Source organism: Callithrix jacchus, chromosome 1 (assembly GCF_049354715.1).
Source record: "Callithrix jacchus isolate 240 chromosome 1, calJac240_pri, whole genome shotgun sequence".
Classification (NCBI taxonomy): Eukaryota; Metazoa; Chordata; class Mammalia; order Primates; family Cebidae; genus Callithrix; species Callithrix jacchus.
In genome coordinates, this window is record NC_133502.1 from 23820255 (window position 1) to 23942150 (window position 121896).

At 36.4% G+C, this 121896-nt stretch overlaps 3 protein-coding genes, 2 non-coding genes and 1 pseudogene across 8 annotated transcripts; 4 read left to right on the forward strand and 2 right to left on the reverse strand.

Annotated features, from left to right (window-relative positions):
• Window positions 1-16825: 16825 nt before the first annotated feature.
• On the reverse strand, window positions 16826-29501 carry LIG4 (DNA ligase 4). Of its 2 annotated transcripts, none has more exons than XM_009000718.5 (2): window positions 29272-29501; window positions 16826-20601 (listed from the first exon to the last, which is right to left on the reverse strand). In XM_009000718.5, exon 2 carries the CDS (start codon window positions 20571-20573, stop codon window positions 17838-17840), a length of 2736 nt encoding a protein of 911 aa, XP_008998966.4. In that variant the 5' UTR covers window positions 20574-20601; window positions 29272-29501; the 3' UTR covers window positions 16826-17837. The 2 variants fall into 2 exon arrangements, with proteins under 2 accessions (XP_008998966.4, XP_008998912.4); XM_009000664.6 differs by lacking the exon at window positions 29272-29501 and adding an exon at window positions 24231-24330.
• A 118-nt stretch (window positions 29502-29619) lies between these two features.
• On the forward strand, window positions 29620-45972 carry ABHD13 (abhydrolase domain containing 13). 3 transcript variants are annotated; one of them, XM_078329896.1, is made up of 4 exons: window positions 29620-29797; window positions 32431-32556; window positions 32994-33110; window positions 40867-45972. In XM_078329896.1, exon 4 carries the CDS (start codon window positions 40887-40889, stop codon window positions 41898-41900), a length of 1014 nt encoding a protein of 337 aa, XP_078186022.1. In that variant the 5' UTR covers window positions 29620-29797; window positions 32431-32556; window positions 32994-33110; window positions 40867-40886; the 3' UTR covers window positions 41901-45972. The 3 variants fall into 3 exon arrangements, with proteins under 3 accessions (XP_078186022.1, XP_078186066.1, XP_002742578.1); XM_078329940.1 differs by lacking the exon at window positions 32431-32556; XM_002742532.7 differs by lacking the exons at window positions 32431-32556; window positions 32994-33110.
• A 452-nt stretch (window positions 45973-46424) lies between these two features.
• On the forward strand, window positions 46425-70752 carry LOC100399133 (uncharacterized). The gene is made up of 4 exons (XR_013519754.1): window positions 46425-50580; window positions 54718-55344; window positions 58913-58988; window positions 70638-70752. It is a non-coding gene; the product is annotated as an uncharacterized LOC100399133 (transcript).
• LOC118148040 (U6 spliceosomal RNA) lies at window positions 63860-63966 on the forward strand. The gene has a single exon (XR_004734784.1). It is a non-coding gene; the product is annotated as a U6 spliceosomal RNA (small nuclear RNA).
• A 7227-nt stretch (window positions 70753-77979) lies between the features above and the next one.
• TNFSF13B (TNF superfamily member 13b) lies at window positions 77980-113755 on the forward strand. The gene is made up of 6 exons (XM_002742533.7): window positions 77980-78496; window positions 78602-78686; window positions 93356-93412; window positions 108417-108529; window positions 108618-108768; window positions 112089-113755. Exons 1-6 carry the CDS (start codon window positions 78158-78160, stop codon window positions 112199-112201), a joined length of 858 nt encoding a protein of 285 aa, XP_002742579.2. The 5' UTR covers window positions 77980-78157; the 3' UTR covers window positions 112202-113755.
• Window positions 103441-104236, reverse strand: LOC100400092 (adenylate kinase 2, mitochondrial pseudogene; annotated as a pseudogene).
• Window positions 113756-121896: the final 8141 nt, after the last annotated feature.

Sequence of the window (121896 nt, forward strand, 5' to 3'; positions counted from 1 at the left end):
TCATTTTCACAAGGAATACCTTGTAAATTTTTACTTCTTATCTTACTTTGTTCTGATATGTTGTGCTACAAAATCAGTTCCTTGTTTAAATAAAGTAGGAAAAAAATGTGTGTATTAGGGCTCATTCTCACAGAATTATTCTTTGCAGACTGGGCCAATTCATCATTTTTACATTAGACTTTACAGCAGAAAAGAATAAGTGAAGCTGTGTGACATTCCAATTTCTATTTGGTTTCAGCCATACTATGAATAAATTATACCTGAGAACATACAATTAGAGAAAATGTAACTTCCACTTTCCCATTAATAAAAAATGTGAAATACATAAAGGAATTGTTAAAAAAAACTATATCGTTAAAATTAAACTTAATTTTTTTAGTAAATTAACTTACTGAACAATTAAAATGAGCTAAGAGGAAAAAAAGGATTTATCTTAAGAATTCTACTTGGAGAGCAAAATAAGATTTCTGATTTTGGCGTTTAGTTTCAGTACCCAGAATCATCTTTAAAGTTCATACCAGTTCCATTTATTTAGAACTTTTGCAGCTGTACAAAGGGACTAGAAAAACACAAAACAAACAAAGCACCCATAATTACATCACTTATATATAATGTTCACATTTTGACATATGATCTACAGTTATAATTTTCTATGCATTTAAAATATACTTTGTAGGATGAGTTCATATCTTTTGAAGGGACATGGATGAAGCTGGAAACCATCATTCTCAGCAAACTAACACAAGAACAGAAAACCAAACACCACATGTTATCACTCATAAGTGGGAGCTGAACAATGAGAACACATGGACACAGGGAGGGGAACATCACACACCGGGGCCTGTCAGAGGTTGGGAGGGTAGGGGAGGGAGAGCATTAGAAGAAATACTTAATGTAGATGACTAGTTAATGGGTGCAGCAAACCACCATGGCACATCTATACCTATGTAACAAACCTACACATTCTGTACATGTACCCCAGAACTTAAAGTATAATAAAAAAATTTAAAATTAAATTAAAAAATCAAATATACTTTAAAAATTACATACTATATCAACTGTTTTGCATATATGTGACAATCTTTTTCAATAGTTTCATAGTTATATATCATATGAAGTGTTCTGTTTTAATTAATCTGCTTAGATGGCCCCAGATTTTTTCCTGTTGCAAATAATACTGTGGTAAAACATCCTTGCATATAATTCTTTCCATACTATGGCAATTTCATTTGAAAGAGTGGTGCTAACCAAGAACTAGATCATGAAAACGGTAATTCTCTCACTCTTACTCTGTTCAAATAAATGAGTATAATTAAAATTATGTGTCTCATCTCCACCTCTCCCATCAGGTATTTGATAGTAACTGATAATTAGCAACTGCCTCTACAGTGATCTCATTTACACTAATTAACAAAATCCAATAAGGCTGAAATTTATTGTCCTGTTCAGTGAATCATAATCTGGCAGCTGTTACTACCAAGGCAGGCATTTGTGCCTGGCTGTTCACAGATTGCCTGAAAAAGCATTTTGCCGGTTATTGTTTTATGATCTTATTCTCAGGAGGCAATATGATAGGAAACACATCACTAAATTTCTCTATTGAAAAAAGATCAAATTCATTTTACATTGGAGATTCCCATACAAAACAAGACAACTCCTTAAATTAATAAATGTGTATGTCAAAGAAAACCAGTATATTTGGAGAACACCCATTTTGAGAGACACTCTATATGGGAAATGATCTTACACAAGCATTTCTTCTGTGACATTGATCAGAGAGAGAGAACACTGCTGAGATGAAGCTGAACCCCTTTGGCAAGTTCTTCTTTAATTTTCCATCTCAGAATCAATCTGGTGCATCCATTTTTTACATGCCAGGTCTTACCTTTTTATTTATATTCACAATACAAGAACTAATACCCAATTGTGTTCATTGTCAGTGCAATAGCAAGAACAGAAAGAGGTAAATCTCTGTCATGATTAGATGAAGTTCTTAGAATTATTACTTATTTCTGAAAAGTAAGATAAAACATCGTTTGCATTTGGCTTGTTCTGATGTCAAGCATGAATGCCAGCTAAATTTAATCATGAGAAAAATGTGCCAAGAATATAGTCAAGTCTTCTTAATCTTGGCTGTTTTAGTTAGGTGACATGTCTTAAAGCCCAACAGAACTTCCATGTGATTAAAATAGCTTTTTTGTTTATGTTATTTTTAATATTTTTAATGTTAAAAGCATATTTGATACACATTTTTATTTCTTTTTAATTTCTACATATTGAATCACCAAATTCATATAGCTTCTCAATACTACAGTTCATACAAAGATAACACTTTTATATTAGAAAGATGGTCACTGCGCAGTCACACAGGCAAAGGGAATAATGTTTCCTACACCTCTGAGCAGACAATAAGGCCTATGTTTTGAAAACCTCAAAGGACAGCAGTGATTATAATTACTGGTGTAAACAGGTATTTCATTTTGTTCATAAGATAAATTTATTATGTGTATGGCTTTTAAAAAAATATCTAGTTTATCTAAAATATAGTTTGGTCTAAGCAATGAGAGAGGGTTCCAAATTTACTGTCTGTTTTCCAGATGATTACACAGTTATCCTCAAACTATGTATTAAATAATATGTGTTTTCCTCCATGACATGAAATGTTGCCTTCATTATATACTGAAGCTCACATACAATTGGGTTTATTTCTGGACTTTCTAGGTCCTTGATCTGTTTAGTCATGTAACAAGACCACAGTGTTTTCCTTACTACAACTTTACACTTTACACGAACCTGTACTGTTTTCACTAACGGAAATCAATTTTGTAATCTGTGCAATATTCTCCTTCATTTCTCTTCTATTTCCTGATATTTCTTGATATTCTTTCATAATATCTTTTTCAAGTGATATTTTGAATCCTATTTTCTAGATTAAAAAAACTATTTAAAACTCTTTTTATAGTAAGTCTATTTTTTGACATTATACTATTTATTTTAGTTGGGCAGGTATAAAAGATATAGTCTCTGCCATCCAGGAATTTACAGTCTAATGAAATGAATACAGATCAACTTAAATATGATTTGGACAGCTGGGCAGTAAAGTGGGTTGCTTATCTGGTTTACTTAATCTAGACCTTGACAGTAATGTAAGAGTCAATCAAGAAATAGGAATATGTAATAATCGTTTGATATCTATAAATGAATCTTTAGGAAAACAATAAAACCACAATACAGAATAAGATCTATGTAATACTTTACTATTTTGAAACACTAAAAATAGAGACAAAAATTCTAAGGATATGATACAATAGAATTGTGATTATTAACTTCTTCCCATGAATCAATCAGCACACACTTCCTCTATTCTGAGCACATAAAAACCCCAGACACAGCCAAACCTAGACACTTATTGGGATGGCCTGCCTGTGGAAAGGAGCTACCAACTTCAGGTCTCCTGAGAGTTGTTCTGTCACTCAATAAAGCTCCTCTGTGCCTTGCTTACCCTCCAATGGTCCATGTAACCTCATTCTTCCTGGATGCGGGACAAGAACTCAGGACCTGCCAAATGGCAGGAATGAAAGGAGCTGTAACTCATTCCTGGCTGGCCAGCTCCCCAAGCTGCAGATGGTGACACATTCCTGGACTGTGGGAGTACAGAGTGGTGACCTTTCAGGGGTCCCAGACTTCAGGGTTCCCCAAGCTAGAATTTCTGTAGCACTGTAGGCCTCCCACACTCCACTGACTCCAGGTGGCCACCCCACACAATTGGAAGCAATGACAGATCTGGGCCAGTCCAGGAGCCATGGGCTGGGGTGGGGCAGTGGGATTGAAAGAGCTGTAACATCAACTGGTTGAAATCCACAGTGAAAAACGCCCCCACCAATTGGTGCACTGTGAGCAGTAAGAAGAAGAGCTGTGGCCTTTCTGGGGGCCCTAGACCTCAGGACTCCCCAAGCTTGGGCTGTAACATGCTATAACACCCTCTTTGGGGCTAGGATTTCTGGAATCTCCAAGCTTTCAGGGGCCACTTCATTCCCTGGTGCCTGCAGTGGAAACCACTTGTGATACAACAGGTTCAGCTGTAGCCTCACACGGAGCCAGGTTGCCTGTACTGGTGCCTAGAGCTGCCTGTGCCTAAAGCACAGTGGCCAGACCCTGTGTTCACTCACTCACATACCCCTTGCACTCTACACCTGGCTTGCCCTTGGCAGGTGTGGGATCCAGGCCTGCAGTGCAAGCTGAGCTCAGCCTACCAGGCTGAGTGCATGGAATGAGCCCAGTGGATACAAGCAAAACTCAAGCAGAGGTGCCACCAGTCACAAAGGTTTCTGGCTGGTGAAGGACACCCAAAGGATCATATGACAGAATCAACAGAAAGGAGCATCTGGGTTAAGATAAGTGGTGATGAAGACAAGGGTTTTATTACATAGATGAAGTTACATGGGTGCCTCATCTTAGAGGCAATAGATGGCATATGTTTCCTATTAGACCTTTAAAAATGCTAGACTCTCAGCTAATCTCTTCAGGATGAGAAAGAAAAGGACTGGAAAGGGAAGAGGATTCACTCTAGAATGCAAATTTCCTCCACAAGAGAGAGTTTGCAGGGTGATTTCAAAATACATCAAATAAATATATTTTGGGTGAAATAATTTCTTTCAGGGTTTGCTGCCTGTCATGTAATACTATATTCGTGTCAGGTTGCAATTTAGGATCTTATTACTATATAGAATCTGTTTTATCAGTCTTAAGATCTCTGTTTTAATGTTAATACTGGTCAATTCTGCTTGAATTCCAAAAGGAGGAGGGTATAATGAGGCATGTTTGACACCCACTTCCCATCATGGCTTGAACTAGTTTTTCAGGTTAACTTTGGAATGCTCTAGCCTGAGAGGAGAGGTCCATTCAGTCAACTGAGGACTGAAAATGTTAGTTTTGATTTATAATCTCACCAACAAGTCCTTTATCCAGATTGATGCTGAGTTAAACATAGGGCTACAGGCCTTTTAGCAGATCACAATATAATTGCTATATAAATCTATAGGTTAGACTCTGTCCTAACAGGAAAATGTCATAATCATTAAGACCAACAGCTATCTTTAAATGTAAATATATTTATAAAAACCATAGTATTATATTTACATATGATTTACACTTCATATCTAGGAAAGATATTTTATCATACCTACTATATTCTTTTAAATCTTTTATAAATCATTTTATTGTCTTAACAGATAGATACACTCCCAAATAATACAGTGACTCATTGGCCAGAGAAAATCGGTTTGTAATGTAAATAATATATAAATTTATTTCTATAAATTATTTTCCCTTATTTATAATTATTTAAATTCATATTTTAGATTCTTGCTACCACCCTCTCTGACATATACTATTGTAAAATTGAAAGAAATTTACTCCAGTATAGCAAACATCCCAAGTCAAAACCTATGGTTTTCTGCATCTTAATGAGCCAATTTATATACAGACATAACACAGCTCTCTAAAATTGGCTTAGGTCCCTGATGCCTATCTTTCTCATTATAAATATTCCAACTTATCAAAAATAATTCAGTCGTGCTAAGGTCTTAAAGGCTTGGCTGTACTAGTGAAAAAGTAGGGTCACAGCACAGTTCTTCCTGAATGGTAATTAATAATAAGTAGTATTTACATAGGACTTTACATCTTCAAAGGAGTTTGCAAACACTAATTAACCTATATCCTAACCCCTTTAAAGGAAATGAGCAGGAATTAGCATTTGCTTTATGAATGGAACACTGATTTGCAATACAGCTGTGAATATGCATGGTCTAAAAGGATTACTAATAAGTATTATAATGTCTTTTCTCATGCATTGCGGAAGATTCTAGTATAAGTTTTCTCCACCTTAGTACTATTGACATTTTAGCCTGGATAATTACTTTTTGTGGGGATTGTTCTGTTCATTGTAAGATATTTAATAGCATTCTTGGTCTCTGCTCACTAGCTGCTAGTACCATCACCCACTTTTGACAATCAAAAAGTATCCAGATGTTGTCACCTGGAGTGGGCAAAGATCATCTCAAGTTGTGAGCCACTGTCTAGAAGAAAGAAGTGACTTTAGAGATGAACAGAATTTAGAAGTTTGAGGACTGCCAGGGCACATACTCAAAGAAGGCATTTCAATAAAGGATCGAGGATATTGTTAGATTTTGAAAGGATCGAGCATAGCAGGTCAAGAAAGAACAAATCCATTTTTTCTCTAATGCACCTCCTTTTATCACTATATGTTACAGCACGTCTACATCTATTATTTTTCCTTCTCACATCATGTGTAAAAATTAATTGTACAGTACAACATTCTAAACATCACTCTAATACACAAACATGTGCATATATTTACTCTTCAAAACAACTCCATAAAACAGCTACCATTATTATACTACTTTATAGAGGAGGAAACTAAGGCATGGAAAGTTGTATAACTTCACTTAGTAGGGTAATCAGATTTCAAATCAAGGTTTGTTACTGCCACAGTCTGTGCTTTTTGTCACAGAGGTACACGTGCTTTCTTTTTCAAGCAGAGAGGTTTTCAGCAGTGGACATTATTAATTTCATATGTGTCAGTTTTAATCTCTAAGAAACAACAGTGATACTATGGATAACAAAAGAAGAAAAGTTTCACAAAGAAATGGGGTGAGGCAAGACTGTGTAGGTGTACTCCAAATATATTTATAAAACATTCGATAAACATAAGAGGCACTGAAGCCTGAAATATTCATTCACACAGAATTATTCATAGCTTCAAAGATCTAAACCAAAAAATAATATTAGGTAAGTAGATAATGAGGCAAAAAATGATAAGCAGCACAAAAATTGTAAATTCCCAGGTGGTAAGAAAAAGGAAATTATCATGGCTAGGGTATTAGGGTAGTTTTGTGCATAAAAATGGTATATGATCCATGACTTTAGAGATGAATAGAATTTGGAAATTTGAGGAATGCCATGGCAGGTTCTCAGAGAGGGCATTTTAGGTAAAGAAAACAGGACATTCATGGATATATTAGTCTGTTCTCACACTGATGAAGACATATCCAAGACTGGGCCATTTACAAAAGAAGAAGCTTTAATGGACTTACAGTTTCATATGCCACAAGATTGTTGGCAGTCTTTTGTTCCTTGCAGCTACAATTTCACTTGGCTAGGGAGGCCTCACATGATGGCAGAAGGCAAAGAGGAGCAAGTCATGTCTTACATGGATGGCAGCAGGCAAAGAGAGAGAGAGCTTGTGCAGAGAAACTCCCATATTTAAAACCATCTGATCTCATCAGACTTACTCACTATCACAAGAACAGCATGGGAAAGACCTATTCCCATCATTCAGTTATCTCCCACATCATATGGGAATTATGGGAGCTACAAGATAAGATAAGGTGGGGACACAGAGCCAAACCATTTCCATGGAATTTGAAAGGGTAAAGCATAGTAAGTCAGTTTGGCCAGAGTTGGCTAAACACAGAGAAATAAAAATGAAAAATTATTGTGAGGACAGATTACAAATGATAAAGGAAGAAAATGAAGTACTTCTTCAGTGTCTTTTAAGCGCTAAACACTGCTGAGCACATTGACAAACATTGTCTTGCTTAATCATTGAAAGGTTTCAGAAAAAAGACAGGATGAGGAGACTGTATCATTTACCAATTGCTGTCTTCTCATCTGTAAGCTCAAGTGGGAAAGCATCTACTTTTCTGCTCTCATGATTGTTGGCAGTCTTCTGTTCCTTGCAGCTATTGGGTCCAACTTGCTTCTGTAAAAGTAAGAAAACACAGGGGACAGGGAAGACTGATAAATCTGCTAGTGAGACTGAGATTTATTTAATTGTAATTAATCATAAGAGTGACATTCCATCCCATTTTTCACCTTCTACTGACAACAACAAAGTCACAGGTCCTTCCTACAACCAAATGGAAGAGATTCTACCAGAGTGTGAACATCAAAAATCAGGGATTATGGGAAACCACCTTAAAATCTGTCTACCTCAGTCTGTCCTCTGACTCCCAGTGATACAAGCTCTCCCAAGATTCCCAAGAGTTTTATACCATTATCATATCAGCAAAGTACAAAACTCATTATCCAATCCAGGTTCAGGTGCAGATGAAGTTCCAGGTATAAACTAAGTACAGCTCTCTAGCTATGGACTTGCAAAAATGTAGAGAATTTCCCTGCCCACACATGCAATTGTGGGACAGACATGGGATAACAACAATAGCCATTTCCCTCCAGAAGTAGGGGTGAAATGCAAAGTAAAACAAGTCTCTTGCCCAAAGCCAATCTGAGATCAAGCCAAACAAATGTTCAAAGTTCCTTAATAGCTTTTTTTTTTTTTTTTTGAGATGGAGTTTCGCTCTTGTTACCCAGGCTGGAGTGCAATGGCGCGATCTCGGCTCACCGCAACTTCCGCCTCCTGGGTTCAGGCAATTCTCCTGCCTCAGCCTCCCGAGTAACTGGGATTACAGGCACACGCCACCGTGCCCAGCTAATTTTTTGTATTTTTAGTAGAGACGGGGTTTCACCTTGTTGACCAGGATGGTCTCGATCTCTTGACCTCGTGATCCACCCGCCTCAGCCTCCCAAAGTGCTGGGATTACAGGTGTGAGCCATCCTCAATAGCTTTTAAAGTTGGGGCATAATTATTTGGGTTTCTTGGTTCCACTTTCTGGACTCATGGTTCTGCCCTCTGAGTCATTCTTTTTCATGAAAGAAAGCAAATGTTTGCAGCAGCTGAGTAGTTTTCTGAGACTGCTTCTCACCAGTAGAATTTTAATGGTCCCTCAGCCTCCTTTTATTTTATACCCTCTCTATTCCTTATAATCTAAGCTTTTAGTGTTTATGCTAAAATAATTTTCTCAACAATATTGACTTGTTGAGTTAATATTGATTTTATTCCTCTAAACAAAAGCTACACAATAGATCATTGCAAGATAAGTCTTCTTCTACTTCATCTTTTTTGCTTAGATGGTATATTAGTCTGTTCTAATGCTGCTAATAGGCATACCCAAAACTGGGCATTTATTTTAATAAGAGGGTCAATTGATTCACAGTTCCACAGGACTGGGGAGGTTTCAGGAAACTCACAATCATGGTGGTAGGAAAAGAAACACATCCTTCTTTACATGGCAGAAGGAAGGAGAAGTGCCAAGCAAAAGGAGGAAAATCCCCTTATAAAACCATAAGATCTCATGAGAACTCACTCACTATCACGAAAACAGCATGAGGGTAACCACCCCCATGATTAAATGATCTATCATTGGGTCCCTCCCACAACATGTGGGGATTATGAAAACTACAATGCAAGATGAGATTTGGGTGGGGACACAGCCAAACCATGTTAGATGGCTTAGAGACAACATATGTAACCTTCTTATGGGCCCCATAGGTTGATTGTAAAGGTCTAAGAGGATCTCTTGAAAGGATTCTGTGAAATGGAATAATCTGATCTTTAGGTATATCTAAGGTTAGAGCAAAATGTGCACAATCATACTTTTGTAATTATCTGCATACCATATTTTTGGAAGCAATTTCTTAATTTCTGCAGTTTTTGCTTTCTGGAGATACTGAGAATTCTCAAAATCATCAACTTGTGGTTCATTTTTGTTTAAAATACAAAAACAGATTTGTTTAAATATTACTGTATTTTATAAGCAACAAGAAACCAGGTGACTTTGTGAGCACCTTACTTGAAAATCTCTTTGACTCTATAACAGAGTTTGTCACCTACAAGTTCTGATTTTTACATAATTACAGGAGACAATTTGCCAAGGATTTTACCACTATATGACAATGATCCCTCTTACTCCACTTTCCAATAATATGTTTCTTGCTTCCTTTTGAGACTTCACTGGCAGTGACCTTAAAATCCAGACTTCTAATAACAGTCTGCTCAGTAACTTTGACTTTTTGTGTTATAAACCTCAAGTTTCCTGCTGAGACTACCAATTACTCATTTCCCAAGTCACTTTTTAGATATTTGTTAAGAGGCACCAACTTCTGGGACTAAAAATCTACATTAGTTTTCTACTGTTGCTTTCTCTTCTGAAGGATAAACTAGGGCACTATCACATCCCTGCTCTCAAGATTGTTGTTTGAACTAAGTTCTTTGAGGCTGTGAGATCCATGTTCTGTTACATCTTCAAAGCCAGCAAGAGGTGAGGAAAAGGTTACACCCAGCTAAGTCCCTAGACATAACAGAACCCTGTATGACATTCCTGCTGTGAAGAGACTGAATACCTGACCATAATTAAAATAGCTTTTCATACCACTAAGTTTTGGATCAACTTTCTGTGTAATAATAGTAGCTGGAACAATATTCCTAAGTCTGATTTTTGTTTCTTTAATAAGTAAACTCAGTTAAATTCTCTTTAAATAAATTATGAAAGTAGCCATGATTTGTTGGCAGAAATTTTAAAATAGCATACTATATCCTATTGCATATTTAAATATTTACTAAAAATTAACTATATGTTTCAGCACCAAGAATATATTAAAATACTTTAATTTTCTGATTTTTAATTTTTGCAAACTAAACTTCCAAAAAGTCAAGCAGACTAGATTTTTGAAAATGGTCATGGTTTTTCTTTAAGTGGCTAGAGAAAGAGAGTGTACAAACACAACTCGACACATAAATACATTGAGGTTATGAATACTGTTCTATCACTAACAAATAAAAGGCAAACTGGATATGATTGCCAACATAGTTTCTTCTTTGTGTAACATTGTTTTTGGAACTGCTAGCAAAAATTTGATATGATATATGGAAATTTTGATCAGGTGAATACAATTTATTAATCTGGTGACAATTATCTTGATATATATTTGTAACATTATGCACATGTTCTTCATTAACTTGTTGTATCTTAATATTCCTTATTTTTTCTTCTTTTATTAAATACAGATTATGAGACAAATTAAGATGTATGATTAGGAATAAAAACAATTCAAAACTGAATAATGTCCATAACGTCTATGTCGGCACGGGATGTTCAGCTGAGTGATATGATTCAGTAAATGAGTCATTCACCACTTATCAGCCTCAACTATTACAAGTGCTAACTTAATTTCTACTCAGTCTTTCAAATTATTCAATTTTAAAGGAAACAGTTATTTATCAAATTATATGAAAAGCCAAAGATATTAAAACCATTACTAACTTTAGATGGAAACATCTTTGTATACCATTGAGGTTCCCAAACTATCTGTTGAAAAATGACAGTCTACCCCAAGGGCAGACACACTATAGATGGCTTGTTGTCACTTAAGACTAAATTATACAACTCACAGCATCCTCTACAGCCATTAACAATACCAACTTTCCAGCAGAAAGGAAATAATTAACAGAATGAAATGGAAAAAAAATCAGTAAAAAGACTCCCCCTTTTCTTTTGGTATTTTAGTTTTAGAAACCCCAAAAGTATTGCTCCAATAATTGTAGAAACCACTGTTAGAGTCATAAAAAAAGAATATACCTTACTCCCTTCAATTATATGAAGCATGAATTTCAGGCATTCATAGTGCTGAATATTTTTGTCCTTAAATACTAAGAAATACATTTTGTAATAATTTGGAGACTCATATTAGTCACTGAATTAAATTTCCTATCTTGCAAGGGTACACCTTAAATCTAACAGTGGCTGCCAGATGTCTATCTATTCCTTAATCAGCAAGTAGAAAAATCTAAGAAATGGTAGTCGTCTTCATTAAGAGCATCAAGAGCTTTTGGCCATTTTACCACCATTAATTCAAACTGAGTAACTAGATTCCAACTCATCAAGATTCTCAAGAATTAAAGAATTTTGTTTCATTTATTTATCTAATCCCATAACAGAAAGCATGTCAACATTAATATAAAACATTATTATTTGAGCAACAACCCTCTGTCAGAATTATGCAAGTAAAGTTTGGCTTTTAATCATTAGGCAATGCTCTCCTGAATTTCTATACATAATCTCTCTACAAAAGGGAGATAATTCAATCCAATTGTATTGTGGAGAAAATGACATGATTATTTGTCTTGAAAGTGCGTTTGTTTAGGAAGTGGTTTGTTCATATAGTCATGTTAGAGATTAATGAAAGTATCACGCCTATGAAAGGTATTTTATTTACATAAGATAGAAGAATCTCATATATTCAAACGAAAGGTTGATGGAAATGAAAAGCAGTTCCTTGGAAAAACCATGACTTGAAAAAGCCATTGGTAGATGCATGTATAGAGATTCCCTCACCTCCCCAGGATCCCTTTATCAGCTGCTCACCAAGTCCCATCTCCCAAACATATCATGGATACTAGCTGAGGATCTCACCATAAAAATAAAAGGTCAGGAGGCTGAGGCAGGAGGACTGGTGGAGGTCAGGAAGTTGAGACCAGCCTAGATAGCATAGCTAGACCCCAACTCTACAAAAAAATTTTTGAAATGTTATCAGGGCATGGTAGCATGTGTTTGTGGTCCCAGCTGCTCTGAAGGCTGCAGAAGAGAACAAGACCCCCATCTCAAGTAAGTAAATAAATATAAAAAGTGCATTAATAAATTAATTCAAGGTTGCCAGTAAATAGCTCTTGGATGTACCACAATGTTAAAGTTGGAAAGGACCTCCGAGATCATTACATTCATGTCCAACTGAACTACTAAGGACCAGGAGGTTAGGTGCCTTTAAAGGGTTAGATCTAGGGAAGAGTGATGTTGGAAGAAGGCAAATGTCCCAGACCTCTCCTTACTCCACCCCCTCCAAAGTTGACTTAATAATATTTATGTGATTTAATATTTTATGTAGTTAAATATGTTTTATAGTTACACATATTATTTCCATGGCTTTGTTTCCAGTAGCGCATAGATTTTTTTCTTTTAAATCTAGTTCCTGAGTTTCGTCAGCTTATTTCTGAGTTTTTCCAGTTCTGAAATAATATGTTGTTCTTTCACATCTTCTATTCTAAAAGAAAAATTAACTTTGATCTGTTTTAGGGGCACTTCTTTCTTACGTGAGTTCATTCTTTTGTAGAAACATATTCTTTCAATTACAGTATTTTCTTATTTGTGTATATTTAGCCCACATATCATTTGGTTCCTCGTTTCAGGTGAGCTTAACTTCTCCAAACATCTAGAAAAAAATGTAGTTAATGGTAATTTTTCTAATGTCATAGAATTCCCACTAGTGTTGCTTTTTAAAACCATAATGGTTTGCTTTCTGAAAATTTTGGCTGCTTCCTCCTCACCTTCAATGTGGACCTTCTATTTCCTTTGTCTCTCTATTGCCCCTATTTTGCTCACCTTTTATTCCATTCCCACCATCTTTTCTTCTTTATGAGGTCCTGACCTGGAAAACATCAATGGTGGCTCACTTCTGAGACATCATGGGTACTAAGCCCTTCAGATTTACCCAGGGCTCCTTTCCCTCACATGTTATTCCATTGGACAAAGTCCCTCTTAGTTTCAGGTGCTGATCTCAGACTTGCCCACGTGCTTTCTTGTAAATCCCTGCTAAGGAGTTTCTGCTTTCTCAGGTTCATCTGTTTTCTTCACACACATATGAATGTCTGTTTCCATCCATTCATCACTTAGTCCTTTTGTAAATGTTGTTCATTTACGATAATGAATCCCCAAAACTACCAGCTTTTTACTTTTTGAAGCATTATATTTAACTTACTTCCATTTTTATTGCTTAAAAAGAAATGCTGTTGAATTTCATATACCAATTTTTTATTGCTGCATTGTCATATTTAATACAGCTACATGCCATAATGTACATTTAATATTGTATTATTCTCACATTTCTTAAAATTCAACATTATTTGGAAATATTCTATTGCTTAGTTACTGCAATAGTAATTACAAATGCATTATTAGGATGTTTTGTCTATGTTACTATACAATCAGTAGTCGTTTCAAACATTTATTTAAATAATTTATTGAAATACAATTTACTCCGAGTATAATGAACAAATCACATGTTTAAGAGTAGGTATATCACTTTAAAAATCAACGGTTTTCCAAAGTGGCACCATTGCATGTTTCCACTAGCAACATATAAGAGAAAGTTCTGGCTGCTCCACATTCCATGCTACTTTTGATAGAGGGTGACATCAAGATTACTAAATCCTATGATTTCAGAAAACTTCCATGTTTTTTTTCTATGCTCCAAAATGTTTCAAATATCAAAGGAAGCATGTGTTCCATCAAAGGCAACCAACCTCCCCATGATGTCTATCAGTCAGAACCACCAACGCTTTTTGGTTCCTCTTACTGATTAGTTGGGTGGATTCTCTTCCTCCTGCAATATTCACTCCAAGTACGTAACTTCAGAACATGATTATAATTTCTTCCTGGTGAACGCTATGTAAGTGCCTGCACTCCTTTCATAGAACACCCAACAAGCTCTTATTGGGGTGTATCAATGAAGAGGTCAAAGACTTTGTTAGAACATTATGTATGTAATTTTATAAAACAAGACGTTTAGATAATTCTTAGAAATGCTTGCATGTGAAAAGAAACATGAGCCAGAAAATATATGGTTTTGATATGCTGAGGGAAGTAGCCTACAAAGAGGGAGAATCAGAAAGCGAAGGAAACATGAATTTTTCTCTTTCCCCTCTTACCCACTAAAATATAAACCGAATGAAGGTAGGAATTTCTGCCTGCTTTGATTACTGCTGCTTCCAGGACTAGGACAGAGCCTAGAATTCAAGAGGCACTCATATTTGTGAATCATTAAATAACAGAAGGCAAGGTGGGGACCTGGTCAATAAATACTGGGGAATATGGTAACTTTTGGAGCTGACGGATTTACAGCCTGAATGTGGTGGTCTCACAGGTGTATACTTACCTCCAAACTCATCAAGTTGTATATATTTCTCAAATATGTATTGCTTTTAGTGTGTTTATCATTCCTTAAGTGGTCGAATAAATAAACAAATAAAAATGAAAAAAAGAAAACCTTAAACTAGAGGCTAAAATACCTTGCTTACAATTCTTCATGCACTTATCTGAGCACAATATATAGTCCATATTCTGTAGTGGCATTTCAGACCTTGCAAAATCTCCCCTACTCTATTTTAACCTATCTTTCTCCCTCACCCCTAAATCTCAATGCTTTAAAAATATTTCTCACTTTTATATCCCTATGGCCCTATTTATAATCTCTTCTCTGCAAGGAAAAACTTTCCATACCACTATGCCTGATGAAATTCTACTTTTTCCCCCAGTTACTCACTTATTAACCCAGGTATGGATAAGAATAGCAGGTAAAACTAGAAAGTTCTTAGTATGTGCTGGGGGCTACGGCTCTGTCCTCAAACATTCTGATAAGACAGGTGTCATTTGCATTTGAAAGTTTAGAAACTAGAGTTCAGAGAGGTTGTGATTGCTCGAAATGACAGATATTGGTAGCTGAACTATAATTGAGCCTGGAATGACTTGATTCTAATGCTTGTGCTCTTTCCCCTCCAGGACAATCCATCATTCCTTTACCTAGAAATACACTAACCTTTTGCATTCTAATTCTCTTACGTGTCAAAACACTGTGAGTTCTTTGAGGGCAGGAATTACTTTATTCCTCTCTTTACCCAAAAGGCTACTAATGAAGAGTAAGAACTTGTACTATTCAATGAAAGTGAATTGTTGTTTATAAGATAGAGCTAGGGCTAGAATAATTCCATGTTAAACAGTTTAAACACAATCTATTTTCCCAAAAGTGAGCATTCCAAGGGGCCAAAGCAGCCCTCTTCACGTAGACCCCAGGTCAAGCGCATGAGTATGAAGTAGCTACCGTAGCCACCTGACTTTCAAAAAAGTTGCCATGAACCTGTAATGAATGAACTCCTTAACGACACTTGTAAGTCATCAGAGATAAGGAATAGGGTGGAGTTCTTAGTAAACCTGCTGTCCTGCTTTCTGGCAAGAAACCACAGCCTTGGAGAATAAAAGCCAAGGGTGTTTTTTAATTGGCTTCAGAATATTTACCCTATCAGTAGTTGACCCAGTGTCTTTACTCATGAACTTTATTCTAGTGGCACCTGTAATCCCAGCTACTCAGGAGGCTGAGGCAGGAGAAGAGCTTGAACCTAGGAGGTGGAGGCTGCAGTGAGCTGACTTTGCACCATGGCACTTCAGCCTGGGTGACAGTGAGACCGTCTTAAAAAAAAAAAAAATAAAGGAAAAGAAAAAAAAGGTAGGCGTTGCATGGTGAAATGGTCTAAAATTTGAAAAATAATGGGCTACGTTACACGGCATTCAACGAAATATGGCACAACAATTTAAAATGGTGGAGGAATATTTTAGTGAATTGTAAAAATTTTCAAAATTCATTGAGAAAAGCTGATTAAATGAAGCATATAGTTTGCTTTATACTTATGTTACACAATATTTATATTGTACTCTGAACATTTATATATTTTTTGGTACTTTCTTTACCACTGGGTAACCTCAAATACTACGTTATTATCTTTAGTGGTAACAGTACAGACTTTTTTCCCACTGCACTTATTTGTATTTGTTATTTTTTCTCAATAGACATAAAAAAGTTTGCCAGATATAGGTGATGGGTGGATGGAGGCAGCAAACCACATTGCCATGTATGTACCCATGCAACAATCCTGCATGTTCTTTACATGTACCCCCAAACCCCAAACGCAATAAAACATATATTTTTAAAAAAATTTTAAATTTTTAATAACACTCATTAGTAATGTGAAATACAAAGGATCATAAAGAGGAAACAGATTGAGACCAAAAATTTTACTGACACCAAAAAATCTGATACAACTATTATGAATCATTTTAAAAAGAACAGAACACAAAAATTATTTTAATAGTATATTAAATATTTTATTTAAATTAAGAAGTATAACAAAATCACATACATTTGTTTCACAATTTGGATAAAAGTTCCTTACTTTCAAATAATACACACATAGTATCTCACAGATCAAATTCCATACATTTCAATATGGTCATGAGATAGGCTGTATTCCAAAATTTGGTATATAAATCCATACATAATACATACCATATATGCTGACCTTAAATAATCCATAATGACACCTATTAAATAGAGAAAATCTAGGAAAATCACTTTTTGTGAGTATTATTTATGCTGGAATACAAATTCACATAAAAAACTTCCTTTAAAACATGTTCTATTTCACACAATAAATTAAATGTGAGCTACTTTTAAAACTGCAAGCTTTATTTTTAATCAAACCAATTCAATTTTAAATTTTTAGATCATTAAGTCTCATTCAGCTTCCTCTCATTTAGCTAAAAACATCATTGACAAAGTTTTATTATTACATTTTGTCTTAATCTTGAAAAACAAATTAGCTTACATTTCACATATAAAAGGATATTTTAAACTCTAAGTAAAAAGACATATTTTACAAGTCCAATTGTAACCATTTTACCCGATTTTCTTGCAATGCTTTTACTGGATAAAAACTATTACTGAAGTTTTGATTTTTTTTAGAATATACTGGTTAGGTCTTTTCATGATTTTAAAAGTTATGAAAACTATTTTATTAGTATCTAAATAAAAATTCTAGATATCTATACGGATATTATAAAAACATCTCTTCTTTGGACTCTTTACTTCACCTTAATCACAAAAAAATCATTGAATCACTTAATTTTCTTTCTTGGATTTGGGCCATTGTCTTTTCAATCTTAAAAGTTAAAATTATTGTTTTCCTATATCTAACAATACTTTTTAGACATAGATTTTTAAGATACAAAAATAAAATGTAGTTTAGTAGTTCATCATTACCACCTGCTGCAATGAGTCTGCCAGATCAGAGGCTTTCCTCACTAGGAAAGCTAGCTTTAAATCAAATATTGGTTTTCTTCTTGTAATTCACACTTGTCTATTGAATCAGTTACCCAACTGTCTTTCAGGATTTTAAATTTTCTCTTAAAAGTTCTTCTAAAAGCTTTGAAATCTGCAACACGACTATGATCTTCCCCAATGATTACATGAGACACTCCCTCAGCTAAACAAGAAACTACTGTTCCTCCATGAAATCGAAGCTCCAAGGCTTTAATAGCTAATCTCGTCCCCTCAGTTTTGGTACTCAGGTCATTAATTACAGCATACAAGTCCAAATAAATGGTGTGGCGTCGAAACATACTGAGAGGGGAGCGATCCCAGGAATACCGATGCTCTAAATCAGCAATCACAGAAGCCATTTCTTCAGGAGTGAGCTTGTTAGAATTTTTAATTCCTGAGAATACTTCTTTCAGTTGGTTCAAGTCTGTATCAACAAAATAACTATCACCATAGCAATCATATTCACGGGCGAAATGTTCTTTGGTTGATGGACACATATGAATCATAAAGCAAGGCTGCCATGGCACAAAGCTTTTGGTCTTAAAACATTCTAAAAGCCATGCAGGCTTGACAACATCATATTTATTTGACAAAATTATGTTTTTTACTCTGATGTTCTCAGACCCTGCAATTACACAGTATGTGTCTGGGCCTGGGTTTTGTACTATATAACCACCAAATTCTGCAATTCTGTTCTCCAGGTCAGATTTTGGCTGGCTATCTGTTCCACTCATAACACAAAACACTACATCTTCAAATATATTAGAAATTTTGTTTACGTTAGTAAGGTTAGGTGCTTTTAAGTGCTCAATAATTCCAATAACTTTCTTCATTTTTGGGGGAGCTTTCCGCTTTTTTTCTGGTGGTCCGTCATCACCACCTACATAAAAGTGTTTAGATGCGAGCTTTCCAGATGCTTTTCCCCTTAATTGTTCTAGGTCATCCAGTGTCATGCACTCATGCCACTCTTTGTCATCTCTTATCTTCTCAATTCGTGGAAAACGCAAGGTACAGCCAGTTTTATATATATCACTGGGTACTATCTCTGCTGCCTTAATCTGAACAATGACAGAATTACAAGGTTCAATGTACACTTCTGGCTTCTCTGTTCCACATAAAATGCTACTTGGTGGAGTTTTTTTATGAAAAGGCCTCCAGTATTTGGCCAACCTCAGACCCAGATCATACAGTTCTTTCATGGTACAACCAGAGCCAACACGAGAGAGAGTATGAAACACAGATGGCTTTTTACCAGCTGGGGGCTTCTCTGCTACTGCACACAAAAAATGAGACATCATTCCACCCCGCGATCCTTTACCCCAATATCCTCCAACAATTAAAATGTCCAATTCATCCATTAGTCCACTGACATATTCTGGTTTAATTTTTAACCACCCTTCACCTCTTTTGTCTGGTTTGTAGATGGATAGAGGACGTTTTATCATGATTCCTTCTTCTCTTTTATCTATTGCTTCATTCAATGCATCAATTACTTCATCCTTAGTATGAGCTTGTGTTTTCTGCACTACTTCTATTCTACCTGGAATTGGTGTAAAAATACTATTAAGAATCTCATACCTCTTTCTCAGAGTCTCATGCCCTAGCTTTTTATTATTAACCATCAATACATCAAAAACACAATAACAAGTCTGCAGATCAGAATCTTCTACCATTCTTTTAATATCAAACTTAATTCCCTTTTGCATGAAAGTTTGTGTATTAGGATTATAGGCCATCATCTCACCATCAAGAATACAGATGTGTATATCTGTTTGGAATGCATTATGAATGAATGGGGTAAGAGAACCTTCAGTAGGAGAAGCACCAAACTGATCAGTATAGTTATATCCATTTCGGGAGAAGTATTTGTATACATCTCCATCTTTGTGCATTTGCATACGTTCACCATCTAGCTTGGTTTCTATGTAGAAAGTCTGATGTTTCATATCCTTCTCAATGTGCTCAATATCTGCAATAGCAGCTAGCATTGGTTTAAAGGCAGAAAATAAAGTGATAGAAATATCACTGAGTCCTACAGAAGGATCATGCAGTTGCCTACAGACTTTTTCCAGATCTGTAGTGACATTATGCAACTCAGCAGCATCGTTATGAAAAACAGAAAAGATAGTTTGCTGACTAACTCCAAGCTTTAAATCCTTTATGATCATCCGAATAAGCCACTTTTGCTCAAGTGCAGAACTCTGAGTTATAAGTTGAAGAAGACTCTTTTTTACTAGGTCTTTTCTTTTAGCAGAATTATTGCTGGCAACCGAGTCTAAAAGGTCATTTACTTGCTGTATGGTTAAACTTCCTTTCTGTAAACATCTTGGCTTCAACACAAAATATGCAATCATTGCAAAGTCTCCAGCATCTCCATGAGTTCCAGTGGGTGTTCTGTAGTTTAAAAGTTTGAGGGCATCTTTTCCATCTCTAGGTAAATTAAGCAATTCAATATAAAGCTTAGCAAGCATAGTTTCTTTAATGCCATAGGCCATTCTCTCTCTTTCTAGCTGAGGAAGAATTAGCCTCATTGCAGGATAAAAAGAGTCTGTGACATCTTTTTGGTTCTTATGAAGAGCATCATGAAAATTTCTCCAAGAATCTAAAAATTCCCTAAAGTGTCTGATTTTTTCTGCACGTCCTTTAGTTTTCTGTATTCGTTCTAAAGTTGAACACAAATCTGCAAAAGGAACGTGAGATGCAACAGTTTGTGAAGTTTGTGAGGCAGCCATCAAAGTGGTGATGAATCTTCTAGTTTAACTAGTAAAGCAAAAAGAGAATAAGATTCAACTAAATATTTCATGTAAAGACCTTACAAAGCACTCAGATAATAATAAATGTTTATTAATATTTGCTAAATAAAATAGATCAGTGCTATAAACAATCTATCTTTTCAATCTCTACATTTAATAACTATTTTGCTTCAACCCTAATTCAGTTATGAAAAGTATCATCAGCTATATTTCCTACATTTGTAATACAGAAATTATTTTAATTATCTTTCTCCTTAAATTCCAACTTTCATTGACTTATTCTATATATCAATTATTTAGCACATAATACAAACAAATATTGCAAATAATGGCGACAGAAAAACTAATCAGGCTTAATTCACTTCACTGCTGAGCTTCTAAAGCAAGGCCTTTCACTGTATGTCTCTTCTTTTCCTGACAGACCATCACACAGCACCAGAAACCAACTTCTTCAAATAGATGTTTTTAACAAATCACTCATTTGCTGAATTGAAATTTGACTTCCTAGAAATCCTAATCATAGGCAGGGCCCTTGACCGAAAACACGAAACAAAGCAAAAAACAGGTATCCTCTTCTTCCAGCCAAACAAAACCTATGTCTATGTTTTTTTTTTTTCACTTCTTCACTGTTAGCTATGCCAAATCACACCAACATTCAATCTCAGCTTAAAATGCCCAAATCAAAATCCTCACTTTATCTATTTTACCATAGTTACTTACTGTCTTAGAAGTATAAATTTATTAATATTTTTTTCATATTTCTATGCCAGTTATTCCCTATGTATTTAATGACTACATATGAGATGTGCTACATACACTGTGCTAGGGGAAAATACCGTATGCTCCTGCTTTAAAAGAACATATATTCTGTTAAAAAAAAAAAAGGGGGGGGTGTGTGTAATGGAAACTGAGTATAATAAAATACTAAGTGCTTTAATGGAATAAAACAATCGTAAAATGTCCTGAGGACAGATGTTTTCCCTAAAGTATCTGCTAAAGTCAGAGAAGAAGGAATGAGTACCTTGCTGAGCTAGGGCAAGAGTATTTCCTAAAATTTCACAAGTGTGAAATTTCTTTAGTTTTAAATAGTCATACAAGGTCTACTGGAAGATAAACATATTAGAGTAATCTTAGCATAAACTATGTAACATTAACATAACTTTTCCAAAAAAAGGTTTCAAGTAAAATGTATGCTCCATGAATAGAAACTGTTTTATCCTGTGGTTTCAGATACCTCCTGGCACACCACCATGTATTCCAGTGGAGTCAGAGTTTTGCTGGGAGTGGGGAGACCTATTATAACACAGAGAACATGTAACTCCCAACCTTCCAACTCTCCATCACAGCAAACAAACGAGAAACACACATGCACAAGGCATTATCTAGTATCCAGCAAAATAAACCAAATGGCTAATTACAATACAATTTACTAAATTGTCAGTCTCTAGAGATCAGAAACTGTGCTATAATTTGTGCTACTAGTGGCAGACGTGTAGGAGGTTTGCTGAATGAATTACTGACACACCTAGATTTGACTCCTGGAAAAGCACACCAGGGAAGACTATGGGCTGGTTACAAACAACATACACACAGATGCACATGCACAGTGGGTGAGATACAGTTTGGTTAAAAATATTCAGCAGTTCTGACTGCCCTAGCAATGGTTCACAACAGCCATTTGGTGTACTTGACAGTCTAATTTCCAACAAAGGAAACAGAACTTCTACTGAGTGAGTTAGATCAAAAGATAAACCTATGAGAGAACACTTCCCTGAAACTTTTATCTTTGAATATGCTGTTGTTTCCTCTCCCTGAATCTGGTTTGCATAACTGACTGCACCACCTGGTTACCTACATTCACTGCCCTAGCTCTGAAAATATGCTCCCTCAAGGGGGTACATCATGGTACACAATGCTGTATCTACAATTTCTATATAAACTATGTAAAATGAAGTTTAATATTTCTTTAATGTTGCAGTATTGGTATATAATTTCTACAGATATATTTATAGATTCTATATGGTCTCAAAGTTAAAGTTTCCCTCAACAAATCCCAGGCAAATACTTAAATTAGTTTTTAATTACAAAATGTAGGTAATGTTGTGGGTGCACATGTAATTCTAAAAATGGCTATACACAAAACAAGGATTCCAAAATTGCTATAAACTAGGCATAAGTATTTTTGCTCATTACAATGGCATAAAAAGTAAAAGATTAGGACTTCCATTCCTTTTCACATGCTAATTTTATTTTTTGGATTCTGAGAATTTTGGCTGATTCATTCCATTTGCAATAAGACAAACGAGGAGATTCTTAGGGCTCAGGTTCTGTACTCTAATAAATCTGAATTCAAATGTGGATGCTAACATTTAATAGCTGGGTGATACTGAGCAATTACTTAATTTCTCTAAGCTTTAGTTTTCCTACGTGTAAAATGAGGTTAAAAACTGTAGAAATTAGAATGAAAATAAAATCAGATAATCTAAAACTTGCTTTAAAAAGTAGTAAGTCTTGATAATTTTAATACTGTAATGCTTGCTGATCCATGCAACATTTAAAACATAAATATTGCAAAATACTAAGGAGATTAAAAGGTGGGCAGAAGCTTCACTCTTTAACAGTAAGCAAAGCTTTCAGGAGAATGAATGCAAGTTACTAGTATACAATAACGATTCATCATGCATTCAGTTGTTGACTAAATTGTCCTGAAGCGACATAGGAAGACAAACCAGCAGGTTTTATTCAGTGACCATGGAAAGTGATTAAGTGTTATTTTATCGCACTTAGAGAGAGGGGGGGAAAAAAGAGAAAGTGACTAATGCAACTGAAGTTTCCCTTATGCAACCCTCGACAAGCTATTTCCCTAGAAGACGAAGGGTTTACAGCTGCCTATCTTTCACAGCACTTAGTGACAATTTGGGATGACCTCAGATCCCAAAGGTTAATGAGCGACCAAGTGTAAGAAGATAAACAAAGTAATTTCCTCCAAGCCTAAAGTCTTTTCCGCTCCAGTGCCCCTTGTACCCTCTTGGAAAATGGAAAATCCCGGGGGAGTTTACATCATTTCTCTGCCCCGTTCGCCCTACTCTCCCCCAACCCTCAACGGATTCCGAGTGAAAACCTGGCCTCGGGCAAGTCCCGTTACCTCTGTGAACCACAGGATTCTAGCTGTAAAATGAGATCTTGATGGTTTCCTGCGGGGCTGCCATGAGAAGGAATCAGCGTGTACGCAGGTAAAGCAAGTACACAATTCCAGGGAGTCAAAAATGGGAGAAATCGTTCCACGACCTGGGGTTTGGGTCTAGATGAGTATCAAGAGGCCTGGCTTCTAATGCGGCGCCACTACAGCGCGGTGAACTCGGCAACCCCCATCACCCGCCGCTGCACAAACACCCTGCCTGCCGCCCAACAGACCGCCTCCCACTCCTGACGCCCCAAAGACTTCCCGCCTGACGCCCCACACACCCCAATCCCCTCTCCAAACGGCCCTCGCCTTACGCCCCACAGACCCTCCCCCCGGCCTGATGCCCGGCTAACGCACCAGACCCCTCGCCTGCCGCCCCACATCCCCCACCTGACTCCCGACACACCCGCAGCCTGCCCCCGCCCCCTCCCCCCCCCCCCCCCCCCACTTACCACCTCACGTGAAGCCTGAGGTGCAGCCACTAATCCGGAAGCTGGCGCCAGAAGTCGCCGGTTCCGCCAGCTGCACCCCGCGCAGGCGCAGGGGAGACCCGAGGCTGTGACGTCACGGGGCTCACGCACGCAGGCGCAGCCACGCTCGCAAAGGGACGTGGGAGGGCCGGCGCGGAGGCGGGACCTGGAGGATCCTGGTTAGGGTCTTGAGTATGGACAGCTCCTATTGGCCTCAGCAGCAAATGCTCTTTGCAAGCAGTTGATCCACACGCCTGTGGATTTTTGTCGTTGATAGAGACCTAAGATCACTTTGTGCACTGGCTAATGATAGCCTCTAATTCTTGTTCTCTGTACATAAAATAGTGGTAACTATACTGATTTCACTGGTTGTGAAAGCGCCCAAGAAAGAACAGGACATCCTGCCACTCAAAATGTTGGTTGTTTCATTTAAACTTTTAAAATATAGGCTTTTGGAAACTATGTAGAGCTGTTTGTTTTTTTCCTGATGTTTGCTACTGTGGTATGAGTTCTCTTAATACAAAAATAATACATGACAACACATAATTTACAATACAGAAATAAACGTTTGCATGACCAGAAATCAACTATGGACTCTTCTTGTATCTGTTTAAGGATTAAACAGATATTGAGGGGGGAGAGATTAAAAACCACTCCAGTTTATGTTCCAGGAGCTGTTGGTTTCCACTGAAAGTTTTGCTATAGTCCATCCTCTTTCACCATGAAGAAGTGAGAAGTTATCCATGAAGAGTGGCAGAAACAACTTTTAGAATTATTTTATTTTAGCATAAAATATTGCTTTATATTAAAAGAAATTTTGCTGCCATCGGCCTTGATAAAACATTTTAGAGCTTATAAGTGCCCTTGGAGGTTGTGTAATGTATGAAAATATCATTTTTCAAAACTGACGCATTTAATTCAGCGCCAGTTTGTAGTGGAGTTAGAACTTAGGGTTCCTTCCAGCCCAAGAATATTCAGTTATTTACTTTATATGTCTAATTGACCTAAGTTGCCTGATTACCTGCAATCATCTGTGACGTTGTAAAGTCTCATGATATTGTTTTAGGAATATCTACTCTTCACTTAAGTTATCAATTTATTTTGGAGGAACAATGAACAGTGCTAAGGTAGGAGCCTTCACTTGCCCATCTTATGAGAGGGTACCTATCTGTGTACATTTGTAGCTTGTTCAACATCTACTAAGCTTCTACAGTGTCAGAAGCTGGACTTTATGCTAGTTACACAAGAGGAACCATGAATTATGAAACCAGACAAACTCCAGATTGATTCAAAACCCAGTCTCCATTTTATCATGTTATTTTAGTTGCTTGGTTCAAAGACCATCAAGGGTTGTTTTCACTAAATATCTTCTCCAGTTGCTTTATTAATTTATTTATGTAAATGGTCTATTTTAGTGTGTGGCACTTATTCGGTGATCAACATTAGGAAGCTATGAATCAAGAACCCGGCTTTGACCTGGAGCTCTCGATCTGGTAGCAGGATACATATGTTCCAAAATGACACCACAGGCCAGGCACGGTGGCTCATGCCTGTAATCCCAGCACTTTAAGAGGCCGAGGCGGGGGAGAGAGATCCAAGATGGCCGATAGCAGCAGCTCAGGATTGTCGCTCCCAGGGAAAGCGCAGAGAGTGAGTGGATGCCACACTTCCAGAGGAATTTTTGTTTCCCACCGACCAGGAGATTCCCAGCAGAGGAGCCCCATGGGTCACCAGTGTGACTCTTTGGGCTGGCGCAGCTGTTTTACTGGCACTCTAGCGCGGCAGTTCTCAGGGCAAAGTATACGGGACTGGGTGCCCTTTTAGTTGAAGTTTGGAGCTCTGAGAAGGCAGAGTCGCCAATTCAGCTAATTGAAAAGGGGACTGAAGCGAGGAGCCAGACCGGGAGATTCCCAGACAGAAAAGCACCATGAATCTCAACACTGCTGTTTCAGCCAGCGCAGTGGGTAGCCACAGAGGAAATTACACAGATTGAGAGAGTCAACCTTTCGACTAAAAAAAAAAAGAAGAACAGACTCTGAGACAGGGAGCCAGGTGATCAGGCTCGGCTGGTCCCACTCCCACACACAAAAAAAAGCAATTGGAATCGCTGAGGATTGAGAGTTTCACAGCAAGCACAGCTGAACCCCGGCAGGTCCAGCTCTGAGGGGGAGGGGCGTCCACCAAAACAAAGAAACAGAAAAAATTTGATCACCAACAAGCTGGACGTCCACTCAGAGACCCAATCTGAAAGTCAGCAATTACAAAGACGACAGGTGGATAAATCCACAAAGATGGAATGAAACTAGCACAAAAAGGTTGAAAACACTGAAATCAGAATGTCTCTCCTCCTACAGGGGATCGCAGCTCCTCATCAGCAATGGAACTAGGCCTGATGGAGAATGAGTGTGATGAATTGACATAATCAGGCTTCAGAAGGTGGATAATAAAGAAACTTTTGTGAGCTAAAAGAACATGTTCTAACCCAATGCAAAGAAACTAAGAGCCTTGAAAAAAGGTTTGACGAAATGCTAACGAGAATAGACAATTTAGAGAGGAATATAAGTGAATTAATGGAGCTGAAAAACACAATACGAGAACTTCATGAACTATCTACAAGTTTTAACAGTTGAATTGATCAAGCAGAAGAAAGGATATCAGAGGTCAAAGACCAACTTAATGAAATAAAACGAGAAGACAAGGTTAGAGAAAAAAGGGTAAAAATGAATGAGGAAAGTCTCCAAGAAATATGGGACTATGTGAAAAGACCTAATCTACATTTGATAGGTGTACCTGAATGTGATGAAGAGAATGAATCCAAGCTGGAAAATGTTCTTTAGGATATTATCCAGGAAAATTTTCCCAACCTAGCAAGGCAGGACAATACTCAACTCCAGGTAATACAGACAACACCACAAAGATACTCCTCAAGAAGAGCAACCCCAGGGCACATAATCATTAGATTCACCAGGGTTGAAATGAAGGAGAAAATACTAAGGGCAGCCAGAGAGAAAGGTCAGGTTACCCACAAAGGGAAGCCTATAAGACTCACAGCAAATCTCTCAGCAGAAACCCTACAAGCCATAAGAGAGTGGGGGCCAATATTTGGCCTTAAAGAAAAGAACTTTCAACCCAGAATTTCATATCCAGTCAAACTAAGCTTCATAAGTGAAGGAAAAATAAATTTTTTTGCAAACAAGCAAGTACTCAGAGATTTCCTCACCATTAGGCCTGCTTTACAAGAGCTTCTGAAAGAAGTATTACATATAGAAAGGAACAACCAGCATCCGCCATTCCAAAAACATACCAAAAGGTAAAGAGCATCACTATAATGAAGAATCTACATCAACTAATGGGCAAAACAGCCAGCTAGCATTAAATGGCAGTATCAAACTCACATATATCAATATCAATCTCAAATTTAAATGGACTAAATGCCCCAATCAAAAGACACAGACAGTCAAATTGTATAAAAAGCCAAAACCCATCGGTATGCTGCATCCAGACCTATCTCACATGGAAGGATACACAAAGACTCAAAACAAAGGGATGGAGGAAGATTTACCAACCAAACAGAGAGCCAAAAAAAAAAAGCAGGAGTTGCGATTCTCATCTCTGATAAAATAGACTTTAAAGCAACAAAGACCAAAAGAGACAAAGAAGGACATTATATAATGGTAAAAGGATCAATGCAACAAGAAGAGCTAACAATCCTAAATATATACGTACCCAATACAGGAGCACCCAGATACATAAGGCAAGTTCTTAATGACTTACAAAGAGACTTAGACTCCCACACAATAATAGCGGGAGACTTGAACACTACATTGTCATTATTAGACAGATCGATGAGCGAGAAAATTAACAAAGATATCCAGTACTTGAACTCAGACCTGGAACAAGTAAACTTAAACAAACATTTATAGAACTCTCCACCCCAAATCCACAAACCACACATTTTTCTCAGAATCACTGACACCTATTCTAAAAGTGACCACAAAATTGGAAGTAAATCACTCCTCAGCAGTTGCATAGCATTTCACAGGTTTAAATGAAATATTGGTTGGCTGCTTGTTTGTTATTTTCCTTCCTCATTACTTCCTGTCTCCATTGTAAAGCACATTTATTGGCATAAAAGAGGTTTTTAATACCCATTTTTAGACTGCATTCTAGCCTGAGCAATAGAGCAAGATTCCTGTTCTCCTTCCCTTTTTTTTTTTTTTCTTGCTTTCTCTCTCTTTTCTTTCTTCTTTTCTCTCTTTTTCTTCCTTTCTTTCTTAGAAAAAAGAAAAAAAAAAAAAAAGAGGCCAAGGTGGGCAGATTACTGGAGGGAGGTCAGGAGTACGACACCAGCATGGTCAAAATGGTGAAGCCCCGTCTCTACTAAAAATACAAAAATTAGTGGGGCATGGTGTTGGGGACCTGTAATCCCAGCTACTTGGGAGGCTGAGGAGGGAGAATCGCTTGCACCCGGGAGGCAGAGGTTATAGTGAGCTGAGAGCGCGCCATTGCACTCCAGTCTGGGCGACAAGAGCGAAACTCCGTCTCAAAAGGCAAAACAACAACAACAAACCCACCACCACCACCAATTTATAAAACATCCTCTGTCTATATAAAATAGGGGACATAATAAGGAAAGCCCCGGAGAGGGGAGGCACACATCTGTAAACATGTCTGTACACTTCGGTGCATGGTGGTGGCGGGGGGAGAGTGAAGCTAACGATGCCCAAGTTTGAAGGGCTCGTTTTGTGATGAAGACTTCCAAAGCCTTGAGAGCGGCCCCAGCAGGGTGTTCCCGTGGTCGTGCACCGCTGTAAAATGTGCAAAAATAATTTTACATTATTTTTCTTTAAAAGGGCTGTCCAAATAGTAGAACGTTCAGGCCTCACAAAACCTGCATGCGCTGTTGACAGTCCACTCGGGTAGAAGTAAAAGGAGAAAAATATTTATGGAAGCGCTTTAAACCCTAGAACTCACTGCGACACCCCTAACAACCCTATCAAGCAGAACAAATTCCTCCGTGAACCTGAGGCTTGCAGAGCAATGGTGGACTTCGAGTTCACTGGCTCCGGGCCGGTCCTGCCCCGGATCCGGCTCTTCCTCAATCAGTAGGCCGCGGGTGCGTAACTGGAGGGAGTCCTCGTTCTCGGAGGAGGGTGGGAGGCCAAGATCCCCAGGTTGCAGGGCAGGGAGCCGAGCCCACGGCGCGCCGAGGTATCTTTTCCGTCCGGGCCACCGTCGCGGGAGTTCCCCGACAGCCGCTTCTGCGCATGCTCGGGAGAACGGGCAGGGTTCCCACTCCGGGAGGAAAGACGGAGAACAGGTTATGTGGGAGCCGGCGGGGGCATTTGCCGGCGACACCCGAGCGGGGGCCGGAAGTGGGGCCGCTGAGCGACGCGCTGCAGGAGCTCCGGGCTAGACCGTGGCGACGGCAGCGGCCCCTGGGCTGGAGGAGGACGATGAGGAGCGACGGAAGCGACGCTGGGGCACGCTGCTGCGCGGCGCCCGGTTTCGTGCCCGCGGCCGACTGCGCAGTCTGTCCGCGAGTCTGAGTAAGTGCAGCCCCGGGACGCCGATCCCGCGGGGCCCGAGCGCCGGTCCGCGCCTTCGGGGAGGGTAGCAGGGAGCCGCCGGCTCCTTAGCGCCGGCGCGAAACCCTCCCGGGAGGCGGGTGGGGAGAGCCCCGGGGCCCGTGCGGCTTCCTGGGTGGTGGGGGCTTATCGGGGGTACCGAGCGTCGGGGGCTGTGGGGGACCCGCCCGGGGCGCCGTGCCTTTCCTGGCTGAAGCCCGGCCGTCCGCCCCCACTCCGCTCACCCCTCACCAGGTGCAGCGAACTGAAGCCACATACCTGTTTTGGAAACTAAGGTGCGCGCATTGCCAGAGGCTCGCCAGGTGTCGTTTTGTAATTGGAACCTAAAACGTATCTTCGTGTTCGGTGTCGATTTTATTTCCAGTAATGTGTACAAACCCAGGGTCCTTAAAATCCAATCCTCCTCTCCACCACCCTCCCACACAGACTTGCAAAGTAAAATAGAAAAATTCTAGCTACTAGGTTGGAGGGAGGGAGAATCGCGACCTAATCACGCCATTAACAGGTTTAGACCTGTGAATACCCTGGCAGGAAGTTCTGGGGTATTCAAGAAACATGCAAAAAGCACCCATACAATCGAAGTCAATTTTGCTGTAGAATTTAGTCAGCATTTAAGTAAAATGCATTACTAGTGTTTACTAGCCCAAGGTATCAAAACCACAAAAATGTCCATCCGCATTTAACAAATGTTTACTGTGTAATAGTAACTGTATAGAAAGAGATGCATATATTGGCTTTGAGTGTTGATGTTTCATTTTCACTGATCTCTTTTGAGGGTATACGGGTGGTGGATCAGTACTTCTCTTCATGCTTAGGGCAATCACTCATCTTTGACTAAAATTTTGTTTTACTGTGTAAACAAAATTGTGATTGCCCATTTTTTGTGATTTTGTGATTGCCCATTTAGTGTTACTGTCATGATATCCTAGGTGCTCGCTATGCATCAGGCACTGCTTCGTACTGAAAATGTAGAGTTGAACCGGATGGAGTCTCTGTTATCAAGGGGCTCACAGCCTGTGTAAGCAGGTTAATTACGCTGTAATAGTAAGTTTTGCCACCTCAGTTTGCAAAAACTACAGAATATGGAATGGGTGGCAGTAGGGAGTAGGGGTCCAAGGCAAGCTTTCTGGAGGATCTACTTTCTGAGCTTGGTTTTAACCGACAAATAGGGCATTGCTCTGATTATTTCCTGTCAGATGTGGTAGCCTCTAGGGAATCATATCCATTATTTAATCCAGAACCACCAGTAGGACTTCCAGTTGTACTTAATTTCACATATTCTTCTATAGTAGATAATAAAGTAATGTAAATTTTGTCTCATAGAAGTAGCTGCACTTATTAACACACTATTGCATTTTATCTCAACAGTGTTTAAATTTAATCTTTTATCCTCCTCCTATATATGAAGAAATATATATTCAGAGAGGCTAAGTGAATTGGCAAAAGCTACCTATTAACAGACCGTGCCTGAGAACAGTCTCCTTTCCATTGTACCACACTGCCTCCCATAGTTAGCTTGGAATGATGAAAGCAAGCCAGGTACCTACAGGTAGCTCTTCGCACACTGCCGTCCTCTCGGGCACATCGATGGCCTCTTGGCATATGAATAAGAGAGTTTACTAACCAAGTTGCCCTGGGCTAGCTATATAACTTAGTGATAGGTACGGGAAACTGTTGGATCTAACGTTTTCCCATGATTTATTCTCTTTTTCTGTTTCTTTTAATATATTACTCAGATTCTGAAATCTTTCTATTTAGTTGCCCCAGGAAAATCTTAAGACCTTTAAATAGCCTCTTTTTGTGTAGACTTTAAAAACACTCTATAGTTCCTCTAATTAAGATTTTTTTTCCCTCAAATGACAGATTTCATAATACATTATTACGTTTTATGTTACTGTTTCACATGGTGTTAACTCCTACTACAGTACATTCTGCTGAAATCCCTTGTAAAGATGTAGTATTTCCAATACATGGACTACATGCATTTATGAGCTAGCCTGAGAATCTAGCCACTTCCAGTAAGGCTTCTAGTTGGACTTACTTTCACATACTCAGTGTTGTATAACATCGGTTTTAGACAAAACAAAAATGCTAAGTTTCATCCATCTTGTTTATAGGTAAAGTTTTGGAACATTGCCCGTTTATAAATTGGAAACTTTTTGTGAATTTCATTATCACCCTAACATCACTACAGTTTTAGGCTTGTGGATTTTTTAAAAAACATTTCAGATATTTATAATCTCAGAAAAAATTGTGGTTGGCTTCCATAGTAACAATAATCTCTCATTTTACTTCTGCCAGAGTTGACTTCATTTGCCAAGACTTTCAAGCACAAAAAAGCTACTAAGTTGCTGCTTGGTATAATTTTTGAGCTCTCTTCTCATGCAGATTCAAATCCTAGTTAAAAATGCTCCTTGAACTATCCAGTTATTATCCAGCATCTCCATAGGCAGTTACTGTTCTTTTGTCCCATAGGACTATTAATACACACTTTTTCATTATTGATGGCATGTGGGTAACCATTAGGGAAATAGATAATTCATTCTGTGGTGTCTCCAACACCTTGATAGCAGCTATTTGTGTTTTCATTTCAGCCGTGCAACTGGCATGGTTTCCTGACTTCCCAGTTCTTAACAGAGAAGGAGAGAGATTGATGTAAGAATTCTGAATCTGAGTTCCACATTACTTCAGACGTGATCGGAAGCTGTGATTCACCCAAAGTAATTAATGAGCACCGTGGGGTGTGGGGTCCTTCTGCTCCTCCGCTGGGTTGTGGATGTTGGCAATGACACATGAACTTGCTTTCCACTTCTTAAAGTCTTCACTTGAACCTTCACATTGTTCTTTCACTTGTAGGCATCTTTTTTTAAATGTAGGAACAGTTTTTATTTTTAAACAAGGTGTTACCAAAATATCAATTTAGGATGGACTTAAAGATCTTTAAAGAAATAATAGTGCATTTATGACTTAGGACTTTTTAATTGTATTTAAAATTGTTTAGCCTTGTGCCAAATTGTTTTTGGGAAATTCACTGTAATCCACCTGTAGATAATGCATTTCTTTTGTATTTCTAAAAGACCCTTTGCTAGTGGCAGAATCTGTAACTCACATATGCAATATGCAATACAATGTACACTTCTTTTATTTTTTGAGACAGAGTTTTGCTGTGTCGCCCAGGCTGGAGTGCAGTGGCATGATCTCAGCTCGCTGCAACCTCGACTCTTGAGTTCAAATGATTCTCGTACCTCAGCCTCCCTAGAAGCTGGGATTACAGGCAAGTGCCACCACGCCCAGCTAATTTTTTTTATTTTTTATAGAGATGGTGTTTTACCATAATGCCCAGGCTAGTCTCAAACTCCTGAGCTCATGCAATCTGCTCTCCTTGGCTTCCCAAAGTGCTAGGATTGCAGACATGAGCCACCATGCATGGCCCAATGTACACTTTTGTAATTAAAAATAATTAGAATAACTAGAATTTAATTTGTAGGGCAGTTCTGACCTTCATTAAAATATATTTTTTATGATAAAGTATTATTTATTATATAATAGTTTTGTCTAGTTGACTCTCCTACTAACCTTATGGCAATAATTAAAATGTATTTACTCCTGTAATTTGGGTTTCAGTTCTTGTTATATTTAAGTTTTTATTTATTTTTAATTTTTGGAGAAAATATTACTGGGTAAAAACCATTAAATATATTTATATATGTTATAAGGTAGAAAGGATTTAAATAAATGTAATATTCTTAATTTGAAGAAGGCAAGTCTCTGGGGAATAAGGCAATACAATTATATGGTTAAATAGTATGGAACAGTGGTTCTCAAATGTTTTGGTGTCAGACCCCTTTGTATTTTAGAAATGTAAAGAGCCAAAGATTTTTTGTGTGTGTGTATGTGGATTATATAGATATTTATTGGGTTAGAAATTAAAACTGGAAGTTTATAAAGTGTGTAAGTTAAAACTGGAAGTTTTAATTTTAAAATAGTAATAGGTTAATTACATATCACATAAACAACATTTTATATAAAACAATTATAATTACAACAAATAGATGTATGGCATTATTTTATATTTTTGTAAGTATCTTTAATGTGTGCCTGATAGAAGGCAGGCAGATTATTGGGTTCTTTTCATGAAACATAAAGAAAGTCAGGCTTACACAAATGTGTAGTTGTATAGGGAGGAGTATTGTAATAGAGAATTGTGGACACTCTTTGGTCTACTCCATTGCTCAACAGGTGGCACTTCCTTAAAGGTCAGTTACATCGTGCCATCTGAAACCTGCATCAGAGAATCTTTTGTCTCTGTTAACATCAAAATCTATTGGTTTGTAGTGAAGTTTTACTGATGTCTGCTTTATTTTGTGACATCCATTCGTTGGTCATTTGGAATATATTGGTTTACTGAGTTAATGCAGATTCTTCCAAATGGTAACACATTAATATTAATAGATTACCACAGTTCCATCAAAAGGTCTCTTAAGGTATCGAGGAACTATTGGCAACCACATTCATTTTCTAGAAAATAGGCCGGGCGCGGTGGCTCAAGCCTGTAATCCCAGCACTTTGGGAGGCCGAGGCGGGTGGATCACGAGGTCAAGAGATTGAGACCATCCTTGTCAACATGGTGGTTGACTGAAAATACACAAAAAAATTAGCTGGGCATGGTGGCACGTGCCTGTAATCTCAGCTACTCAAGAGGCTGAGGCAGGAGAATTGCCTGAACCCAGGAGGCGGGGGTTGCGGTGAGCCGAGATCGCGCCATTGCACTCCAGCCTGGGTAACAAGAGCGAAACTCCGTCTCAAAAAAAAAAAAAGAAAAGAAAATAATCTGCCAGACCTCCAAGTCTGAACAAACATAGTTCATCAGTTGTCTTTTAAAATAAAAATGTTAGAACAAAGCAGCAAGTTCAGCTCACAGTTTAAATGTATTTCAATACACAGCACAAAGTGCTTTATGTGTGCTTCCAATTTTGTCACACATTTGTCACACAATGTGTTAAAAAGATGTGGACTTGTTGAGATATAATTTTTTATTACTACTTCTATGACATTTGTAAGTAAAACTGCAAGTTGTTCTCTCATTTACTGTGAGTTGATGGTAGTGACTCCAACACGTGAGGCCACTACCTTGATTCTTGTAAAGGCACCAGCAATTTTACCCAATTGCTTATGCACCATTAGTGCAAATGTCAAACAGTGGAAAAGGTAAATGACATTTTAGTATTATTATGACCATAATATTGATCTTGTGGACCCCATTAGAGGGTCTTGGGGACCCTCAGCGTTCTGACCGCCTTTTGAGAACCACTAGCATTGAAAGATCTCAGATTTAGTAGCGCTCTTAGTGTTCATCCAGTTGAACAGCTCTAAATTCTTCTATGCTGTCCTTGCCAAGTACTTATTTAGATTATGCTGAATACTTGCAGTTTCTGTGAATAATCGTGCTAAATGAATAAAAATGTGTCACAGGCAGCTGTTTGATGGAAAGTAATAGAGATTCTTAACCCTGGAGTTACGCTTTGTCCTGCTTTTAAAAGATTGCATAAGTTTCTACTCAGTTTCTCTAAGTAGTCAACCTTGATGAAATCCAGAGACTTCTAAAATTAAGTTGTAAAGGAAAGATAGAGTTAAGGTTTTGATTTTCCTTTGGTATATTTAAGGACAATTGTCATCTTTCTTTGATTTTTCTTTGTCTGCTCTATAATTAAATGAAATTGTGTTAGATATGTAGTTATTTATATCTATACCTGTCTCCCGAGTAGCTCAAGAGTTGCTTGAATGTTGCTGAGTAGATCACAAGCTACTTGAGAGCCAGGGCTGTCTAGTATAGAAGGATGCATTGGAATCTGATGACCGTCTCTTCTGGAAGAGGCTGGGAAATCAACTATGGGACTGCTTCAGTGGTCCACGCTGGGTTTCACAGCTCCCCTGGGAGCCTGCAGTGTATTCTGAGGACTCATACCATTGGTAGTGGACATGACTTCAATACTCATCTCTCTTTTTCAAAGCATCAGTTTATAAAATAATTGTTTAATTTAAATATTTTTTCTTAAAAATTGAACTAGTTGTGATCTTCCAGGTACCTATATGAGAGCACAGGAGAGGATTAGTAGAGACCAGATAAGTATGGCCATCTCTCATTCCATTACCTGACTTGCCATTCAGCGAACACTGCTGGCTGGCAAGGTGGTCTGAGAGCTTTGCAGTTCTAGATTACTCTTATTTTTAGTCTCAAATTGTTTGTTGTATACCCGTAATGGACTTAAATATAGAGACAGGAAGTAAAGAGCACTAGAGGGGACTACAGCAAGCCAATTAGGACCATAAGTCCTCAAGATGAGTACCATATCTTAAATTTCATCAGATAATCAAACTACTTATGTAGTTTAGCAGGATGTCACTAATACTTCAAAACTATTCTTTTAAAAGGAAAACAATCATATAATTTATCTATACAATACATTACAATAAAGATGAGTCATCGTTTCAGTAGATTATTTTTGGAGACATGCTCACTAGTATCAATATGACACCTCGAACCATTTCATTTAAAAAGCATAAAAGTTATTTCTAAGGTTGATTTTTTTTTCATTCAAATACAAGACCAGTACAGGTTATAATAAACTGTAATATTTAAATCTTAGTCTACATATCCTGTGTTTTTAAAAAATGTATTTGTTTACACATCCAGCTTTTTTGTGCATAATTAGCATAAAGTCTGAAAAATGTTGGGAAGGGAGCAGGATGCGTTTATTTTAGGTAAATTAGAAATATCGGTGAAGCATCAGGCGCATGAGGAACAGGTAAATTGAGATTGTAGATAAAGAGTAGACTTGTAGATTGGGAATAATTCATACACAGGTGTGATAATTGGAGACATTAGAAGGAATGAAATCACTGAGGAAAAGAACGTAATAACTTAAAAGACAGTGGATAAGACCTTGGAGAAATGCCTGCTTTTCAGGGTATAGAGCAGAGAGAAACAGCAATTTGAGTATAGAGGACAAGTCAACCGCAGATGACACTTTGGGGGTCTGGTATTGCAGTGTGGATTGAGAAAAATCCACTAGATATATTTTAAAGTGAAGTTTACATTTTATGAGATTATTATGAGAATTCAGTCATCAAATTCTCAGATAGTAAATGGTTAAGGAGTTACTGGGGGAGGTTAAATTCATAGGTAGGTTTTAGAGATGTTTGACATGTAATAGCAGATCTGTTAACATGGCAAACAGTTGAGAAGTGGGACTGTCAGGTATTCATTTTAAGATGTAGGCACAAGGTTAAAAATACATGCAATAATGATGTAAAAGAAGAATGGAAGATGAGAAGTAATTGATTATCTACATTTCTATATTCCCCATAGAACAGGTCTTACTTGCTCTCCCACTCAGCAACCCTTCTAATTGGTATAAGCTTTGAGTGTATTAAATGCATCCTTTTTCCTGATTTTTATCACTCTGAGATGTTATCAGCAAGTGGATTTCACATGCAGAATAACCTGACAAACAATACATCTCTTCTGAAGACACGTTTTATGTTTTACCACATAGGACATACTTGATGCCTGCCTCCCTCATTCTTCATGACTAGTAGCAGTGGTCTTGGGGTCAACTGGGCATTCATACTCACAAGACCCAGTAGACCATAGTGGACCCTGCTGTGCATCAGCCTCTCTGGATTTTTGAAAATTATGGGAAGGAAAATCCAAAATGTCAGTGTTAGGTATGTTGTTCCTAGATGATAGCTCAGGTTTAGTGGAAAATGATACAAGGATGGGAGTGAATGCCACCCTGGCTTATCTCCTTAATGCTCTGCAGGAAACAGTGTCCTCTTCTAACAGCATATAAGTATAGCATCCAGGACTAAGCAAATGACAAGCCAATTACAAGTCATATTCGTTTTGAAAAGCCTCTGTTTATACTTCTTACTGGGCATGTTCAGCCCTGCTCACTCTCCCCTCAATCCAGATGTTGCTCATCGGTAGGAGCCATTTTTACTACAGTGTTGCTTAGAAACACAGCTGATATCCCACCTTTATCATGTTTCCAGGGAAACAGTGCAGGAAGGTTAAGGAGAGGTCATTTTTTATCTGAAGAGGGAGAAAGGCTTTGTTAACCCTTTATTTACACTAACTGACAAAATAAATAGAAAACATAATGCTGGCTGTAGGATCTGTGCAATTGACTTTATTAGCAGCAGTGCTTGTTTTTATTGATTCTCATAACATCTGGGTATGAAGTTGCTTTTATATCTCACCAGATGGTGCATGGTAATTGTGCTTCACTGATACTTTCAGCAAATTGAGTAAATTAAAAATCCTTCCTGATATTGTTCATTCGTCCTGGTTTCTTTAAGAACACCTTTGAGTGGAAGTACATATTATACAGACCAGGGAACAGAGATTATTGGTAAGTAGGGTTAGATAAAAATAAGGCAATCCATGAGTGGAGTTCTTATTCTAGACCACCAATATAAGAATATATTTTAAAAACCCATGTCCACGCACCTCACCACCCCAGAGCAATTTTTTATTAACTTATTCTTTAAAATGACTTCCATTTGATATTACTCAAGATGAATTGACTTTTATTTCGACCTTCATAGTGTAACAACTCACTGTAAGATTATGATTGTTTATCACAAAACAGTTAATTTGACTTTTCAGGAATGTTTTGTGGAAAACTGTAAGTTTATCTTTTGTTATTCCTAGCCAGTGATAGACCCAAACAAATATGCCCATTTTTCTGAAGTCGTTTTAAGCGTATATGCCCACTTCTCAGAATATTTATTTTTTTAAATAAATTTAATTTGTATATGTAATTAGATTATTTAAAATGTTTTAGTCATAAGTATATAAAAAGTGCTGTACTAGACATTAGATATGCAATAGTGAAAAAGAGAAATATACTTCCTAGCTTTATAGATTTAAATTCAGTATCGTTTTCTAAAATTAGATATTGGAGGCTATAAAACAAAAATAACTTTTCAGAGTTTATTACTTGAAAGTTTAACTGTGTAAATTTATACAAATGTAAATATAAGATTCAAATTTTAAAATATGCTTTATTCATGTATTTGGAGCTATTTTATCTGGCTTTGTGATAATTTTTTAAATAAGAACTAATTTGGGCAGAACACAGTTAAGAAAGTAGAGCCAGAAATACTAGTCACAAAACCAAATAAAGTTAACATGTCTATAACATTTATGAATGCTCTTATTATTATTAATCTTCATACTATTGACCAGCCTTATAGTAAGCATTTTAAAAACTCTTATTCTACTGAAAAGGCAACTGAGACTGGAAATAGGTGATAAATACAGTTATTCAGGGAGGATGTGATACAATAATAAAATTTGCTACCACTGGGTGGCAGTGTTGATTTCTGGGAAATCAGGGAAAAATGTCGGTTTATGTTTAAAAAGGTTCATTTGAATAAGAATTCAAATGTAAAAGTCTGTGTTTAGTGAAATAATAATAAAAAATCAAATATGTTAAATCGTCCACCTTGTTTTTATAATCAATCTATAACTTCTTTATAGCAGTTTGGTTAGTGGGAAAAAAGGAAATTTTTTTAAAAAATTCAGTAAGTAAGCATAAGTAGATGAATAGTACATAAGACAATTTGTAACATATCTCAGTTCTTTTGCATTTTTAAGATAACATGTATAAACCTTTTGAAAACAAAAACTTATCTTAGTAGTTTTTCTTTACTTTCTTTATATCAGTTGCATATTTTAAAAAATTGTTCTCCAGCGAGTCATTTTACTTCATTTATCTCTGGTTCTTGGAGAATTTCTTTAAAAAAATTTTTTTTATTCTTTTGTTTTTATTGTACTTCAACTTCTGGGGTACATGTGCAGATCTTGCAGGATTGTTGCATAGTTATACACATGCCACAGTGGTTTGCTGCCTCCATCCCCCGTCACCTACATCAGGCATTTCTCCCAATGTTATCCCTCCCCACCCCACACTTTCCCTCCCCTAGCTCCCCACCCCTCAAGGAATATCATGTGTGATATTCCTCTCCCTGTGCCCATGTGTTCTCATTGTTCAACACCTGCCTATGAGTGAGAACATACAGTGTTTGGTTTTCTGTTCCTTTGTTACTTTGCTGGTTCTTGGAGAATTTCTATGCATTTGTTTCACACTTCACCCTCAAGTATTTATTGCCTTATCAATACACTTTAGCAATCTGTTGACCCCATGATGTGAAACTTTCTATCTCATGACACCAGTAATCTGATATTTATTTTTAATTAGATATGAAGGACAAATCATTAATCATTTTCTTAAAGATAATACAGTATTAGAATTTAGTGGCTAACTTGAGTAAATTATTTAAGTTTAGTATTAAAACTTCCAGGTGGAGATGGAGATACTTTTATTCTTTCTTACCCTAGTTCATTTTGTTTTGTTTTATTTTGTCCAGCTCCTTACCCTAGTTTCTTTAGTTTTTGCTACGGTACATGAAAAAGATTGACAAAGTGTATTAGATTGGTCTTGCTAAGTTAGAATTTCTGAACTGCCTCTTCAGTACAGTTTGCCCTGGACATACATAACTTAACAGTAGATGTACCATGAGCTCTGGAATCGTGCTTGTTTGCCTCCCGTTCTTCTACCTCAGGAGCCAGATGATGGCCAGTCTACTTATGCTCCTGAGCTTCTATTTTCTCATTAAAGAAAAAAAAAAATTGACAGTAAAGCATCAACTTTTTTTGGTCGAATCAGTGAGAAACTTATAAATGAAGATAGCTGACAGTAAATCAGCACTTTTTAAAAATGCATATGATTTGATGAATGTTAGTGTTTCATAAATATGGTAGTGGAGGGTTATGGTAGAAAGGGAACTGTTGAGGACAGAAAGCACAAGGGAAATTATAGCCACTACTTTTGTGGATGGGTTATACCTATTACCATATTGAACAATGACGTGTGGCCTAGTACCATAGTTTATTATATTATGAATTTTTTTGCAAATAATAGATACATGTTGAATTACTGATACTCTCTCTCTCTCTCTAGGATACATACAGAAAACTACAATGGAAAAGTCCTGGATGCTGTGGAACTTTATTGAAAGATGGCTAATAGCTTTGGCTTCATGGTCTTGGGCTCTCTGCCGTATTTCTCTTTTACCTTTAATCGTGACTTTTCATCTGTATGGAGGCATTATCTTACTTTTGTTAATATTCATATCAATAGCAGGTATTCTATATAAATTTCAGGATGTATTGCTTTATTTTCCAGAACAGCCATCCTCTTCACGTCTTTATGTTCCCATGCCCACGGGCATTCCACATGAAAACATTTTCATCAGAACCAAAGATGGAATACGTCTAAATCTTATTTTGATACGATACACTGGAGACAATTCACCCTATTCCCCAACTATAATTTATTTTCATGGGAATGCAGGCAACATAGGTCACAGGTTGCCAAATGCACTGCTTATGTTGGTTAACCTCAAAGTTAACCTTTTGCTGGTTGATTATCGAGGATATGGAAAAAGTGAAGGAGAAGCAAGTGAAGAAGGACTCTACTTAGATTCTGAAGCTGTGTTAGACTATGTGATGACTAGACCTGACCTTGATAAAACAAAAATTTTTCTTTTTGGCCGTTCCTTGGGTGGAGCAGTAGCGATTCATTTGGCTTCTGAAAATTCACACAGGATTTCAGCCATTATGGTGGAGAACACATTTTTAAGCATACCACATATGGCCAGCACTTTATTTTCATTCTTTCCAATGCGTTACCTTCCTTTATGGTGCTACAAAAATAAATTTTTGTCCTACAGAAAAATCTCTCAGTGTAGAATGCCTTCTCTTTTCATCTCTGGACTCTCAGATCAATTAATTCCACCAGTCATGATGAAACAACTTTATGAACTCTCCCCATCTCGGACTAAGAGATTAGCCATTTTTCCAGATGGGACTCACAATGATACATGGCAGTGCCAAGGCTATTTCACTGCACTTGAACAGTTCATCAAAGAAGTTGTAAAGAGCCATTCTCCTGAAGAAATGGCAAAAACTTCATCTAATGTAACAATTATATGATGTTTTCCATTTTGATTATTGCATTGTGTTTTAATTTGTGCAGAATGGTTAAGAATGTTCCTTTTAGAAGTGTTATGTCTGTATCCTGTCTGAAGAGTGACATTAAACTTTGAAAGGACTTCAGTGCTCCTTTGTGATGATCCAAATAGTTTTTTACATTGAAAAACTATAATTCTTGGGATTATTTCATACATTTTCATCAAAACTTTCAATGTGGTTATGTATTCATATCTTTAGTTTAATATGTCGATATAAGATATTGTTCAAAAGTTTCTTGTTGCTGAAGTGGTGTAATCTCACACAGATCAATAGCTAGATGTGGAAGGAGATATGTAAACAAGAAACCTTTGGGTATTACTACTTAAGTAAATACTGGGACAATCATGATAAGCAAACTTAGTTCTGTAACTGCATTTTTCACCTTAAAAGTTAAATGAAATGCATGATGGTATTTTATTCCTTGAATTATGCAATGCAACATTTTAAATGTAAATAGCACTGGTCATATACTGATGTATATGGTTATCTGGGTTATATCTATTTTTATGTAAATTCTATTTTGTTTTTGGCAAGAAGTGAAATTGAGACCTATGTGCAGGTTGCCATTGAATTTTGCTCTGGTGAATGCTGAGATCCAGCTTTTTCTTACAAATAAATGGGACCCTGTTTTCCTATATAAATGTACCGTGTTTTTGTTAGGCACAGTCTGGATCATGGCATGTAGAAATAGAAATTTAGAATTTCACTGCAGCTTTGATGTGCATATTTGAACTTTTTAACATTTGTAACTTTGGTGGCAAAGAGAATTTTAGATTCTGTTGATTTTGTAAGTTTACAGCTGAACCACTAATAGCAGTCACAGTGAAGATGAACACTGCTTAAGAATTAAATTAGGAAGTCTTTTATCATTACAGAATTGTACATACTACTTTTCAAAAATCCGCACATTTGATTTTAAGTCCCAATACCTAGCTATATCTAACCCACTAAAGGCAAGACATCATTTGGACTTCTTGAAAATAAAAGTTACAAAACCCAACAGTGTTCCAGTTGCTGTGAAATAGAACTCCTACATCAAAAGACAGCTTTAGGAAGTCTTATTTATTTGTTATAAAAGTTTTTACATGTCGGAATGTGAGAGTGAAGGAATTCTGGAGCTTTTTGACATAGAACCTGTTACCACATTTAGCAATTAAGTGGCCATAGGTGGGAAGTAGGATTTAGATGCGTAGAAAAGTAACAAAATCTTACTTAGAAAAAAAAAGCCCCTTGAAACTTGCAGGATTTACCTTAATAAAAGTATACGCTATGAGTCATAATTGTGCCAAGTTGTTTAAAGCAGTCCTCAAAAAATAGATGCAATTGAGTTCTGTGTAATGTGTCAGCTTTAACATATAGTATTTTGAATATTTTAGCTATATTTAATGGCTTTCTGCAAGCAACTAGAACAGAGAAATAATGGGTCAATACTCTTGACCTCAATTTAAAATTTTTTCCATGGAGATAGGGCTAGAAATACTTTTGCCAAATGGCATTCTTACTCACTTTATGCCAGTATTTAGAAAAAATAAATTATAGCAAGTATGATTTCTAAAAATAATTTTTTCTATAAATGTAAACAGTCTTGCTTTTTAAAACAAGTTGGTAATGCATATCATGGAAGGCATATTTTGTATGTATAAATTCACAATTAAAGCCTACTTTTCTTGTCAGTTCTTGCTATGTAGAATGACTATTCTAAATATTAATGTATTAAAAAGAAAATACAACAAAATGTATAGTTAGACACGAGCTTACATGGCATACCTTATATTTGTATCATTATTTAAAGTTTACAAAAAATACCTTGTGTTTCTATGTGATCAGTCTATTACACTATGGAGAAATGTATCAACCTTAGTTCTAAATATGCTGATGAGGTCTAAAAGCTATATTTTCATCAGTACTTTGCTTTTATGCTGCTTTTTATTTTTGATATTCCAGGTTTATAAACTATCTTTTTAAATTTTAAGCCAGGACTTCAAAAATTGTAGAGTACTTGTTTGCTATCCTCTCCCTTAATTCTCTTCTTAGGGTTAAGGAGCCTTTCTCTCTCCCTCTCTCTCTCCCCCCTTCTCTCTCTCTCTCTTTCTCTCTCTCTCTCTCTCTCTCTCTCTCTCTCTCTCTCTCTCTCTCTCTCTCTCTTTCTCTTTCTTCTTTCTGCAGCTAAGGGCAGAGGCAGTGCCTAGGGTGGTACCACATCTGTCTTCACTAGCATCTGTATCCCAGTCTGTTTCCTTAGATCGGTAAGAAGTGGAAAACAAACTTAGTATGGGGTCCATGAAGCCCATGGCATCATTTTTGAAAATAATTTCCAGTTTTGGGGCCAAAGCAATTGGTCTTAGTAAAATGAGACTTCTTCAAGGTCACTCCTTCGCCTTGTACCCATTGCTTAGCGGGAATGGAAGTATATGTATCCATCTTGTATATTAATTTCTGACTCATTTATACAAGAGCAGCTATAGGAGTTTACAAATGAGCTTTAAGTTACTGTAAATTTGGGGATCCTAGAGTGATCTTATGGCAAGATACAGCTCATTTAGAATAAAATCCCACATCCATTATGGGGGGAAAAACTGGTGAAAAAGAAGTATAAAAGGACCCTAAAAAGCATACTGCAAAATAAGAGAAGAAATAATTTGTGACAGGTAGTAGAATACTAGCAAGATAGAAACAACTAGAAAGGAAGGTTTGACACAGTTCTTACATTTAGATATAGAAAATAAATTGATGAGATTGATGAAACAGAAATAGTGCAAAACATTTGAATGCAAATCATTTCTAATAAGTGACTGGGACACTTGGCATTGCAACTACCCTATGTTTTTGCAGTTATATTTTTGACTGTAAAATTGATATTTTCATAAAAATGGTGTTCTGAATTTTGTTACAGGGCTGGTTAAATTTATGATTACCTGTAGAAACTCGAAAGTTACATAGATTACAGCTTTGGTAATATGTCACTGGAGTAATTATGTTGTAGTACCTGTTGAGAATTCATACAATCTGATGCTTACATATTCATTTCTTATGTTTGTAAGATTTGGCTTGGTGGGAATAGGTTTGGGGAAATTAAAGAATGAGGGCCATATATTTAATGTTTTGTAAATTATCTTTCAAGCTCAGCTTAAGAGTAGTTTATGTTAAGGAGACCCTTTTCTTCTTGAGGATAGGAATAGGTAAGATAAACTTGTAAAGAATGTCACAGAAGTCACTTTTTAATTTACATCATGATTGAGATACTGAAATCTTCCACTGATCTTTCTCCTCTCCCTTTTTCATATTATGTTTGATAATTATATATATTTTTAAACACTGTGAGAGGAAAAATTAGTCATAAATAGCCCTTTTGGATTATCCACTTAAATTTATGTATTTTCATATTACTCAGGTAAAGATGGAAATGACAGAGCACAGACATTTATTTTTTAAACTGATAGGGTAGAAAATGAAATGTTTTTCTGCTTATTCTTAATACCATATATATATATATATATCATTTTAGCAAATTGGAAATAATATATTCATTTGTATGGCAAGATAAATGCAGTCATCTTAATACTAGTCTACGCATTTTTGCCAAATGGCGCAAATATACCTCCATTTATATTTTGTATCTTAAAATGTAGTTTAAAAATAGGACAATGTATGAGACACTTTTTTACAAAAAGTGCCATATATACATATGTAACAGGTGAGTGTGTGTTTAACATAATTTATAACGATTTCTGTCAGTACAGTGTATATGGAAAAGTCAAGTTGTTTTTAACATATTCAAGTATGTTCAGTATAAAGTAAGTTAATCCCATTTCATAATGTAAATCATATTTTTGTTATTTGCCATATTTTATTTGAAGTAGTAATAAAATTTTATAACTCAAATTTGAATGTCATAGTACATTGTGTGCTAACCATGGCAAGCAAACATTTACATTTGTTTTTTACAATAAATTTCTTTTAAAATATACTTTCTATTTTTCTGTACTGACATATGCAATAAATTGGTACATTAAAAATTTGATTAATGTCTTAAGATAGTTCGCATTCAGTCTTTTTTTAAAAATTGTTAATCTAAAATTTTATAGTAGGACATTAAAGTTGTCTCAGTGGTGAAATTCCTGAATTTGCACTGAAATTAATGAATTTTATTCTAGTAATGGTGTTAATAAAAAATAGAAGATAGATTTATATTTCCTTCCCTGAAGAGTATTATCCTCTGTTATACATTTAATTTAGGCTAATATTAAAACTACATGCTGTGAATAGTTCCTAATGCATTTCTTTAGTTAATTGAATCTAGCAATGAATACATTTTAACTTCATAATTATGTTGCTTTCAGATTTCATAAAGTGCTTTTTTAAAAAGTTCTGCTTTTTTTTCCCACTCTTGTTTGTATTTTAGTTAATGGTTTTTAATAATCAAAAAATGACCTGATACTAACTCAGCCTTGCTTTTCCTAACAAGAAATGTGCATGCTTGAATATGTCAGAATGAGTTGGATAATAGGAAGTGTATGTTGAATCCTAAATGGTCCCCTCTAAGGGAAGATGAAGAATTCACTTATTAGAGCCCACTTTGCATGGGTAGATATGGTGGGAACTAGGGTCTCTCATGTGCTGCTTGTAATACATCAGAAAGATCACCAACTCAAATCCCATGGTGAAGTCGTTTTTAGATGGCTATTTCTTAATTTTGAAAGATAAGTGTTTTCACATTCCCATTTCACTCTCCAACTCTTTTCTTACATTCTGTTACATACTAAAAAGCATGAACAATTAGATCTGGCTAGAAACTGTAACTCCTATCTTACTAAGAAGAAAGGAAGGGAAAAGACATTTTTGGAGTATCTTCAAATGTAAGGCCCAGGTGTTTAATGTGTTAATGTTATTGAATCCTCACAACAAACCTTAGAGCAATTTGTAGTCCCATTTTATAAGAAACAGTCTCAGAGTGGTTCAGTAACATGCCTGAGGTTACCTAGAGTGAACCGACATGTCAATCCAGGTCTCTAATTCTAAATCGAGGACAGCTATTCATTTGCTAATTACTCAAACAATTTGAAAATTTTTTTCATGTTGGAATAGATTTGAAATGTTGAAATGGGTTACAAGTTGATCAGTTATTCAGGCATCCAAAAGAATTGGCTATGAATTGAAAGAAGTATACAGTAAACGACATGTTTTCAAAGTCATTAAATGTGTGTTTTTGTAGGAAAATCCAAATGTTAATCTCATAAGAGTTACCCTCTCAAAAAATGTTGGAGTCATCTTTTTATTCCTGATACTTTTGAAAAACTTTTTGCTGTTTTTTCCATTAAGATTTATTTTCCCAACATTTCCACTACTACCAGACCGGTCCCTGAAATTATTTCATAGTAGTCAACATTTTTATTGGGTGTGTTTTGTGTTCAAAATATTGTTCTGACTCCCTTTTGTCATTTATTCTTAATAACTGAATATGAACTGGATCACTGCCTCATTCTTTCTAACAGGAAAACTCTGTATCTTTCTCTATCCAGTTCAGCAGCTGCCTTTCTCAGTAGATCAAAGTCAGGGTTCTCATTCTATAGGGTCTTTTTACAAACTAAACCTTGTAAAAGGTATCTATTCTTTCTCTTTCTTGAATCAAACTTACTCCTCTTCTGTGCATTTATTCATATCTGGTGCTTTAGCTTCTAGATCCAATGCCTCCCTCCCACCTCTCTAGGTCCCTGAGTCTGTGACCAAATTCATGGTAGCTCTTTACCAATAGTTTTTTTTTCTTTTTCTGAACACCCATTGCACTCCAAGCATTTTGTGTTTTGATACTTGGTTATATTCAGTTCAGTTCTTTATCATATACTGTCTTTTGATCTGACAGGAATGTCATGTGATTTCTGTCTTCCATAGCACCTAGCACAGTGCTGAGCACCTTGGACTAAATACATTTTCTGTATACAATGTGCACACTGATTATAAAGTTAGTTCAAACTTTTCCATCTTTAAGAAGAAAAAGAAGCACAAAGGCCATTATACTTCTTAAAGGTTTAGACCTAAAGCAGCAACCGTTCTGGAAGTTACAAACACATCTCAAACCAATAATTAAAGTAGAAATGTTCAAAGTTACCCATGTGATTTAATCAGTTCACAGAAAATACGAGGGCCAATAGCTGTGCAGGTCATACATTCCTTGAGGGCTCCATCTTAAGCTGAGCAGAAGAGACTGCTAACAAGCTCAGGAAGGAGAGGAGCAAAGTGTACAGATGTGGCTGTGGAGCAGAGATCACTGGAGATCAACAAGTACCACAGTGATGAGTAGAACTTGCGTTAGGTAAGAGAGGAAGAACCAGAAAGTCAGGTGGGCACATTAGCAGAAGGCCAAAGAAGCCCTTACCCTGGGACATCCAGTTTGGGTGATAGTGACTGTCCCAGCTTGACGATTTCTTTGTCCTTTTTTAACCATGTACCCATGGTTCCCTTATTATAAATTTATCATCATCATTACTTTTAAAATGATGCAAATGGAGACTCCGGAAAGTTTGAGAGCTTTCCACCTCTGCAGGAAGTGACTTTGGAGTGCAAACATACTTAAATATTAATATATTTGCCATCAAATATAACGTAGGAGCGCCTCGATCATCAGCATTTTGGAAAAAGTTGAGGTCTCTCTAGTCTCTCCAGTAACATTACATGTTTCCTTTGAATATCACTGGACTCTTTGACTAAAGGTGCTGTGCTTCTTAGGTCGGGAAGAGGAAGACAAACAGTATTAGATTAGATTAGAATTACCTTATAAGATGTCAGCAAGTATATTTTACGCATCAGAGGAACCCTGAAATTAAAGAGCCTGCAATCTAATTTTCACTGTTTCACATATGAAATGAGAAATTTAAATGAAGTATGTGGTGAAGGAGCCTTGTAAGTGTTTCCCCTCATTTTTGACAATTGCCAATATCGTGATGCAGTTAACAATCTGAAGTCAGCTATATAAAATGTTTCATTTTTTTGCCTACAAACGTGGTTTATATTTCTATCAAATGTCACAGTTGTCTTATAAAAGTCTCATTTTATTTAATGAGCTTGTAAATATGATTGAACTCCTATTGAAAGTGATTGTATTATAATTTAAGAAGTTGTATGACCTTAGTATGATATTTAACCTTTCAAGGCTTTGTGAAAACTGGAGGTTTGACCCAGTTGGTTCCAGTGGCCTCATCTAGCAAGGCCTTTCTATGATTCTGAGTATATAGAAATCAAAAGCTATTTTAGATTCCCCTAAGATTGATCAAAAGTATAGGATGTCTTCTTTAAAATTTATGAATTCACTTTGAATAAGAATGCTCATTGTAGTACATTATGGATAAATGTAGATTCAACTTTCGTTTACCCTGTTCTTTATCCAGTCATAAGGGGAAAAAGACAATTTGTCAGCAATGTTTAAATGTATGTGTCTTGGATCAATTTAAGTGCTATAGATACTCTGGTTTTACAGTCATATTCTCGAGCAAAGTAAACACTTGGAAGATTGCTATGGCACAGGGTAATTTCCTTTTTGTAAAAACAGTTTTTACATCAAACTCAAAATTTTGATTGTTTACATCAAACTGTTTTGTATCAAACTGTCTCTGTCTCATCAGAGAAATATTAAAAGATAGAAATTATTTTAAATAAGGAACTAACTGGAAATTCTGATGTTGAAATGAACAATCACTGGAATGAAAAATTCACTAGGTAGGCTTAACAGCAGACTCAAAGTGGCAGAAGTCATCAACAAACTTGAATATAGACTTCATAATGTCTGTGTAGAACTTGATCAAGACTAGGCAATCTGAAACACGGAGAGGAAAAAGAATGAAGAAAAATGGAAAGGCCACAGAGAATTGCACCAACATATGCCTAATGGTAGTGCTGGAAAGTGAGGAGAGAAAAGAGCAGAAAAACTATCCAAAGAAATAATGACCAAAAATTCTGCAAATTTGAAAAAATTCATCAATTTTACACCCGAGATCGAGGAACTCCAAGTAGGATGTGCACAAAGGGAACCATGCCTGGAAAGGGCGCAGGAAAAGTACTGAAAAACAAGACGGAAAATACTGACTGCAGGGAGAGTAGCACAACTCATTATGTGTAAGGAAGCCCCAGTAAGAGTAACAGCTGACCAATCTTCAGAAATTATCAGTGGAAGACAGAAAGTAATGGTATTAGATATTTGAAGTGCTGAAAGAGACCTGTCGAACAAGATCTTACGTTCAACAAAACTTTCAAAAATGAAGATGAAATAAAATATTCCTTGAAACAAAAACATAATTTTTGTGAGCAGACCTACGTTGCAAGAACTACTAAAGGAAGTCATTCACACTGAAAGCAAGTAGTCATACGTGGTAATTTGAATCCACACACATAAAACCAAAAACACTGGTAAAGATAATTATGTAATTAGAAAAGGCAGTATATGTGCATAGTGCTGCTGCTTTTCTTAAATTATTGTAAAGAACTTGCATAAAATATATATGCATAATTATATTCATTCTGTAACAAAAAATATGTAATTTGTTTGACAATAAAAACAGAGGAAGTGGGTAGGAGCAAAGCTGCTGTGGAATAGTGAAATGATGCCAGATTGTAACTTGAATCCACGGGGGAGAAAAGCAAACCTAAAATGGTAAGTAAGAAGATTAATATAACAAACTCTATACTTGTTTTGCTTTTATCCCTAAGTCCCCTTAGTAAATATAAAATTATATAAAGTAAAATTATATTAATTTATTTTGTTTTTGGTCTTATAACATGCATAGATGTTTACGTATGTAACAATAATGTCACCAAAAGAGGAAAGAGGGAAGTGAGCTATGTAGAAGTTACATTTCTGTATCTCACTGAATTTAAGTTAGTATAAATTTGAAGTAGATTCTGATAAGCTGTGTTAATATGGTGAGCTTTAGAGAAACCAATAAGGAAATCACTTAAAAATATACTGTGAGGCCAGGTGTGGTCACTCCTCTAGCCCTTTGAGAGGCCAAGGCAAGGTGATGGATTAAGACCAAGAGTTTCAGAAAAGCCTCTGGAATAGCAAGTCCCCATTTTCTACAAAAAACAAAAAGAATTTGTTGGGCACGGTGGTGTATACCGGTAGTCCCAGCTACTCAGGAGACTGAAGCAAAAGGATTGCTTGAGCCCAGGAGTTTGAGGCTGGAATTAGCAATTATTACTCTTCTTTTAGTATCTCAAGATGGAATCTTGGTCTATCAATTTAAGAACTTTTAAAAAGTAGAGTATTTTACACTTACACATTTCCCACTAAGCTGTATGCCTGTTTTTAGCTGCATACTAAGTTTTGGTGTGTTGTGTATTTATTTTAATTTATCTTAAAGTATTTTCTGATTCCCCTTGTGATTTCTTCTCCTTGGCCCTCTTTTGAACGAGTTTGTTTCTTTTCTTGTAAATCTGTTTTAGTTCTTCATAGATTATGGATATTAGCCCTTTGTCAGATGGGTGGATTGCAAACATTTTTTCCCATTCTGTTGGTTGCTGGTTCACTCTACTGATTGTTTCTTTTGTTGTACAGAAGCTCTGGAGTTTAATTAGATCCCATTTGTCTATTTTGGCTCTTGTTGCCATTGCTTTTGGTGTTTTAGTCATGAAGTCCTTGCCTATACCTATGTCCTGAATGGTTTTGCCTGGGTTTTCTTCTAGGGTTTTTATGGTGTTAGGTCTTATGTTTAAATCTTTAATCCATCTGGAGTTAATTTTAGTATATAGTGTCAGGAAGGGGTCTAGTTTCTGCTCCCTGAAGGTGCCTAGCCAGTTTTTCCAACACCATTTATTAAACAGGGGATCCTTTCCCCATTGCTTTTGTTAGGTTTATCAAAGATCAGATGGTTGTAGATGTGTGGCATTGCCTCTGAGACCTCTGTTCTATTCCATTGGTCTATATCTCTGTTTTGGTACCAGTACCATGTTTGAAGTCAGGTAGCATGATGCCTCCAGCTTTATTCTTTTTGCTTAGGATTGTCTTCTTGGCTATGTGGGCTCTTTTTTGGTTCCATATGAAGTTTAAGGTGATTTTTTGCAGTTCTGTGAGGAAGGTCATTGGTAACTCGCTGGGGATAGCATTGAATCTATAAATTACTTTGGGCAGTATGGCCATTTTAGCAATATTGATTCTTCCTAACCATGAACATGGAATGTTTTACCATCAGTTTGCGTCCTCTCTTATTTCCTTGAGCAGTGGTTTGTAGCTCTCCTTGAAGAGGTCCTTTACATCCTTTGTTAGTTGTATTCCTATTTTATTCTCTTTGTAGTGATTGTGAATGGGAGTTCACTCTTGATTTGGCTCTCGGTTGTTCTGTTATTGGTGTATAGGTATGCTTGATATTTCTGCACATTGATTTTGTATCCTGAGACTTTGCTGAAGTTGCTTATCAGTTTAAGGAGATTTTGGACTGAGATGATGCAGTCTTCTAAATATACAGTCATGTCTGCAAACAGAGACAATTTGACTTCCTCCTTTCCTAATTGAATACACTTTATTTCTTTTTCTTGCCCGATTGCTCTGGCTAGAACTTCCAATACTATATTGAATAGGAGTGGTGAGAGAGGGCATCCTTCTCTAGTGCCAGATTTCAAAGGAAATACTTCCAGTTTTTGCCCATTCAGGATGACATTGTCTGTGGGTTTGTTGTAAATAACTTTTATTATTTTTATATGTGTTCCATCATTATCTAGTTTATTGAGAGTTTTTAGCATAAAGGACTGTTGAATTTTGTTGAAGGACTTCTCTGCATCTATTGAGATAATAATGTGGTTTTTGTCTTTGGTTCTGGTTATGTGGTGAATTACATTTATAAACTTGCATATGTTGAACCAGCCTTGCATCCCCAGGATGAAGCCTACTTGATCATGATGGATAAACTTTTTGATATGCTTTTGCAGTGGGTTTGCCAGTATTTTATTGAAGATTTTTGCATTTATGTTCATCATGGATGTTGGCGTGAAGTTTCCTTTTTTTGTTGTTGAGTCTCTTCTGGGTTTTGGTATCAGGATGATGTTGGTCTCATAAAATGATTTGGGAAGGATTCCCTCTTTTTGAATTGTTTGGAATAGTTTCAGAAGGAATGGTACTGGCTCCTCTTTGTACACCTGGTAGAATTCGGCTGTGAACCTGTCTGGTCCTGGACATTTTTTGGTTGATAGGCTATTAATTCCTGCCTCAAGTTCAGCCCTTGTTATTGGTCTATTCAGGGTTTCAGTTTCTTCCTGGTTTAGTCTTGGGAGGGTGCAAGTGTCCAGGAATTTATCCATTTCTTCCAGGTTTACTGGTTTATGTGCATAGAGTTGTTTGTAGAAATCTCTGATGATAGTTTGTATTTCTGTGGAATTTGTGGTGAGGCCCCTTTATCATTTTTTATTGCATCTGTTTGATTCTTCTCTCTTTTTTATTAATCTGGCTAGTGGTCTGTCTATTTTGTTGGTCTTTTCAAAAAACCAGTTCCTGGATTTATTGATGTTTTGAAGGTTTTTTTGTGTCTTTTCTCCTTCAGTTCTGCTCTGATCTTAGTTATTTCTTGTCTTCTGCTAGCTTTAGAGTTTGGGACACATTTAAAGCAGTGTCTAGAGAGAAATTTATAGCAATAATGCCCATATGAGAAGTGAGTAGAGATATAAAATCGACCCCCTATCATCAAAATTTTTGAGCTAGAGGAGCAAGATTAAAAAAAAAAACTCAAAAGTTAGCAGAGGACAAGACTGAGACTTCTGACTCCTGCTGCAGCACTTATGAGGTCTCCCCCACAACAAGTTGGTTGTTTGAAAAAGACCAATGAAATTTAGGAACCTTTTACTAGACTGATGTGAGAAAGAGAGAGAGAGAGAAAGAGAGAGAGAGAAGAATTATGTTAATAACATCAGGAATGGAGAGGACATTACTGCTGAAATTAAAAGGATGTAAAGAAATGTAGTAGTAACAACTTATCTGTGGGAGATATGTGTCAAAATCCCAAGTGGATGCTTGAGACCGTAGATAATATTGAAAGCTGTATAGACTGGATTTTCTCCTTACCATACATACCTGTGATAGATTTATCAATTATTTATCAATTAGGCTCAGCAAGAGATTAACAATAACTAATAAAAATAGAATAATTATAGAAATATACTCTAACAAATATATGCAAATATAGTCTCTCAAAATATCTTATTGTATTGTACTTGCCTTTTTCTCATGATAATGCAAGATGATGAGATGCCTACCCACTGAGAGAAAATGAGGTGAATGACTTCAGTATTGTGGCATAGTGTTAGGCTAATAACTGATCCTCTGATAATATGTCAGAAGGACCATGTGCTTTGGGTGATCTCAGATCACCAAGCCATGACAATATCAATGGTTCGATGTCAGGATGATTCGATAACCAAGACACCTCCGAATTGACTAGTGGGTATACTATGCAACACAGGAGATGATTTATGTCTTGGGCAAGATAAGGCAGGATCGACTAGGTGTGATGATGCATATTTGTAGTCCCAGCTATTGGGGATGTTAAGGTTGGAGGATCACTTGAGCCCAGTTATTCAAGGCTGCAGTGATTGCAGAGCTATGATTGCACTGCTGCAGTGATTGCAGAGCTATGATTGCACTACTGCACTCCAGGGAGACCCTGTCTCTATTAACAACAACAAAAAAGGTGAAGCAGGATGACAAGATATTTTATCGCACCATTTAGAATGATGTGCAATTTAAAACTTCTAAATTATTTCTGGTATTTTCTATTTAATATTTTTGGATTCCAATTTACTGCAGGTAACTGGAACTATGGAAAGTGAAATGACAAATAAGGGCAGAACTGCTGTACCATGAGCAATCAACAAATTAGATAATTCAGATCAAATGGGACAGAATTTAAAGAAATATACAAACTCTCAAAACTGACTGGAGAAGAAATAAAATCAGAATAGACCTACAACAAGAGACTGAATAAATAATCAAAATCCTTCCCACAAAGAAAATTCTAATTCCAGATTCTTCAGGAGTGAACTGTTCCAAACCTTTAAAGAATTAACAGGCTGGGCGCGGTGGCTTAAGCCTGAAATCCCAGCACTTTGGGAGGTCGAGGCAGGTGGATCACGAGGTCAAGAGATCGAGACCATCCTGGTCAACATGGTGAAACCCCGTCTCGACTAAAAATACAAAAAATTAGCTGGGCACGGTGGCGCGTGCCTGTAATCCCAGCTACTCAGGAGGCTGAGGCAGGAGAATTGCCTGAACCCAGGAGGCGGAGGTTGTGGTGAGCCAAGATCCTGCTATTGCACTCCAGCCTGGGTAACAACAGTGAAACTCCGTCTCAAAAAAAAAAAAAAAATTAACAGCAGTCCTTCACAAACTCTTCCAAAAAGTAAAAGATGAACACATTCCAAATTATTCTATGAGGTTAGTATTACTTTGCTAACAAACCCACACAAAGAAATTACAAGAAAGAAAACTAAAGATCAAGCTACCCGTATAAATAGAGGTACAAAATTCTCATAACATACCAGCCAACTGAATCCAGCAATGTATTAAAAAAAAATCAATTGCAATGACCAAGTGGTATTTATTACAGGAATGCAAAGATGTTTTAAAATCTAAGCATTAACTAATGCAATACACATATGTTTTAGTTCACTCGGGCTGACATGACATAAATACCACGGACTGGTAAGGTTAAAAACAGACAATTATTTTCTCACAGTTCTGAAAGCTAAAAGTCCATGATCAAGGTACCAGCAAATTCAGTTTCTGGTGAATGCTCTCCTCCTAGCTTGTAGTTGGCCACCTTTTCACTGTATTCTCACATGGCTTTTTCTGTGTGCACAAACAGACAGTGAGAGAGATTTCTACTGTCTCTTCCCTTTAGAAGGACACCAATACTATGGGTTTACAGCCCCACCCTTTTGTCATTTAACCTTGATTACCTCCTTAAAGGCTCTATCTCCTTAAAAAAAAAAAAAAAAAAAAAAAAGAGAAACAGTCAAAAAACTAGGAATAGACAGGAACTGACTCAATATCATAATAAGCATTTACAACATCCAGCCAACATCAGACCCAATGATGAAAGACTAAAATCTTCCCCCTAAGATCAGGAGCAAGACAAGAATATATATTCTTGTCACTTCTATTCCACGTTGTACTAGAGGTCCTATTCAGGACAATTAGGAAAGAAAAGAAAATAAAACACATAGATAAGAAAGGAGGAGGTAAAACTATATTAGCAGATCACATGATCTTGTACATAGAAAACCATAAAGAAATCCACTAAAAAACATTGGAACTATTATACATATTCAGTAAGGATGCAGGACTGAAGATCATGATGGAAAATTAATTTTATTTCTATATATTATTAATTTAAAAATCCAGTATGATGGGAAGTGTCAAGGGTTGATTTGTGAATGCCAAAAATGATATATTGAAATTCTATTTCTGGAACCTGCGCATGTGACCATATATGGAACTAGGGTCTTTGAAAATATAATTAAAATGTAAGTTAACACGAGATCCTGCTGAAAGAGGATGAGCCCTTAATTCACTATATCTGGTGTTCTTATGAATAAGAGTAGAAGAGACACGGATACATACACACATAAAGAGGGGAACACCACATGACACAGACACACAGACACACACATGATTGCCATGTGACAGTGGAGGCAGAGATTGAAAGATTGGAGGGATGCAGCTGCAAGCCCGGAAACTCCAAACATTCTCATGAATCATTTAGAAACTAGCAGTGAAAGTATAGCCCATTTTACACCTTGATTTTGGACTTGTCTCATTTAGGACTGTGAGAATACATTTCTGTGGTTTCTAAGTCTCTCAGTTTTTGGGTATTTATTATGGTAGCCCTAATAAAGATAAGGGAAGACTACTCTCCAAAGATAAATCAAATGCTCCCCTATCGAAATCTCAGCTGGTGCTTTGTTTATCTTTCTAGAAATAGACAAGCTGATCCTAAAATTTTTACATAAATGCAAGGAACCCAGAATAGCCAGAATGATCTTTAAAAAGAACAAAATTAGAAATCTTACGTACGCTTATTTTAAAATGTTCTGCAAAGCTACAATAATCAAGACATACAGGCATAAGAATAGACATAAATTAATTGACTAGGGTTGAAATTCTATAAACAAATATACATATATATATATATATATATATATATATATATATATATATATATACACACACACACACACACACATTCAGTTGATGTTTTGGCAAGTGTTCCAGGACAATTCCATGGGGAAAGGAAAGTCTTTGCAATAAATAGTGGTAATGTTAGCATTCATGCAAAACAATGAATGGATTTCTACATCGTGCCATCCAAAAAATTGACTCAAAATGGAGCAAAGCCCTAAATTCAAGAGCTATAAGTATGAAACTCTTTGAGGATAATAGGCATTACTTTGTGACCTTGGGTTAGACAATAGTTTCTTACATATCATGACAAAAACATAAGTAACAAAAACAAAACAAATAAAAACATAAATTGGGCTTTATTTAAAAATGTGCTTCAAAGTATCAAAAATGTGAAAAGACAACCTACAGTTTGGGACAAAATTTGTGCAAATTATAAATCTGATAAGAGACTTGTTGGTAGAATATATAAAGAACACCTACAACTCAATAATATAAAGACAAACAAACCAATTTAAAAATGGGACAAGGATTTGCTTACACGTTATCCAAACAAAATCTACAGTTGACCAATAAACACACAAAAGATGTACAATGTCATCAGTCATAAATAAATGTGAAGCAAAACAATGAGATGCTACTTTTATACCTGATAGGATGACTATAATAAAACAAGGTTAGCAAATAGCAACTGTCAGTGAAGATGTGGATAAATTTTGAACACTCATACACTGCTGGCAGAAGTGTAAAATGGAGCAGCCACTTTGGAAAACAGTTTAGCAATTCATAAAATCTTTTTTTTTTTTTTTTTTTTTTTTTTTGAGATGGAGTTTCACTCTTGTTACCCAGGCTGGAGTACAATGGCGCGATCTCGGCTCATCGCAACCTCCGCCTCCTGGGTTCAGGCAATTCTCCTGCCTCAGCCTCCTGAGTAGCTGGGATTACAGGCACGCGCCACCATGCCCAGCTAATTTTTTTGTATTTTTACTAGAGATGGGGTTTCACCATGTTGACCAGGATGGTCTCCATCTCTTGACCTCGTGATCCACCCGCCTCGGCCTCCCAAAGTGCTGGGATTACAGGCGTGAGCCACCGCGCCCGGCCCATGAAATCTTATACACGCGGTTAGCACATGACCCAGCATTTACACTCCAGGAGAACTGAAACATATGTTCACACAAAAACTTATACCTGAATGTTCATAGCAGCATTATTTATAATAGCAAAAACCAGAAACAACCCAAATGCCCATTAACTGATAATTGGATACATTAAATATGGTAGATTCATATGGCATAATGTTATTTAGCAATGAAAATGAATGAAGTAATGATAGATGCTGCAACATGCACAAGCATTTAAACCATTAAGCCAAGTGAAAGAAGCAAGTCCCTAAGGATCCATACTGTATGATACCAATGATTCAAAATGTCCATAATAGGTAACTCTACTGAGACAAAGTAGATCAGTGGTTACTTAGAACTAGGTGCATTGGGGGAAATGAGGAATGATTGTTAATGGACAAAAGGTTTCTTTTTGGGGGTGATGAGCATGTTCTAAAATGGACTGTTATGATGGTTGCACAGCTCTGTGAAAATACCAAAAATCATTGAATTGTTCCTTGAAAAGATTAAATAGTATTTCATGTAAACTCTGTCTCAATAAAACTGAGAGACCATTTGGGATATTCTAGGAAAAGAAATGTTGATTCAAATGATAGTAGTGGATCTGGAGAGGTGTAGAAAGATTCAAGATACACTTGGAATGTAACTGGGAGTGGTGCAGGAAAGTATAAATTTAATGCTTCTATAATTCTGCCTAGGAGAACACACGATTTGAGGGAAAGATGAGAAGTTCAAATCAGGTTCATGATGAATTTGAAGTGCCTATAAAACAAGGTAATTAACTTTTTTTATTATTTAAAATGCTCAATTCTTGTCCTCTGCTTTGGCAATTATTCTACATAATGAGTCAGAGCTCATCTCCCACTATGGAATGCCCTCTCATATATATATATATAAAGCCAAGATTCTGTACATGACCTAGATTTTTTATTAACTTTCATTTAAGGTTCCGGGGTAAATGGGCAGGTTTGTTAATATAGGTAAATTGCATGTCACAGGGGTTTGATTCACAGATTATTTTGCTACCCAGATAGTAAGTACCCAACAGGTAGTTTTTTGGTCCTCACCCACCTCCCTCCCTTTACCCTCAAGTACTACTCAGATTTTAGCTCCCATTTATAAGTAAGAACATGTGATATTTGGCTTTCTGTTCCTGTGCTAGTTGGCTTAGGATAACGGTCTCCAGCTCTATCCATACTGCTACAAAGGTTATCATCTTATTCTTTTTTATGGCTGTGTTGTATTTCATGGTGTATATGCATCATATTTTCTTTATCCAGTCTACAGCTGATAGGCATTTAGTTTGATCCCATGTCTTTTTTATTATGAATAGTGCTATGACGAACATGCATGTGCATGTCTCTTTATGGTAGAATGATTTATATTTCTTTGGACATATATTGAATAATAGAATTGCTGGGTAGAATGATAATTCTGCTTTGAATTCTTTGAGAAATTACTAAACTGGTTTCCACAGATGCTGAACAAATTTAATTTCCCACCAGCAGTGTATAAGTGTTCACTTTTTCCCCACAACTTCACTAGTATCTGTTATTTTTTTACTTTTTATTGATAGCCATTCTGACTAGTATGAGAAGGTTTTGTGGTTTTGGTTTGCATTTCTCTAAAGATTACTGATGTAGACCATTTTAAAAATATGCTTATTGGCTATGTGTCTGTCTTATCTTACAGGGTTTTTATAATTTTAAGTTGGACATTTAAGTCTTTAATCCATCTTAAATTGAATCTGGGTTATGGTGTGAGGAAGATGTCCAGTTTCAATATTCTACATATAGCTAATCAGTTATCCCAGTACCACTCATTGACAAGAGAGGCCTTTTCCCCATTGATTGTTTTTGTTGACTGTCAAAAATCAGATGGTTGTAAGTGTGAGACATTATTTCTGGCCTCTCTATTCTGTTTCATTAGTCTATGTGTCTGTTTTTGCACAAGTACCACGCTGTTTTGGTTACTGTAGCCTTGTTCTATAGTTTGAAGCCAGGTAATATGATGCCTCCTGCTTTTCTTTTTTGCTTAGGATTGCCTTGGCTATTCAGGCTTTTTTTTTTTTTTTTTTTTTTTGGTTCCATATGAATTTTAAAAGAATTTTTTTCAAATTCTTTGAATCATTTCATTGTTAATTTGATAGGAATTTGAATCTGCAGTTGCTTTGGTCAGTGTGGCCATTTAAAAAATACTGATTCTTCCTATCCATGAGCATGGAATGTTTTTTGATTTGTTTGTATCATCTTTGATTTTTTGTGCAGTGTTTTGTATTTCTCATTGTAGAGATTTATTCCTCTTCCTGGTTAGCTGTATTCCTAGGTATTTTTTTCTTTTTGTGACTATAGTGATTCAGAATACATTCTTGATTTTGCTGTCAGTGTAGATGTTGTTGGTATATAGGAATGCAACTGATTTTTGTACATTGATTTTGTATCCTGATACTTCATGGAAGTGGTTTATCAGATCTCAGAGCTTTTGCACAGAACCTGTGGATTTTTCTAGGTGCAGAATCATATCGTCTAAAACAGGGATAGTTTGATTTCCTCCATTCCTATTTGGATGCCTTTTATTTTTTTTCTCTTGCCTGATTGTTCTGGCTAGGACTTTCAGCACTATATCAAATAGGAGTAGTGACAGAAGGTATCTTTGTCTTGTTCTGATTTTTAGGAGAATATTTCCAGGTTTTGTTCATTCAGTATAATATCGGCTGTGGGGTTGTTATAGGTGGCCCTTATTATTTCAGGTATTTTCCTTCAGTACCTAGTTTATTGAAAATTTTTAACATGATGGAATGTTGAATTTTATCAAAAACTTTTCTGCACTTATTGAGATAATCATGTGGTTTTTGTTTTCAGTTATTTTTACATCATTAATCATATTTACTGATTTGCATATGTGGAAGCCACATTACATCCCAGGGATAAAGCCTACTTGATTGTGGTAGATCAGCTTTTTTATGTACTGCTAGATACGGATTGCTAGTATCTTGTTGAAGATTTTTGCATCTATGTTCATCAAGTTTTCTCTTTTCTATTTAGTTTCTATTGCCTGAAGTTTTCTTTTTTCATCATGTCTCTGCAAGATTTGGTAACAGTATGATTCTGTCCTCACAGAATGAGTTATAGAGGAGTCTTTCCTCCTCAAACTTTTGGAATACTTTCAGTAGGTATGGTTCCAGCTCTTTATACATCTGATAATATTTGGCCATAAATCTGTCTGGTCTAGGGCTTTCCTGATTGGCAGACTTATTATTGATTCAATTTCAGAGCTTGTTATTGGTCTGTTCAGGGTTTCATTCATCCTGGTTTAATCTTGGGAGGTGGTATATTTCCAGAAGTTTATTGATTTCTTCTAGGTTTTCTAGTTCGTGTGCATAGAGGTATTCGTGGTACACCCTGAGGGGTTTTTGTATTTCTTTGAGGTCAGTGGTAACATATGCTTCATCATTTCTGATTGTGTTCCTTTGGATTTTCTTTTTTTCTTTATTAGTCTAGCTAATGGTCTATCTTTCTCATTAATTCTTTCAAAGAACTAATTTGTGGATTCATTGGCCTTTTGTATATATTTTTTTCACATCCCAGTTTCCTTCAGTTTAGCTCTGATTTTGGTTATTTCTTTTCTTCTGCTAGCTTTGGGGTTGATTTCCTCTTGTTTCTCTAGTTCCTTTAGTTGTAATATTAAGTTATTAATTTGAGATCTTATGAACTTTTTGATGTAGATATTTAGTGTTATAAACTTCCCTCCTACAATGTGTTAGCTGTGTCCCAGATATTCTGGTATGTTGTATATTTGTTCTCATTAGTTTCAAAGAATTTTTGATTTATGCCTTAATTTTTTTATTTACCCAGAAGTCATTCACAAGCAGATTGTTTAATTTCCATGTAATTGTATAGTTTTGCATTTGTTTGAATGCAAATATAATTCTATGGCATATAAATCAATACTATTAGTAGTATTATACTGTGGTCTGACAGCGGGCATGGTATGGTGTTCGTTTTTTAAACATCAGTACTTTATGTCCAATCAAGAGGTAAATTTTACCATATGTGGATGTGCAGATGAGAATAATGTATATTTTGTTGTTTTGAGGTGGAGAGTTCTGTAGGTATTTATTAGGCCCATTAGGTCAGGTGTTGAGTTCAAGTTCTGAATATCTGTTAGTTTTCTGCCTCCATGATCCTGAGGCCTCCTCAGCCCTGCTGAACTGTGAGTCAATTAAACATCTTTCCTTATAAATAACCCACTCCTGGTTATATATCTTTACTAAAAGCATGAGATCAGTATGCTAAAACATAGCAAGAGTCATCTTTATTCTGGTTTCCAACAGGGTCCTCATGTCCATCTGAGACCATGTTATCCTGGACTTCTTTGTCCATATCACTATCAGTGGGTTGGTCAAAGCCATTCAACAAGTCTCTAGGAAGTTCCAAAGTTTCCCACATCTTCCTGTCTTCTGAGCCCTCCAAACTGTTCCAACCACTGCTTGTTACCCAGTTCCAAATTCCCTTCTGCATTTTTTGGGTATCTTTACAGCAGTGTCCTGCTGTCTGTAGTACCAATTTACTGTTCTCATGCTGCTAATAAAGACATACCCAGGACTAGGTTATTTATAAAGGAAAGAGGTTTAATTGACTCACAGTTCAGCAGGGCTAAGAAGGCCTCAGGAAACTTACAATCATGGTGGAAGGGGAAGCAAACACATCCTTCTTCACATGGTGACAGCAAGGAGAAGTGCAGAGCAAAGAAGAGGCAATACCCCTTATAAAACTATCAGATCTCATGAGCACTCACTATCATGAGAACAGTGTGGAAGTAACTGCCCCCATGATTCCATTACCACCCACAGGGTCCCTATCATGACACGTGGGGATTATGAGAACTACAGTTCAACATGAGATTTGGTTGGGGACACAGCCAAATCATATGAGGCATTGTCCCCATAAACTTTTCATAAAACGTCATCAATGATTTCACCATTCTTCCAAAGCAACAGTGATTTTACCGTTCTTCCACACAGGCTTCACCATAAATTTAATGTTTGTTTTTGCTTCAATTTATAAACTTCATGTTGCTCTGATTGAACTGTTTTCAAACTGATGTATTGTCCTTCGTAGTGCCTCAAACTGGATCTTGTTCAGACATGTTATCACAAGTTAGCATGAGTTTTTTTGATAGAGAAGAAATTTGAAATACATGTAGTTTTAATATGCATTTTTTTGAAACAGGAATTCATCTGGTTTGTACATTGCATTTCAGTTGTATGTTTTATTTTATAATACAACTAGTTGGAAGAGGTTATATCTATGCAAAATCACCTTACAAAGTAGATAGTTCACGAAACGAGAATAGCAAATCCAAATAGAAGATAATGCTTCAATCATAGTGGGGATGGATCAGTAAAAGTGGCTTAGTAAACAAAAATCAGAATGTTTTACTGTGTCCTTCTGGAGGATGTAGGTTTATCAGGAGAGTTTGGTTTATGATAACTACAAAATTAATCCAACTAAATCCTCTGGTCAACTCAGCAACCTTGTACTTCTGACTTTACCTCACTAATATATTTGCCCATAAATCAGCATATATGAGATTTACTGATCAGCGAACAAGAACTTGTTTTTGTCTATAAAGTCTATAGCGTTGTGCTCGCTTCAGCAGCACATATGCTAAAATTGGAAGGATACAGAGAAGATTAGCATGGCCTCTACACAAGGATGACATGCAAATTCGTGAAGTGTTCCATATTTTTATCATATTTATAATCATTCCAAAGTTTTTACATTTCTAACCTTTTATTAAATAAAACTTCCATATTTTAAATCCTACAGAAATGCAAATTTAAATCAAAGTATCCTTCATCTCAAACCAACATTCACACATTGAATTACTATGAAAAAAACTTTTTTAACATGCTATTTTATGGAGAAATATTTGCACATATTTTTTAGTCAATAAATGTTTTTCTATATGTAAAAAAGTCTATAGCTTTATTTTACATTATAGATAAAGTAGCATTTGTATTATATTTGAAGAAAAATCTTAAAGATTTTTTTAAATGTCATGATTAATCACTAATTATTAGGAAAAAACAAATCAAACCCACAATACGATATCACCTCACAACCATTAGGATGGCTACCATAAAAAAGCAAATAACAAAGGTTGGTGAAAATGTGGAAGAAATGGAAATTCTTGTGTATTTTTGGTGTGAATTTTCATAGCAGTCACTATGAAAGATAGTATAGCAATATAGAAATATTAAAAATAGAATTCCTATATGTTTCCGCAATTATACCTCTGGGTATAGATCTAAAAGAGTTGAAAGCAGAGTCTCAAAGAGATATTTGCATACTCATGTTCATAGCAGCATTACTCACAACTGCCAAAAGGTGGAGGCCGCCCACGTGAACATTGATGGATGGATGAACAAAATATTGTTTTGATTGGTCAGTTTGCCAGAGAAAAAGAAAAAACTGGAGAAATATATATATCTTTCATTGACATATCAAGAAAAGATAACATTTTTTCACAAAGAATATATATGGGCTATAACAGCTAGATATTACTCAGTAATTATACATATCTATATAATTACCACATGTATATGGGAGTTGCTATTTTAGTGGGTATAGAGTTTCATTCTTGCAAGCTAAAAAGGTTCTGGAGATTGACTGCATAACAATGTGAATATTACTTTAAACGACTGAACTGTACACTTAAACATGGCTATGATAGTAACTTTAAAAGTTTTGTGTTTTTAAATTAGATTTAGAAAATCTAGGGCTGGAAGAAACATTGTCAGCAAAGAAGATGGTCCTGGGAATCCAAACACCTTTCTCTGACACCAGTTAGTGGAAAAGACCTTAAAGAAAAGATGATATCTTTTCAAAAAGAATAAAGATAAGACTCAAGAGTCAAATTACTAAATGCCGTCAAACGACGGAACAGAAACTCGTTTTTTTCCGAGTGCTAGTCGGGGACTTCGTTTCACACACTGCTGTCCTGTTAAGCCGTGGGTAATACACATATCCTCTTTGAGGTGCAAAATTCATAACCTGAAGAGATTTACAAAATGTAATAGGTTCCCTTGTTTGGGACAGGGTGAGAATTATAAATGCCCAAGTCTATGATATTAAAAAGAAATTGCAAGGGACAGTGGGGGTGGGCAGTTGGGGAGAGATAGCATGGGGAGAAATGCCAGATATAGATGAAGGGGAGGAAGGCAGCAAATCACACTGCCACGTGTGTGCCTATGCAACTATCTTGCATGTTCTTCACATGTACCCCAAAACCTAAAATGCAATAAAAAAAAGAAATTGCAGTGTGACTTTAAAAATAATGAAGACGATAAATTGTATATGTGTATTTTACCATATTTTTTAAAGTCAAAAAGTGCTTTTGATAAAGGATTGAAGATTAGTGTTCTGAAATGCTGAATTTTTAAGTCACCGTGGAGTACAGTTTATACTTACTTGATTTGACTTGTTATTCTTGGTTAATTGTTGTTAGTGTTGGTGGTTGCTAGTGATGATGAGATTTTCACATGAATATTACGCTACATGATGATTACTTGTTCTGAGTGTGGAAATATCAACATTGGTACAGATTGTGTTTAAATTTTGAAATTGTTGAAAGCTCATTATTCAAGTTAAGGTATGTAAACAACTGTTGCCATGAGATAATAGATTATGCTTTTGGTTAAAATTCTAGAAATCACCCCCCAGCTTTTATTTACTTTTTAATAACCAGAGGCTTGTATTTAAAATAGACAAAAAATTAGGAGGTGCGTTTTAAATTTAGTAAATTTAGACAAGTACAATTATGAATTCATAATGTCTCCACTATTAGACATGTTTTATGACTGCCTGAAGGTATCTAAAACAGATCTTATAAATTTTCATATAAAATTATATTTCTGTTTTAGCAATCAGTCATGGTAATAAAGCAATTTGAGGATAAGAGTCTTCATATTTGAGTAGCAGAAAAATACAAGAGAAATCTTTGATCCCTGATAGAGTACTGAACAAAATATGATTTAGTTTTACATATACACACACATATGCACACAGTTTTTCTATTGTTTTTTTTTCCCCACAGTGGATACCATGGATAAATTCTCCAGTGAGACGTTTGAGTTGAAGTACAGATTTGTTTTTAATGTTTCCAGTATTGTTAGATTGGTTTCCAAAACAACCTTATTATTTTACATTTTCAAGAATAACCTTTGCTCACATTTTAATTAACAATATATAATATACATCAGTGTTAGCTATCTTGATTTAATTTCATTACCTGTATCATTCTGGCTTATTCCTTTTTAAATTTCTTTGGATGAGTTTTAATCCTTTTGAACATCATTGTGTTTATATGACAGCTTTGTTTTCAGTGCTCTTTTTTTAATGAGTACTGCTCTGGCTCGCATGTTTTGGTATAAGCTGTTTCTCCTTTTGTGGCTTTCTAGGTAGTTTCTAACCTCAGTTTTGCATAATTCTTTGATACAAACCTGATCTATGGATGTGTTTTTACGTTTTCAAGTAAGCAACTCTTTGGTCATTTTTTATAATGATTTCTTTTTTAATGAGATTAAAACTAATGAATGGTATCTATCAGTTAGGTATTACTAAGGAGTCAGACTAAAGAACAACGAAACAAACTTAAGTAGAATGAGACAAATCATAATGACAATAAATAGAACCATCTGCTGATTACTTAGAAGACACTAGCAAAACAGATAAGTTTTAGCTTTTCTTTCAAGAGTATGCAGGAGAAATCATATGCAGACAACTTTTTAAAAAAATACTTAAGCACAGATACAAAATAAATGGAAAACCAGATGAGAAACTATTTTGCATAAATATTTGAAGTAAAATTTGAAATCGTTTAAAATGATCTTATGCAATAGAATTTAACTCCATGACACTGGAGATTACTTTTTTCTCTCTGACTTTTTTTCCTCTGTTTTAATTTTATATATATATATAATTTGTGTTTGAGATGGAGTTTCACTCTTGTTACCCAGGCTAGAGCACAATGGCGCGATCTCGGCTCACCGCAACCTCCACCTCCTGGGTTCAGGCAATTCTCCTGCCTCAGCCTCCCGATATATATATAGATATATAGATATATATATATATATATTTTTTTTTTTTTTTTTTAAAGACAGGGTTTCGCCATGTTGGTCAGGCTGGTCTTGAACTCCCGACCTCAGTTGATCCACCCGCCTTGACCTCCAAAGTGCTGGGATTACAGGCGTGAGACACCACGCCCGGCTCTCCTCTGTTTTAATTTTTGTATGCCTAGTACCTAGAACAATACTGAAAGAGTAAATGGTGAATGCCCTTCCTCTGCAATTGCTTTACCTACTTTGTTATTTCTTTTTTATTGTACTTGGAGACATGTATGTATACACCAATTTCCCCTTAATTTTACTGCATAAATTTATTCATAATACCCTCTTAATTGTTTAGGATCTGTAATAATTCTAATATGTCCCCCTTTTAAAATTTGTTATTGAAATTTTATACTTTCTCTATTTTTACTTTGTCTTACTATAAATTATTAATTTTATTTATTTCAGATAACCAATTTTTAATTCTCTTTATTGTATAGTAATTTATTTCATTAATCTCTTCTTTATTATATTTCTTGCTCTTATCTTTAAGGTTAATTTGTTTTCACCTTTTAACTTTTTAGGGCATTGCGAACTGTATGCTCAGATTGTTTCAATTCTTTTTATAACATGCAGTCAAAGATACCATTTTTTTTCTCAGAAAAATAGCTTTAAATGCATTTTACAAGATTTTATATCCTCTTATTTTCATCTTATTCCGACAACTCTATGTGCAGTAATATCATCAGACCTTACCTGGGTCAATTTTTCTCAACACTTTTTTTTCTTTCTTTTCTTTTCTTTATCTTTTTCTTTTCTTTTTTTTTTTCAAATAGCTACCCATATAGATTTTCTCAGCATTTTAACCTAGAACTTGATTAACACTTTCTTTTTTTTCTCCCTATTTTTTTTCTTTTTTATTATACTTTAAGTTCTGGTGTACATGTGCAGATCATGCAGGATTGTTACATAGTTATACACATGCCATGGTGGTTTGCTGCATCCATCCCCCTGTCATCTACATTAGATATTTCTCCTAATATTATCTATCCCTAATTCCCCCACCCCCTGCTATCCCTCCCCTAGCTCTCTCACCCCCTAACAGGCCCCAGAATGTGATGTTTCCCTCCCCGTGTCTATGTTTTCTCATTGTTCAACACCCACTTAACCAGTGAGAACATGCGGTGTTTGGTTTTCTGTTCTTGTCAGATTGCTGAGAATGATGGTTTCCAGCTTTATCCATGTCCCTGCAAAGGACATGAACTCATCCTTTTTTATGGCTTCATGGTATTCCATGGTGTATACATGCCACATTTTGTTTAACCAGTCTGTCATCGATGGGCATTTGAGTTAGTTCCAAGTCTTTGCTGTTGTAAACAGTGCCACAGTGAGCATACATGTGCATGTGTCTTTATAATAGAATGATTTATAATCCTTTGGGTATATATCCAGTAATGGGTTTGCTGGGTTGAATGGTATTTCTACTTTTGGATCATTGAGGAATCACCACACTGTCTTCCATAATGGTTGAACTAGTTTACACCCCCACCAACAGTGTAAAAGTGTTCCTATTTCTCCACATCCTCTCCAGCATCTGTTGTCTCCAGATTTTTTAATGATTGCCATTCTAACTGGAGTGAGACGGTATCTCAATGTGGTTTCGATTTGCATTTCTCTAATGATCAGTGATGATGAGCATTTTTTTCATGTTTGTTGACCTCATAAATGTCTTCTTTTCAAAAGTGTCTGTTCATATCCTTCACCTACTTTTGAATGGGTTTGTTTTTTTTCTTGTAAATCTGTTTTAGTTCTTTGTAGATTCCAGATATTAGCACTTTAATATCCCATTTGTCTATTTTGACTTTTGTTGCAATTGCTTTTGGTGTTTTAGTCATGAAGCCCTTGACTATGCCTATGTCCTGAATGGTATTGCCTAGGTTTTCTTCTAGGGTTTTTATGGTGTTAGGTCTTATGTTTAAGTCTTTAATCCATCTGGAGTTAATTTTTGTGTAAGGTGTAAGGAAAGGGTAGCCATGTGTTTCAGCTTTCTGCACATGGCTAGCCAGTTTCTAACTGCAGTTTCAGGTCTTTCAGAGATTAAGAAACATTATTCTTTTTTCCTGTAAGTTTGTATGTCATTGCGTCTAATTAGTCTATATCCTCTCCCTCTTTTTATGTTCCCATTTTTCTTGCATATGAGTTGCAAAACACTCTGAGTTTTGAGGTTTTACTTCTATTTGAGCCTGCAGGTTGGTAACTCAGAGCTCAAAAATGACCATCCTTTTCTTTAATACAGGTATTAAATTGTTTACTTGAAAGCTACAGGGATTTTTTAGTTCCTAAAGCATTTCTTCAATTGAATCTTAAGTCCTCTATTCATTTTTAAAATTCAAGTTGTCTCTGTCTCTTTGTGTTGTGTGTATGCTGGTATGTTCTGTGTTCCCCTTTGACCACTTATGTCTCTTAAACACCTGTGTTTTATTTGATGGCTCAGCTGGTGCAGTCTAGCCTCAGGAGGTGGGAAATCAAGTATTATGTAACTCTGTGAGCCAGGATTGGACTAGCAGAGGAACTTCCAGTTTATTCTGAGGCATTTGGAGGAGGCTTTTGTTTCTTGTGATCCCTTGATAGTCTTTCAGCTTTACGGACAGGAAAGACCAACTCTAAACATTTAATTCCATTGCGGGTGCTCAGAGGCCCAGGAAGCTTGGCATATTCCTGTGAGGCTGATGTTAGCCACTGCCTGGGGCTCACAGATTTCTGCTTAACCATTCTACTTAAGGCCCTTTGAGACCCAGGTCCCAGATACAGTACCTCAAATACTCTGGAGAAATAAACCTCACATTATTTTTCCCTATCTAGGGCCAGTTAGAGCAGAAACCCCTCACTAACACCCAATTACCTCTAAGTTCTACTGGAATTTGGCTCAGAGAAGAAAGATAATTTACACCTGTTAGCAAAGGACAGGAAAGATGCATTCATGTTGCACTTTTCTCAGAATACACTGTATCTTGCTTATTTTTTTTAGTTTGAAATAATTATCTTCTTACATGGAGATACACAGATTCTGATTTTGTATTTTTTTTTTTTTTCTGAAACAGGTGACTGCATTTACTTTGGTTCCACATAGAAAAGACAGATTCATTAAATACATCTTCACCTAATAGTACCTTTTCTTAAGATTCCTAACATATTGAATAGCTTAAATTATGAACAATAACTTTATATTAAAACTGTATGTAAGACTCTTCTTAAAAAATGAGTTAGTTTTTCTAACTTGTGGATGTTGACCTTTTCTCTTTACACCACAGTTTCAAAAAGTGGACGTTAGGAAAAATTGTGAAAGAACATTTAAAACTCTTTATACATATGAAAAAATGCTCATCGTCACTGGTCATCAGAGAGATGCAAATCAAAACCACATTGAGATACCATCTCACGCCAGTTAGAATGGCGATCATTAAAAAATCTGGAGACAACAGATGCTGGAGAGGATGTGGAGAAAAAGGAACACTTTTACACTGTTGGTGGGAGTGTAAATTGGTTCAACCATTGTGGAAGACAGTGTGGCGATTCCTCAAGGCCTTAGAAATAGAAATTCCATTTGACCCAGCAATCCCATTACTGGGTATATATCCAAAAGACTATAAATCGTTCTACTATAAGGACACATGTACACGAATGTTCATTGCAGCACTGTTTACAATAGCAAAGACCTGGAATCAACCCAAATGCCCATTGATAATAGACTGGATTGGAAAAATGTGGCACATATACACCATGGAATATTATGCAGCAATCAGAAATGATGAGTTCGTGTCGTTTGTAGGGACATGGATGAATCTGGAAAACATCATCCTCAGCAAACTGACACAAGAACAGAAAATGAAACACCGCATATTCTCACTCATAGGTGGGTGATGAAAAATGAGAACACATGAACACAGAAAGGGGAGTACTAAACACTGGGGTCTATTGGGGGGAAAAGGGGAGGGCCAGTGGGAGGGGGAGGGGGGGAGGGATAGCCTGGGGAGAAATGCCGAATGTGGGTGAAGGGGAGAAGGAAAGCAAAGCACACTGCCATGTGTGTACCTACGCAACTGTCTTGCATGCTCTGCTCATGTACCCCAAAACCTATAATCCAATAAAAAATTAAAAAAAAAAAAAAAAAAAACTCTTTATACAAAGTTCTTTGGTTACAATTCTTACAACTAGCAGAATTAGGATGTCTTTGGATCCCAATCAAACTGCTAATCAAGTTAGCAGAATTCGGATATCTTTGGGTGAATTAACACCTCATCTTGTCTCACACTGGTGTGAAAGGTAAGGAAATACTATGGCCCAAATAACAAGCATGAAGAGTTGAGTAATCCAGGACAGTTGTGTCCTTACAGACCCAGTTTCCCTACAGAATCCTGTTCTCACCCTCAATATTTCAGTCTGGGGCTGACAGCTGTTGGATGATGGCAGTTCTCAATGATCTCAGGCAGGCTTATAATGTCTAGTGGAAGAAGAGGAGCATCTCTTTCTTGTCAATCTCTTTAAGAATGAGGAACTCTTTCTTAGCAGTCCCCCCAGGAGACTACCTCACAAACAACTGTAAAAAGCTTCTCACATTTGTACACCCTTAGCAATCAGTGGTGATGTGGAGTCATTATGAGAAGATTTCATGATAAGGACTTCCCCAAAGTGTGAGATTATGTCAGCATCCCACAGAGATACATATCTAAACAAGGCCAACTTCTAGATTTGAAGCAAAAAAGATTCTGTTAAGATGGTGAAGCAAAATTAGGCAAACAGATACTTCCGACTTCAGAACCTACAATCCTAACCCTATCCTCTTCTCAAAATTTAATTAGCTAAATTTCAAATAAATCAGTGCAAATCAAAACCACATTGAGACACCACCTCACACCAGTTAGAATGGTGATCATTAAAATATCAGGAGACAACAGATGCCGGAGAAGATGAAAAATAGGAATGCTTTTACATTCTTGCTTAGAGTGTAGACTAGTTTAACTATTGTGGAAGACAGTGTGGTGATTCCTCAAGGATCTAGAAATAGAAATACCACTTGACCCAGCAATCCTGTTACTGGGTATATACCCAAAGGATTATAAATCACTGTATTATAAAGACACATACACACATATGTTTTTTGCAGCACTGTTCACAATAGCAAGACTTGGAACCAACCTAAATGCCCATCAATGATAGACTGGATAAAGAACATGTGGCACATATGCATCATGGAATACTATGCAGCCATAAAAAAGGACGCATTCATGTCCTTTGCAGGGACATGGATGAAGCTGGAAACCATCATTCTCAGCAAACTGACAGAAAACCAACCACATGTTCTCACTGATAAGTGGGTATTGAACAATGGGAACATATGGACACAGGGAGAGGAACATCACACACTAAGTCTTATTGAGGGGTGGGGGCTAGGGAAGGGATAGCAGGAGGTGGGGGAATTGGGGAGGGATAGCATTAGGAGAAATACCTTATGTAGATGACTGGGAATGGATGCAGCAAACTACCATGGCACGTGTATACCTATGTACCAAACTTGCATGTTCTTCACATGTACCCCAGAACTTAAAGTATAACAAATAAATTTTTTTTTAATTTGCAGACTTCATTTTTAATTTTAAATATAATGTTTTTTGTTTTCTAGATACAAAACAGATGCACGTATTTTCAGGGTATATGTGATAATTTGATACATCATATAATATGTAAAGAACAATTCAAGGTAACTGGGGTATTAATCACCTTAAATATTTATCTTTTCATTTTGTGGTAACATTAAAATGATTCTCTTCTAGTTATTTTGAAATGTACAATAGATTAATGCTAATTATAGTTGCCCTACTGCTCCATTAAGCATTAGGTTTGATTTTTCTAACATTAATCAACCCCTCTTTATCTCCCCTTCTTCCCACCCTTCCTGGCCTCTGGTAACTGCCAATCTACTCTCTATATTCATAAGACCCACCTTTTTAGCTCCCATATATGAGTGACAACATGTGAAATTTGTCTTTTTATACTTGGCTTATTTCACTTAACATTATGACGTCTAGCTGGTGAGATTGTGGAGAAAGGGAACCCTAGCGCACTGTTAGTGGGAATGTAAATTAGTGCAACCACTATTGAAAATGGTATGGAGGTTCCTCAAAAAACTAAAAACAGAACTACCATACTTTAGCAGTTCCACTACTAGGTCTGTATCCAAAAGAAAGCAATCAATGCATCAAAGAAATATCTTCATGTTTATTTAGCGCTGTTCACAATAGCCAAAATACGGAATCAACCTAAGTGTCCATCAATAGATGAACGAATTTTTAAAGTGTGGTATAAAACAGTGAACTACTGTGCAGCCATATATAAAAGAAAATTCTGTCATTTGTAGCAACCTGGATGAGCCTGGAGAACATTATATGAAGTGAAATAAGCTAGGCACAGAGAGACAAATACTATGTAATCTCACTCAGGTGTGCAATCTTAAAAAGTTGATCTTATAGAAGTAGAGAGTAGGAGAGTGGTTATCAGAGATAGGGGGTGGTTTGTCACTGGGTACAAAGTCAGGGTTGGATGGGAGAAAGGAGTTCCAGTGTTCCACTGCACAAGAGGGTACCTATAGTTAGCAATAATATATTGTATATTTCAAAATAGCTAGAAGAGAGGAATTCAATGTACTCAACTGATAGAAATGATAAATCTCTAAGGTGATAGATATGCTAGTTTTCCTAATTTGATCATTATATATTGTATAGGTATATCAAAACATCACGCTGTACCTCACAAATATGTATAATTATGTGTCAATTAAAAATGTTTAAATAAAAAATTATATACGGTGATTAAAATTTAGCCTTTTGAATCAAGTTCAACTATAACAACTTACTGTACATAATATATATACACACACATATATAGTATTTCTATAAGAAAACAATATGATATTTTTCTGAAATGTAATACTTACCTAAATCATACTATTTTCCATGTTCTTGAGTTAGGATGCTAGTTTTATCTAGATATACTTTTAGGTACATTCACAGATCTAGAACAGCTGTTATCTCCAAGCTTGACTGGTCTAAATCCTTGTTAAAAAAAACCCCCTTTTCCTCAAAGAAAAGGGGTATAGGAGAGATTCCCCAAACCTCTAATTCTTTATAGTACTATTTAGCCAGAAATTTATAATTCAGTTTTTAAAATATTTTTGAGGTTGTCAATATAAGTACATAGTCAGAGAGCGAATGTTTATTTTCTGCTGTTTCTGACTCCTTGACAAACTCACAAGTTATATTCTTTTCAATTCTATCTGCCTGTTTCTGAGTGGATAGAATAGTTTTATCAATCACAAAGTGCTAGTATCTCAATGTACTTATTAAATGACAGAAAAATATGCTTCACACTTACTAATTTCTTACATATAAGAAAAAGATGTGTGTGAAAAGCAGCTAAATACCAACAGTAAACGCTGAATATATAATAATATCGCTGCACAATCTGTGGCTCAGATACAGTGGCCTTTTGTCCCTGAATAAACTTGTGATGTGGTGTGTTATTCAATGAATATGACTATGCTTCTTGTTTAGCAGAATTTCTGTGAAATTATTGCCAAACCATTTCCTCTTCGGGAAACAGATTCTTGATTTATGGAGTAATAACTTCCTTTTGTTCATCTAATAAGAAATTCAAGAATCATGAATGTCACTTTGTTTTCTACCTGTCTTTAGAGAAAATGCAACTGTCAGATCTCTGTGGAGGATGTGCACATTGCAATCCCTGCTTGCTGTCCCTCTGGTCATGGGGATGTGATATCTGCCCTACGTGGAAGAAGCACTTGCCCATTTTATGCATGGCACAGCTCACTGCTGCAACCAACATCTAGTACTGGTTTAAAAATAGCTGAGCGTAGCCTTTCCAGTGACTCTGTTTTGATATGGTCAGGCATGAAGGTCTCTGCCCAACAGAGTGACGAAGGCAGCAGGAATTCCCTAAAGCAGTCAAATCATTCCCTCTTTTCAGAATTTTCACTGAGGTATATGGAGGGGGATGACTCGTCAGAAGTGGGAGAATGTCTACTGATGGGGAGAAGCAGTGGCTACAGGAAACCCTGAGTGAAAAGCAGAGAGAAATTGCTTTCTAGCACTGCCTTGCATCCTTTTATTTCTATACGTATTTAGGTCATGAAAATACACAAACACATAATGTAAAGGGTCTCAGTTATTTTCAGTGAGAAGGCCTTCATACAATCCCCAAACGAATTCCATTTTTTATAGCAAGGTTACTGCACGTGACTCACCCTAATTTACCTGGAACAAGAACTGACAGAAAATTGTATTGTGTCATGTCTGATGCAAAAGGGTTTAAAAACATCCTTATAAAAGGAGACTTCTTCCTGAGAAGGCAGGTGGAGGACCTCTTGTCTACATAGCTGTTAGACTGGGGCACAGTCACCTTAATATGGGAGTTATAGGTAAGAGAAATTAGAGAGCAGCTTACTTTGGGAGCCAGCATAATAACAAGGTATTTTAAAAAGGTGTTAGAAACTTGCAGAAGCAAAGAGGAAAAAAGAACAATCCTAATGGGTAAAAATGAGTGTCTGACTGCCTCATTTGTAGTGAGACAATGAGGAAATGGGAATTCGTCAGAGGGTAACTGGGTGGCACCTGTACAAGTGCTGATTCCTCAGCAGGCATTTGCTGGGAAACCCTCGCAGATGTTATGAGGACAGTTGTAGAAAATGTCTGGTAGAGCACCGTTTGTAGCTGGAAAACGTTTCATTCATATTTTGAATGTAAAGAATAAAAGTGAATGAAGAAATGGAAGCGTCGCATCGTGCTTTTGATTTACATATCCCTGATCATTTAGTATATATGGAATAAATATATATAATATATATAAGCACATATATATATCTGTGGAATACTACTCACCATGATATGTGTATGATGGAATACTACTCACCCATAAAAAGGAATCAATTAATGGTGTTCACAGCAGTGCAGATGGGATTGGAGACTATTATTCTAAGTGAAGTAACTCAGGAATGGAAAACCTAACATTGTATATTCTTACTCATAGTGGAAGCTAAATTACAAGGATGCAAAAGCATAAGAATGATATAATGGACTTGAGGGACTCAGGGCATAGGGTGGGAGGGGTAAGGAATGTAAGATTACAAATAGGGCTCAGTGTGTACACTGCTCGGGTGATGGGGGCACCACAGTCTCACTAATCACACTACATAACTTATTCATGTAACCAAATACCACCTGTTTCCCCAAAAACCTGTGGAAAAACATTTTTTAATGGACGCATTCAAAATGTAATTTGTTTCCACATTCTTGTAAACCTCATTAGATGTCTCAGGGACAGTTAATGTCGTCATACCAATTCACAGGTGAAAAAAATGGGATCACAGAGAGTTTGTGTACTTTCCCTAAGGAGAGTGAGGGGTGAGGCAAATGCATTCTAGAAGCCTGGGTCTAGAGTTCTCTCGTTTGCACTATATTATTTCTGTAAATTTCTAACTTAAGACTGTATAGAAATGTAGAGCAAGACAGAACTAAAGCTCACTACTCTTAGCCCATAGGGGAGTACTGACTACCCAGGGCTTGGTAAGTGCTCAGTAAGATTTGTTGAAAGATGAATCAATATTTCAATGCTGGGGCAAAGCAGTGAGAAACTGGGGAACATCCAGGAACCAGCCACCAGGATGAGGCAGGACTAGGATGAATGCAGCAGTTCTCACAGGTCCACCAGGTCAACAACAGAGAGATCAGAAGCCAAGGTGGCTCTTGTTTGATCAAGGACCTTTTGTATACAGACCTGTAGGCTGTGGCACAGTCGATGTGTGAGTCGTAGACAAGCTACTTGAGAGTGGTTAATGGTAGCAGACAGGCGTTTGGAGCCGGAGAGAAGGCTGATTCTCCTAAACAAGTATCAGTTTGAGCAGGGACTTAAAGCTTCAGAAGTCTGAGCAGCAAAGCTGAGACCAGGCTCCTTGGGACAGGCTGTTCATATGCATAATTGAGTTTCAGTGATGAGTCTCAGAAGGAAAATGTGTATGCCTGTTTTCCTTAAAAATACATTCACTTATATTTAGAGAATCCTTCAGATGTCTAAATATGCCTGCAAAACTTAGGCTTATTTTTATGACATTATTTGGATAATAATATGAATAATTCCCAGTGGATTTACTTCCATGTGTCCTTCAAGGATACTCCATTTTATTTCATACTTGAAGACTGTTAATAAATCACTCTCTAGTTAAGCACAATTCAATACTAAAGCACTTAGCTTATCTGACCTGCACATTAATTATTTTTATTACAGCACCAGGAACTTTCAGCTGCTTTCCCCGCTTCCTTGTGAAGCCATGTGGCCCTAAGGAGCCAAGGCTCCCTTACTACACTTAAGGGAGGGCTTCTTAGACATGTGCATGTCTTCAGAGCTTTCCCTTGAATGTGCCAAATAACTCCAAGTTTCCTCAGCAGATGTAAGGGGCTTTAAATCTACTTGAGCATGGATGTTATGAGATGACCTTGAAATTCTTACAAAAACTGAAAGTGAAATGAGGAAGACAGATTGAGCAATCCAATCGGAGGGCAAATGCCAGCAAACCTACTGTGCAGTAGGGGTAGAGATGCAGAAAGGCAGAAAGAAGAAAATTCAGGAGAACCCTCCTGAGGGGTGAGCCGAGCCCTGCCATGTAGTGCACGCAGGACATCACCACACACAGATAACAGGAAATGATCCATTCCCTGTGGTCACTTATTCTAAGGGCCCCAACCTTCAAAGTTCAAGTAGTGATATGGATGACTCCACAGAAAAGGAGCAGTCACGCCTTACTTCTTGCCTTAAGAAAAGAGAAGAAATGAAATTGAAGGAGTGTATTTCCATCCTCCCACAGAAGGAAAGCCCCTCTGTCCGATACTCCAAAGACGGAAAGCTTCTGGCTGCAACCTTGCTGCTGGCACTGCTGTTCTGCTGCCTCACGGTGGTGTCTTTCTACCAAGTGGCCACACTGCAAAGGGATCTGGCCAGCCTCCGGGCAGAGCTGCAGGGCCACCACTCAGAGCAACTGCCAGCAGGGGCGGGAGCCCCCAAGGCCACCCTGGAGGAAGCTCCAGCTGTCACCATGGGACTGAAAGTGAGTTTGCAGCAGCTGCAAGCTGCAGGCACGATCCTGTCTCCACTGGTGCCTCTCCCTTGCCTCAGCTGTCTTTCAAATAACTTGGAGCTTTTCTCTTCCCAGATCTTTGAAGCACCAGCTCCAGGAGAAGGCAACCCCAGTCAGAGCAGCAGGAAGAAGCGTGCCATTCAGGATCCAGAAGAAACAGGTATGTGGTGGGCACAGGCACTTTGAGGAGTCAGGGATGAGAGAATAACATCCAGTTTTGGGGATCTAGAGTTGAGTATCCCCTCTATGAACCTAGTAAATAGAGACTACGAAATTTAACTTGCAAACCAGACATGGCTTTAGAGCAAATGTAATAGGCTGCATGGATGTGCTTTGTCCTCCAATGAGCAGATGATGGAGTGGAAGCGTTTATCTGTGCGTGTGTAAGTATTTATCTGTGCATCAAGCACAGGGGAAATCAAAGGGCCGTCTGTGTTTCCTCAAGTAGATAATGCATTCCCATGTGAGAAGCATTATTCGTCACTCCAGATAAGTGAAGAAAAGTCCTGCATCCTAGAATTAGACTTTGCTTACCTGGGTCATAGAAAGTTAGTTAAACACATCTGTTTCCTGCATGTGCATTGCATGTTGTGAAACCAGGTAGAGGTTGTAATGAAAGGCCCTGTATGTTGTGCTTTAATTTTGTTTCTTTTATAGAAGGTTATTTTACACACACACACGCACACACACACACACACACACTTTAAAGCTTCTAAGGAATGCTTTTCCAGGGCATCCATGCATTTATCATCTTCTTATAATTGTCCTTTAGTGATTCTGACTTCATGCTCTGCTCATTCCATAGAACTTTATAGAGTTGCTGGGGCCTACCAAAATGATCAATTCTAGTTCTATCATTTCAAGGTGAAATAACGAATCTTTGTATTACATTTATTAAAGTTATAATGTAACAAATCCTTGATATTATTGTCCTTTTATTAAATATATTGAAAGAACATTTTTTGAGCACTTGGAATGTATTGTACTGCTATAGACCAGAATAGGTATTTTTGAACATATTATTCTGTTTAACCTTCATAGTGACTCTATGAAGTCCACAGAATACGTGCAATAATTTACGTATCTTATCGCTTCTGAAGATAACTGCATAAGAAATATAGAGAGAAATAGACCAGGGACCCTTCCATTACACACACACACACACACACACACACACGCATGAGGTACCCTGACTATAAACTTATTTTTTTTACTATATGCTTTATTAATAAAAAAAATATTTTATAAAACCATAATTTTTGGTATCTGGTTATTATATCTTTGTACCAGTTACCAGGGATAATTGGGTTTAAACACTTTTAAATTAGGAAACACACACATATGTATTATTTTAGCATATCAATTATTTTTCTAGTTTGCATTTTTTACTATATTTACTACCTAATTGAAAATAATACTGAGTATATACTATGACATTTTTTGTTTTGACTTACACAATAAGAATTTTTCCTATTTCTAAGTATTTTCATATATCTGTATTAATTTATCTAACAATTGTTTAATATAATTATTTCCATTTTCATTGCTGTAATACAACAGTTCGTTTGTACTGAACTCTTTTATTTCTGTGAAATTATATCTTCAATATAAAGTCCATATAGTGAAATATCAGAGCCAGGGAGAGGAAACCTCTTCATCACCCTTGTTTCCAACTGCCATATTGTTTTCAAAATGAGTTATAAATGCAGTCAAAAACGTGGTGTACCAGTTCTCCACATTCTTGCTAGCCTGTTATCTTTAAAATTTATTTTGGCTAGTTTAGTAGTTGTAAAACCATATCTCACACTTATTTTGATGTGTTGCTTGTTTACTAATAAGAGTAAACTTTCTGCATATTTTGATTACTTATAATTTTTATCTTTTGCTAATTTTTATTTATAACTGTCTCCATTTGTCTGTCCTACATTTTTATAATTTTGGATAAACTCTTTCTAAAACCTAATCATATTGATTTTTGATCAAAATTTTGAGGTAAATATTTTAATAGTTTTGCTGCTTTTTTTCCACTGGTACATTTTGCATTTCTCTATAGTATTGCAATAATCTTTTAAAATTTTCTCTAATATTAAAGCTAAAAATATATTTGCTCGTGATTTCTTAAGTAGCTGACTCCCCGTCATTTTGGCTTTTTCATAGTTTCGTGTTTTGTTTTAACTCATTCGTCCTTCTGGTGTTTATTTGAGTGAATCATCTCACATTGGGTTTAACTTCCCCCTCTCTCTTTTTTCCTTTCAAACTGTTATCTCAACCAATCGTATTAAATAGTTCTTTTTAACTCCTTTGTGTTGAAAAGCTTACCGTTTTACTAAGTTCCTCATAAGAGTTGAATCTGTTTGAGACTCTTTTTTATTGATTAATTATTCTATTTCTATGCTTTAAAGATACTTTTTAAGGTAATTTGTATTATATGGGTCTTCAGTGACTGGCATGACAGGATTCTTCAACCTCCTTAATGTCACTGCTACCATCCCACTGTTTCTAAATATTAGTTTTAAAAATAAACTTTAACTTTACAATTAAATAAAAGATATAGACTCATTTCAGCTGATTTAAGAAGAAAAGAACAATACAGCAAGAAATAAATAACTTCTTGGGTCACAGTTTCTCAAAATTCTCCTATTAATTCTTTTATGTATTTATATTTTAATAGCATCCAGGAATTGTGTACTTATGAGAATCTTTCACCAAATAATTTGCAATTTGTAGATTCTAACAAAGTGAAAAAAACATTTGCCTAGATTTCCAAAGCCCAGAAGTAGTCACTAGTATTATTTCATGGTTTGTCTTAGACTTTTTAATAAACCTTAACACAGTGTGCATATAGGTATATATTGCACACATTTGAGCCTTGAACAACACAAGTTTTAACAATATGGATACACTTACAGGTCGATTTTTTTTCAATACAGCTATTGGAAAATTATTTGTAGATATGCAATAATTTGAAAACACTCGTGGAGGAACTGTGTAGCCTTGAAATGTTGAAAATATTAAGATTAATTAGCCATGTCATGAATGCATAAAATATATGTAGATACTAGTCTATTTTCTTATTACTATCATAAAATATACACAAAAGTTAAAAATTCTCAAAACATATGCATACAAACAGACTGTACACTGAGCCATTAGTAGTCTAGAGAAATGGAAACAAACATAAACATGAAGTATTAAGTCATAACTGCATAAAATTCACTGCGGTACATACTGTACTACTGTAAAGAATAGAATAATTTCATAGCCACCTCCTGTTGCGATTGCAGTGAACTCAAGTGCTGTGAGTATCTTCTTAAAACACCATGTGATGCTAATCATCTCTGCGTGAGCCAGTTGTATCTCCAATAAATTGAGTATTGCAGTAAAAACGATCTCTCGTGATTTGTGTATATTTTTCATCTTGTTTAATTCATGGTGGAAAGACACCATGAGACTTATAGAAAGTGCCACTAATGATGCTGGAAATGCTCCCAAGAAGCAAAGAAGAGTCATGACATTCTAGTTGACCCTTGAACAACACAGGTTTGAACTGTGAGGTTGCACTTATATGTGGATTTTCTTCCACTTCCCACCCATTAGACAGTAAGAGTAACCCTTACTTTTCCTCCTCCCCCTTAGCTTACTCGACGTGAAGAATAAAGAACTCTGTAATGATCCACTTCCACATAAGGAATAGTAAATGCATTTTCTCTTCCTTATGATTGTTTAAATAACATTTTTTTTCTCTAGCTTACTTTATTGTAAGAATACAGTACATAATACATGTAACTTATGAAATATTTACTGAGTTTTTGTTATCAGAAAGGCTTCTGATCAACAATACACTGATAGCAGTTGAGATTTTGTGAGTCAAAAGTTAAGCACAAATTTTTGACTGCATGGGATCAGTGTCCCTAATTCCTGTATTGTTCAACTATCAACTGTATTTGTTCATATATATATATAATTCACTGCGGTACATACTGTACTACTGTAAAGAATAGAATAATTTCATAGCCACCTCCTGTTGCTATTGCAGTGAGCTCAAGTGCTGTATCTTCTTAAAACACCATATATATATATATATATATATATAGAGAGAGAGAGAGAGAGAGAGAGAGAGAGAGGGAGAGAGAGAGAGAGAGAGAGGGAGAGAGAGAGTGTGTGTGTGTGTGTGTGTGCACGCACGTCCTGTGTTTATACTCATATAGGACACCGTATACATACTCAACATTCATAAATCCAAGGTGGAACGTTTGAAGATAAGAATCTTAATGACAGGTAATGTCTACTATTCCTTGTTAATAAAATTATTAAATTATTTTTAATGTTGTTCTAGATACTATTCCTTGGTGGAGGAAAAATTTATTTAGTTTAGGATATTCCAGAATTAATGTTTATATTCTCAAGAAAATTGTTTGTAACACAAGGACTTTTGTTAGTAGGATTTTTATGGCACTGAGAAAATTCTATACGGCTTTCTCTGATTTTTGTTTTCATTCAAGTTCTGATTTATTTTCAACAGCACTCAAAAACCTTAGGTTGTCCTTTTTACTTTAAAGTGTTTATTTCTTGTCATATTTATTAGTTGTCCACATGTTTTAGAACCATATATTTTTATTGGAACTTTGCACAAACTGCTGTCAAAGGGAGGGGAATTACTATCAGCCAACGTGTCCTAATGATACTCTCTTCCAGGCATCTCATGGCTAAACACTGCTTTTACTTAATTTTAGAATTTAGTACTTTGGCTTTAGTTTTGTTTTTCTTAATTATTTTGTGTTTCAAACCAAAATTTCATTAAGCTTAATGTATTTCATAAGATCATTTTTTATTGTATTATAATAAACAGAAATGTGGGGAAATCCAGGATTAAAAAATTGCCAAATAGCTCATATTAGCCAAAAATTCACTTTTAAGCCCATAACTGTCTTTGGAGATATTCCCAATTTAAAAAATAACTAAAACAATATGGCTTTGAAAAATTACATAGTAAGATTTACTTAAAAATGGAATCATGGAGATCCACATTTTGAACATTACCTAAGTATTATTTTATTAATTTTAAGAACCTAAAGATAAATGTCTTTAGCATCTATCAAGAAAGTGAATTATTTCAAATGGGTTATCACCAACCTAAAAAAATTCCTTATTAAAATTACGTAACTTTTGTATTTTCTTTCCCGTTAATTAATAGCTATTAGAAATTTATTTTTTTGGTTACAGAAGGATAAAATTATTTTTATTTATAATGTTTATTGTGATTGCCTCAATTATAATAATAAAATAATGGTAAAAATATGAACAATCCAAAGTAATGTAAAGCAAGAATACAAAAAATTGTCCATGTTTTACCTTCCAAATAATTATTGTGAGATTTTGGTCAATTTATTTCAAGTTATATTTTTCTTCCTTTTTAAGTAAGCTTGGGATTAAGACTTACAAAAGCTTACAAAGAGAGAACAGACAGTTGGCAGGTACCCCTCTTCAGCTTCCCAATGCTAACATCTTATAGACCATGGTATCTCATTACAAAAAGAAAACAAACCCAACTTTGACACTTAACTACTAACTCTAGACTTCATTTGAATTTCACCAGTTTTTCTACTAATGATTTTATGTTTTAAGATCCATCAGATAACACATTGTATTTAACATTTTTTAATTAGAATTTTAGGATAAGCCTTTCTAATTGCAAAAAGTAAACATATCAATATGATTTTTGAGTCTTCTTTTTTGAAATCCAAAGCCCAACTCCTTTGCAAGGAAAGATGAGGTGTTTGACAAGTCTCTAAAGTCAAGTCTTTGCCTGCTTGGCATTTCTGGCTTAGCTGTGAGTTCAAGGCTATAACATGAGTGTTGGAAGCATGCAGTGTAGAACTTGACCCTTATCAAAATTAGGCTAACTTGAGCCTCTTACCCAGCAAGGGTGTGTTCCTTCCTGGAACAGAATCAGCTGGCTGCTGCTAAGGTGATCTTTGACCAGAGGTTTCCCTGAATGTTCTTTTTTCTTTCTCCCTGCTTCAATAGTGAGACAGTTTTCAGTGTTGCAAGCACTGACTTCTGTTCAATTTCTGAAAAGGTATTTAAAATTGAAAACAGTGACTTTCCAACCAAATGGAAGAGCTAGGAAACAAATCAGGCAACACAGCCAAATGTGATATTGTGTCTGTTTTATACAAGCTTACATTATAGTGAGTTGGAGAGAAACAGAAAAATGATAGTAATATAGTTAATTAGTAAATTATAATACTAGAAAATGGTAAATATGTTGAAAAAGTAAAAGGGACAGGGTAATGAGTATAGGAATGTGAAGGGTGAGGAAGGGAAAGAAATGTGTTCATATTTTGAATGGAGAGGCCAGGTTTTGTTTGAGCTTGAAAGGCAGAGGTTTCAGAGAGCCAAGATTCAGCCACTACACTCCAGCCTGGGCGACAGAGCAAGAAAAAAGAAGTCAAAATTAAATAATTCTTCTTTAATTGGTTTGAAACACTGGAGTGTAGTGGCTCAATCTCGGCTCTCTGCAACCTCTGCCTTTCAAGTTCAAACAATTCTCCTTCCTCAGCCTCCCAAGTAGCTGGGACTACAGACACACACCACCATTCCCAGATAATTTTTTGTATTTTTACATCATGTTAGTCAGGATGGTCTCGATCTCTTGACCTCGTGATCTGTCTGCCTTGGCCTCCCAAAGTGCTGGGATTACAGGCGTGAGTCACCAAGCCCAGCACTATAATTTTGACTTTTTTTTTTCAGACATTGCAGATATTAGAAGGTGATATTTAAAATAAATTCAGAATGTTTAGGCCTGTGTTGTTTCTATCAGTAATTTGATATGAATGGAAAATGTTAGTTTTAATATTTATTCTCTTTATAGATCAACTCCTACTTAAAATAACTGCATTGAGCAGCCGCATTTTTGTTGTGGTGGTATTTTCTTTTAAAAGACATTCACATTTTGTTGTGGTGGTATTTTCTTTTAAAAGACATTCACATTTCTGAATAGTTAGAGAAAGAGAAGATTTCTCTCCAAAGAGATTTATCACCCACTGTTTCTGCAAATATCTGAGTTAGGCACACCATAATATACAGAGAAGAGGAGAATGAAACTAACAATTATCAGGCATGTTTCATGTGCAAACACTGCTTTAGGCTTTGAGTGTGTATATCATTTACCTTCTTACCCACTCTGTTAGCTTGGCATTATTGTCTTCATTTTAGATGAGAAAACTGAAACCCAGAGAATCAATTGCTTCTCTCAGCAAGTCAATATAGTTGGAGAAGGTAAGCCAAATTGAGGCAAAATAAAGTAGGTAAGTTATTTACAATTCATAAAACACATCTAAGTTATGACCTTGATCTATTTCCACAACAGTGTGAAATGAATATTGTTATTCCCATTGTTACAGGACCCAACGTTTACCCAAAGTTAACCTTTGGGTCGGGGGTTTCTGCAATACAGTCCCTTCTGTGGTCGCCAGAGAAACGTTACAGAGAAGGCGTCCAGATCCACACCCCCAAAGAGGGTTCTTGGAGCTCACACAAGAAAGAATTCAGGGCGAATCCACAGAGTAAAGTGAAAGCAAGTTTATTAGGAAAGTAAAGGGATAAAGGAATGACTACTCCATAGACAGAACAGGCCCGAGGGCTGCTGTTTGCCCATTTTTATGGCTATTTCTTGATGATATGCTAAATAAGGGGTGGATTATTCATGCCTTCCCTTTTTAGACCATACAGAGTAACTTCCTGATGTGGCCATGGCATTTGTAAACTGTCACGACTCTGGTGGGCATATAGCAGTGAGGACCACCAGAGGTCACTCCTTGCCATCTTGGTTTTGGTGGGTTTTAGCAACGTTTTTTTTTTTTTTTTTTTTGAGATGCAGTTTTGCTCTTGTTACCCAGGCTGGAGTGCAATGGCGCCATCTCGGCTCACCACAACCTCCGCCTCCTGGGTTCACGCAATTCTCCTGCCTCAGCCTCCTGAGTAGCTGGGATTACAGGCACGCGCCACCATGCCCAGCTAATTTTTTTTTGTATTTTTAGTAGAGATGGGGTTTCACCATGTTGACCAGGATGGTCTCGATCTCTTGACCTCGTGATCCACACGCCTCAACCTCCCAAAGTGCTGGGATTACAAGCTTGAGCCACCGCGCCCGGCCAGCAGCAACGTCTTTATGACCTGTATTTTGTGCTGGCCTCCTGTCTCATTCTGTGACTTTGAATGCCTTAACTGTCTGGGAATGCAGCCCAGTAGGTCTGAGCCTTATTTTACCCAGCTCCAGTTTAAGATGGAGTTGCTCTGGTTCACATGCCTCTGACATCATTTTACAGATTTAAAATGTTTTGAAATTAGGTGTCAAACTCATGGTTACAAAACTGATAGGAGAGGTAAGGTTTGAATTCATTATCTACTGACTATAAATTCTGATTTTTTTTTAATGATAATAGCTGTACCTGCTTAATTTTCAAGTATGACACTAGACGTGAGAAAAAATATTGGGTCTGACAAAGTCCAGGGTATTACAATTATTGCCAGTGAGAGAGACATCAAGTTAAGGAATCAGAGAATGCTGTTAGTGGTAGAGATCACAGCCTGAGATGATTTGGACCATGATCAGGAGAGCTGAGTGGGTTTGAAGATGGGGCAGATTTGGTAAGAGGACAGAATATCTCAGGTTATGAGGACAAGGTGAAAACAGGAAACGGAAATAATTCAAGAAAAGGCCTTGTTTTAGTAGGCGAAGAGGCTTATCCCATGCAAGCATCTTTATATTATCCCTTTTCTAAATTTGTAAATTTTTGCAAGTGCTGATCTGAAGTGTTTTTGCAAGCGTAAGCTTTCTTCTTCCCCTCCTCCTCTCCTCCTCTTCTTTCTCCTCCTCCCTTTCTCTTCATCCTTCTCCTTTTCCTCCTCCTCCTCCACCTCCTGATCAGGTTGTTGAGACAGGGAAGGGTAAGGGAGGGGGAATAACTGCTCCGTGACAGCTCCTGAGAGCAGCTATGAAGTCTTACTTTCAGGCCTTTTTCTCTCCTATTGGACCTCATGGAGACTCCAGAAATTACAAATTAAGACATTTTAGGTAAATGGTGCATAACCATTTACTTTAAAAATCTTATAGAGTGCTACACTCTGTGGATAGAAATTCTAAAATGTATTATTAAGGGTTTTTTTTGTAGTGGGAAGTGTTTCCTATATAACTGAGGGTTCAAAGCCTATTGTTAGAGGGTCCACAATTCATGGAAATTGTTATATTTTATGGAACCCCTTTACTCAAGCATTGACTTAATTGGTTTTAACACATTTCACAAAGCTGGATTTAGTGACTGATTTTTAAGAATTGTTTGGGAAACTTGAGTGCTATTTTTTATGTAAATTTTGTTTCCTATATTATTCCACAGAGTTTTTTAAATGTCTGCTGTATATCAGACATTGAATATTTGTGAATGATTATCCTTAACATCAAGTGATTCAAAATCTAGGGAGAGAAACAGTTGCAGAAGCAATTATGTGTATAGTAAAATGTATTTCAATAGATGATATGCAAAGTATAGTGAGGTCAAATATTTGGCAAGAAGGATTGTAGAAAAAGTTTATATTTGACTTGAGTATTGAAGAATGAATAGAATTCCACTGGATAGAAGATAAAGTATATTTAGTAGGAGGAAGCAGCAGACATCCAGTCGTGGAATCACGGAAGATGTCTCCTCATTCTGAAGTGTGTTTAAGTACAACTGAGTGTGGGTGGGTGACACTCATGAGACTGTGAATGTTGGCTGGGCCAGGGCTTGGAGGAACTGGTTAGTGTTCCAGGGAGATGCATTGAGTGAATTATAAACATTTGAATGAGAACAAATTTGCACTTGGGAAATTCAAAGTTCTCAACTTTTATTACTTTTTAAGTAAACAACCAAGTTATTGTTGGTAAAATAAAACCTTATACACTAGCTTCCTTCCTCTAAATTTGTGTAATCTCATTTCAGAGGAAGTATTAATTCAATATCATGCTTTCCCCATTTTCTTCATAAGACTATGTCAAATATTAGGGCAATATTGAGATCTTTAAGTGGTTTCCCCTAGTTAATTAACATTGTTCTGCCACTGATCATGTATTCAAAGCTAGTTCAAGAAAAATTAATCTGCTACATTTGTCATAACTTATGTCTATCAAATGATAAGTTGTGCAGAAATGAAATTGAGGCATTGCCGTCCAAGATCCTCCTTCTTTAAAAACATATGGTGCAGTAAATACGATGACAGGAAAAAAGGCAGAGAGATAAGGGAGGATGCAGGATGCACGTCTCATCCAGACTCATAGCTGGAGGAGACTTCTTGAATGAGATGAGTGAGAAGCGCTGTGAAGAATCAGTGGGTGCAGGTGCTGTGGATAGGTTAAATGTGATGGGAAAGCTCTGTGTGGAGTTTTTCATGGGAGCCACACATAATCTGCAATAATGGCATTATTTATGGAAGTTTAGATTCGATTTAGCTTTATTGAAATAATGGATAATAAACCAGTTTCAAGATTGAATGGGTTCACTTCCAGTACAGAAAATAGTATAACAGATATTAGCAATTCTCTAAACTTTCAAATTACTTTTTCTGATGAAATGGTATTTAGACATTATGCTTCAAAAGGTGGCCTTTCAAACTGTAAAACTGTTTCCCATATGTATTATATTTAAATTATACTCTAATTGTGACATGTTGAATTTTATTGTGTCAAATATTGATCAGTAGCAAATGATTTTTGTCCTTAAAGTTCTTGTTTTGGTAATTTTATCTTGTAAACATTTTGGTCATCATTATAATATTTTGTATTTAGAAATACTTTATGCAAAGTTTATTATGATGAGTAAATTTTCTTATGCTGTAAAATGGCATTTTTGTAAGATTAATATGTATTTTACACATGATTACATCATAATCTCCAGAAATTTATATTCAGAAATGTGTCCCCATAGACTCAGAAAGGTTTTAATGTATATTATTGCCTTGCTTAATTAAAAAAAAACAAAAACTATTCTTAACCTCTTGTGTAATTCCTTTCAATTGTAGTAGAGGGAGAGATGTGTGAAAGGCTTTTGAAAACCAAACAATAACTAATTAATATGACAATTGTAATCAAATTGTGTCTTTTATTAGACTATGCATTTTCAAAACTCTTGTGGTTAGATAGCTATGCTACTCGGAGACCTTAAAAACAATATTGCCTTTTTTGCTCCACTCTTTGTGAAGCAAATCTGTAGCTAAGCGTTCATCTCCAGCCTAAGACCAGATCTATGTTGAATGGCAAAGAAAGTCTTAAAAGACTGAATAGGAAATAAGTTGATAATCGCTGTCAAATTTCCTAAAAGGAATTGCCTTGGAAAAAGGCAATTGGGAAAGTTACTTGGAAAAACCAGGTAACTTTGTCTGGAACAAGGACGATGGATGACTAGTACCAACTTCAGTGGCTGTAATTGAAACATCATTATTGAAACATCAATTTATACATTTTCTCTTCTGAAGAACAGTTCTTGAAATAAACTTTTCTCTTCAAAGCACATTTTCTGCTAAATACTAGATTTCTGCTACTACGTGATGGAATAGACCACAGTTTTGCAATGTGTAAGTTGTGGCCAAATTTTCATTGGGCAGTGGATATTAAAATGGGGATATTTTCACTAAGTTGTAACTGAGTAGGTAAACCTTTTTCTGACTAAATAGAGTGTCTAAATCTGCCTTAGTTCATTCAAGGCTGCTGGAACAAAATGCCATAGACTGGGTGGCTTATAAACAGTAAAGATTTATTTCTCACAGTTCAGGTTTCTGGAAGTCCAAGACCTAAGATTTCCGTATCTGATGAGCCCTGGATTGTAGATGATGCCTTCTCACTGGTTTCTCCTGTGGGAAAAAGGGCAAGCTACCTCTCTGGGATCTCCAAGAACACTAATTCCATTCATGAGAGCTTTGCCCTCATGGCATAATCACCTCCTGAAGCCTTCCTTCCTGATGCCATCAGGTCGGCAGTTAGGTTTCAACACAGGAATTTTGGGGCAGCACAAACATTTAGACCATAGCAGTCTCCTATCAAAGTTTTTGGGAAACAGAGAAAGGGTGACTGGAAATAGGAAATCCTGCATTCTGGTCCTTCTTTGACCCTTATCAGCCGCAGTGGGGCCACATGTTCCCACGGTGTCCTTCGGTGATGTGTTCTAAGTTATTTGCCTTGATATTATTAAAAGCAATAATGTTAACACCACTACTGATACAAGTAGCCAAGGTTTACGTATTTTGCAAGTGTTATGCACTGAGTATAGAGCAAAGTGTTTCCCATGCATTTTGTCATTCAGTCTTTACAACATATGTATACACACAGGGAAATATGCAAAGTTTAAAAATCTGACGTTGACTTTCATCAACATCCTCCCTTGTTTTTAAAGTGGAGGAATGATGAGAGCTTTGTATACGCTGATTGACCCTGGTGCCATTCACACAAACCTGTCAGGGTGCTTTGTGAATAATGATTACTCAAGAAGGATTTGTTGGAAAAATAAAAACTCTTAAAACAGGTTCCACGTGGCTACTACTGTACTAATATGGAGACTGTGTCCTTGTGGCATTAGCTGACCTGGAGGGCTTGTTATTTCTTCTTTCATGCTGTCCTCATTCGCTACCATTCTTCTTGTTATGATGCTTTTTCATACTTCCAGCAGGAGAGATTCTGCCATGGTGAGGAAGGAATCGCGTTTTTCCCGGGGCACAAGCATGGCTACTTTTCCTGTATAAGATCAAGAAAGGAAACCTCAGGGTGGGCCAGAATGCTCTTCCATAAAAATCATTCAAAAATTAACATAAAAATATGTTAGAAAAGGTTTATAGTTATAAAGGAATTACAGTTTTTTTTTTAACAACTTGTTTCAGTTTTAACAATATATTTTCACCTTTAAATACCAAAGTGAATTTCTTAACAGATTTTCTTATGTGACCACAGACTTTAATGGTATGTATACAAACTCAGAACATTATTTAATTACTACGGTGTTATTTCATGTTTTAAATACAGTCGTTTTTAAGTTGCTTAATCACAGGGATATAGTCTCAGGGATACATTCTGCATCCCTAGGCAATTTCATCATTGTGCAAACATCAGAGCACACTTACACAAACCTAGGTGGTGTAGCCTTCTACACAGCTAGGCTCTGCAGTACACACCATTGCTCCTAGGCTACCAACTTGTACAGCATGCTGCTGTATTCAATATTGTAGGCAATCATATAATAAAACAATGGTAAGTATTTGTGTATCTAAATATAGGAAAGGTACAGAAAAATGTGGTATTATAAATAATCCTATGGAACCACCATCAGATATGCAGTTTCTCTCATTGACCTAAATGTCATTATTTAGATCATGCAGTGCATGATTGTATTAGAAAATTTTCAGTTAATCACCAGACAATCACCAACTAATCACAACAGAATTTCCCTTCCATGTCAAGTTTATAAAATGTATACATTGAGAAGCATCTTTATAAAGTATTACTTCAACTCTGAGTAAAATATTTGCTAGATAGAAAACTAAACTAATATTTTTTAATGGAAAACATTCAAGCTCAGATTTATGTTTCCCGTTTTTCACAGATGTTTACTGCTTTATTTATCTTCCCTACAGACTCAGTGGGTGTACTGAACTGGCTTTTACCTAAAGGCATTTCTCCTTATTTAATGCATGTTACTTGGTTTCTTAGATATTGACCAGAATATTCTACATGTAATATGTGATGTGAATTGATGTTTTCAAGACCCTGTACTGATTATGCAGACTCATGGAAGTCTTCCATTTTATTTGTAAAAGATGTTCTATCTCTCTTTGGTCCAAAATATTTTACCAAAAGCTTACCTTTGGAACCAGAGTGAAACAGCTGGGGTTTAAATTCTGGTCCCACCATATTCTGTCTCTGAGTCCCTGAACAAGCTTTTTACACTTTCCAAATCTTCATTTCCAGTAAATGGAATTGATGTGTACTAAGTCTTCGTACACTGTCTGCACTTACATCTGCTCAGTAAATATTAGCAATTTTCTTTAACTTTGAGAAGTGTCAGAAATAGTATTTTCTATAGTAGTAAATCATTATCTAATGTTAGATTTATTTTTATTTTATTTTTTATTTTTGAGACGGAGTTTCGCTCTTGTTACCCAGGCTGGAGTGCAATGGTACGATCTTGGCTCACCACAACCTCCGCCTCCTGGGTTCAGGCAATTCTCCTGCCTCAGCCTCCTGAGTAGCTGGGATTACAGGCATGCACCACCATGCCCAGCTAAGTTTTTTGCTTTTTTAGTAGAGACGGGGTTTCACCATGTTGACCAGAATGATCTCGATCTCTTGACCTCGTGATCCACCCGCCTCGGCCTTCCAAAGTGCTGGGATTACAGGCGTGAGCCACCGCGCCTGGCCGATTTTTTTAAAAACAAAAAACTGTTTAGAATGATCTTATAAGGTTAACTGTTTCATGTATTTGGTAGACCTGCAAAACAAATGATAAAACTTGCTTTAAATTCAGCCATTTTTTCATAGAAAATTAGGTTAAACTGAACAGGTGATATACTTACTATGTTTTAACAGCACATAGAGTTTTTCTGAAATGTCATGGATTTCCAGTATATATATGTATATATTAAAATCAGTGGGCAAATATCATAAAGTAACTTTAAGAATATCATGCAGTCAATGTAAAAAGTGTAATTGATTTAGTGTTTCTGGAAGAATGCGATTGTAACTTGTGTTCTCAGTTAGTTTCTTTACTATTTCTACTCAAGTAACTAAAATGATACATTTTTGCTTTTTAGTCACTCAAGACTGCTTGCAACTGATTGCAGACAGTGCAACACCAACTATACAAAAAGGTAATAAAATATCCCCAGTACTTTTCTACTTAGAGTTCAGTCCACTCCAAATATTTATGTTTCAATCTAAAGACTGTAATTGAATCGCATCTAAAATCAATCATCCATCTCAAAACTTCTTATAAGCAGATAAAAAAATAAACTTCAATTTATTCAAAATGATTTGGGAATAAATAATAATTAAGGCTAAAGTGATAATCTAATAAGCAGAATGACCTTAGAGGTACAAATATTTAGAAATGTTAAATAATTAGACTACAATAAAATAAAAATCAATACTAAATCAAATTTAATTTTTATTATTTAGACAGCATTCTTTCTTTTAGAATGACTCAAGACCATCTTCACAAATATTAATTCTCCTGCTATATTCAATTGTAAAAATCATAGAAAGAGGAAAATAAAACTGAACAGATTATTAAAAAACTAGATTTAAAAAATGAATTTCCTAATTTACCATTTTCTCAGAGGTAGAATGTTTTACATTTTTCATTTATTTGAAGCTATTTTTTTTAGTTTTAATTTTAGACAAATAAGTGTTTTCTGTACTAATGGACTGAAACCAGGTTCACAGAGAAAAAACTTCTAATGTAATTTCCCGGTATGTATCACCCAGAATATTAATCCAGAGGAATGGTCCTTGAAATGAGAGTTTCAGTGTCAAATAAGTTTGGAAACACAGCATCTTATATATTTTTCTTCAAGTCACAAGACACATTAGCAAGTTACTGAATCTAAGTAGTCCTACTTTAAAAAAATACTTGTGCTGGGCACGGTGGGTCACCTGTAATCCCAGCACTCTGGGAGGCTGGAGCGAGTGGATCATGAGGTCAATAGATCCAGACCATCTTGGCCAACATGGTGAAACCCTAATTTTGTACTAAAAATACAAAAATTAGATGGGTGTGATGGCCTGTGTCTGTAATCCCAGCTACTCTAGTAGCTGAGACAGGAGAATCCCTTGAACCCAGGAGGCAGAGGTTTCAGTGAGATGAGATCGTGCCACTGCACTCCAGCCAGGAGACAGAGTGAGAATCCGTCTCAGAAAAGGAAAAAAAGGAAAAAAAAAAAAAACCTGTTTGACTGTTTCATCCAGTTTTTCACAAATTTGTGTGACTATGCTGCTTTAACATGTATTGACCTCTGTCTGAAAGCAAATGGGAATTTCTGCTCTATAGTAGCTTTTATTTATATAACTAATAAACAGAAATGTACTAAAAAGAACCATTCATTCACTCACACATTCCTTGATTCATTTGTTTTACATTTATTGATTAAAAACATACAATATTCTAATTACCATATGGGCACTGGGGGTAGCAGTGATTAATATATGTACAAATGCTCCTCAGCTTTGATGGAATTGTGTCCTGGTAAACTAAGCTGAAAATAACATACATTGAGAAAACCATTTGGTACATGGAACTTATCAAATGTCATAGCTTAGTATAGCCTAGCATAAACCTGCTCAGAACACTTACATTAGCCTAAAACTGGGCAAAATCGTCTAAGGGGTAGCAGTGATTAATATATGTACAAATGCTCCTCAGCTTTGATGGAATTGTGTCCTGGTAAACTAAGCTGAAAATAACATACATTGAGAAAACCATTTGGTACATGGAACTTATCAAATGTCATAGCTTAGTATAGCCTAGCATAAACCTGCTCAGAACACTTACATTAGCCTAAAACTGGGCAAAATCATCTAACAGGAAGCTAACTTTATAGTAAGGTATTGAGTAGCTTATGTTATGTTTTGAATACTGTACTGAGGTCTAATTTCTCCTGAATATATGTGGCTTTCACACCCTTGTAAAGTTGAAAAGTCTAAGCCAAACCATTCCAAGTCCACATGTGTGGTTTTTTACTTTGATGAAATTTACCTCTTGATAAAGAGAAAACAAAGAAAAAAAGAACGCAAATGAACAAGTAACATACAGATGAAATGAAATGCTGTGAAAGGCAATGAAGCAGGCAGAGGGTGGGAGGAAGTTTTGTGTTATGAACTAATGACCAGTTCGGGGGTATCTGAAGGTTAAGTTAGGGTATGAGGAATGGGCAAAACAAAAACTAGCACAGATAATGAACGTGAGTCAGCACAGGTGGTGATTCCCTGGGATGCTTTTTTCATCTGTGTTTTACCTGTGTGACTGTATCCTAAAGGCAACACAAATACCAAACTAGTTGTAAATCTGTTATTTATTGCTCAACATTTTCCCAAATCATGTTTGCAACTTTTAATAAGGAGCACTCTGTTTCCTAAGAAGTAAAAAAAAAAGCCAGAGGATCTTAAAGGCCAAAGTTACAATTTTAAAAAATTAGTTGGAAAAGATTTACTTTACACATCTGGCCCTCCCAAAATGCCATAAATTGCACCAAAGGATGCAGCTGCTATACTCCAATGTGCTTGTGAATTGTACGGTATGCTGTGATCTTCCTGGAGTGGTGACTGCTTGCACAGATCCAAGCGTGCTGAACGGGGGTGCTTACTTGGGATGCTGGCTTGCAGTGCTCCGACCATTAGGACGAATGGGTTGACCTTTTGATGTCAGCAAACCCTTGACCAGTATATGAATGTTAGTGTGCATGGACATTTTAGCAGGGAGAGAGAGGTAGGTTGCATTTTGTTAAGGAAGGTCAATGAAGCATTATTACTTGCATAAGTAAAAATGATCCATAAGAAGACTTCTGGAAAAAGATAATACATTATTAATTTTATAGCATATTATACATATTACAATATATTATGATTAGCATATTTTATATATCATCTTATTGTACTATAAGTAACATCAGGTCTTGAGATGAAATTATTTGATGTATTCATTCCGGAGACATGGAGGTTGGAAAGAGTGGGGCTACGTCCCTCCGATATTTTGAGTTCCTGTGCTCTGTCCCATACTTTTGTCCAGACAGCAACGGTAGAGATAAACCACACAAAAGATAAAAAGACAGGAGTGGTTTATCAGAGTGTAGTCTCATGCCTTTTCTGTTCATTTGTTGTTTTGAATTTTTATCTAATTTTTGAATAGGTAATACCTTCACGTATTGCACAAAGTAAAAAGCACAAGAGTTTGGATCGCTCCCTTTCTGTTGTTGCCCACACCCACCTCACTTTTAGTTTCCCGTATAGACTTCAGACACCCTCTACGTTAACACAAACAAATGCAAATGTAGTTCTGCTTTCCTCTTTTCTTACAGTAAACACTTAAAACCATATCTGTAATACATATGATTTGAAAATGAGATTGCAACTTGCATCCTTTACTTAACAATGTATATTGTAGACATTTGATGTCTGTGTACAGGGTTCCTCATATTTTTTTAAAAAGCAGCATAGTATTCCACTGTATAAATTGAATGTATTTAACCAGTCCACGACAAATAGACTTCTTGGTGTCTATCTTTTGCAATGCGGGTGCTTCAAAAAATGATTGTGTGCACCCATAACTTCTCATATGTCGGCCTCTGTGTGAGACAGATTTTGAATTTTGACAGTTATTGCTGAATGGTCCTATAGGGGTTATAAAATGTTATGTTATCACTGGAAGCAAAAGAACATCAGGTGAAAAATAGCATCTCTTAATTTGCTTTCTTTCAGGCCATTCTTTGTATGTTTTAAGAACCATTTGTATTTCTGTCTTTACATTCTTCCAATTTTTCATTTCTATTTTTATTTCATTTTCTGTGAGCCATCTGTTCATTTTTTTTCTATTTTTCCATTGGACTTTTGTCATTTTTAAATTGATTTCTGTGAGCTCTTTGTATCTCAAGGAAACTAATTCATATTATGAGTTGGAAGCACTTCCTCCCATGTTTTCATTTGTCTTAATTTTGCATAAAGTTTTTTTTTTTTGTCAAATTTTATCAAATTTTTTTAAAAGGATTCTGGATTTTGGGTTGTGATTAGGAAGGCTTTTACACTTAAATGTATTAGGGAAAGATCTGATGTTCCTTCTGAAACTTTTATAGTTGTTTTCTACCTTTAAACAATTTATTTGCAATTTATCCTGATAAAAGATGTGAGGTATGCAACCAACTTAATTCTATCCCATGAGAGCATCACAGATTTTTTTAATCACCCATCTTTTCCACATTGCTTGAAGACATTAACTTCTATTAAATTCCCTATTTAGTCTATGTTTTTTCACTTTTTAAATACTTTTCTGTTATATTGTCTTATTTATGCACCCAGAAAAAAATGGCATTTTGGTTATTAGGGCTTTATAAAATGATTTGGCAAATCTAATTCTCTTATCATTTTTTCTTTTTACTCACAGAATTTTTCTGTATACACACACACACACACACACACACACACACAAAATTCTAAATGTACAGATCAAATCCAAGCCAAGAACATGATATATACTTATATTTGTTTAGTCTCTTTTTGTTTCTTTTAGTATGTATTGAAATTTTCTTCAAGAAGTTCTTGCATATTTCTTATTAATATCATTACAAGGTATTTTACCTTTTCAAATGCTATGATAAATAGAAACATTTTCTTTCATTATATTTTCTAGCTGGTTGTTCTTTTTGTGTATAAAGACCTTGAATTCCATGATATATCTTTTCAACATTAAGGTTGAAGTGTTTTCTTTTCTGGGGGTGGGGTTGCATTTCCCTAGCATGACTTCACCCAAAATTTTTCTTTTAATTTCTCTCAAATAATTTGTTTTCTGTGTTCCATGTGTATGCAAAACAGAGGTGCTCTTTGTTTTCGATCTCATCTTAAAATAATTTTTATTTATTGGATGATATAAAGCAATTTACATTATTTACATTATTTCAGAAATATATTTGGCTTTTGTTCCTTATATTGTGCTATATTGTGTATTTTTTATATGTTAACAAAAGAGTTTCTATTTTATAGTTTTAAAGAGGTTGCTTACTATGGAGGCTGTTTGCTTTGCTTTTCTGTTAGCGTAGACCCCTAAATATTTACTACGAGGGGTAGCTACTTTTCAGCTGTATCTTTTTTATTGGAATTAAATTCATATAACATAAAATGAAAATGTGCATTTCATTGTCATGTAGTATTCACAACATTTTACAACCACCAACTCTCTCTAGCTCCAAAATATTTTCTTCAGCCCCAGAGAAAATTCTGTATTCATCACGCAATCAGTCACTAGTTCTCCATCCCCCCACCCACCATTACCAGCAATCCGCTTTATGTCTCCGTGGATTCACCTATTTTAGATGGCTTCTATAAATGCAATTATACAATGCATGACTTTTAGTGCCTGGCTTCTTTCCCTTGGCATAATGTTGTGAGGTTCACCCACATTCTAGCATGTAATATCACACTTCATTCTTCTGTATGAATATATATTATTCCATTATATGTAAGCCATAATTTTACTAATGGGGATGTGGGTTGTTTCCACCTTTTGGCTATTGTGAATAGAGATCCTGTGAGCATTTGCGTAGAATACTTTCTGAGTGCCTCTTTTCAATTATTTGGAGTGCGTATCTATGTGTAGAATTGCTGAGAAAATGTCAACCTGTTCTCTGCAGTGTGCACCACTTTGCTTTCCCATCAGCAATGTACAAGGGTTCTAATTTTTCCACATCCTCACCGACACATCTTATTTTCAATACTTTTATTACTACTGCATTTCTATTGGGTGTAAAGTAATATCTCATTGTGGTATTTATTTGCATTTTCCTAATGACTGATGAGGCAGGGCATCTTTTCATGTCCTTTTTGGTTTCTGTATATCTTCTTTGGAAAAATGTCTTTTCAATCACCTTGTCCATTTTAAAATTAGATTGTTTGTCTTTGTGTTGTAAAACTTCTTTGTATATTATGGATACACAAGACCCTTATAAAATATCTGACTTGCAAGTATTTTCTTCTATTTTGTGGATTATCTTTGTACTTTTTTGATGTCATTTGAGGCACGAAAGTATTGTGTATCAGATGAATGAGTTTTGCTCTGTTGCCCAGGCTGGAGTGCCATGGCACTATCTCAGCTCATGCCATCCTCCACCTCTGGGGTTCAAGTGATTCTCAAACTTCAGCCTCCTGGGTAGCTGGGATTACAGGTGCCCGCCCCCCCCACCTGGTTAATTTTTGTATTTTTATTAGAGATAGGGTTTCACCATGTTGGCCAGGCTGGTCTCAAACTCCTGACCTCAGGAGATCCCCCTGCCTCAGACTCCCAAAATTCTGGTATTACAGGCATGAGCCACTGTGCCTGGTCAGAAATTTTCTATATGTATGATTATGTTATCTGCAAATAGAAATAGGTTTACTACTCTCCTTGCATTTGGATTTTTTAAAAAAATATATTTTTATCATGCCTAATTGCTTTTGCTGGAATTTCTGCTGGTATATGTTGAATAGCAGGCATTGTCTTGTAAATATAGGCATTGTGTTGTTTCTGATGAGAATTATTGCATTTGTATTCATGATCGATTCTGAACTGTAGCTTTTTTGTTGTGTCTTTGCCTGGCATTACTATCAGTGTAATTTTAGACATAGAGAACAAGTTAGAAATTGTTCCCTTCTCTTTTATTTTTTTTGGAAAGAGTTTGAGGAGATTGATTTTTTTTCTTTAAATGTCTAGTAAAACTCACCAGTAAAATCATCTAGTTACGAATTTCGAGGGAAGACTTGGATTAATTCAAACTCTCTACTGATTATAGGTCTGTTTAGATTTTCTATTTATTTTTGAGTCAGTTTTGGTAGTCTGTGTGTTTCTAGGAATTTGTCCCTTTCATTTAGGTTATTTAATTTGTTGGAGTAAAATTATTATAAATAATAAAAAGGTACAAAGTTTTTATTTCTAATAAGCTAATAATAACGCCTCCATTTTCTTTAATGATTTTATTGATTTCAGTCTTTTCTCTTTTTTTGGTCAATGTAGCTAAATGATTGTCATTTTTGTTGATCTTTTCAAAAAACCAATTTTTAGTGTTCTTGATTGTTTCCAGTCTTTTTCTATTCTTTTTTTTTTTTGAGATGGAGTCTCACACAGTCACCCAGGCTGGAGTGCAATGGTGCCATCTCAGGTCACTGCAAGCTTTGCCTCTGGGTTCAAGTGATTCTCCTGCCTCCACATCTCAACTAGCTGGGACCTCAGGCATGTGCCACCATACCTCCCTAATTTTATTGTATTTTTAGTAAAGACAGGATTTCACCATGTTGGTCAGGCTGGTCTCGAACTCCTTACCTCAAATGATTCTCCTGCCTTGGCCTCCCAAAGTGCTGGGATTACAGGTGTGAGCCACCACACCCAGCCCTTTTTCTATTCTTTATTCCATCTATCTTCTTTTTTTATTACCTTCTTTGTTATATTATCTGATCTTTATTATTTTCTTCTTTCTGTCAATTTTGGGTTTAGTTTCCTCTTCTATTTCTATTTCTTTAAGCTGCACTTATATTATCAATCTGAGATCTTTTTTAACATCGACATTTACAGTTGTACATTTCTTTCTGTACACTTTTTCTTCTTTCTATGAATATTGCTATGTTGTGTTTTTATTTTCAATCATCTCAAAGTATTTTCTATTTTCTTTTAGGATTTATTGATAGATTAATTTGTTAAGAATTTGTTCAATTTTCACTTATTTGTGAGTTTTCCAATTTTCCTTATGTTACTGAATGTAGCTGGCATGAATGCCTACTACAGACTCACTTCAGATTCAAAAACGAAAACAGATTTCAAGGCCAAAGGATGAAAAATATACCTTTTAAAAACACAAGCTATTTGTAGAATTTAAATATTTTTAAATTTATTGAATATTATTTTTTTGCATAACATGGTCAATCTTGGAGAATGTTCATATGCATCTGAAAATATGTATTCTGCTTTTTTTGGGTGGAGTGTATTCTATATGTCTGCTAGGTCCAGTTAGTTTACACTGTTGTTCAAGTTCACTATTGCCTTATTGATCTCTTACCTAGATGGTCTGGCTATTATTTCAAGTGAAATAGTGAAATTTTTAGCTGTTGCTATAGAAATGTCTATTGCTCCTTTCAGTTCAGTCAATATCTGATTATGTCTTGGGGCTCTATGGAGTGATGCATATATGTTTATAATTATTAGGTATTCTTGATAAATTGACTCTATTATCAATATTTAATATCTCATTGTCTCATAAAAATTTTTGACTTAACATGCATTTGTTCCGATGTCAGTATCAGCCATCTGCATTCTCTTTGGCTGCTCTTTGCAAGGAGGCATATTGGTTATCCTTTGATCTTGAAATCTTGAAACAGGAAAACCTACTTCTGTGTTTGAAGCTGAAGTGAGTCCCTGGTAGGGCAGAATATAATTAGATCACGCGTTTGGGCTTTTAAAAAATCTATTTTGCCAATCCCTGTATTTTAATTGGCAAATTTAGCTCACTTATATTTGAATTGATTTATGATAAGGAATTACTTCTGTCATGTTGGTGTTTGTTTTCTATGAGTTTTGTTCCTCAATTCTTTTATTATCTCTTAATTTTGTTTTTAATAGACTTTTGTAAGTATACCATTTTGTTTTTCTTCTAATTTTTTTTCTGAGTTTTTAAAAGTTATTATCTTAGTTGTTATTCTGGTGATTACAATTACCACCCTAAATTTATAACAATGTGGTTTGAGTTGATGACAACTTCGTTTCTATATGTTGTTATTTTCACAAAATATATGCTTATATATTATAAGCTGTTAACATAAATTAATAATTATTATTTTATGTATTTATCTTTAAAATAGTATAGGAAACAAAAAGAGAAGTTAAAAACTGAAAATACACTTACAATGACTTTTATATTTACCTATGTATGTACCTTTACTTGTATTCTTTATTTCTTCATATGTCTTTCAGTTTCCACCTAATCTCCTTTAGCATTTCTCATAGGGTAAGTTTGCTACAAATGAACTCCCTCAGTTTTTCTTTATTTGTGAACTTATTAATTTTTCTCTACATTTTAGGGATTTTTTTTTCCCCACTTATAGATTACATGGTAGACAGTTTTATTCATTCAGTACTTTAAATATGTAATTCCCCAGGCTTCTGTCTTCATAGTTTTTTATGACAAATCAGCTATTAATCTTATGGAGCATATTTAATATTTGATGAATTGCCTCCCTTGCTTCTTTCAAGATATCCTCCTTGTCATTATCTTTTTTTTTTTAATTTTAACATATTGTTTTGATTTAGGGGCCAGACAAGGCAGCATTTGGTCAGTTAAGAAAGGCACCTCATTGAAAATAATACCTCACAGTGCTGTTGAGTGATCCCAGTTACAGGATTTGAGAATAGAAAGGACAATCTTTGGATGATGTAACTTAGGACACTTGTTCATTTATTTAAATGGGTCCCTTCACACACTGCAGATAAAAGAAGGCAAGTGCATAGGATCGTGCATGTGTTGGGTCGCTGTGGGAAGTTACTCCTGAGACTAGGTAGCCTGGTAAATCAGTGGTAAGTCAGGGGGAGGGAATCAGCCTCCCTTTCCATACTATTCCCTTCTCTCTCCCCTTCAGTTCAGTAAACTTGATTTATTGAGCCGCCATCTGTGTGAATCCACCTTATATCTATTTCAAATGTGGAGATCTTTTTTAATCTCATAGCGCATAGAACCAGTATCAAAGCCTCCTTGTTCCAAGCTGTAGGACAGACAGGACAATTTGATTTCCTGTACTCTTGGTCTAGAACCCTCAGAGTTCTGAGACAAAAGCTGAGGTCTTAGAGCACTGGCTTTAAAAAATACTATCACCAGTCCAGAGTCAATGAAAACCTAATTCCCTAGAAATAATACTGTATCTCTCTATTTCTACCCCCACCCTTCAAGCATGGTGTTTTTTAAAAAATTAATTTTTCCGTTACACTTTAAAAACTCCCACCTATCGATAAAACAAACTGCCTCACTATAATAACACTGCTGTTCTTCCAAGTATTCCTCTTGAGCCACACTCACCAGCCCTCCCTCACCTCCCTCACCTGCCCCTTCTGCCCAGCGCCTAAGAGCAGGGATCACACCATGGGGTGATGAGCAATGGTGCAGTCTCGCCTGGTCCTCTGATATTAGGATGTGGCTTTGGAGAAGGCTGCTAGGATGCATGTGAACACTACATCAGGGGACTGGGATGCATTGATGACAGCGAGGATCCCCCATTTCCTGTAGTACTCCATGAGTGGGGTGCTTTGAGTGTGGTAGGCTTGCAGGCAGATTTTCAAGGCTGTCTCATTATCATTTGATCAATGAATCAAGGGCTCCCTGGTGATGTTATCTTTCATGGGCTCCTTTGAGGGGTTGAACTCTTCACGGCAGGAATGGCCACTCTTGGGGTGAATCAGCCTTCCTGTGATTCTTTGGATCAGCAGAGTCTGGGATGCTGAATTCAATCACAGAATCAGGTTTCTCTTTCCTCTTCTCCATGAGGTCATCAAGCATTTATGCCTGCCTCTCAGTACAAGGGAAGCCATCCAGAAGAAAACCACTTTTGCACCATCTCCAAATTCTTCTAAATGAGATCCACTGCCATTTCATCACTCACTAGTTTCTCAGTATCCTTAGTTGTCTTCAGCTTTTTTTCCTAGCTCTGAGCCAGAATCCACCATGGCCCTGAGCATGTCCCAGTAGTCAAATGGCAGACATAGAAGTTTTCAGCCAATCTGGGTGCCTGGGTGCCTTTATCAGCCCTAGCAGCATGGCCTGGATGCCTTTAGGATACTCATGCTCTGCTGCTGGCACACTGGGAGTCATGTCTGCCAAAGTCTCTCACTGCCACCCACTCACACACCTCACAGGTCCAGTGCTTCCCAGGCCATCCGTCATTATCTTTTAATAGCTTGATTGTGATAAGTCTTGTTAGGAATCTTTTTGTATTTACCTTCCTTGGAGTTTACTGAATTTTTTAGATGTATAAATTTATGACTTCCTTCAACGTTGGAAAGAGTTTGGCCATTGTTTCTCCAAATATTATTCTTTTTTCAGATTTTCTCTCTCTGCTCCTGTGACTCTCATAATGCATATGTTTGTCTGCTTAATGTATCCGGGGTTCTCTTATAATCTGTTCACTTTTCTTTATTCTTTTTTATTTTAACTTTATTTTTAGAGCCATTTTAGATTCACAGAAGAATTGAGAGGAAGGTACAGAGATATCTCATATTTCCTACAGATGCATATCCTCCCCCATTTTCAAAATTCCCCACCAGGGTGGTGGTACATTGGTTACAACTGATAAACCTACACTAATATATGATTATCACCCAGAGTCCGTGGCTTACATTAGGGTTCACCTTAGTGTTGTACTTTCTACGGGTTAGCACAAATATATAATGGCAGGTATCCCCCATTGTAGTATTAGAGTATTTTCACTGCCCTAAAAATTCTCTGTGCTTCACTCCAACTACTTATCCCTTTCCACCCCTTATTCCCTTAAAATGACTCTTTTAAAAAAAAAGTCTCTATAGTTTTAACTTTTCTAGAGTGCCCTGTAGTTGGAATTGCATGATATGTAACCTTTTTCCAGTCTCTAGCCTTAGGACATACCCTTTACTCCAGTAGTCACATAACACACCCATGAGACATCCAGGGAATGTGAAGTATGAATGTCCAGGTAAGGAGTGTTTCTGCTCTCTGAATGGGTTTTGATGTCCAAACCCACCTACATTGCAGTAGTCACCCATGTGCCTATTCACTCATGGCTACTGTCTTCTCTCTGTCCCTTTCATCTCACCCTTGAGCCCAGTGGCCTCCTTGTCACTCTCCAAGTGACTTTTTTTTTGTGGTTAAAGATTTGCCTTTCTATATTTATAATGAATATTGGTCTATAATTTTATTTTCTTATGTTGTTTTCCTGTTTTTGGTATCATGGTAATGCTGGCTCATAAAATGAGTCAGAAACGATTTCACCCTGCTCTATGTTTTTGAAGAATTTGAGTATTTTTTTTTTTCACCTTGTTGGCCAGGCTAGGCTTATCTTTTTTTTTTTTTTTTTTTTTTTTAAAAAGGAGTGAAGGAGAGGAAGAAAGAGGAAGAAAAAGAGGGAGAGGGAACGGGAATGTTGCTTTATTCTAAAAATGGGTATTAATAATGGCCAATCAATATTTCATTTAAACCTATGAGTAGGCGTGATGTGGTATTGACAAGAATGTATATTTTGTGTATTTAAAGTGGAGAGCTCTATAAATATTTATTAAGTTTACTTGTTCCGGATCTGAGTTCAAGTCCTGGTTGTCCTCATCGGTTTTCTGTCTCGTTGAGTCTAAATCTCTTTATGGGTCTTAGGTATCTGGGTGTTAGGATCGTTAGCTCTTATTGTTGCATTGATCCTTTTACCACTATATCTTTGTTGCTTTGAAATCTATTTTATCAGATGCGAGAATTGCAACTCCTGCTTTTTATTTATTTATTTATTTTTGCTCTCCATTTAGTTGGTTAATCTTTCTCCATCTCTTTGTTTTGAGTCTTTGTGTATCTTTGGATGTGAAATGGGTCTGGATGTAGCATACTGTTGGGTTTTGGCTGTATCTTTTCATTGGGGGATTTAGTCGTTTAAATTTAGGATTACTGCCATTTGATGTTAACTGGCTGTTTTGTCCATTCGTTGATGTAAATTCTTCTTTATGTTGATGCTCTTTACTTTTTGGTATATTTTTAGAAAGGCTAATACTGGTTGTTCCTTTCTATGTGTAACGCTTCTTTCAGAAGCTCTTGTAAAGCAGGCCTGGTGGTCGTAAAATCTCCAAGTACTTGCTTGTTCATAAAATATTTTATTTTTTCCTCAATTGTGAAGCTTAGTTTGGCTGGATATGAAATTCTGGGCTGAAAGTTCTGTTCTTTAAGGATGTTGAATATTGGCCCCCACTCTCTTATGGCTTGTAGGGTTTCTGCTGAGAGATCTGCTGTAAGTCTGATAGGCTTGCCTTTGTAATTAACCTGACCTTTCTCTCTGGCTGCCCTTAGTATTTTCTCCTTTGTTTCAACCCTGGTGAATCTAATGATTATGCGCCTTGGGGTTGCTCTTATTGAGGAATATCTTTGTGGTGTTCTCTGTATTACCTGGGGTTGAATATTGTCCTGCTTTGCTAGGTTGGGAAAGTTTTCCTGAATAATATCCTGAAGAGTATTTTCCAGCTTGGATTCATTCTCTCTGTCGCATTCACGTACACCTATCAAACGTAAATTAGGTCTTTTCACATAGTCCCATATTTCTTGGAGACTTTGCTCATTCCTTTTTATCCTTTTTTTCTATTCTTGTCTTCTTGTTTTATTTCATTAAGTTGATCTTCGACCTCTGATAGCCTTTCCTCTGCTTGATCAATTCGAGTGTTAAAACCTGTGCCTACTTCTTGGAGTTCCTGTATTGTATTCTTCAGTTCCATTAATTCACATATATTCCTCTCTATATTGTCTATTCTCATTAGGATTTTCTCAAACCTTTATTCAAAGTTCTTAGTTTCTTTACATTGGGCTACAACATGTTCTTTTAACTCACAGAAGTTTCTTATTATCCATGTTCTGAAGCCTGATTCTGTTAATGGAATGCACTTGTTCTCCATCAAGTCTTGTTCTCTTGTTGATGAGGAACTGTGATCCTCTGTAGAGGGAGAGGCATTCTGATTTTGAGTATTCTCAGCCTTTTTACGCTGGTTTCTTCCCATTGTTGTAAATTTATCCACCTGTCGTCTTTGTAATTACCAACTTTCAAATTAGGTCTCTGAGTGGACGTCCAACTTGTTAATTCCCAGGGCCGAAATCTGAGCAACCCACGGTGCCCGCTGAAACAGCGGCGTTAAGACTGATGGTGCTTTTCTGCCCAGGAATCTCCGGTCTGGCTTCCTTCTTGAGTCCATAATAGGCGACTCTGCCTTCCTGGAGCTCCAAAAGTCAGTCAGAAGGGGAACCAGTCCCGTTTACTCTGCACCAAGAGCTGCCGTGCAGAGGCGCCGGCAAAACTGTTGCGCCGGCCACAAGAGTCGCAGTGGCGACCCGTGCGGCTCCTCCACTGGGAATCTTCTGGTCCATGAGTGACAAAAATTCGTCTGAAAGTGTGGCGTCCTCTCATTCTCTGCGCTTTCACTGGGAGCAGCAATCCGGAGATGTTAGTGATCAGCCATCTTGGATTGTTCTCAATCCAAGAATTCCCCCCAAGTGACTTTCGATGATAATGGAGGATAATTATCAGTGAACTGAACAGAAACCACTGAAACTCAAATATCATAGTTCATTGTTACAAAGTTCCTTGACCCGTCTTAGTAAAGGTTGTTGTCTTTACTTAGTCACTTTCTTCTTTCTTCCTTAGGCTCCCTTCTGTTGCTACATTTGGGGCAAGAAATGGAGACATTGCTTCCTCCTGAAACTTTTAGCCAAACTCTTCACATACTCCTTCCTTTCTGGGAAACAAGAAAATCTTTACTAGTGTGTTATTCAGAGAAATTTTGCCCTCTTCTGGCTTCAAACTCTCCCATCCAGACCAGGCTTTATTATGAAATAGCTGAAATACAGACCAATAAAAGGAAAACCCAGACATTCATATAAAGGGTTAGCTCTCAGGTTCTTGTATCTGATATATTAACCCAGGTTATTATATAAGTGATGGCAAAGAATCCAATGTCATGTGACTTGTCTTCTTCTTCTTTTTTTTTTTTTTGAGACGGAGTTTCACTCTTGTTACCCAGGCTGGAGTGCAATGGCGCGATCTTGGCTCACCGCAACCCCTGCCTCCTGGATTCAAGCAATTCTGCCTCAGCCTCCTGAATACCTGGGATTACAGGCTGTGCCACCATGCCCAGCTAATTTTTTGTATTTTTAGTAGAGATGGGGTTTCACCATGTTGACCAGGATGGTCTCAATCTCTTGACCTTGTGATTCACCTGCCTCAGCCTCCCAAAGAGCTGGGATTACAGGCTTGAGCCACCGTGTCCAGCCTCTTTTTTTTTTTTTTTTTAAGATGGAATTATCTTCTAAGTTTCAGAGGTAGCTTAACAACTAAATGGGAATGAAAACCGCTTTTCTTGGTTTCTTTTCTCATAAATGATTCTCTTCATTGCAGGATCTTACACATTTATTCCGTGGCTTCTCAGCTTTAAAAGGGGAAGTGCCCTTGAAGAAAAAGAGAATAAAATATTGGTCAAAGAAACTGGTTACTTTTTTATATATGGTCAGGTAGGTTCAAACCCTTATTCCGGTTTCACTGTCCGAAGCCTCCTATTTTGTGTTCATTTCTGACAGCGTGTTTTGCTTTGTTTCTCAGGTTTTATACACGGATAAGACCTATTCCATGGGACATCTGATTCAGAGGAAAAAAGTCCATGTCTTTGGAGATGAATTGAGTCTGGTGACTTTGTTTCGATGTATTCAAAATATGCCTGAAACACAACCCAGTAATTCCTGCTATTCAGCTGGTAAATAACATTTCTCAGACCCCGCTAATCATGAAATGAAGAGAGTTTCATGAAAAATCTGACCTGCAGAATGTGAAAATGAAAGGATGGTGCCCTAAAATACAAATAGACAGACATTCCTCAATATATTGTGTTTTCAAAATCTTGAATGATAAGCTAGTCTGTTTTAATTGAAAAAAGATAGAATTATTGCTAATAGTTTTACCATTTTGTGTACTTTTAGAAAGAGTAGTAACTTCCTAGCATTCTACATTGAGAAAAATTTTAATGTATTTTCTTCAATCCTTAATAATAATATCTAACAATAATAGAGTGATTACCACTTGCCAGGCACTCTTTCCTGCATTTTATATATGTGTACTTATTTAATTTTCTCATTTAAGGGAATCTAGACACAGAGAGGTAACATAACTTGTCCCGGGTTACACAGCTACTAATTTTTAGACTTACTGTAGACCAGCCAGTCTGGTTCCACACTGGGAGCAAAGAAAACTCTTCTTTCATGCTGTGGAGGAAATGCCCATGGCTGGGTTTGAGGGCAAGGGAAAGTTGTATAATGGCTTCTTTCTCATACAGGTGACATTTTGTGTCAATGGATGCCAGACAGGTGACTTAGGAATGTGAAAGTGTAGGCGCAAACCTGCCTTTACACTCAGGAGCAGTGAGAAGCAGAGAGCAGAGCAGGCCTTGTAGATTTCAGGTCTGTTTCCACTGTAATTGCCAACATTTCCTTCATTTTATTTTTCTAGGGTGATTTCAAATTAATCAAGGCTGGTTTTAAAGAAAAATATTTACTTCGAAGACATTTATTTTCTCTGTTGATTTTGTAAGATCCAGAACCCTGAGGAATAGCATTCAGTTACCATGAATGTCCGTGTGACACACAGGAACAGAGACTGGCTATGCATTTTGATATACTGTGTTTCAAAAGCATTTACAAACAAATGCCCAATAAGTCAGTTAGAAACTAAGGAAAGCTGAGCGCGGTGGCTCTCACCTGTAATCCTAGCACTTTGGGAGGCCAAAGCAGGTGGATCACGAGGTCAGGAGTTCAAGACCAGCCTGGTCAAAATAGTGAAACCCCATCTTTACTAAAAATACAATTAGCCGGGCATGGTGGTGGGTGCCTGTAATCCCAGCTACTCGGGATGCTGGCAGATAATTGCTTAAACCCAGGAGGTGGAGGCTGCAGTGAGCCCAGATAGCACCACTGCACTACACCCTGGGTAACAGAGTGAGACTCCATCTCTTAAAAAAAAAGGAAAAGAAACTAAGGAAAATAATTCCTAATAATGGAAATGATATCATTCTGGATCTGCAGACGTAGACTGCACTGGTACAGGGAATAAGGAAGTTTACTGAATTAGAATTCCCTAATTTTAACAAAAAATGTTTCCCTTCACTTAGTGCTGACTAGTAATTTGGAGTTGCATAATATTTGTAAATGGTGAGACTACTGCAATCTGTTATTTATTTATATTCATTAGTACTAAAAATTTTACAAGTAACTCTTTAAAACATTTTTCTAATCATCTGCTCCTCTTAGCACTTACTTGCTATTAGAGGACTCTGCTAGATTTCTTAAGGTGTCTTACTTTTTAAGAATAATTCACTTGACTTTAAAGATGGTTTTCATTACTAGTAGCTTAGTGTTGTATATGAGTACCATCCTCTAGGAAGTTTCTGGTTTGCAATTTTAATCTGTTTTAGGGCAAATTTATTTAAAGCTATTTAAAACCACACATTAGAGTATAAGTGCATGTTTCCATAGTAACCTGAAAAAATTTAAATAGCTAACTTACGAACTTCAACATAATACCAGTGAACCACTTTTATATACAAAGCTGAATTTTATTCCTTATTGTATTAATAAAATGTTTTTTAGAAAAAGTTATACCTGATTTCTGTAATCTGGAAGAATTGAAATAGCCACTAACTTAGTGTTAAAATGTTAAACAGGCTCTGTAGTTTTTCACACCCACCTAATCTTTAGAGTTAATATTATTTAATGCTTTGTGAGCTACCATCTTTGTCAAAATGTTAAGTCATTTCCAATCTCTAAAATAATGACAAGTCTATTCAACAAATATATCTCAATCTTTTATTTATTCTTGCTACTTAAGGTAATCCCGAAATGTTTTGTCAATTCTAGAAAGTGTACACATAACTTTTAATAAGTCCTGAAAACTTTCTTTTGTTTGTAGTCTGTCTTTGCCCATTACAAAAAAGCACACCCAGTGGGGACAGAAATTTTGTTGTCCTTGATCACTACTCCATGTTTGTCTAGCAGGGTGCCTGGTACGTAGTAAGTGTTCAGTAAACGCCCCCTGGCTACTGCCCAAATAAATCTGCATGCTTTGGGCTTTCGGTTAGAATAGACATGAACATACACGTGTTTATGTAGGTATATTTTCACTATGCTAATGAAACAGTGCAGTTATTCTAAAAATTATTAGCCATAGTATTGACAATTCAGACGACAGTTATTTTGTTTGTTGTTTCTTTACTTCTTCTCTTCCCCTTGTTCTTCCTCTTTCTTCTCCTTCATATTTTTCTATTGAAAAAAGGGTCAAGAATTACCTGATATATTCAGTGTAGCCACTGAATGCATTTTATTTTACGAATTCACAGATGCATTTGTCCTTGTAAAGTAGTTGCACACAGAGTTATTTGTCCTTATTAAGTGCTAATTACATTGTTGTTTTGATTACTAAGACAAACATGATCATCTAAGAAGACAAAACATAAAAGATTGTGAAAAGTAATCCAGATAATGCTTAAACCATAGTCTGGACTCTCAAGAAAAACTATATTAATGAATGTGGTATGTTAAGAAATGGTGTCTTGTTTTTTCACTTTTTGATATTTATGCTTTTTAAATGTATGTTTAAAAATATGATTAGGAATATCTATATGTGTGTATGTGTGTAATTTTACACATGTTTATTTAAAATTATTATAAAAACTTTTCCTGTCCACAAAATTAAACAAAACTCACCTCTCATCATTTAATATTCAATCAAGAGATGTGCTATGATTTACCTAATTGTCTAAAAAGTCATATATTGAGCTTCTTTTGGGTCCCTCCATTTTATACAGAGTAGGTGATAAATGTGTTTATATCTATTATAACTCCTTTTGCTTGTTTATTCTAAATATTTTTAGGCTAAAATAATTGTACAGGTCTAGAAGTCCATTGTGTATTTTGAAGTGTGAATGCTTATGTTAACATTTTTTACAAAACAAAATAGTATTATTTAAGGTTCTTTTCTTTTCTGTTGTATAACCACTTACAGTTCTTGTACATCATTTTTCCCCAGGCATAGCAAAGCTAGAAGAAGGTGATGAACTCCAACTTGCAATACCACGAGAAAATGCACAAATATTACTGGATGGAGATGCCACATTTTTTGGTGCATTCAAACTGCTGTGACCTACTTACGCCATGTCTGTAGCTATTTTCCTCCCTTTCTCTGTACCTCTAAGAGGAAACAATCTAACTGGAAATACCAAAAAGAAAAAAAAAGTGGTTACCATAGCCTTTTCTGTGAGCTATTTGTTTTGGTTTGCTGAAACTAATCCAAAACAGGAAATTTAACAGACAACCACAGCCAAAGAGTGTCATGTGAATTACAAGAAATAGAGCCCATTTAGGGAAAGACAGAGCTGGAAAGGCTTTTCACTGTAGTTCCATGTTGAACCATTTAGTCACAGCTTCTTATCTTGGAGGAAGGATGCAACTCAAAGAGGCAGTAGGAAGTTTGTAAAATGTGGCCCCCATAATTTACTATGGAACAGGTGCCCACATCTCTAGGACATTAAGACATTTGTGAGGAATCTCAGGATTCATCTTCTGTTTTTATGTTAAATGCACCCCCTCCTTTTCAGTTAACATTATAAAAAGTAAAAAAATAAAAATTTTAGAAATCTTGCATTAGATACATGAAAAAATAACTAAAAGTTTAAATTTAAATGTGAAACAATTTGGCTGAAAATGGTATCCATATACTATTTAAGTCTTTATGGTTATTTCAAGTATGCAATTTTTATCTCTAATATAATATATTACCCAGACATTTTTCACAGGAGAGAGAGAATATCTTCATTTGTTTATGCTCATGTGTATTTTCTGTAGTGAATTTCAGAAAGTTTTAATGTCAGGTAATAATAATTTATGCATATAAAGCATTGATTGAAAAATAACTATAATTGTTCATAGTCAAAAACATAATCTCCAGCAGAAGTTATTGTATACATTTATACTAATGTAATATAATTTCCCTTTATTTCTTCTGTTTCAAACTGCTGCTATTATAGTTTATGTATCCCAACCTTTAAAAATATTCCTCTTATTAGCTTTAAATTCACTTTATAGATGTTGAGTTTTAATTGAAATTCTTGGTGTCCTGAACTATGTCACATTCCGTGTGCTCCTTATACATATGGTGATATCCCAAAAAGTATCATCCCGGCTTTCATTCTATAAAAGACCGTACTTGAGAATGCTGTAATACTTATCTTTTGTAACTTTTTTTTTTTTGGCTTTGCTTGTCTTTTACATCAACAGTTTAAAGTGTTTACTTCATAAAACAGTTTACATCATTCAACAGTTGACTTCATTAAACAGTAGATGGAAAAATAGATGACAGTCTATGAAAATGTTCCCATCTATATAAAAATACTTATCATGGATATACTTTTCAAAGTTAAGAAAACAATTTAAATTTTATGTTTAAAACCTTAACTTTACACTTAAACTTTGTTTAAACTTTAAACTTAAGCTTTGTTTAAATATGTGGTTCCTATAATTTTGAGTTCAGTAAGTTCAGATGAAATATGTTTTGCAGTTCATTTTGTTTTACACTATAATTTAAAAAGAAGAAGCAATAAGTGGGGTCAGAGTTTCAATGCTAGGAGTGGTGGTTCATGATTTCTCTAGTATTGCTGCTAATGTGGATTAACAAATAAAAACATTCATTGTCTTTTGCCTCATTGTCTGACTGAGTTTGTCTAGAAACACCCACCTTTTGAATTCTCACTGTATAATTAGTGTTGTTTTTAAGATCAGGTGAAACATGATAAATTAATTTATGTTAGGATATGATAGTTTGGAAATGTGAATATTTTCCATATCCAAAAAAGGATCTGTTCACATCTGTATCTATCTACCTAATTTTAAACTATTTAGGTGACATTGGTTATGTTACTACCTTTAGAGTTTATCCAACAGTATGGCATATTGTGTGAGATTTTTTAGTACAATATTAACTATATATAATTGGTATAATATCAAGTATTAATATATATACTTATAATATTAAGTAGATATATAATTGAGAAAAGTTAATTTCAGGCCGGGTATTCTTCTCCTGAGGAGCTCACTGTGAGGTGGTAAAACTCCACCAGGACAAGCATCTTGTAGGGATCACAAAAGGCATCACTGAGGGCAATCTTGTTGGCAGCAATCTCTTATCACAACTTGGCCCAACCCCCACTCTACTGTAATTAGAAGGTTGTATTAGTCCGTTTTCACACTGCTGATAAAGACATACACAATATTGAGTAATTTATAAAGAAAAAGAGATTTAATGGACTCACAGATCCACATAGCTGGGGAGACCTCCCAATCATGGTGGAAGGCGAAAGGCACATCTTACGTGGTAGTAGGCAAAGAGTAAATGAGAACCAAGTGAAAGAGGAAATCCCTTATGAAACCATCAGATCTTGTGAGACTTATTCACTACCACAAGAACAGTATGGGGGAAACCATTCCCAGATTCAATTATCTCCCACCAGGTCCCTCCCACAAGGCATGGGAATTATGGGAGCTACAATTCAAGATGAGATTTGGGTGGGGTCACAGCCAAACCATATCAAAGGTGCAATGGAGAATTCATAATCCTCACTATTTGAGATTTGATGATGGTGATAAAAGGAAAACAACAGGTGGGATTACAGATGTAAGAAAAGGGAGGAAATTTTTTACCATTGAGTTAACCACATTACATGTTTTTAAATTTTGACTTTTTGTGTTGAAATAATTTCAGACCTTGAAAACTATAAGAAAGACAAGTGCAATGAAACCCCTTATATTCCCAGTGTTAACATCTTACAGTACAAGAGTAAAAGTCAAGACATTAACATTAATACAGCAACTAATGCATAGACCCTGTGAACACTGACCACAAGCTAAGTTATAAACAAGATTCAGCACATTTAAAATAGTTGGCTTTATATCAGTTATAGTCCCTCTACAGCAGCTTTAGTAAAAGAAATCAATGATTAAAAAGTAAGGAAAATATGCACTTGGAAATTAAAGTGGAAAGAAATCACTTCTAAATAATTTATGGTTTAAACAGAAAGCATACGGAAATTAGAAAATGTTTAAAACTAGATGACAAAATACTTCACAAGAAATCTTGGGGGTGTAGAAAAATCACACTTACATAGAATTTATAAACTTAAATGCTTATATTACAAAAGAAAAATGCCTGAAAGTTATGAGTTAAGTACCAACAGCAAGAAAAAAAAACAAGACAAAAGCAAGATAAAAATAAAATAAACAAAAAGCTTAGCCAAAGGCAATAGAAGAAAGCAATTAAATATAAGAACAGAAATTCAGAAACTAGAAAATGCAAGTAATAAAAAGATCAATAAGGCCAAAAAATTTATATATAGATGAACATAAATATAGAGATAAATAAATATAACAAGATATTTTTATCATAAAAATAAAATATTTTTATTTTATCATATTTAAACCTTAAGGTTTCTTGTAAAATATTTCATTATCAATGTTTTCAAATGAAAATATGGAAGGCCAGCATAAACAATATCAGAATTGAAAATGGGGACAAAAGTATAGATGCCAAAGAGAAAAATGAAAAAAAAGTATTAAGAACGTTTTGTCAATAAACTCTAAAAAAATTAGATGAGAGATAAATTCTTAGATAAATATAAATTGAGCAAACTGATCACTATGAAAAAGATAAAAATGAATTTATTGGAGATGCTGAAATGGTTTACAACTTACCCAGAAAGGAATCATCAGGCCAAGACAGGAACATTTTCTCAGATACTCAAGGGGCAGACTATTTGTATATTGTGCAAATTATTTTAAAGAACAAGAGAGAATACTCCCAAATTCAACTTATATTTCCCTCTATAATCTTGAAATGAAAAGATTCCGAGGGTAGAACCATAAGTAAACATTACAAGCCAATCTTACTCATGAATGTAGATGCAAACATCTTAAAATATTAGTAAATTGAATTCAGCAGTATTTTAAAAAGATCATGCATAATAACCAAGTTGGATTTGATCCATATATACAAATTTATATATATATATATATATATAAATAAGAGATATACGTGATTATAACAAAATAGCAAAGGAGAATAGCATATGATCAAGTCAGTAAACCAAGAAAGAAAGTACGATTCAATATTTATCATGGTAAACACTTTCAGCAAAGTGAGAATAAAGAAAACTTATAAAATCCCATAAACTTAGCAACCAGAACCAGATAATTGTTACTGGATGATTATTACCACTTCTACATTATAATGAAGCATCTAGACATTTTAGCATTTATTCAAATAATATTTATTAAATTTCTAATATATAAGGCAATATTCCTGGTAATTATTTAGTGGGAAGGGGGCAAAAAATAAAGAAGTAGAACATATAACTTCCTAGATGGTGACAAATGCTATGGAGTCCAATCAAGTAGTAGACCTAAGGCATAGAGGGTGGTATAGTGCATACTTTAACAATTGCCAATATTTTTTAAGTACTTATATTGTATGAGAGACTCTTCTGGGTGTTAGTTTATTTCAATTTTCCAGCAACTCCAAAAGGTCAAGCCACTGTTCATATCCTTATTTCATAGATGGGAGTTATTTCATAAACTCACTTTATTTCCTAAACGTATTTCCTAAACTGAGAGTTTACATAAATTGCCTAACCTTTTGCTGTAAATGGCAGGGCAAGATCTGAACCCAGATCCTTTAGCTGTAAGTCCTTCAACCTCAGCACTACAGCCTGTCAGTAGGAGAAGGCCTCACTGAAGAAGGGCATGGAGAGGGTGAGGTAAGTGATATGGCTTGACTGTGTCCCTACCCAAATCTCATTTTGAATTCCCATGTGTTGTGGTAGGCACCTGGTGAAAGGTAATTGAATCATGGGGGTGGGTCTTTCCCATGCTGTTCTTGTGATAGTGAATAAGTCTCATGAGATCTGATGGCTTTAAAAAGAGGAGTTCCCCTGCACAAGCTCTCTCTCTTTTTGCCTGTTGCCATCCATGTAAGACATGACTTGCTCCTTCTTGCCTTCTGCCATGATTGTGAGGCTTTCCCAGCTACCTGGAACAGTAAATCTAATTAAGCCCCTTTCTTTTGTAAACTGCCCAGTGTATGGCAGGCCTAATAATCAAATACAGGTGTTGACAATGAGAATGTCAAAAATGGTCATATTCTGTATACCTTTAAAAGTGTAGCTCACAGTATTTGTTGATTCTCCAGACATGGGGGCAGGAAGAGAAAAAGAGAGGCATGAAGGATAACTCCCAAGTTAAAGCCAGAGTACCATGAATGATGAACATCCCCTAACAGGATTAGGAAGACTAGAAGAAGCTGGGATTTATCAGCAGCATGAAAACTGACGAATACAGTAAGATATATGGGGAAGAGCTTTTGAGAGAGAGAAAATGGAAAGCAAAATCCCTTCAATGTGTTTGTCAGGGACAGTGGTCCTGGGATGCCTAGAACACTGTGATCCATAGAGAAAGTAGAAGATGAAGCTAGAGAGGTAGAGAGGGGAGAGCACTGAGCCTGCAAGACCTTGCTGAGCACTGGGAGGGAATTGCTTTTAGTCTGAGTGAGAAAAGAAGTCCTAGAAAGTTCTGAGCAGAGAAGCGATGTGATCTGACTTACTTGTACAAGAATCACTTTTTATTCTGTACTGTTTAGTCTGCACAGGAGCAAGGGTGAGAGCAGGAGACTAACCGGGGTTTGTAGCAATAATCCAGGCAAGAAGTCACCGTAGCTTGGACTAGGGTGGCTGAATTGTATGTTCTGTGTTGAATAAAATATTAAAGATAATATCACGTGATCAGTAGATCCAGGGGTAAAATGTACAATTCAGTATTTACTTTTGGTAAACACTTTCAGCAAAGTGGGAATTTAAAAAACTATTTAAGTAGAATAAACTTTGCACCCAGGGTAGGATAATTATCACTGGATTATTATCACCACTTCTACATTTCCCAAAAATATTTGCTCAAGTACCAACTCTTGGTACCCATAAAGGTGACCTTCTTTGGAAATAAGGCCTTTGCAGATATAATTAAGATGTAACTTAAGTGAAGTCATGCTGTAGAATTGTGGGCCCCTAAATCTAATGACTGCTGTTCTCATAAGAGGAGGAGAAGAGACAGAGACACACACACAAGGAGAAGGTCACGTGAGTGTCAAGGCAGATAAGAGGGGTGCTTCTACGAGCCAAGAAACACCAAGGATTACCAGCAACCATCCAATGCTAAGACAGGCAAAGCAAGATTCTCCCTTAGAGCTTTCAAAGTGAGCAAAGACCTCCCAACACCTTGATCTCAAACTTGCAGCTTCCAAAACAGTGAGAAGTACTTGTTTTAAACCACCCAGTTTGTGATACTTTGTTTTGGCAGGCCTAATAATCAAATAAAGGTGTTGACAATGAGAATGTTGGAAATGGTCATATTCTGTATATCTTTAAAAGTGTAGCCCACAATATATGTTGATCCTCTAAACATGGGGGCAGGAAAAGAAAAAGAGAAGCATGAAGAATAACTTCCAAGTTACAGCCAGAGTAACATGAATGATAAACATCCCCTAACAGGATGAGGAAGACTACAAGCAGTAGCTTCAGAGTCAGCAGGAAGGGAGTTCACTTTTGAACATACTAAATTTTATTTGAAAGGTGACCATTGAAATGGAGACATCATCTACGAAGTTGGAAATAGAAACCCTGTATGAGGTCACCAGGGGTATAAGTCCAGAGAGCAGAGAAGGCAGTGAAAGAATGGATTCTGAATGTCAATGCTCTGGAGTCCATGAAATGAGGAGAAACAAGCAAAGGAGACTAAAAAGAAATTGTCGCTAAGAAAGAGTAAAAACCAGGAGGCCTGAAGCCAAGTTAAAAGAAAAAAGCATGAGAGAAATTGCACTCACCCTGTTAGTGCTGTTAAATTGCATGAAAGAGGATGGGGAGGCAGGTGTGGTCAGGGAGCAGACTACAACTAACATGAGCTTAGGAAAGACCCAGATGGGAAAGTGGCCAATATGCAAAGACTTGATGTGGTTTGGCTGTGTCTTCACCCAAATCTCATCCTGAACTGTAGTTCCCACGATCCTCAAGTGTCAGGAGAAAGTCCTGGTGGGTCATAACTGAATGATGAAGCCGGTTACCGTCATGCTGTTCTCATGATAGTGAATGAGATTGCGCAAGATCTGAGGATTTTTAAACAGGCTTTCCCACCTTTTGCTTCGCACTTCTCCTTGCTGTTGTCATGTGAAGAAGGATATGTTTGCTTCCCCTTCCACCATGATTGTAGGTTTCCTGAGGGCTCCTCAGCCATGCTGAACTCTGAATCCATTAAACCTCTTGCCTTTATAAATTACCCAGTCTCAGATATGTCTTTATTAGTAGCTTGAGAACAGACTAATACACTTGAGGATGAGGGTGCAACCTCATTAGAGATCTGCCTTACACTGGGGCCACAGAGATAAGTTGTAAGAGGTGGTCAGGTTCTGTATGCCTTTTTTTTTTTTTTTTGAGATGGAGTTTCGCTCTTGTTACCCAGGCTGGAGTGCAATGGTGCGATCTTGGCTCACCGCAACCTCCACCTTCTGGGTTCAGGCAATTCTCCTGCCTCAGCCTCCCGAGTAGCTGGGATTACAGGCAAGCACCACCATGCCCAGCTAATTTTTTGTATTTTTTTTTAATAGAGATGGGGTTTCACCACGTTGACCGGGATAGTCTCGATCTCTTGACCTCGTGATCCACCTGCCTCGGCCTCCCAAAGTGCTGGGATTACAGGCATGAGCCACCACGCCTGGCCTCTGTCTTTTGAAGGTGAAACAAGCTTTCTTCTGACATGAGGTGTGAGATTCACTCTCAAGTTTTTGGACTCATCAACTGGAAAGGCATTATTAACTGAGATGGGGAGGGTAAGAATTGGAGAAGAAAAAACATAGATCATTCTAGCAAATTTAGTTTGGAGATGCCTGTTAGTCATCTGATGGAAATTTTGGACAAACAGATATTTGGCCACGGAAACTGGGATTCTTTCTTTTTCCTTTACGATGAATACTTCTAGACACATTCTTGTACTTGTGTCCCCGTGTGAATATTTAACCCTTCCCAGTTCTCATCACTTCTGTGAACATGGTAGAATGGCAGTCTTGTCACTGAATGTGGCCATATGACTATAACCGACTACTCTGTTGTGAATTGAGCCCTATAGAGAGTACTTTTTTCTCTCTGATCCATGATCAAAAAATTTCCAAACAGCATATGTTGTTCCATCAGCCTGGATCCCTCAGAGACTATATTGAGTGGAGAACTCCCTCACCCTGCCATTTTCTCTGTGGGATTCATGATGGAAAGGCGATGTGAACAAGAAATACATTTCTATTGTCCAAAGCCACTGACATCATGGGTGTGTTTGTTTCTGCAGTGCAAGTCAGCCCATCTTGACTGATACTTTGCAGAATTAATTTTATGGTGCCATGCTCATTCAACCTCCCATGACTCCCATAGAACAAAAACGGTCAGGGCATGGACCCCATGTGTTAATTTCCCCATAGATAGCCCATTGCCATGCTCTACTTTCCTATTGAGCAACCTTAACACTATCTTCCATATCAGACACTGCTTATCTAAGCTTCGTTTTCAGTGCCCTTGGGCACTGTGTTCCCCTGGCCAGACTCTACCGCTCCTCCTCAGGGACAGCTTGATCTGACCATGCCCTGCTTCATGAGTGAGCCAAACTGCAGTAAAACTCATCCTGTCTTAGGTGTAATGATTCCCTGACTTCCACTGTAGCCACACACATACAAACAAAATATACAATTAGCAAGAAATGTTTGAAGACAGAGCTGGATTCTTGGCATGCCACCTGTGCCCAGGGACCCACACTCAGAAAGGCTCTGTGCTTATTTTAATGTTCTGCGGTTGCCATCTTGGAAATCTTAATCATTTTTGAGCAACGGTCCTGATATGGGTTGGCTGTGTCCCCACCCAAATCTCATCTCGAATTGTAACTCCTACAGTTCCCACATTTTGCGAGTGGAACCCAGTGGGAGGTGATTGAATTATGGTGGCAGGCTTCTCCTGGGCTGCTTTCATGATAGTAAATGAGTCTCACGAGATCTGACGATTTTAAAAAAGGGACTTTCCCTGCATAAGTTCTTTTTTCTTGTCTGCTGCCATGTGAGACATGCCTTTCACCTTCTGCCATGATTGTGAGACCTCACCAGTCATGTGGAACTGTAAGTCCTATAAACCTCTTTCTTTTGTAAATTGCCCAGTCTCAGGTATGTCTTTACTGGCAATGTGAAAACAGAATAATACACGCACCTACACTTTTATTTAGTGCTGGTCCCTGAAAGTTAGGTAGCAGTTCTATTAGAAAATATTAGAGAGAAGGAGTAGACGATAACAGTTAATAACTTCATGTCTTGCACCGAATGCAGGTCTAGCATTCAAATCCTAGGGTTACATTTTTTTCACACTGAATTTGTGAAAAAAATGCACATGTAAAATCATTTAGAATAGTACCTTGCATATTATACATGCTGAATGCTTTTGCTTAAAAGGCTTACATGCCCTATACCCACATACAGAGACTTAACAAGCGGAATTTGAATTTGAATTCAAAAGAAGGAAAGAGAAGTGTACTTTTTAGAAAGACATCTGAAAGCTAAATTGGCAGGAAAGTGAGGAATGTCTGGTTTTGTTATCTGGTATTGTTGTTTTGTTTTAAGATATCTTGGATAGATAGAAAAAAATGAGAGAGAAAGAGAGAGAGAGAAAGCAGAACAGCACCCTGGAATTTAGAACACCATTCTGGCCCATCCATCAGGTTCC

Bases quoted from the DNA above. Each gene is read 5' to 3' on its own strand.
- LIG4 (XM_009000718.5), bottom strand. From the start codon at position 20,573: ATGGCTGCCTCACAAACTTCACAAACTGTTGCATCTCACGTTCCTTTT.
- ABHD13 (XM_078329896.1), top strand. From the start codon at position 40,887: ATGGAAAAGTCCTGGATGCTGTGGAACTTTATTGAAAGATGGCTAATA.
- TNFSF13B (XM_002742533.7), top strand. From the start codon at position 78,158: ATGGATGACTCCACAGAAAAGGAGCAGTCACGCCTTACTTCTTGCCTT. The intron at 78,497-78,601 runs GTGAGTTTGCAG...TTCTCTTCCCAG, and splicing joins CTGTCACCATGGGACTGAAA to ATCTTTGAAGCACCAGCTCC. The intron at 78,687-93,355 runs GTATGTGGTGGG...TTTGCTTTTTAG, and splicing joins TCAGGATCCAGAAGAAACAG to TCACTCAAGACTGCTTGCAA.